This window comes from Oryctolagus cuniculus, chromosome 3 (genome assembly GCF_964237555.1).
Source record: "Oryctolagus cuniculus chromosome 3, mOryCun1.1, whole genome shotgun sequence".
In the NCBI taxonomy this organism is placed as follows: Eukaryota; Metazoa; Chordata; class Mammalia; order Lagomorpha; family Leporidae; genus Oryctolagus; species Oryctolagus cuniculus.
In genome coordinates this window covers 75644246-75746353 of record NC_091434.1, presented here as the reverse complement: position 1 = coordinate 75746353, position 102108 = coordinate 75644246, and the positions used below count along the sequence as shown (strand labels likewise).

General features: G+C 40.6%; 1 protein-coding gene and 1 pseudogene across 2 annotated transcripts; one reads left to right on the top strand and one right to left on the bottom strand.

The window, feature by feature from the left end:
• Positions 1-2707: 2707 nt before the first annotated feature.
• LOC100353166 (jupiter microtubule associated homolog 1 pseudogene) lies at positions 2708-3722 on the top strand (annotated as a pseudogene).
• A 39701-nt stretch (positions 3723-43423) lies between these two features.
• GALNT3 (polypeptide N-acetylgalactosaminyltransferase 3) lies at positions 43424-98233 on the bottom strand. Of its 2 annotated transcripts, XM_008258695.4 has the most exons (12): positions 98095-98231; positions 92584-92865; positions 72221-72844; positions 66330-66502; positions 61551-61700; positions 58762-58996; positions 58159-58276; positions 56529-56729; positions 52294-52425; positions 51979-52080; positions 46310-46462; positions 43424-44850 (listed from the first exon to the last, which is right to left on the bottom strand). In XM_008258695.4, the coding sequence occupies exons 3-12, from the start codon at positions 72733-72735 to the stop codon at positions 44728-44730; spliced, it is 1902 nt and encodes a 633-aa protein (XP_008256917.2). In that variant the 5' UTR covers positions 72736-72844; positions 92584-92865; positions 98095-98231; the 3' UTR covers positions 43424-44727. The 2 variants fall into 2 exon arrangements, with proteins under 2 accessions (XP_008256917.2, XP_002712292.2); XM_002712246.5 differs by lacking the exon at positions 92584-92865 and having other exon boundaries at positions 98095-98233.
• Positions 98234-102108: the final 3875 nt, after the last annotated feature.

Sequence of the window (102108 nt, the reverse complement as noted above, 5' to 3'; positions counted from 1 at the left end):
GCTTGAACTGTCAATTGCCACATGTCTGCTCACACAGATCAACTCTATGGCCGCTTTCCTCTTGTACTCTCCCTCTCATTATCTGCATATTCTACCTTACTCTCTCCTCCTTTTGGTAAATATACAATTAAAAATCTATTAATAGAGCAGCCTCAATTCGTAAATTCAGAGATAATGGAAAATCCAAATAAATGAATAAATGAATGAGTCTTCTAAAACAGTGCTACTCAGTAGAATTTTCTGTGAATGGAAATGGTCCTTGTCCACGCTGCTCACTACTGTAACCTCTAGCTGCCAGTGGCTTTGCCACTTGAAAGGTGGCCAATGCAACTAAGTAACTATATTTTTAAATTGATTTAATTTTAGTTCATTTGAATTTTAAATAGCTGCATGTGGCTAGGACTACGGTATTCTAGGGCTCTAGAATCATATTTAAGCCCAGGGAGTTGTACAGCTACAGCTGGCCGGGGAGGAATCACATTTAGCAGCCTCCTCTCATTTGAAGTAGCATGTTTATGATCTGCTCTCAAGCATATCGTTATTATTGCTGCATAAGGTGGGCCTTGGCCTGCGCTAACTGGCTCTTGTAAATTTAATTATGTAGCTAAAGAGGAGGAAAAAAGGAGGCACAATAACCTGGATTGTTACAGGTAATAATCCTCTAGAAGCAAAAGTTAAAGGGGAAAGATGTGACTGTTACTGAACAGAATATTAACCATATCGCCTTGATTCTGTTAAAGGGCCTGACCATAAGAAGAAGTCATTGGTTCTAGTCCCAGAGTTCATGCTAGTTAATTGTAGTCCTTAAATAGGCTTTTTGTTTGTTTTGTCCAAGATTCCTCTTTTGTATAAAAGGGACATAATTATATTTACTGTTTGCTTATTCATATGACAGGGGATTTATATAATTCTCATGTATTCCTTGTAACAAATCTCTAAATTAGGAATTATAATGCATACAAACAAGGAATACTTAAGTGTAGGAGGGTTAAATGGCTAAGATTTCCCAGCTAAAACTTGGATAAACCAACATCCAATCAAACTCACATTTATCTATCTCCAAGACTTTCCTCAAACTCAATCTCATTAGAATGTTTCTAAAAGTCCCTTCCAACTCTTAATTATCACTGAAGTGAGTGCCATGTATTTAAATATAATTGAAGGGGCCGGCACTGTGGCATAGCCAGTAAAGTCACTGCCTGCAACGCCAGCATCACATATGGGTGCTGGTTTGAGTCCCAGCTGCTCCATGTCAGCTCCAGCTCCCTGTTCTGGCATGGGAAAAGCATCTGAAGATGGCCCACATGTTTGGTCCCCTGCTACCCATGTGGGAGGCCCAAATGAAGTTCCTGGCTCCTGGCTTCAACCTGGACCATGTTGGCTGTTATGGTTATCTGGGAAGTGAACCAGTGATTGAAAGATCTGGCCAGCGCCTCGGCTCAATAGGCTAATCCTCCACCTAGTGGTGCCGGCACACCGGGTTCTAGTCCCGGTCGGGGCGCTGGATTCTGTCCCTGTTGCCCCTCTTCCAAGCCAGCTCTCTGCTATGGCCTGGGAGTACAGTGGAGGATGACCCAAGTGCTTGGGCCCTGCACCCCATGGGAGACCAGGAGAAGCACCTGGCTCCTGGCTTCGGATCAGCGCGGTGCACCGGCCACAGCGGCCATTGGAGGGTGAACCAACGGCAAAGGAAGACCTTTCTCTCTGTCTCTCTCTCTCACTGTCCACTCTGCCTGTCAAAAAAATAAATAAATAAATAAAAAGATCTCTCTCATTGTCATCAATTCCTTTCTCTCTGTAACTCTGACTTGCAAAATAAATAAATAAATCTTTATAAATAAACAAATAAATAAAATTAATTTTATAGCAATGAAAAATAGAGTTCTTAACTATACTCTTGTTTTAGAAACACGATTACAACTCTATTAGACATTTCCTAACCTGGACTCATTTTAAAATGCCTTTTTGCTTTTGATTCTCCCCATTAAAATTATTCTATGACTTTTAAAAAATACTGATGCTGGCCGGCACCGTGGCTGAATAGGCTAATCCTCCGCCTTGTGGTGCCGGCACACCATGTTCTAGTCCCTGTCGGGGTGCCGGATTCTTTCCCGGTTGCCCCTCTTCCAGGCCAGCTCTCTGCTATGGCCAAGGAGTGCAGTGGAGGATGGCCCAAGTCCTTGGGCCCTGCACCCGCATGGGAGACCAGGAGAAGCACCTGGCTCCTGCCTTCGGATCAGCACGGTGCGCCTGCCGCAGCACCGCCGGCCGCGGCGGCCATTGGAGGGTGAACCAACGGCAAAGGAAGACCTTTCTCTCTGTCTCTCTCTCTCACTGTCCACTCTGCCTGTCAAAAATAAATAAATAAATATAAAAAAATACTGATGCTACGAATTCTTCCCAAATGAATGGAATCAGAATTTCTAGGATGCAGCCTAGCAACCACTTTTTTTTTCTTTTTGAATGAGTGGTTTACTCTTTTTAAATAGAAAATTATTTATTTGAAAGGCAGAGTTACAGAGAACAGATGAAGAGAGAGAGAAAGGTCTTCCATCCACCGGTTCACTCCCCAGATGGCCTCAGTGGCTGGAGCTGTGCCGATCCAAAGCCAGGAGCCAGCTTCTTCCAGGTCTCCCATGTGGGTGCAGGGACTCAAGGACTTGGAACATCCTTCACTGCTTTCCCAGGCCATAGCAGAGAGCTGGATTGGAAGTGGAGTAGCCAGGACTTGAACCAGCGCCCTTATGGGAAGCCTGTACTGCAGGTGGCAGCTTTACCCACTATGCCACAGTGCCAGCCCCTAGAGACCACTTGCTTTTAAGTCTCTTAAGTAATCCCATTGTGCAGGTAGGTCATGCCTAGGGCCAGCTGCCAAGGCTCTGGATGCCAGTGCCTGCTTCGTGCACACACATACCTCAGCGTGGCAGCATCTCTCTTTGGATGGTCCGGGGCTGGGGACCAGGGCTCTTGCCAGTGGCGTGGATGGAAACTCTACCGAAGGCAACTCAGGCTGACACCTGGTATTCAATAAAGGGGCCAGTGGCTGGGGGCGGAGGCTCTGGCAGCGGTAGCCGGCTGTGGGGTCTGGAGCGTCTCTGCGCCCCTGGGGTCAGACCCTTTCAGCGCTCTGCACCCGCGCCAGCCTACCTCGCTCCTCGGCGCCATGACCACCACCACCACCTTCAAGGGTGTCGACCCCAACAGCAGGAACAGCTCCCAGGTTTTACTGCCTCCAGGTGGTGGTTCCAACTTCTCATTAGGCTTTGATGAACCAACAGAACAACCAGTACGGAAGAACAAAATGGCCTCCAGCATCTTTGGGACCCCTGAAGAAAACCCCCCTTCCTGGGCCAAGTCTGCTGGTGGCAGGGAGGATCCGGAGCCATCGAGGCTGCAGAGAAGGAACTCCTCGGAAGCCAGCTCGGGAGACTTCTTCGATATGAAGGTTGAAGGTGTTCTTCATGAAAATGTGGACACAGACGTGCAAGCCAGCCTGGGGCACAGTGAAGAGAGCCTGTGCCTGCTGCACCTGTGCCCGGCCCTGTGGCCCCGGCCCCATGCAGGAGAAACCCTCCTGGTGGCAAGTCCAGCCTCGCCTTGGGTTAACTCCACCTGTCCTCAACTCTGGTGATTTTTTTTTTCTCCATGCTTGTGAACTGCACAACTTGAGCCTGACTGTACATTTTTTGGATTTGTTTCATTAAAAAATAAGCACTTTATGTAAAAACCAACCAAACAAACAAAAACAAAACAAAACAAACAAACAAAAAAAAAACACTTCCACCACTGCCTTGGGGGAAGTTGCAGAACCTTGCCACTGCCAAGCCACCAACAATAACTTAAGAAACCTGTCTCCAGGAGAAAGCCCTCAGCATCTTCGCTATCTATTTCTCATGTTGGGGGAAACTGCCAGGTGGGGTGGGAAAGCCATCTCAGGCAAATAAGCCTCTCCCCAAGACTCACTGGTCGCTATGCAAGAGAAACGTGTTTCCTACCTCACGGACTCAGAAGCCTGTGCCACATGCAAAAACAGAGGAAAAGCAGTGCAAAGAGGGAAATTATCTGACGGGAGAAGGAAGGACTTTCCAGCCCTGCTTCAAGTTCTTTTCCAGGAGCAGGCGTGCCACAGCAAGGCATTTCCTTCCATGGTGATGACCATGTTTCTGTGTTTCTGTATTTCTGTGTGTAACACATCCTTAAGCATCTTTTGTAAGGCTGGATGAGTGGTGACAAATTTTTTCAATTTCTGTTTGCTGTGGAAGGTCTTTATTTCACCTTCATTCATAAATGAGAGCTTTGCAGTGTACAGTATTCTGGGTCGACAGATTTTTTTTCAATTAAGACTTGGAATACATCTCGCCATTCTCTCCTAGCCTGTAGGGTTTCTGATGAGAAGTCCGCTGTGAGTTTAATTGGAGATCCTCTGGAAGTAATCTGGCATTTTTCTCGTGCACATTTTAGAGTCTTTTCTTTGTTGTACTGCGGAGAGTTTGACTACAATATGTCATGGTGAGGATCTTTTCTGTCATGTCTATTATAAGCTCTTTATGCTTCCTGTTCTTGGACATCCCTTTTTTTTCTCCAAATTGTCGCAGTTTTCTGTAACTATTTCACTAACTAGGCCTGCTAGTCCATTCTCTCTTTCCACAGCCTCAGGAATTCCAAAGACCTGTATGTTGGGGTCATTTGATACTATCTCTGACATTGTTTTTTAGTTTTCTTATTTCTTCTTCTTCTTTTTTTTTTTTTTTTGGTCTGAATGTAAAATTTCCAGACATTTGTTCCAATCAGCTATGTTTTCTTCTTCTTCTTCACCAAGTCTCTTCTTAAGGCTTCCCACCACATTTTTATTTGTTCTATTGAATTCTTCATTTCCAATATTCCATTTTGATTTCTCTTTAAAATCTCAATTTTGTGGGAAAAATTTTCATTCATGTGATGTGTGGATTTCTTTGGTTCATGAATTTGCTTCTGATTACTTCTAAGTAATCCTATGATCAATTTTCTGAATTCCGTTTCTGCCATTTCTTCAGTCTATTCATTTCCACATTCTAGGATTGAAGTATTATATTCTTTTGGAGGTGTCATGTTGTCTTCTTTTTCTTGTTTCTTTAATTGGTGCATTTATTATTAGGCATTTGTGGTGATATTTGTTTTTTTCCCTGATGGCTTTTATTTTTGAACTATAGCTCTGTGGTTTAGTGGAGTGTCCACTCTTTCAGTGAATACCCACAGGTGTGTGCCAGGTGTGGTCAGGGAGCTCTGATCAGTACTCCAGGGTGAGGGGAGTGTCTAAGGCGACAACCAAGTTGGGTGTGGTAAATTTCCTCTCTCTCTCTCTTTAATCAGAGGGGAGGTTTGTTCAGCTATGTTGGCATAGTCTCATGCTCACTTCTTCTCCTTAAAGGAGACCAATGCCTGGGTACTAGCCCCAGTGGGTACAATTTTCATCCATGCTGCCACAAGAACCACACAAGGACCACACAGTCCTCAGTGTGAACACAGATCCTGTGGCAATGACCCTCACCAGAGAATCAGGGAGCCCCAAGCATGTGGAGCCACCCACAGTAATTGCCCAAACTCTCAGCCACACCCTATGCCCTCCCACGCAGCCACACTGTTTTCACAGTTCCAGCACACAAGGCTTCCACAGCCATGAGCTCCCAACCCATGGTCAATTCTTCCAGCCAGACTCAGGTATCTCCTCTCTGCTGGTTGCTGAGCACACAGACATGAGCTGGCACAGATGTTGCTTACGTCCATAATGGTGCCCGCCCTCTCTCAGTTAGTTACAGGACATGGGTCCTGGATGGCTGGGGAGAGAGAATCTCGCCCCCCTTTTTTATCCTCTCTAGGTTGGCAGGTACATTGTACCCCACAGGGCTCCAAGCTGGACTCCCCCCAGGCTCTTCCCACAGCTTTATTGCCAGTGGCTTGGACTACTGCAGTCTGGTCTCACCTCACTCCAGAGCTGGTGCTGAAGCTCTCAGATGCCTGGGTCCTGAGTTGTGCGTGCCCATATTCTCCATGTAGGTCCACAGTACCCCTCGAATACTGTGCAGTTTCCTCTGTTGTTTTCTCCCTAACTCTTCCCTGAGACTGTGCTCTCTCCACTGTTTTTTTTAAACTATCTTCCCCTAGACTAGAGCAGTAAGCTCCCTCCCTCACTATTTCTCTACCTTGACTCTCCAGTGAGTCAAAAATCTTGAGATGGAAGATTAACCTAGTTGTTCAGGTAAGCCCAGTGTAATCAGAAAGGTGCTTTAAAGAGGGAGACTTTTAAAAGTGCCTGTCATTATAAGGAGATGTGATGATGGAACCAGAAGCTGGAGGGATGCACTTTGAAGATGCAGGAAAGTCATGAGTCAATCAATGCAGATGGCCTCTAGCAGCCAATAAAGGGAGCAAAACCATTTCCCATATTGTCTCCTAAAGCCCTCGGAACAGATACTGCTCTGCCAACATCTGGATTTTAAACTTCTGATCTCTAGAACTCTAAAATAAGGCTTGTGTTGTTTTCATTCATTAAGTTGGTGGTAATTTGTTGCAGCAGTGATAGGAAATTAATACAATGACCTATGAAACAGAGCATATCCCCAAATAAAACATATATGTAGAAACCAACTTCAACATCTCTCATTATTGTAAACGAACCTAGAGCATCAAGACAAACTAAATTATTCAGTTTTACTCAGGGCCTTAAGGAAAATCCAGAACAAAAGTGAAATTCCCTTCCTTTGGTTCTATCTCTTTATCTTGACATTCAAAGTATTCTTCCTCAATCTAGCTGAACCTTCTCTACATAATCCCATTATTCCCATATCCCTACCTGTATGGAAAAGCAAGATACAGGACACATTCCCCCCTCTGAATGAGCCCCATCATACATATTTCACTATCTTGGTACATATACTTATGTGGAAAGACTTTTAAAAGCTCATGGAAAAATGGAATTAAAAGAAAAATTTATTTTGGTGCAAGAATTTTTGAGATCCTTACATAATTTTTTTCCACAATGCACATTTTGCATAAGTTTTCAGTTCCTGAATGTTAACTTCAGTTCTCCTACAACAGGTGGCTGCTGACCTTGGAACTCTTGTGATGTCAGTACTACCGTTTAAAGTTTATGATGCAGATAAGCATCTTCCACAGTGCCACTTGGGATGCCCACATACCACATCCACGTCCGAGTCCACTGTCTGGTTTGAGTCTTGGTTACCTTACTTTTGATCCCGCTTCCTGCTAATGTGCCCTGGATGCAGCCGATGATAGTACTTGGGTCCTTGCCACACATGTGGTAGAGTCAGCAGCTAGAGTTCTGGGCTCCTGATTTTGACTTGCCTGGCCCAGCACTGTTGCAAGCATTTGAAGAGAGAAACAATAGATGGAAGATCTCTCTCTCTCTTTCTCTCTCTCTGTTTTCTGTCTCACTCTTTCTTTCCCTCCCTTCACTATAACCTTATCAACATTTGTTCATTTTCATTTTTTTTACTGTAGACATGCCAGTAGGTATGAAGTGGTATCTCATTGTGGTTTTCATTTGTATTTCTCTAATAGATAATGATACCACCATCTTTTAATGTACTTTATCAGCTATTTATATATCTTTTCTTAAAAATTGTCCACTTAAATTCTTGGCCCAGGGGCTGGCATCACGGCATAGCAGGTTAAGTTGCCACCTGTGATTCGAGCATTCCATATGGGTGCTGGTTCGAGACCCAGTTGCTCCATTTCTGATCCAGCTCCCTGTTAATATGCCTGGGAAAGCAGTGGTAGATGGGCCCTGTTCCCATGTGGGAGACCTGGAAGAAGCTCCTAGCTCCTGGCTTAGGCTACACCCAGCTCTAGCCATCACGGCCATTTGGGGAGTGAACCAGTGAATGGAAAATAACTCTCTTTCTCTCTCTCTCTCTCTCTGTCTCTCTCTCTCTCTCTCTTCTTCTCTATATATATGATGCTGCCTTTCAAATAAAATAAATAAATAAATAAATTTAAAAAATCCTTTGCCCATTTTTTAAAAAATCAAGTTTTCAAAATTACTGTAAAGAACATAGCCTTTTAATTTATTTTTATTTTTTTGACTTTTATTTAATGAATATAAATTTCCAAAGTACAGCTTATGGATTATAATGGCTTTTTATTTAAGAACCTAAAAATGAGGGTACTAACCAGGTCTTGTTCCATTTTCCTAGATGTGTTTGCATAGTTCAGATCATCCAACCCATTACCACATCCCCTTCCTTACAGCAACCAAACTTAGGATGTCAACAGGAAATAAGTAGAGAAACAACTCTCAGCTCCAAAGAGATATGTGAGAAGGGTCAGTTGCTTCCTCCACCTTGCCACTCAGACCTCTGAGAGTCCTTGCTTAACTATTCAATCCATGACACCGAGATATATTTTTAACTCTGTTATTTTGTTCTATATTTTTCATAATACTCATTATTTGACATTTCTCATTGCTTGTTGATCTCTTCCCTTAGGGAATATGAATTCCATGAGGCCAAGGCATTTCCAGATAGAGTTTTATGCTGAATGCAGACACAGTACCTGTTATGTAGCAGACAGGGCTGAGCTTCAATTTCCAGAGCTCTCAGTCCTTAGGAAATGGCATTGGTCAAAGGAAGATGTGTGATATCAGTGAGATCTTTGTAGAAAAAAAAGTCTTCTGAAGTTACATTCCTTTATGTTATTTGTTTTCTGTTTTTAAGAAAATCTGCAAAACTATAAACACATCCAATAGTAATATCAGAAGCAATTCTATATTCCAAAAACAAATTTAATCAAAGAATATGGCAAAATAATTTAAAGTTAAGCACATTATGTTAGATATTTCTTTGTGCCAGAGTAAATAAAGCATAACAACTACTTCTTGTTCAGTTTTAGCAAATCTCAAGCTCGTTGTGTGCACTGTAGTATTTTTGCTGTCACATATAGAAAACATAGCATCTAGGGTCAGCATTTCGGCACAGTGGGTAAAGTTGTACTTACAACACCAGTACCCCCTATCAGAACACTAATTTGAGACTTAGCTGCTATGCTTGCAATCCAGCTGACTGTTAATGTGCCTGGGAAAGCATCAGATGATAGCCCAAATACTTGTGCCCCTTACACCCATGTGGGAGATCCAGATGGAGTTCCTGATTCCCGGCTCTGGCCTAGTGCAGCCCTGGATTTGAGAACATTTGGGAAATGGACCAGGGTACAGAAGATCTAGCTTTCTCTCCCTCTTAATCTTTCTGTGCATCACTCTGCCTTTCAAATAAATAAATAAAACTTTTTAAAAAGCAAAATAGAGAGTCTGATTCTACTTTGCTCCCAGGAAACAGCATTTCAGCAGCACTTTGCTAGTTATACTTACCTAAATTCAAATCTTAGCTTTGCCACCCACTACCTTGGCCAACTTGCATGGCTTATCTGAGCTCCTCTCCTATCCTTGGGAAATTGGGAACATTAATTCAGATCTATAGAACTTTTTATAAGTGGTATCAATATAAGAATATATCTATCAGGTACTTCCAATAATAGGTGATCAATAAATGTCAGGTTGTTAGTGGTTGCCTAGGGACTTAGTAGAAACAGAAGAGGCACGTTTATCTCACCCCAGCTTCCCCACAACAGCACCTGCTGCCTGACTGAGAAAGGGCAGGCGCCATTTTGAGTCTAGGCAGGAGTTGCGGATAAATAGCTAAATAAATAAATAAATGTCAGGTGCTTTTCCTCCCTTCAAATGTCTCCTTTAGCTACAACTTTGTTATGGATATGTGGGAGGGAGAGCTATTGTATAAAAGAGTAGCATAAGAAAGACACTGAGAAAAGTAAATAAGGATCCCCATTTAGTTAGATACCACTTCATGAAGGTGTTTAGGATCATGAGTGACTTGAGGATTCTACATCATTTCAGAATCTTCCCAATTTCCCCTTTCCAATGGTATTGGTTTTCCAAACTAAATTGGATGAGCATGTTATTTGGGAATAAACATTCTGGAACCCACTCTAGACCTCTAGGCAGAAGCCTCTGGATCCACATCTTAACATACTCCTCAAGGATCTTGGAGGTTGACCATACAGAAAAAGGATGCTCTTATTTCTTTTCCAGAAAGACTTAAGACATCTTGAAGTTGAATATTTGACAGTAAGGGGGTGTGGTGGGCAGAGCTGCTGCCTGTGATACTGGCATCCTACATGAGCTCCAGTTCAAGTCCAAGACTGTTGTTTGATTCAAAATGAAAAATGCCCAATGCACTTGCTAGTCTATTATTTTTTCCCAAAAAGTATCTTTTAGTTAGTTGCTTGTCTTCCAGTAACTGTTGCAAATTAAGATGGTTAATATGCATTTAGATTTTTACAGCAGAGGAACAGTTTAAATAGACCTCTCTTAAGTTCTGGAAATAGAAGGTCTAAGGAAGGAAAACGGCACTAAGAGGTAAGAAAAGGAGAAACAAAAGAATTCTGCATTTCCCAAGTGCAGTGTTTGCCATAAGAACAATGTTTACTTTCTTTCCTTGTTTTTCCCACATCCCTCTCCTATGGCCCTTAATCCCCAACAGCTTTCACAGCAGGCCAGCTCCATCTCAACCATAACACCCCACCTCTGCTTAACAACCAAACCCCCTGTTCCTCCAACACAGTGCAAAAATTGCAGCTCCATATGAGGGTACTGCAAAAAGTTCATGGAAAATGGTATTAAAAGATGGCTATTTTGGTGCAAATATACTTTGAAATTTATGCATACATTTTCCACAAGGCACATTTTCCTTGAATATTTTGAAGGAAGAATACATAGGAAGAATGCCTTGATCTCTTTCAAAACCCTCTTATAGAGGGTTATGTACCTTGTTTTAAGGATGCTCTCATCCAAGATACAGGGAATAACTTAGAGACTACTAGGTAACATAGATGAAGTGAAGAAGAAAAATGACAATAAGATCTGATTATGGGAAGAAGGTTAGGTTTATAACCTTACGCGACTTTTCAAAATAATAAACAAGGGCCGGCGCCATGGCTTACTAGGTTACTCCTCCGCCTGTGGCGCTGGCATCCCATATGGGTGCCGAGTTCTAGTCCTGGTTGCTCCTCTTCCAGTCCAGCTCTCTTCTGTGGCCCGGGAGGGCAGTGGAGGAGGGCCCAAGTTTGTTATAGCTGTTGCTTTCTTTTGTTTTAATTGTGTGTAATTCAGATTTGTAAGAAATTTGCAAAAGTGGTGTGATGGATTCTATGTTTGTGTGCTCCTCCCCCACAAAATTCATTTCTGGAAATCTTAACTCCCAGTGTGATGATCTTAGGAATTGGGACTTCATGGATCTGATTGGGTCGTGCAGGAGGAGACTTCATGAATGAGATTTGTGTCCTTATAAAGAGACCCCAGAGGGATCTTTTGACCTCTTTGCACCATGTGAAGCTTATTAATATTTCTGAAATTAATAAGCTGTGTGGGTTCTTGCCACATATTCAGAGAAGAATTCTGAATATTGGCTCAAATAGACCAGGCAGCATGGTAAATTTTTAAGCTTTTTATTTAGTGAGAGAAATGCATGGGAGATTGAGAGCTTTAATCTAAAGGAGAATGAAAAATCCAGAAATTAAGTTGGGGTCCATACTGAACAGAGAGCAGGCCAAGAGCCACGTGCAGCACGGGCAGCCCAAAGGTGCCCCAAATGTGCGGACAACAAGGCAATAATGGTGAAAGAAGGACCACCCCCTTGTTCCACATCCAGAGGGGAGTGGTCACGTAGCCTGATAGGCGGGCATACAGGTGGGGTCAGGTAGGGGGATGAGATCACACAGGGGTGTGGTCTTCCAGCTCACAAATCTCATCAATTTTATCCTATCTGCCTGCCTACATCAAAGCTACAGTCAAGTCAGCAGGTCTGCAACTCAGCAGAGGGCCCTTCCCAGGACACAATAACACTGGCACCCTGATCTTAGAGTCCCAGCCTCCAGAACTATGAGAAATAAATTTTTACCTCCATCCTCAGTCTACGTGTTTTATTTTAGTAGCCTGAACCAAGAAGTAAAGAAAAATTTCCACATGCCCTTTACTGAGAGCCCTCAAATATTACATTTTATCACTTTTGCTTTCCTTCTCAAGCATTTTTTGTTCTGAATCATGAGGTCAGCCAGTGGGGCTGGGAGTCTGCGGGCCCCTTCAGACATAGGTAGAACGCCCTTCACCAGCAAACCATCAGCTGTGGCTGGAAAGCTTGTCTCTGGGCCAACTGACATCTCCCCCACTAACAGCTTCTTGTGCTGCTTGTGTGACCTTGTGGCCTTAAATCCCACCTTCAAATTAATTGCTTATCTTCCACCCAGAGCTAGCAGAGGAGGGGGCTGAGCCCCTAAGGAGACAGTCTCCAGGAGACCCCTCCCCCACTATCTCCTTGAGCCCCAAGCCAATCAACATGCCTGTGTGAAACCTCCATCCAATGGGCACCCCCACAGAATGACCCAATGAAAAAGACAGCAATGCCTTAAAAACCAGGGACACTTCCTCAAAGCCAGTGTCCCACTCAGGCACTCTGCCTGGTCTCCTCTCTGACCAGACGCTTTCTCTATCACTTGCCAATCAAATAAAAGTTTCAGCCTCTTAGCAAATTGTTTCCCGGGTTTTATTTCTATACTAAGCCGAGAAAAAGAACGAGACTTGCTCCAGCAACCTCAGTGACCAGTAACAAATCATTTGAGCAAATGCTGCAGAAACGATGCCCCTTCACCACTAAGTCCTTCAGTGTTCCATAGTGAGTGGGATCCACTGTGCTAGCGGGTGAGTTCACAAACCCTCTTTGGCACAAAGCCCAGAGGCTCAGAGCACCTCTCCTCTGGCTTTCAGAGGGGCATTAGTTTCAAAGGTTGGAACATCATGGGAATGTGGAACAGCTTCTATACTTCCTGCAAACAAGAAGGCAGTAATTGTCCACCCTCTCTCAAGGTCATTGTTTTTCTAATGCTCTCACAAATTCAAAGCTGCTCCAGTATCAGAAAAAGAAAAATGCAGTTCCCCTCCCACCTTAGCTGCTGACCTAATTTAGCTGAACACACCCTATCAAATATTTATTAAACATCAGTTCACGGAAGCACTATAGCAAATGGGTACACTAGGGCAATGCCCACTGGACAGGTTTCCAGTTCATCAAGAAGCACAGCTCTGAATTAAGAGAGCGGCTGGTGCTCTGAAAGGATTAAGTGCAATATGAACTTGACAACTTGGACAAATATTCTATATAATAGCAGGATCTATAAAAAGGGATTAAAAAGCAGAGCCGGGGTTGGATGTTGTGGAGCGACGGGTTAAGCCACACTTGGAACGCCTACATCCCTTCTCGGAATGCCTGCTTTCCGTCCTAGTTACTCCATGCTTCTGACCCAACTTCCTGCTGCTGCTACTGTGAGGCCGCTGATGACAACCCAAGTACTTGGGTTCTTCCCACCCATGTGGGAAACCTGAATGGAGGTCCCCACTTTTGGCTTCAGCCTGGCCCAGCCCCAGCTATTGGGGGCCTTTGTGGAGTGAACAAACAATGGAAGATCTCTCTCTGTGACTCTCCTCTCTCTGTCATTCTGATTTTCAAATATATCAGGAAGTATACCTCAAAGCAGATATATCACAAACATAGTGTAAGACGAGCTTTCTCTCATCTTCCTATGTAGGTATGGAAATAGGATGCTTTCACTTGTAGTTTCTCTTGTCACTTTTGCTATCGTTCATTTTCTTGACAACCAATGGCAGATCCAAATGCTGTGGAGGCTGAAGTTTGTACAATGTGGGGATTTCAAAGGAAGACAATAAGATGTAAAATTTTGAACACAAAATCACATGCAGTAAGTTGTTGCTTATGATGAGAATTTAAATCTCAACAAATAAATTTTAAAAGTTGCAAAGTATCATGCCACAAAATCAATTAAAATAATAATTGCTTTGTTAATTAACTGCTATGATTCACAATACTTTTTCCTGCATTTTTAGCTGAATATTCTCCTCATATGCCAATCATTTCTACATAGAGAATAGTAAAATAATTCCATCTTGGCTCTGTTAAAATTGAATAGAATTTCTATGTATAATAAATAATTTGACTCTCTTATTAGGACCACTTTTAAGCAATTGTTTAAACTTTTCCAAATCATTGTTTACCCTCTTGACAGTGCAGGCAAAGTTGTGATTTACAACAAGGGAGAGGGTAATGATATGTTGTGTCAAGTGTATAACTTTGGGCTGGAGTGAGTGTAGAACAAGAGGATCTTGGGACCTGAGGGAGGAGGAAGGACACTGAAAATGGACAAGAGCATAAGGCCGGAAGCAGAAGCAGAGTGAGGTGAAAGCCTTTACACTGGGCACTGTCCATACACTTGGTGACCCCCCTCCCTTCTCCCTTCACAAAATAGATTTCTATACCAATGGATGGGCGTGTTTCCCCTGTTGAGAGAAACTGACCTGAAAAATAAGTAACAAGTGAGCAAGAATGGGTGATAAACATGGTGAGCACCATGGTGTCCAGGTTTAATTTAGGTTAACTGTGGAAAGAGTAAACACAGATGGTGGAGGTTAGTTTATCTTTGCTGCTGCACTTAAAAAAAATAAAGACCAGAAATATAAATGCCATCAAAAATGTTGACTCTCCTCAAACCAAAATTTTTGGTTTCATATTTAAGGCCATGCCCATTTAGAAGAAAAACACATTCATTTGGGTTTTGTGGTTTAGGAAAAGGACTGCCAGAGAGGTGGTGAAAGCCACAGTGGAGCATTCCTGGACAATCCTTTGCAGGCTCAGGGAGCTCTCCATGCAGGCAGCTCCTGCTCCCTGATAGTCAAAATAGCAACATGACCACAAATAATTCAAAGGCTGAAACATTTTCTTCCCACCAGTTCAAACTCTCCTGCTTCTATCAAATGGCTCCGGCAATCCTGCCTTTGCTACAAAGCCTCTCCTAAACTGAAACACTGGCAACTCCCTTTGAGCTTACTTTTTATAAACACACAAGTCCCATGGTTCCCTTATCACTCCCTTTAATGCACTTCTCTCTCATTGAAACACAATGCAAATCCTTTTATGCTATGTTCGTTCAATGCCTGTTGCTTTGGCTGTAGAGGCTTCATAACCTGTAGGCCCTTCTAACTTATTGTAAGTTTCACATCCAATTCATAAAGCATTATGCTTAGCAAAGCTTCTTATACAAATAAATATCTTTTTAATCACTAATGATTTAGGATACACTCGAGACAACAAAGATATTTTAGAGAAAATAAAATAAAATAAATAATGGTAAACAAAGCACACCCTCTCTGGGGTACGCATGCCCACCTCCTCTTCCCCTTTGACCGCCTCCTTCCAGTTCTGGCCCTTGGCCTTACCCTTCAGTCACACCCGTCTGCCCACAGCTCTCCAGATAAGGTTTGCTCTTATCTGCTGAAAATGTTCTTCCTGCCTTGTTCTAACCTTAAAAAAAAAATGAAATGCTTCATATATACAGAAGTATAAACAAGTTCTTTTTAAAGACTAGCAACAATATGAACATTTATGAACCCACTTAAGAAATAGAATATAAGTAACTAAAAGAGAGGGTTTTGAATATTCTCATCACCAAAATACAGTAAATATTTGAGACAATGGACAACCTGAGCATCTTGAGTTGATCAGTGTCGCATGTTTCAGTGTACCAAGACACCACCTTGTAGTCCTCACAAATCTGTACAATTATCTGTCAGTAAAAATATACATGGAATGTGTCTTACATGGTCCTGTGGCCCTGTGTGTCCCTTCCCAATCACATCCCTTTCTTTCACATTCCAGAGTAACCACTGTCCTCCGTGTCTTGTGTGTGTTAATGCTCACTTTTGCTATTCTTTCGAGTTTTACCACTGTGACTTATCCCTTCCCATACATGGTTTAGTTTGTAAAAACTCAGAGCATCAGAAGACAGGCAGAGCCGTAGGAAGGTCAATACTGCCTCTGAGAGAGGACATCTTCTCAAAAACAATGAGCCAGAGGAGGGTCTCCACCATGGTGTGGTGTGAAGTTCATGAAGTCACTCCCATAGCCACAGCCTTGGGCAGCCTGTGGGCTATGAGTCCGGCGCTGGCGGTTGGACAGCCACAGGTTCAGGAGAGGGGCAATTTTGCCATCTCAGCTTCTGAGTTCACCACGGCCCATCTTCCAAGAGTGAAAAGACCACGATCTTTTACTCCATCCAAAGAATCAGCTTCAGATTGCTGATGGGAAGCTGAACGGCAGTCAAAATCCAGCTCAGGGCTTGTTGTTCAGGAGAATTTTGACACCCACACACTGAGTGCCATGACCAAAGTCATTCTTTAAACCCCTTTACATTATGTACTCACCTCTATCTGCAACTCTCACCCCTACGGTAAGCTCTCTTCAGCTGTCCCTCTTCCTCAATGAACTGGACATTCCTTGAGGAAATAGACTACATCTTATTCATTTAATGAGCATATAGTGCTTGTTTTGTGAAATTCTTTTAAAATATTTACTACTTTTATGTATATTAAAGGCAGAGAGAGACAGGGAGAGAGAGAAATCTTCCATCCACTGGTTCACTTGCCAAATGCCTACAACAGCCAGGGCTGCGCCAGGCCAAAGCCTGGAACCTGGAGCTCTGTCCAGGTCTCCCGCATGGGAAACAGGAACTCAAGTATTTGGGCCATCATCTGTTGCCTCCCAGTGTGTGCATTAGCAATGGAATCTGAAGTGGAGATAGTAGAGAACACAGGTGCCCCAAGTTGAGTCTTAATTGCTGAACAATACACCTTCCCCCTATTATTTGTTTTACCTTACAAATGTATAAAAACCTCATAAATATGAAACACCAACATTTAAAAATCATAAGGCGAGGGCAGGTGTTTAGCCTAACACTAAAGACACTAGTTACGATACCAGTGTATAACAACTTCTGACTCCAGGTTCCTAGTAATGCAAATTCTGGGAGGCAGCAATGATGGGTCAAAGAATGCAACATTTTGGTCCTTGTTCCTACTAAAGAACTTCTGTGAGCGCCTTGCATTCCCCTAGCTTCGAGCATGTCATTCCTCATATTTGATATTTCAGTCATTTGCAAAGGAAAGGAGATTTTTCATAGTGATGCATATGAAATAAAGGGGTTACAAAAATATTTTTCACTTTAAATTGTGCTTAAAAAATGTATGTACTTTCTTCTGAAGGGAGGGGAGAACTTCCACTTTGCGTATGACCTTGTCTAAATATTGAAGGAGTTTGTGGATTCCAAAGGCTTCCATAGCTGAGGCAGCTCATGTCAAGAGCCTTGGGTGATCACTGACATACATAAGAGTGTTAATTGTGGCCGGCGCTGCGGTTCACTAGGCTAATCCTCCACCTGCAGCACCGGTACCCCAGGTTCTAATCCCGGTCAGGGCACCAGATTCTGTCCCGGTTGCTCCTCTTCCAGTCCAGCTCTCTGCTGTGGCCCAGGAGTGCAGTGGAGGATGGCCCAGCTCCTTGGGCCCCTGCACCCGCATGGGAGACCAGGAGGAAGCACCTGGCTCCTGGCTTTGGATCAGCGCGGTACGCCGGCCACAACGCACCAGCCATAGCGGCCACTTGGGGGGTGAACCAATGGAAAAAAGGAAGACCTTTCTCTCTGTCTCTCTCTCACTGTCTAACTCTGCCTGTCAAAAAGAGAGAGAGAGAGAGAGAAAGAGAGAGTGTTGTTAAATTAACACCAGGAGTCACTGTGCACTCACTCCCTATGCAGGACCTCTGTCCTCAATGAGTCATTATCATGACACTTGGTAGTAAAACCTGTTCTTAAAGATTTATTTCATATCACTGTGTTAGGTGGAGGATATTCTTACTTCTCATAAGGCTTAGTTAAGTCTAAGTGCACAACTCCATTTCCTGTTTCCTTAGGTGCTTCTTCTATTAATGAGAAAACTTGTTCTTAAAGAAAAAAATATAAAAATATATTATTGCAAAAATTAAAAGAAAAATAAGAAAGGCAGCAGGAAAAAGTGTGAGAGTGCGGGAGAGAGGGGTGGAGGATGGGATGGGAAGTGTCATTATGTACTTAAAACTATATGTATGAGATACATGATTTTGTTCCATTTATATAAATAAAAATTTGAATAAAAAATTTAAAAAGATGATTCTATTTTCTTCCACCTTTTTTAACATGACTAAACTTTGCTTTACTTTTATAATTTAAGATGAATAGTAGGTGGATAAAGTATTAACAGAAAAAGCTACTACCATTTGTTTCCAATACAGCTTTCTCTGAAAATATGTACTCAATTGTATAAACTAAGCTATTGAGGTGAAATTAAGGTATTAAAATATCAGGTATTACCCCAATATAAATATGTTATATTCCTCTATGCATACTTTTCTATATTTTTTAATGGAATGATTCTGAATGTACTCTTTTTTAAAAAATCTATTTATTTATTTGAGAGGGAGAAAGAGAGAGAGAGAGAGAGAGAGAGAGAGAGAGAACTCTTCCATCCACTTATTCACTCTCCAAATGACCACAACGGCTGGATCTGGGCGGAGCCAAAGCCAGGAGCCAAGAGCTTCTTCCTGGTCCCCCACCTAGGTGCAGGGGCCCAAGCACTTGGCCATCTTCTGCTGCTTTCCCAGGAGCATTAACAGGGAGCTAGCTTGGAAGTGGAGCAGCTGGGACTCGAACTTGTGCTCATATGGGATGCTGGCACTGCAGACAGAGGCTTTACCTGCTACACCACAAAGCTGCCCCCGAATATACTCTTGTTTAACTGTATTTTTTCATTTGATATGTCTGAATGTCTTCTCAATAAATATACTTCTAAAGCCACAAGACTTAATATGTGTATATTAATCTATATACAAATAGGAAAAGCATAATATAAGAGAAAATAAATATAAAATTCAGGAGGGTATGTTATTTATGAGAGAAACTGGATTTACTAAGGGTCTAGCAATGATTCTAAAGAATTAATATTTTTCTCATTATTTTTATACTATTTGTGTGTTTTATACTTAAGCCTTTTATAGAAATACATCAAAAAGATCCCATTCCAATAGGTATTCATACTTTTCTAATTTTTTATTAAGAAAAACCTTGATGACAACTCTTATATTAAAAGGTAGCCAACATGCTAGTTTTTAATCTTTGGATAAATAGCTAGAAATAGAATTGTTGAGCTGAGGGGCTTGCGCGTTAAGAACATTAATACAGGAGCCGTTGCTGTGGTGTAACAGGTTAAGCCTCCACCTGTGGTACCAGCATCCCATATAGGCACCAGTTCAAGTCCTGCTGCTCCTCTTCCAATCCAGCTTTCTGCTACGGCCTGGGAAAGCAGTGGAAGATGGCCCTAGTCATTGGGCCCCAGCACCCACATGGGAGACCCAGAGGAAGCTCCCGGCTCCTGGCCTCGGATTAGCGCAGCTCCGGCTGTTGCAGCCATTTGGGGAGTGAAACAGCAAATGGAAGACGTTCTCTGTGTCTCTCCCTCTCTATGTCTGTAACTCTACCTCTCAAATAAATACAATCTTTAAAAATATTAATGCTAAATCAATTGTGAAAGTAATAATTGCTAAATTAATGATTGCTAAATTGCCACCCAGAAACACAATCAATTTATATTCCCACCAGTGATGTGTGTCTTTTTCTCTCAATACCTAACAACACTGAGCATAATTAAGGAAAAAAAGAAGAAGAAAGAAACCTCTGCCAATTTGCATAGTGAAAATATGTTGTATGTGTTTTCTCTAATGTGCATTTCATTAATTATTAAAGTGGTTAAGACTTTTTTAAAGGTTTTAGCCAATTGCTACTTTTGAAAATCAATTTCTTGTAACTATTTGCTTACTTTTCTGTGAGGATGCTATATATTGTTGACTTGTATTTGAAATGCAGAGACAGACGAGACACACTGACAGAGATCTTCCATCTGCTGGCTCACTTCCCTAATGCTTGCAACAACCAAGCCCAGGCCGGGCTGAAACCAGGATCCTGGAACCCCACACTTTGGTCTTCTACATGGGTGGCAGGGACCCAAGCACTTGAGCCATCGCCTGCTGCTTCCAAGGGTTCACGTTAACAGGAAGTCAGGTCCAAAGCAGAGTAGCCAAGACTTGACCTTGACACTCCAATATAGGCATCCCAAGTGACTTCTTAATCACTGCATCAAATGCCCACCCTAAGAGTTATTTATGGAATTAAAAGCATAAACCTTTTACCTGTCTGGTAATGTGGTAGGGAGAAAAATGGCTTTCCAAAATTGTTCATATTCCAGTACTTAGAAAACTTCTGAACATGTTATGTTATACACAAAAGAGAATTAATATTGCAGGTAGAACTGATCTTAAAATAAGGAGTTTATCCTGGATTATACAGTGTACTGCATGTAAGCCTAAGGTTCATAGAAGTGAAAGATCAGAGTCACATAGGTATTTGAAGATCCTACATGGCTGACTTTGAAGATCGGGGATTGGAGCTACAACCAAGGATTGCTGGTAGATTCTAGGGGCTGGGAAAGGCAAGGAAATGGATTCTTCCATGGAGCTTGCATAAGGAACATAGGTCTGCCAACACCTTGATTCACGCGAGGTACAACCCATCTCAGTCTTCTGATATCCAGAAATGAGGGGTAATAAATTTGTATTGTTTTATGCCAGCAAATGTGTGGCAATTTGTTAACAGTAGCAATAAGAAACTGATACACATGTTGTGAATGTTTTCCCCAATTCCTATATGCAGAATCTTTACAAAACTATTTAACTGCCTTTATGATTTGTACCCTTTAAAATATATGCACTATATCTCTTTTATTCCCAGTTACAATAAAGCAGAGAAAAATTGATCCAACACACAAATAGTTCAGATTGGTTTCACACATTTCTTATTCTGTTTTAGGAAATGTTTATTAAAAAAAAAAAAAAAAACACCATCAAGTTACTAGAGAACATTGGAGAAACCCTTCAAGATATTGGCACAGGCAAAGAATTTCTGGAAAAGACCCGGGAGGCACAGGCAGTCAAAGCCAAAATCAACTATTGGGATTGCATCAAATTGAGAAGTTTCTGTACTGCAAAAGAAACAGTCAGGAGAGTGAAAAGACAACCGACAGAATGGGAAAAAATATTTGCAAACTATGCAACAGACAAAGGGTTAATAACCAGAATCTACAAAGAGATCAAGAAACTCCACAAAAACAAAACCAACAACCCACTTAAGAGATGGGCCAAGGACCTCAATAGACATTTTTCAAAAGAGGAAATCCAAATGGCCAACAGGCACATGAAAAAATGTTCAAGGTCATTAGCAATCAGGGAAATGCAAATCAAAAGCACAATGAGGTTTCACCTCACCCCGGTTAGAATGGCTCACATGCAGAAATCTACCAACAACAGATGCTGGCGAGGATGTGGGGAAAAAGGGACACTAACCCACTGTTGGTGGGAATGCAAACTGGTCAAGCCACTATGGAAGTCAGTCTGGAGATTCCTCAGAAACCTGAAGATAACCCTACCATTCGACCCAGCCATCCCACTCCTTGGAATTTACCCAAAGGAATTTAAATTGGCAAACAAAAAAGAGGTCTGCACCCTAATGTTTATTGCAGCTCAATTCACAATAGCTAAGACCTGGAACCAACCTAAATGCCCATCAACGATAGACTGGATAAAGAAATTATGGGATATGTACTCTTTAGAATACTATACCGCAGTAAGAAACAACGAAATCCAGTCATTTGCAACAAAATGGAGGAATCTGGAACACATCATGCTGAGTGAAATAAGCCAGTCCCAAAGGGACAAATACCATATGTTCTCCCTGATCGGTGACGACTGACTGAACACCAAGAGGGAAACCTGTTGGAGTGTGGTGGACACTATGGGAAATGGTGGCTTGATCAGCATAGCCCTGACTGTTAATGAACAACTAAATACATTATCCCTCTTAAAAAAAAAAAAAAAACAAAAAAACAAAAAAACAAAAAAAAAAAACAGGAGATTGCCTTTTGTCCTTTATTGTCCCTTCTCTCTTTTTCCTTTTCTTTGGAAGTGGCTGAGGGTTGAGGAAGTAAAAAAGCTAGGGAAAAAATGGCATGGATAGGGAGGAGATGACTCGGTGGGTGGGGTGGGCAGGGCCAAGAAGGCAAATGGCATAGTTAGCAGATTGGTTACTTACAGAATTATGCAAATAAATAAACAGATTGAAGATAATGTCAGTCAGGTATGTGATTACCAGAGAAAGAATTTAGAAAGCTGGAAATGGAGAAGACTAAAGTATTAAATCACAATTGAAAAAGAGAAAGAAAAAGAAGCATGGGCAGGATTAGGTAAAATGTAAGGGTAGAGAGATAGATACATGAACACAGCTCTCTCTGCCAAGAGTGCCCAAAGCAATGATACCCAGGAAGCTCATAGCCTAGACACTGATTCCTATATGCTTCTACTAAAAGAAACCAGGTGCCATGGAGAAATGGTAATTCCAAGGTTGTGGCAAAGAAAATGCAAAGTGAGCCAGAAAGTCTGGAAATAGGGATATGTGAAATAAACCCACAGGAGACAGCGTGAAGAGGTTCTAATGGCCAAATCTGTGATAGTTGGAACCTCGGAATAACTAACTATAGTAACCAGGTTACATAGTACATTGAATGAAGCAGGATTTCAATGGACCTTAATGAATAAATGAATGGAAGTATAAAGTTTTTCTTTGTAGTGTAATGTCAACTAATTAATGCAGTAGGAATGATGACACATGTTGGAGTGGGAGTTGAAACAGAAGTGACTACTGGATGTTGAAGCTGGTAGCTAGGTAAAACTTTGATGATGAATTACACCTGAGTATATGCACAGGCTTGGAGTATCTCATCACAAAATACTTTCTCCTGCAAAGAGCAAAATGGTGGCCTTATGAGGCAGGAGCCTGGCAGGCATCGACTTGAGCAAGTTATCAAAGTTGTCATCTCTAGTGGAAGGATGGATTCATACTGAAGGACTCCTGTTGTAATATTCTGGGTACAATATTATTTCTGTGCTATTCCTGGTAAGAATGTATGGCCTGGGGGCCGGTGCAGCGGCATAGTAGTTAAGCCTCCGCCTGAAGCACCAGCATCCCATGTGGGTACACCGATTCGAGTTCCAGCTGTTCAACTTCCAATCCAGCTCCCTGCCAATGTGCCTGGGAAGGCAGTGGACGATGGCCCAAGTGCTGGGGCCCCTAAACCTACATGGGAGACCCGAAAGAAACTCCCGGCTTCTGGCTTCAGATCAGCACAGTTTCAGACTTTGAGGCCATTTGGGGATTGAATCAGCAGATAGAAAATCTCAATCTCTCTCTCTCTCTCTGCCTTTCAAATAAAATAAATAAATCATAAAAAAAGAATGTGTGGCCTGAGTATGCACCCAAGGAACTATCAGATGGATCCAGACTAATTCACATTCTTTGTACTTCCAAACTGTGGCTACATGAAAGTGGAAAGTGGAAGAAACTGCTGCTAATTGAGGGAGACAAGAAACATGTCAACTAAGTGCAGTACATGATCTTGGTTTGGATCCTAGAGCAAGAAGGGATAAGAGACATTCTTGTGACTGTTAGGGATATTAGAATGAGATATTTGGAATGAATCAGATGCTAGTGCTGTATCCATGTTAAAAGTTGATTTTAGAGGACATGCATCAAAATATTGAGTGTTTGGTTCCAGACCCTGCAATAAAGCAAATAAGGTAATAAAGAAAGTCACATGATGTTTTTGGTTTCTCAGTGTGTAAAACGTTATGTTTAAGTTATATTTTTGTCTCTTACATGTGCAATAGCATTATGCATTTGAAAAACAATGTAAATACCTTAGCTTTGCTTAAAATTCTAACAATCATCTGAGTCTTCAGGGAGTCAGAATTTTCTGCATGTGGAGGGTCTCACCTTATTGTTGATGGATGCTGACTAATCATTGTGGTGGTTGCTAAAGGTTGAGGTGGCTATGGCAATTTCTTAAAATAAGGAAATAATAAGATATTTAGCACATTGGCTGACACTTCCTTTAATGAAAGATTTCACTGTGGCATACAATGTTGTTTGATAGAATTTTATTTACAGGAGAATTTCTTTTAAAATTGGAGTCAGGGTGGGCATTTGTTGCAGCAGACAATATACCATTTGAGACCCCAGCATCCCACGTCAAAGTGTGTAGGATCAAATCCCAGCTCTGTTGTTGATTCCAGCTTCCTGCTAATGCACGGCCTAAGAGACAGCAGGTGATGCTTTGAGTACATGGGTCCCTCTCACGCACATGGGAGACCCAGCTTGGGTCCTCAGCTTCTGACTTTGACCTGATCCACATTTGGCTGTTGTGGGAAATTGGAAAATTAACTTGTGGAAGGGTGATCTCTCTCAATTTGTCTGTCTCTCTGCATTTCAGATAAATAAAATACATTTTTTTAAAAAATTAGTCCTCAACTAAGTTTATGTAACAAATCCTTTGGTGTCAATTCAATAATATTCACATCTTCACCAGGAGAAGATTCCAGTGCAAGAAACCATTTTATTTGTTCTTCCATAAGAAGCAACTTCTCCTGCATTAAAGTTTTATCATGAGATTACAGCAATTCAGCCACATGTTCAGGTTCCACTTCTAAGTCTAGTTCTTACTAATTTCAACTCATCTGATGTTCCTTCCTCCATTGCAGTCATCCATGAGAGTTGGAATTAATTTCCAGATAACTGTTAATGTTGATATCTTTATCATCTCCCATGAATCATGAACATTAATGGCAGCTAAAATGGTAAATCCTTTCTAGAAGATTTTCAATTTAACTTTCACGGATACATCAGAGAAATCATCATGTATGATGCTATGGACTCGGGAGAAATATTTTTTCAATCATAAGGCTGTTAGGTCAAAGTTAAACCTTCAATCTTTGTGTTACAGATGAATGTTGTGTTGGAAGCCATGAAAACTGGGGCCTGCACTGTGGTACAGCAGATTAGGCCAGCACTGGTGATGTTGGTATCCCATATGAAAGTGCTGGTTTGAATTCTGGCTGCTTTCTTCCCATCCAGCTCACTGCTGATGAGCATGGGAAGGCAGCAGAGAATGGCCCAAACACATGGGCCCCTGTCACCCATATGGCAGACCCAGATAAGAGTTCCTAGTTTCTGGCTGCAGCCTGGGCTGGCCCTGACAGTGGAAGGCAGTTGGGGAGTGAACCAGTGAAGAGTTAAAAATTGTATATGTGTGGGTGTCAAAAGTTAAGCTTAAGCTTACAGGTTTAAACCTTCCTGGTGCAGCTGTGAAAATAAGACAGAGTAAAGTAGCACCTTGACAGTAGGGACTCCATTTTGGAGCACTTGAGACTGCATTCTGGGAAAGCACCCCCCCCCCACCGTGAGACTCTGGTCTGAAACTATAATCTCAAATAGTCGGACAATAGCAGTGCACTACACCACCCTTGGCAACGCACAAAACCCCCCTAGCATGATTGCTCAAGCTTAAAAGTAGAAAGGTTGCACCTGGGTTACCTGGGCTAATAATGAAGATGTGATTTGTCTATGTCTTAAAATCATAATTGCTGATTGTAAGATTTTAGCAACCGCTTAGCAACTGTGTATTCTCTCCCCACTCCCGATTTTGCGGTTTTTGCCTTTATAAACCCTATGCTGTAGTGCCTCACTGCTCCTCTGTCCTTGTCAGAGGGCCCCAACATGTTGGATCAATAAATTTAACCCTTTGCTGGTTGCATGAGAGAATAAGTCTCTTGGAGTCGTTCCTCGGGCAGTGGGCTTTTTCAGACCCTAACACCAGCAGATGAAAGATGTCCCTTTCTCTGTCTTCTGCCCTTCTTTCTCTTTCTCTGTCACTTTGCCTTTCAAATAAATCAAATAAAGAAGGCATAAAAACTAATTTTATTGTAAATCTTCATCACAGTTCTGGGGTGACCTGCTGCACTGCTAATAAGCAGTAATATTTAGAAAGGAATCTCATCTCCCCCACCGCCCTCCCGCGCAATGGATATTTACAGTGGGCTTAAAATATGCAGGAGATCATGTTGTAAACAGATTGTGGTCATTCAGGTTCCATCTGATGTAGCCCAGGCAGAGTAGAATCATTAGAATTTGTAAGGGCCCTGGGATTTTCAGAATGGTAAATGGCAATGGCTTCAACTTGAAGTCACCAGCTGCATTAGCCTGTAACGAAAGAGTCAGCTTGTCTTCTGAAGCTTTGAACCCAGCCACTGACTTCTCTCTGGTGGTGTTGTGGAGCGTCCTCAATGGCATCTTCTTCTAATAGAAGGCTGATTTATTTACATTGCAAATCTGTTTAGTGTAGTCACCTCTACCACTCATTATCTTAGCTAGATCTTCTGGACAATTTGCTGCAGCTTCTACATCACTTAGCATTCACCTTGCACTTTTATGTGGTAGCGATGGCTTCTTAAATTTCATGAATTAGCTTCTGATACCATCACACTTTGTTCTGCAGTTTCATCTACCTTGGCTTTCATCAAAACTTCCTGAATTAATGATTTCCAGCTTTTGATTTAAATTGAGGGATGAATAACTCTTCCTTTCACTTGAATACTTAGTGATCATTGTAGGGTTATTAATTGACCTATTTTCAATATTGTTGTGTCTCAGGGATTACAGAGGCTTAAGGTGAGAGAGAGAAATAGGGGAATAATCAGTGGGGCATCAGAGCACACACATCATTTATCAGTCAAGTTCACTATCTTATGTGGGTGCATTTCTTGGCACCAAAAACAACTACGATAGCAGCATCAAAGACCACTGATCATAGATCACTGTTATATAGTAAAAATGAAAAATTCTGAAGTATTGTGAGAATTACCAAAATGTGATGCAGAGATACAAAGTGAGCATATATGTTTGAAAAAAATGGCCTCAATAGACTTGCAAAAGACAGAAGGTCACTACAAATCTTCAATTTGTAAATCTTGCAGTATCTGCAAGGGCAACAAAGCAAAATACAATAAAACAAGGCATGCCTGTATCACATGGGACAGTACTTTTGTGTAAAATACACTATGACGTATTTACAAATTATAGAATATGATATCTGCAATGTGACCTCAAAATTATTCAGAAATAATAAAGTGTGTGTGTGCACACTTCCATGCAACATTTATTCAAAGCCTATTAGAGATGCTGTAACTGTGCACTCACGCTGGGAACTATCAACTTTGGAAACATTGAATTCCTCTTTCATTGTAAGGGGTGATTAAAAATGTAAAGTATGCTCAGAAAAAAATACCTACAACTTTTACAAAGTGACAATTAAAATGGACACAGACATCTAACATAGATTTCAAACATTATGGAAATGAAGAAACAAAAGTCAAAATACAGTAGTATAAAAGTAAAGGATTTGGGGGGAATAATGTGAGTCCAGTAAGTCTATGAAACAAGAAGAAAGATAGTGAGGGGAAGAAATGTCTGAAAATATAACTTGGAGCCAAATCATGAAAACCTGTATATTCTACACTGAAGCCATTGGACATCATTTGATGGAAGAATCGGAAGCCAATTGTAAAGCTCCTAGTGGACAAAGATGTGTCCAAATCTGCATATTATAATTCAAAAGCAGTTTAAGCATAAAAGTTGTTCATGAAATAGAAACAAGTTATTTCTTAAACAGTTTAAAATCTATTATCTTCAATTAAAATAGATAAATATATTCAATTAAAAATCTTTTCTAGGGGCTGGCACTGCACAGTGGGTTAAAAAGCCTTGGCCTGCAGCACTGGCATCCCATATGGGCACACTGGTTTCAGCCCTGGCTACACCACTTCCAGTCCAGCTTCCTGATAATGCTCCTGGGAAAGCAGCAGCAGATGGTCCAAATACTTAGGCCCTTGCACCCACATGGGAGACCTGGAAGAAGCTCCTAGCTCCTGGCTCTGGACCAACTCAGCTCCAGCCCTTGTGGTCATTTGGCGAGTGAACCAGCAGACAGAAGAACTTTCTCTCTGTCTCTACCTCTCTTTGTAACTTTGTCTTTCAAATAAATAAAATAAATTTTTCTGAAAAATCTTTTCTAAAATAAGTTAAGGGGGCTGGCACTGTGGCATAGCAGATAAAGCCACCACCTGCAGTGCTGGCATCCCATTTGGGTGCTGGTTCAAGTTCCGGTTGCTCCACTTCTGATCCAGCTCTCTGCTATGGCCTGGGAAAGCAGCAGAAGATGGACCAAGTCCTTGGATCCGTATATCCATATGAGAGACCTGGAAGAAGCTCTTGGCTTCGGATTGGCGCAGCTCCAGCTGTTGCAGCCATTTGGGGAATGAAACAGAAGATGGAAGACCTCTCTCTCTCTCTCTCTCTCTCTCTCTCTGCCTCTCTATAACTCTGCCTCTCAAATAAAATAAATAAATCTTTAAAAAAAAAGTTAAGAATAGAGAATGTAAAAATTCTTCATACCCGGGGCCGGCGCCGCGGCTCACTAGGCTAATCCTCTGCCTGCGGCACTGGCACACTGGGTTCTAGTCCCGGTCGGGGAGCCGGATTCTGTCCCGGTTGCCCCTCTTCCGGGCCAGCTCTCTGCTGTGGCCCAGGAGTGCAGTGGAGGATGGCCCAAGTGCTTGGGCCCTGCACCCCATGGGAGACCAGGAGAAGCACCTGGCTCCTGCCTTCGGATCAGCGCGGTGCGCGGCGCGCCGGCCATGGCGGCCATTGGAGCGTGAACCAACGGCAAAGGAAGACCTTTCTCTCTGTCTCTCTCTCTCACTGTCCACTCTGCCTGTCAACAAAAAAAAAAAAAAAAAAAAAGGAAAAAAAATTCTTCATACTCAGAATCTGCAAGTACCCAAAGATCACACAGGTGTAGCACTTTAAGAATGAATATGATTTTTAAGAATAGCAATGCTGCCTAGTATATCTCAAAAATATAAAAATGTTAATTTATGCTTTTTAATATGACAGAGAAGAGCCATTTTTAAATTCAAACTGGAATTCTGCCTCCCCTGAGAAGACATTCGGAGAAAAGAAAAATCAACATGGATAAGAAGTGAAGAGCTTAAAGTTCTTAATAAAATTATGTGTTGAGACAAAATCAGTGTTTAAATCTTTGAAAAATTATTTGAGTGGCCTGTTAATGGTTGCAGCACGCATGTGTTTAGTAGCAATCTATAATTCACCAGTTGTTGGAAGTTGGAACAGAAGAGTTGAATGAGATATGTCGCTCCCCCTCTTCGTGGAGGAACGACACTAAACCCTGCGTTGTTCTTTTGTCTGCTCGGCCCTCCCCGGGTTTGCTGCTGGTTCTTCCCGGGTTGGCTACCGTCCCTTCCACCTCCGTGGAAGGGCGGTTCCCTCTAGCCACATTCCCCACTTCCGCAGGGGAGCGGCACACCGCCGGCCGGCTCTCTCGGGGGCTGCACAGGTGTTCCTCAGGTGTTCCTGATGCATGTTGTCTCTCTCCTCCTTTATAGTCCTCTTCCACCAATCCCAACTCTGCTACCCACACGCCGAGCACGCTGCTCTCCTCCAATCAGGAGCAGATCCTACAGTTTATTGGTTGAACTGGAGGCAGCTGTGTAGAAGCTGTTTCTCCCTTCTCAGCGCCATATTGTGGGAGAGCAGATGCATAGAATAAGTCTTAATTCCAGTAACTTAGTCTAGTCCGGGTTGCTCCCCACAGAGATACACAAAAGCTATGTAAGTATCAGTCTGGGGGCAGGGAAGCTCAAAGGAGTATCCTAAATTGCAACACAATGAGGGGGCATGCTGGGAAAAAAAAAAAAAAAAAACCAGAAAGTAGGCAAATAGAGAAAAGCAATAAGGTAAAAAAATAGGTTCTTTGAGGGAAAATAATTAAAGTGGTAATTAGGTAGTAAAGAGAGAAATTAAAAAAAAAAAAAAAAAAACAAAACTTATCACCAGCATCAGGTGTAAAAGAGGCATATTACTAACAATTTCACAAAAATTAAAAATATGACAAAATGATGTTTTAGACAAATTTATGCCACTAAAACCATAACTTAGAGAAAACAAAATCCTTGAAAAATATAATTTACCAAATTCAATACAAGAAAAGTTGGAATAAGGAGCTCTAAATTGACCTTCACTCACACACACACACACACACACACACACACACACACTCAGGCCTGAGAGGTTTCATTAGTATATCCTATCATTGAAGGAAGAAATAATATCTATATCATACATTGTTTTTCTGAAAATAAAGGCAAAGGAATCAACTTCCCAAGTTACATGAGACCAACATACCCTTGATCATAAAACATGACAAAGCATTACAAGAAAATTCCCAGTTAATATGCTTTATGACCATAATCACAAAAGTCACTAACAAAATATTGGCAAACTAAATCAATCAAAAATAGAAAGGCCATTGTAATTGAGGCTCTTGCTAGGGAAACTAGGCAAAGACAGAAATAAAAGGTACTCAGATTAGAAAGGAAGGAGTATGGAAATCACTATGGTAATTCCTGAAATGATGAAATGCAACATGATCATGTGACCCAGCAATTCCAAGTACTGCAGAGTACTGAAAACAGATGTCCAAACAAACCTTATATACAAATCTTTTTCTCTATGTGCAACAGAATTATTCAAACAGTGAAAAGGTGAAAACACACTGACTGTGCTTCAGCTAATAGGTGGATAAACAAATGTCATAGCCACTCAAGAGGATGTTATTTGGTAAGAGAGGGGATGAAATTTTGATACACAGTGCAGTATTATGAAATACATTGTTTTTAAGTGAAATAAGCCACCTACGAGCACCACATATTGTACGTCTCCACTTGAATAAAAGGTTCAAAATAGGGGAATCTACAGAGAAAGAAGAGCACCCATTTTAAAGTCTATTATGTAAAAAGATTAATCTTTCATGCCAGGTGTAGTTTATTCCAGGTATGCTAGGTTGATTTAACATATGAAAATCAATGCAATTCACAGTATAAACAGAAAAGGATGAAAATCGTATCAACCCAGTTGAAGCAGAAAACATATTTTACAAAACTCAACACTCATTCATGATAAAAACTCTCAAACCACAAACAGAAGGGAATTTCTCTGACCTAATAAATATCAAAACTACAGTTTCTACCACACTTAATGACAAAACATGAATACTTTCTCCTTAGGAACAGGAATATGGCAAGGATGTCCAGTCTCACAACTTGTGTTCACCATTGCATGGGAAGTACATCAAGTGTATAAGAAACAGAAAAGCATAAATATTGGAAAGAAAAAACTAAACTGACAAATTCAAAACAATCCTTTAAAAAGAATAATAAATTTGGGCAATTTGTACTACAGGATTTCAAAGCCCATTGTAGAACTGTGACAACCAATGCAATGTGCTATTGCTATAGGAAAGAAATGTAGATGAATTAAATAGAGAATTAAGTGTGAGATAAATAAATCTTTCTTTATGAAGTACCCAGACAGGTATTTTGTTATAGCAACAGTAAACAGACTAATACACTAACTCTACAGAGTACAGAATTAAACAATATGTCTTTGACCAAACTGATGGTCAAGGAAAGTCAGAAAATATTCAAAATAGCAATTGTTTATGTAGTCAGCAGTTCTGTACAGTCGCTCATCTACAATCATTTAAATCTGCTTTCCTTAAAGCCTAAAGAAGGAGATAATGGGAAAGAATAATGCTACAGTCTACAAATCCTAGGATTTGTATTAAAAACATTTGTCATTTTTCAGCTGCTTCTCATCTGAATTCTTTCTGTATGCTTGTGAAATTTCAGCCTTCGCCTGCGGAAACTCCGGAGTCCTATATTTGCTTTCATGGGCTCCATTGTCTTGAGGGCTCAATCTGCATCCTTCCTGGGCACTGACATGGGAGGAAGTGAGAAAAGAAGCAGGCAGTGTAGAATTCATTCTGGCAGTAATAGTGGCGGTAAGTTTGAGAACCCCATCAAAGCGGCAGAAAGGAGGTCATCCTGACGCCAAGGTAAGCAGCAGGCAATCCAAGGTCAGGAGAATGGGACGCACAAACCATTTACCTGGTGTTTGGTGGCAGCAGAAAAAGTATTCTCACCACTGGAGATCTGTAGTATAATTTTAGCTTCAAAGCTACGTACTTTACTTTATCCTGCCTGCCCAACTGTTTTTAGCCTTTTCTCCAATGTTCCAAATTATTCTGTGAGCTACTCAATATCCTTTCAACAAACTCCTTTTCCACTTAATCATCCAGAGTTGGCAATAAGAACTCTGATGGAAAAATAATAAATGTGCTCTAACACAGAATAACAGAAATAATGCTTCTCTTAGTTAAATTAGATTTTATAAATAAATCCATAGAATGTATTTGGTTTTTTACAAAAAAAAAAAACTTCTCAACAGCAACTAGTAAAAATTTTTTATTAATACAAAGAGAATAGATTTCATGTTTTTCATAGATACAATACTAAGATGATAACCATATTTACCTTCCTATCCTCTTCCTCCCTCAACCTCCCTCTCTCCTTCCTTCTTTTTAATCTTTGTAAAAACATAATTTTAATTTACTTTATAATCACAGGCTTAATGCACCACTAACCACAATAGTCAGCAAGTAAAAAGTAGAAAGACCACTGTTCCACAGGACTGCTTTTTAAAGTATTTTCATAACTAATGCTATGCTCTAAAGGGGAAACATTTTCAAAACACCTATTGGAAAAAATTGGACTTCTCCCATAATAATGTACCCCATGGATGGCTGAGTTTCAATGGGAATGCCTTAAAATTATGATATTATTTATTAAGTAGAAACAAACACTCTCATAACCAACTTTCAAGGGATCATATTCTGCATGTGACTGAAGCCGTCTTCCTGGGATGTGTTCTGGAAGATGCTGTCCTTTTCTGTTCTACTCTAAGAGCTCAGGGACTTGCTGAGCATCAACATTTCCTTATCAGTTGTGAATGTGTCAGCCACAATTTGTATTGAGTCTACTTTATATTCATTCACATTTCCCCCTACATAAACTCTGTGTAAGGAATTTCATGGACTTACTCTATGCTATATGAACTAATACTTTAATTTTCCGTTCCATTATTTTGTACTATCGGATTTTGTGAGTATACATTTGTTTGTAATTGTCTTTTGAAGAAACAATGTATATAGTCAGATAATTTTTTCCCTATCAAGACTTTAAAAAAAAAAAAGATTTATTTGAAAGGCAGAGTTAGAGAGAGAGGGAGAAACACAGAAAGAGAGAGTCCATATGCTAGTTAACTCCCCAATAGCCACAACTGCCAGAGCTGAGTCAGGCTGAAGCCAGAAGCCATGAACTTCATCCAGGTTTCTCATGTGGGTGGCAGACGCTCACCTACTTGGGCCATTTTCTGCTGCTTTGCTAGGTGCATTAGCAGGGAGCCAGATTAGAAATGGAGCAGCTGGGACTCAGTGCTCACACAGGACGTGGGAGTATTGCAGGCGGCAGCTTAACCTGCTGTGCCACACATAGGGACCCTTATGAAGGCTTCTTTATAGTTAATCTTCATTAGTCCAAGCAAAATCTGACCTTTGTGTTTCTAGTTGCCCACTTTTTGCTCTTCATTTTTCATTCCAATGCTCATAGCCCTTCCTATTTGAAACTCATTCATTCCATGTTTAATGTAAGCATCTTAGAAAATCACAGTTGGTTTATGTAAATGCTGTACTAAATTTACCTAAATTGCAGTGTGATGTGGATTTCACTGTTTCTTGCCTCGCTTTCATGAAGATGACATTTAGTGGTGACAAAAGACAAGTTTACATGTAGAAGAAGACAACAATTTCAGGTAAATGCAATAAGTAAACATGGTGATTCAGTACTGCCTGAGTTACTTTATGAAGGGTGGTCTCTTCTGAGAATGTGTTGAGCTGAACTGAAATGTGTTAAATACAATGTTATCAAGAGCATTCAGATAGAGAAAACATGAGGCAGGAAAGGATGGGATCAGGGAGGGTGAATTCTATTGCAGAACCACAAGGAGCCAGTGGAAGGTTACAATAGCAAGAGAACTATGCAGTTTTTATTAAAAAAAAAAAAAAACTAACTCAAGATGCTTTGAAAAAATCAACTAGAGGAATGATCAGACACCAGGGAAATCAGTGAGGAGATCATCTTGTGCACAGGAGATGTGATGATGACTTAAATGATCATTGGATGGAGACAGGAGTTTGTAATGCATGTTGCCAAAAGAGGAGAGTTTCACAAATTTCCAAAATGGGATTATAGTCAATTGTTTCAAATGCCACAGAGCTTAAGTAAATGCATGCAGGAAAGAGGGTACTGGGTTTGACAACTTGGAAGTTGTTGGTAACAGAGAGGTTAAGTTTGGAGGTTATTTTTGTTGAAAAAAGAAAGGAGATTTCTCACCAAGAATACCAGATTCTACCCTCTTCTACTTTCTTCCAAGAATCCCCTGAAAATGACAGCAAATATATAATAGAGTTTCATATATTCTTAAGGAGAAAGAGTGAGAGAGGCTCCCTGACAACACCATTTTGAAGCCTGGAAAGCACATTAATTAGTATAAGTGTCAACAGGATGGACAAAGGTTAATGCAAAGCAAGCAAGAGTGAAAGCAGAGAAGTAATCCAGGTTGCCCAGCAGGACACAGAAAGGATCAGAAAACCACAGTACCTGATGCCTCACGCCGGGAGGGAGAGGTTGGGTTCTCAACAGAATTGGCTATCAGTCTAGGTTCCAGTGAGTTAGACCAGCCAGTTTTCCCCAACACTCAAGCATAGACCTTGAGATTCATTCACAGGAGAGAGTGAAACAGAGGGCCTCTCAACCAGCAGACACCAGCACAGGTGAAGACAGGGGTCTTGTATTGAAAATGCACATTGGCGCCGGCACTCCGGGTTCTAGTCCCAGTTGGGGCGCTGGATTCTGTCCTGGTTGCTCCTCTTCCAGTCCAGCTCTCTGCTGTGGCCCGGGAGTGCAGTGGAGGATGGCCCAAGTGCTTGGGGCCTGCACCTGCATGGGAGACCAGGAGGAAGCACCTGGCTCCTGGCTTTGGATTGGCGCAGCACGCCGACCATAGCGGCCATTTTGGGGGTGAACCAACTGAAAAGGAAGACCTTTCTCTCTGTCTCTCTCTTTAACTCTGCCTGTCAAAAAAAAAAAAAAAAAAAAAAAAAAAAAAGGAAAAAGAAAATGCACAGCTTGTTCCCTTCACCTAGGAACAACTGAGCTTACTCCCTCCAGGCACTGACTGAAAGATTTCCTCCTGGGAGCAAACTTACTATTTTCTTTTCCAGTGCGAAGGCCCCAGTTAGGATTGTCTCACACTATATAGCTTTTCAATAAATATTTGATGCCCTTCTGTTATACATAATTAGTCAATTTGAGAATCACCAGACATTTCAGGGAAGCATCTTTATGAAACACAGAGTATAACCAATAGGGAAAAAATAAGCTAAATAAATAAATGGCAGCAGCTTGGAGGAAACAGACTTTACAAGTAGCTGAAAATGTAACTGAACACTTACAGGATGGGCATCTGGCACAAGTCACCACTTGGGACTCCTGCATCACTTATCAGAGGGTTTGAGTACTGGCTCCTTCACTTCAGATCCAGCTTCTGGCTAACACCCAAGCTGGGAGGCAGCAGATGATAGCTCAAGTACCTGGGTCTTTGTCACCATGAGGGAAACTCAGCTTGAGTTCTGGGTTCCTGGTTCTGACTGGCCCAACTCTGGCTGTTGTTGACATTTGGAGAGTGAGCCGGTGAATGGAAATTCTCTTTCAAATACAAGTGATAATAAATAAATAAATGAAAAAGTAAATAAATAATTGGAAAGAAATCTACCATTTATATTAGAAAGATAAAAAGAAGAACTGGTACTGTGGTACAGGTTAATCCACCTGCAGTGCCAGTTCAAGTCCCGGCTGCTCCTCTTCCCATTCAGCTCTCTGCTGATGGCCTGGGAAAGCAGTGGAAGATGGCCCAAGTGGTTGGGCCCCTGCACCCACATGAGAGAATGAGAGGAGACTCCTGGCTCCTGGCTTCAGCTTGGTACAGTTCTGGCCATTGCAGTCATTTGGCGAGTGAACCAGCAGATGGAAGACCTTTCTCTCTCTCTCCCTCTCACTGTCTGTAACTTTACTTGTCAAATAAAAACTTTTAGAAAAAAGATAAAAACAAAAAACATTCATAAAATAACAGAGCTGTATACAAGAAGCATTCAGAGAACAAGAATGTGCTCTTAGAAATTACAAATGACAGAAATAAGAAACTCATGGCCGGCGCCACAGCTCACTAGGCTAATCCTCCGCCTGCGGCGCCAGCACGCTGGGTTCTAGTCCCGGTCAGGGCGTTGGATTCTGGTTGCTCCTCTTCCAGTCCAGCTCTCTGCTGTGGCCCAGGAGTGCAGTGGAGGATGGCCCAAGTGCTTGGGCCCTGCACTCGCATGGGGGACCAGGAGAAGCACCTGGCTCCTGGCTTCGGATCAGCGCGGTGCGCCGGCCACAGTGCGCTGGCTGCAGCAGCCATTGAGGGGTGAACCAACGGAAAAGGAAGACCTTTCTCTCTATCTCTCTCTCACTGTCCACTCTGCCTGTCAAAAAAAAAAAAAGAAAGAAAAAAAAAGAAAAGAAAAGAAAGAAGAAACTCAATAAAAAGCTTAGAGAATTATATGAAGAATATCTTCTGGAAAATAGACAGATATGTATAGTATGGTGTAGGCGAGTGAAGCTGCTCTCCTAAATAGATTGGTAGATTAGTATATCAGGACCTGTTACAAGATTTCCAGAAAGAAACTAAGAACGGAAAAGAGACAAAATTCATGGGGCTGGTGCTGTGGCATAGCAGGGTAAGTAGCCACCTGCAGTGCCAGCATCCCACATGGGTGCCAGTTCAAGTCTCAGCTGCTCCACTTTCAATCTAGCTACCTGCTATTGTGCCTGAGAAAGCAGTGGAAGGTGGCCTAAGTACTTGGGCTCCTGAACTGAGAGGGAGACCTGGAAGAAGCTTCTGGATTAAGACTGGCCCAGCTCCAGCCATGGCGGCCATTTGGTGAGTAAACCCGCAGGTGGAAGATATCTCCCTGTCTCTGCCTCTGCCTTTCTGTAACTCTGCCTTTCAAGTGAATAAATAAATCTCAAAAAAGAAATTTTCAGAAAAAGAAATATTCAAAAAAGGAATATTCAGAAAAAATATTCAAAATTCAAAAATATTCAGAAAATGCCTCAGAATTTAAAGACATGAGTATTTAAAGAGCAAAAGCAAAATATATTGTAACATAAGGTTTATGAATGAATTTTCAGAACACTGGGGCAAATAGAAAATCTTTAAGTATTCAGCAAGGAAAAAATAAGACCACTAACAAAAGATCAAGAATCAGTGGAGATTTCAATACCGGAATTTAAAAGAAAATGAGGCAACACTTTTTTTTTTTTTTTTTTTGACAGTCAGAGTTAGACAGTGAGAGAGAGAGACAGAAAGGTCTTCCTTCCATTGGGTCACCTCCCAAATGGCTGCTACAGCTGGCGCACTGTGCCGATCCAAAGCCAGGAGCCAAGTGCTTCCTCCTGGTCTCCCATGCGGGTGCAGGGCCCAAGCACTTGGGCCATCCTCCACTGCACTCCCTGGCCACAGCAGAGAGCTGGCCTGGAAGAGGAGCAACCGGGACAGAATCTGGCGCCCCAACCGGGACTAGAACCCAGGGTGCTAGCACTGCAGGCAGAGGATTAGCCTAGTGAGCTGGGGCGCCGGCCAAGGCAACACTTTCAAAGTTAAAAAAAAAGAGATGTCCAACCAAGAAATATATATTGAATTTTCCTGCCAAGTGTGAGGAAAGAATAAAGGTATTTCAGAAATAAAAACCAGAAAAAAAAGTGTGCACCTTGGATCCATTCCCAGATAATGGTACAACAGAGTCCTCTCAAAATAGGAAATAAACTAAGAAAGAAGAAGGCATAGAACTCATGAAAACAGGAGACCCAATATGAGAGAGGAACATGAATAATTCCAAAATGATGGTGAATCTGTCATCCCAGCATGACAAGTGTTTGGGTAAAGAAGTGGGTGCAAATAATTTTTAATGCTTATTTTTTATTTATATTCATCAACTTGAAATGCAGAGCAAGGTTGGGGAGAGAGGTATCATCTATCTGTTGGTTCACTCCTCAAATATCAACAACAGCCAGAGCTTGGTCAGATGGAAGCCAGGAGCCAAGAGAGCCAACTGGGTCCATCATGGGGTTGCAGAGGCCTAAGCACTTGAGCTGTCATCTGTTGCCACCCAGGATGCATTAGCAGGAACCTGGATCAGAAGCAGGAGCCAGGACTTGAATGGGCATTCCAATAGGGGATGTAAGCATCCCAAGTAGCAGCTTAACCCACTGCACTTCAATGCCCATCCCCAAATAATTTCATTTATCCAGGATTTTGGATTTTCCAGGTAAGCATGATGGAAAAATGGATACATGAATTGAGAGTAGAAGAGAACTTATAATGAGGATACATTGAAACAAGTCTCCATAAGAAGATAAGTATAGACTGGAGGAAAGTGACAGCTGGTAAATTGCAAAACCCATTGTTTGGAGGTCTCAAAAAGGTAGGAAAAAGTTCTGGAAGAGGGCTACAATAAAAGAACTTGGATGGAAGATGGTGGTTGGAGAGTTTAAAGTAATCACAATTTCAGAAAAGAAATGGTTACTAGTGATAGCAAGGGAGTGTGTGATTGAAGGAAGCCCATGGGGTGGTCTGTAAATGCTGGCTAGAGTCACTTACATGGATAATGAAGCTGCCCATGAAGATGTCAGAAGTAGGGTGATAAAGAAAATCATACAGAAATTATTCTGTTAATGGAGGGAATGAGTTAAGAGAAATATCCTACAGAATAATAGTTGATGGTTGCCTGAAGAAGTAGAAGATAATATATCCACATGACATACTTCAAATAAGCCGGAGCATTTTGGAAGGAGGAACTTACCTATTCCAGATCCTTGTATTTGAAATACAAGAGAAATGATGAAAAACAACCTCAACAATACAGTAACTCTCCACAGAACCAGAAGAGGTAGCATTAGGTCTGCAGTTTCAGTGAAGGCAAAGCAATGAGTGGAACTTTCATATAAGAGTTTTCTGATCAACAAAGAAGAGTAAAAGTTGGCAGAGTAGAAGTTGATATGAGAGTGGAGACAGACCAATTTAGAGATATACAGAGGATGTAGGAGCTGCCAGAGAGTATAACAACAGTAACGGATGATACAAAGTCACTGACTTACAGTGGTGCTTGAAGTAAAAAGGGATGCAAAGTTTGTTGAAGGCCACCACAGTCAACTCACGGAACCCTAGACATTGTTCAGTGGGTAGTCTGTCTATTCCATGTGTGGTCTCTGGGCCAGCCACCAAGGTACCATGAACACAGGCTGTACCCTCAGGATTAATGAATCAGAATCTATAGGCAAAGAATATCCTCAGGTATGTGCAATAAAGTTTAAGAAAGGTATTATTATTTTTTAAAGATTTACTTATTTATTTATTTGAAAGAGTTACACATAGAGAGAAGGAGAGGCAGAGAGATAAAGAGGTCTTCCTTCCACTGGTTCACTTCCCAATTGGCTGCAATGGCTGGAGCTGTGCCAGTTCGAAGCCAGGAACCAGGAGTTTCTTCCAGGTCTCCCACATGGGCGCAGAGGCCCAAGGACTTGGGCTATCTTGTATTGATTTCCCAGGCCACAGCAGAGAGCTGGATAGGAAGTGGAGCAGCCAAGACTCGAACCAGTGCCCATACTGGATGCTGGCACTGCAGGTGGCAGCTTTACCCGCTATGCCACAGTGCCAGCCCTGGTAAGTGTTAATTATTTACCTGTAAAATATGATGGCTCTATTTTCTCCTGTGTCTGGCAGTAGACCCACCAGAAGCTGCGAGTGTAGACTATCATGGAATTGTCTTCCTCCAAAACATCATTATGTCATGACACCTCACTGATGACATTACTAGACTGTGACCTTCTTGAAAACAGATACTATTTTGTATTAGTCCCTCATGCCTAATATTCCTAAAACACAAAATATATTTCCTAAATATTGAAAACTGGAGAGGAAGAGTGACTAAATGTGCAGAAGAAATCTCTTCTCCAGCACAATGTGATTATGGCTTAAGATTTGGAAAAGGCAATTAAAAACAGAAACCCATAAAAAAGGACACCAAATATTTCAACTCACACCTATATTGCATACATATTAATTGCTTTAGGAATACTATTAGGTCGGTGCCGCGGCTCACTAGGCTAATCTTCCACCTGCGGTGCCAGCACCCTGGGTTCTAGTCCTGGTTGGGGCGCCAAATTCTGTCCCGGTTACTCCTCTTCCAGTCCGGCTCTCTGCTGTGGCCCGGAAGGGCAGTGGAGGATGGCCCAGGTCCTTGGGCCCTGCACCCACATGGGAGACCAGGAGGAAGCACTTGGCTCCTGGCTTTGGATCGACGCAGCATGCCGGCCATGGCGGCCATTTGGGGGATGAACAACAGAAAAAGGAAGACCTTTCTCTCTGTCTCTCTCACTAACTCTGCCTGTCAAAAAAATAAAGAAAGAAAATGCTGTTAACTAGTGTCTGAGAGTCCTACACCTTTCCTGCACAAATCGCACTAAAAAAGGCATTGTCTTATGATATTTTTACTGTCTTTAAGTAAATTGTGAATCTTCCTGGATAATTTTTTCCTTATCTTTTACAGTTCTTATCCACCCATGACTTGGCATTTTTAAATGACTTTTTTTTTTCTGGGGCCAGTGCCATGGCATAGTAGGTTAAGCCTCCACCTGTGGCACCAGCATCCCATATGGGTGCTGGTTTGTGTCCCAGCTGCTCCTCTTCTGATCCAACTCTCTGCTAATGCTCCTGGGAAAGCAGCAGAAGACGGCCCAAGCGCTCAGGCCTGCACCCATGCGGGAGACCTGGAAGAAGTTGCTGCCTCCTGGCTTCAGATCAGCCCAACTCTCGCCGTTGCAGCCATTTGGGGAGTGATCCAGTGGATGGAAGACCTCTCTCTGCCCCTCCCTCTCTTTGTCTGTAACTCTGTGTCTCAAATAAATGAAGCTTTAAAAAAAAAATGAAGCCAAAATTGACAAATGGGATTACATCAAGCACTGCAAAAGAAACACTCAGCAAAGAGGCAACTGACAGAATGGGAGAAAATATTTGTAAACTATGAAAATGATGAAGGTTAATATCCAGAATCTATAAAGAGCTGAAGAAATTCAACAACAAAACCAACGATTCAGTTAAGAAATGGACAAAGGACTTGAACAGGCATTCTTCAAGAGAGGAAATTCAAATGGCTAACAGACATTTGAAAAAATGCTCAGTATCACTAGCCATCAGGGAAATGCAAATCAAAACCACAGTGAGGCTTCACCTCACCTTCTTAGAATGGCTCTCATGCAGAAATCAACAAACAAAGGTTGGCAAGGATGTAGGGGAAAAAGTACCCTAATCCACTATTGGTAGGAATATAAATTAGTGCAGCCACTGTGGAAGACAGTATGGAGATACCTCAGAAATCTGAATATAGACCTACCATATGATCCAGTCATCCCACTCCAGGGAATTAACCCAAACCAAAAGAAATCAGCATCTGGAAGAGTTATCTACACCCCTAGGTTTATTGCAGCACAATTCACAATAGCTCAGATATAGAATCAACCCAGATGTCCATCAACTGAAGATGTCCGTCAACTGAAGACTGGATAAAGAGATTTTGGTATATATACACTATGGAGTACTAATCAGGTGTTAAAAAAAAAAAGAAATACTGTCTTTTGCAACAAAATAAACACAACTGGAAACCATTTTACTTATTGAAATAAGCCAGTCCTAAAAAGACAGATATCACATGTTTTCCCTGATCCAAGATAACTTATAGAGTACCTGAAATATAATGCACTGGAGTGAAATGGACATTTTGAGATTCAATGATTGTTGATAGCTCTTGTCTCTTCTGTTGAACTCTTCTACTTAGTGTAGGGTTAACTTTATGATCAATAAGTAAACTGAAAGTATATCTTTATAAAAATTAAGAGTGGGAATGTGAGAGGGAGGAGGAGGAGGGTTAGAGCATGTATGGGAGGGAGGGTAGTGGGGAAAGTATCACTATGTTCTTAAATCTATATATATGAAACACATGAAACTTGCATAACTTAAATTTTTTTAAAAAATTACTTTTTTCTAGATTTTCGTAAGAATTGAACTTGGTTTTCCCAGAAATAGCTCTCTATAGTTTTACACTTTTTTTGATGGTTAGCACAGTACTTGTTACATTGTCTAACAGCAAAACCATTCTCTGGTAATGCAGAGCCTTAACAAAATTCATCATCATTGGTAATAGGCAATTTTATTTTATTTCTTGTTTTCTCCTATAGTTAATTGTGTGGTCATGATTCAGTTTCAATGAGCCTATTCTGCTGACCTAACGAGGGATGGCAGTACAGTTTATCCATCCAGGGTTCTCAGGTCTTGGTTCTGAAAGCAACATGCCAGGTCTTCTGTAGCAACTAGACCATTCGCCACAGCAGCTTCAAATTGAGCAAGAATTTCACAATTTCACACTTGAGTGCCTTCAAATTTCTCAGGTGGACAGCTGCCAGGCTCCATAAATACCACCCTGTTAGCATGGTTCCAAAACTCAGATTTTTCAAAGGCACCACTCACCCTAATGGGCCAATCCTTAATGAAATTAGTTGTAAGACATTTGAGCAACAGCCAGAGGCTCCTATAATCAAGTAAGCAGAACTTGCCCTGTGAATGAATTTTATTCAGTCATAATAAAATCAGTCTAATCTAAATACAAAGTGTCTTCAACAAGTTAAAAAATTCATATTACAAAAAACTATAAATAGGATTTCAAATGATCTTTGCATCCTTATCTTTTAATTATATTTTCTATGAACCTTTGGAAGTATCCATCTAGATTTCAGTGATGATGACATGACTGAGCCATGGAGGAACATCGAGTTTTTAAAAGTCATTTATAACACATGTTGGAGAAGTTTGCTTTTAGAGCAACGACAAGCTCTAAGGGCAGTATTTGCTCATGGTTGTTCACATCTTGAGGATCAAGTTGAGAAACAGAAATTAAACAAGTGGGCACTAGAATATATTTAGTTATATCTATATTGGAGATATGTCTTTACATATCAAATATGAATAGCGAGCTCATCATAAGATATAACATCCCACTTACCTTCACTATTTCCAAAATATTTTTCTTTCTGTCTCACAAGACATAGCTCAAAGGCAATGAGAAATCTTACTCTGTCTACCATAACTTCTGATACAAAATTAGGTATACAATAACTATGAGTTGAGTTGAAATGAAAGGTGGCATAGGAATCAATTAGAAAATGAGTTTTTTTAAATGCAACTTCAAAGTTACAGAAAATAAGATGGGGCCAGTAAAGTACAACTGAGGCTCTGCAAAGTTTAAAATATGAAGGCAATCAAATTTTAACTTCTGGAATAAAAACACGAGATATAAAAACATATATACATAGTCATTTTATATATATTTATATATTTTATATATTTAATTATATATACATATAATGACAACAGAGCTAAATTTTCTAAGCATCAATTTAAAAATTACTATCAGATGCTCAAAGAATATTAGAAATTAGTATAAAAAGTTCTAAATATCTAACATAGAATCTCCCCTATTCTCCAATCTTTATGCCATTACTCTCAAGCATTTGAATTTTACATAAGAACCATCAAGTAGCCCTATAATTGCTTAAAATTGAATATATAAAATTCATTGTGGCCCCACATTTTACCAATTATAGATTTTACACAAAAGAGGAAAAAAGTTAATCAGATGATTACAATAGTGTTCAAGATTTTTTATTGTGTTTTCCAAATAGATAAAAATAAGGTTTTTAGATGAAAAAACATTACCAAGACAATCTATAATTGAATCAGTAACAAATAAAATTTAGCTTTATATGAGTCAAGTATTCTGCATTTGAAATTCAATATCACAAACATTCAAGATTAGTGAATTTTGGTAAGAAAAAAGACTAGCAGAAAGGAAAAGGATACCTTTTCAACAGAAGGTAATTTATAAATTTTTTTTTTAATCTTTTAGTTGCTTTGGGAAGACATCCAGTATAGTTACTTAAGAAAACTCTTTAAGGAAGACTTAAGTGTATCAAGTAGTGTGAGCTTCAGACTAAAAAATATTTTAAAATTTGCCAAGAAATTTAAGTGTTAAAATATTCTTATTATTCAATTTCTTATTTAAGGAAACATTTGACAGACAAGTAAATAAATGGCAAAAAATGTTTACTTGCATTTTAAAATAATAAATTCTATAGCTATAAAAATTTCCTGGTTTATACACAAAGGTCAATGTTTGACCTTCATTGATCCATTTCAATATAGTTAAAAAAATACAGTATCAAATATTTCTCCTTGCCCCCCAAAAAACTAGAGGAAATATTTTAAATTGTGAGCATGTGACTATAACTATGCATATCCTCAAGTGCAAAAAACACCCAAATATCACTTTACTTGAAAAATTATTTTCTTCATACTGTAAACATCTCTTCCCCTAGCTCTGGACACTTCAAAATAATCTTTGGTATTACTAGTTATTGTGCTTTGAAACAGAAAGTTACAGGATTTCTGCAGCAGTGCTACATAGACATTTTAGATATAAATAAGAAAAATGCACTTGGAATAAGTTACGATTAGCTGCTTTTGCATAATTTTCAAAACTACAGTGTATGCCTCATCACAGTTTTATGAGAAAGAACATCTCCATTCCAACTCCTTAATTTTAAGGAACACTTATTCGTTTTGGTTAAAAATCCACTTTTGGAGTAGATCTGATGGATTGCATGACACTAAGCTTGGATGTTCTCCATTTGCTGAAAGGCACATTTTAAAATGCGGATTATACAGAAGTTGATCCTAGAATGAAAGGAAACACACATTAGTTTCAAGACTCATAGTTAATTGATAATCATGAAAATGACTTTATGGTGTTATCAAAACTTGTCTCTGGGCCGGTGCAGCGGCTCACTTGGTTAATCCTCTGCCTGCGGCGCCGGTACCCGGGGTTCTAATCCCAGTTGGGGCACCAGATTCTGTCCCGGTTGCCCCTCTTCCAGTCCAGCTCTCTGCTGTAGCCCGGGAAGGCAGTAGAGGATGGCCCAAGTGCTTGAGTCCTGCACCCGCATGGGAGACCAGGAGGAAGCACCTGGCTCCTGGCTTTGGATCGGTGCTGCCGCCGGCCGTAGCGGCCATTTGGGAGGTGAACCAACGGAAGGAAGACCTTTCTCTCTGTCTCTCTCTCTCACTGTCTAACTCTGCCTGTCAAAGAACAAACAAACAAACAAAAACTTGTCTCTGATGCAAACACCGCCATTGATGTCACTACTCTTTAACATAAAAAACCATATAACTAAACAGAAGTGTCATTAAATAAGGCTTGAATCCAGTTTTCCAACAAGAAGTACCCCATTGATATATCAGTGGTAAGCTCTTAAAAATCTCAATTGGTGAATGACAGATAGTCTTATGGCATTCTAGTGTAGCGTAAAACAATTTTAGGTAAGAATTGTCATGTATTCCCTTAACTCTAGACTCATGAAAAAGTTTGAAACAGGAGAGGAAAAAATTAGTTGCTTTAAGTGATAAACAACTAATGATTTTTTTTTCTCTGCCAGAAAAAAATTGTGACTATTATAAAAAGCATAGTAAGAACTCAAAAAAGTAAAAAATGTACACAATTATTTATAATTCATAGAAGTGTTGATCTGTATAAACAATATTTCAAACCAAGCAACCTAAACACTAACTTTGCTTCTAAGGTTTTTTTTTTTTTTTTTTTTTTTTTTTTTTTTTTTTTTTTGACAGGCAGAGTGGACAGTGAGAGAGAGAGACAGAGAGAAAGGTCTTCCATTGCCATTGGTTCACCCTCCAATGGCCGCCGCAGCCGGCGCGCTGTGGCCGGTGCACTGCGCTGATCCGATGGCAGGAGCCAGGTACTTCTCCTGGTCTCCCAGGCCGGTGCAGGGCCCAAGCACTTGGGCCATCCTCCACTGCACTCCCTGGCCACAGCAGAGAGCTGGCCTGCAAAAGGGGCAACCGGGACAGAATCCGGCACCTCGACCGGGACTAGAACCCGGTGTGCCGGTGCCGCAAGGCGGAGGATTAGCCTAGTGAGCCACGATGCTGGCCTCTAAGGGTATTTAATTCATAGATATATTCCCTTGTCATATGGGCAGACAAAGAATAATTAAGTTAATAAAGGTTTAGAATTCTGATAAATAACATTAATGGACTATGTGTCATGGGTCTTCTCAGATAAGCAATGATAGCTCATCACAATAATTAAGTGAAAGGGTGAATTAATGGCAAGAAGTACCTTCTGGATCTCCCAGATCTGTTCTCCAGTGACAACTGTGTTGTGACCTTTGTAGGTGCAGGCCTTCAGCTGAAGGTTACCTGGAGCAGCATGAAGACATAATTCCTTCTGGATGTTGTGCCGGATTTCATTTTGAGCAGAGTATTCAAAGTACTATGGAACAAAAAGTGCTGTTACTGACAAAAGCACCCCAGTGAGCTCCATTGCAAAACAGAAAAGCATTCAGCAACTCCCAGTATAAATAAGACAAAATAAGACAGCAAAAAGTGGTTATTCAAAATAAAAGTGGAGATTTTACGATTGAACATGTTATGGTCGACCTTCAGCCAGTCACCTTCAGGTGGTTACTTAACAAGCTATTATTGTCTTCCTCACCATACCAGATAGCAGAAGCTATCATGTAAATGGAGGCTAGCATTAGCACAATGCAAAAAAGGGCCTAGAAGTTGGCAAGGACATTTTAACTGCTTTTTTTCTCCCACAAATGTTCCCTCTCATGGTGGGTGTTTAGCCTAGCAGTAATGATGCAGGTTAAAACACTGTTGTCCCACATCAGAGTACCTGGGTTCAACACCTGGCTTCACTCCTGACTCCAGCTTCCTGGTACCACAGACCCTGGGAGGTACTGGTGATGGCCCAAGTAGTTGGGTCCCTACCAGCAACATGGTAGACCTGGATTGAGTTCCCAGTTCCCGGCTTTGGCCCCGCCCAGCCCCAGCTCTGGGGAGTGTCTGGTGAGTTAACCAAAAGATGAGAGTGTGCTTTCTCCTTCTTTCTAAAATAAATTTTAAAATAAAAAATAAAAGTTTGGCTATAAGAAAAATTGTCTCCTTTCTCTTACTCATCTCAATTAGAGGCAGTTTCATTATTCTATGAATTATAAAGTATTTTTTCCATGTCCCAGTTTCCTCACCTACATACAGTTATGAAGATAAATGGGTTAAGATGCATAAAATACTTAGAACAACAAGTTCACAGTAAACACTCAGTACATTTTAGCTATTGATACTATTAGGGATGCTTTCTTCTTGCATATCCAATTAACTAATTAGTAAGTAGTCCTACAGGATTTCTCTCTCAGATGTTCCCATCCTGTGCTTTCTTACTTCCATATCCTTTTTTTTTTTTTATCTTTTATTTAATGAATATAAATTTCCAAAGTACGACTCATGGGTTACAATGGCTTTCCCCCCCATACCGTCCCTCCCACCCACCACCCTCCCCTTTCCCACTCCCTCTCCCCTTCCATTCACATCAAGATTCATTTTCGATTATCTTAATATACAGAAGATCAGCTTAGTATACCTTATTACTTCCATATCCTTACTTCTGTTACTCAAACACCCCTGATAACCTCTGACTTATGTTCTTACAATCCGGCAATTCAATCTGTTGCAAGTTAGTTTTTTAAACCCTTGGTTTGAGTGCCTACTGCCTCGCTTAAGTGAATCACTACTATTGCTACAATGAAGTCCATATTTCTTAATTGGTACATGAAACTTCCCAGTTTCAATCTTACATCAACCAGTGTCCCAGTCATAGACTATGTTCTTTTCACAAAACACGACCCATGCAGAAAGTCTACAACACAAAGACTGCTTTACAGTCTGTGCTCTGCCTGGAATACCCTTCTGACCCTTTTTTTAGCTGTATAACTCCTTAGTATCCTTTAAGAGCCAACTTAAATGTTAGCTTCATTCTTCAGCTTTCCTTGAATTTGCCCTACTTCACAATGTTACACCTTGCTCAAGGCTTTCCTTGCACATCAGCGATAACTTTTACAGCATTCTGTTAAAATTGTGTGTGCAGCTACCTGCTTTCCCAAAAGTCAAGCATCCTATCTAGCAATAACATATATTATACATAAAATATTTCATAATGTTCACAGTTTGAAGACAAAATAAGTTAGCACATTGATTTCAGTCATGAAGTAATTAGTATTAGCACTAGTATTTATTGAATCTCTGTTATGTACTAGGGTGGTACTGTATTAAACCTCTCGTTGTCTCAGAGTAGGCACTCAACAAATAACTGAATTAACAGAGTCACATAGCTTGAGTTCCTCCCAGTCTTAGCCTTGTGCCTAAATTATCTCCTCTCACAAAAAATCTGTCAATCATTTTGGTAACTGGTAGCTGAAGAGATGGAAATATTGAAGAAACAGGTTTAGATAATGAAAACAATATTATAATTAAACCTATCCAAGAAAGGTAACCTTAAGGTTTCAAAGACAGGGGCTGGAGCTGTGGTACAGTGGGTTAAACCCCAGCCTGTAGCACCAGCATCCGATACGGGCACTAGTTTGAGTCCCAGATGTTCCATTTCTGACCCAGCTCTCTGCTATAGCCTGGGAAAGCAGATGAAGGTGGCTGAAGTGCTTGGGCCCTTGAACCCACGTGGGAGACCCAGAAGACACCCCTGGCTCCTGGCTTCAGATTGGCTCAGCTCCAGCCATTGTGGCCATTTGGGGAGTGAACCAGCACATAGAAGACCCCTCTTTCTCTCTGTTTCCACCTCTCTCTGTAACTCTTTCAAATAAATAAAATATAAGGCAGACTGGGGAAGGCGCTGTGGCGCAGGTTAATCCTCCACCTGAGGCATCGGCATCCCATATGGGCGCCGGTTCTAGTCCTGGCTACTCCTCTTCCAGTCCAGCTCTCTGCTGTTGGCCAGGAGGGCAGTGGAGGATGGCCCAAGTGCTTGGGCCCCTGCACCCACAGGAAGAAGCACCTGGCTCCTGGCTTCGGATCGGCGCAGCTCTGGTTGTTGCAGCCATTTGGGGAGTGAACTAATGGAAGGAAGACCTTTCTGTCTCTCCCTCTCAAATAAAATAAATATTTAAAAATATATATGTATATATAAGGCAGACAATATTGTTTTCCTGCTCAAAATGCTGCTGTCCAGCTCAATGGCTCCTAACTCAGAATTAAATCCAAGTTTCTTAATGGAGACAACAAAGCCCTGAGAGACAAGGTTTCTTATTGCTATTTCTGACCTCACTTCCTGTCCCTCTTCACCCAGACCACTTGGCTCAGGCCACACTGGCTTTCTGTTTTCTCTAATCCCTGACTCCAGGCCTCTGCCCTTGCCCATCCTACCTCCTGGGACCTGGTTCCTCTCCCAATGCATGCAGGCTCCACTCTAAGGCCATCTTCCCAGAAAGGTCTTCCTTAACCTCTAAAATTAACCACCCCACCACACCCTTCCATCTCCACACATTTCATGTCTATTTTTTCCCTTCCTGTGGAACAGAAGCTTCACAGGGCCAGAGGCTTTGTGCTTTATTCTGTTTTAGCAGTGTATGTTTCAGTACAGATTCTACACAAATAGATACTAAATATTTTCTCTTCATTTCCAAATTTCTAAAAGACAGCTATATCAGCATATAATTAAAAAAAAAAACCTTGACATAGAACAATCAAAAAATTTAATGGTAATGATAGTAGAAAAACAGAATAAAGAACATATATAATATATTGTCAAAATTCATAACAAAATAAATATGTCAGAGGAAGTCTAGAGAAATTTATAAGTATTTACATTTAAAGATAAAATTTTTACAAATGAGGAAATATTTTCCTTTGCTCAAAACCTTAATTTTTACCAGCATAGTCCAGTGTTATTTCCAAAAGAAAGTAGTTGTTTATATAACTTTTTTCCTAATAGATAGGGGTGGAAGGACATTCAAACATGTATACTCAGAGGCTGACGCTGTGGCATAGTGGGCTAGGCCCCCACCTATGGTACCAGCATTCCATATGGCACCGGTTCAAGTTCCGGCTGCTCCTCTTCCAATCCAGCTCTCTGCTATGGCCTTGGAAAGCAATGGAAGATGACCCAACTCCTTGGGCCCCTGCACTCACATGGGAGACCTGGCTCCTCGCTTCAGATTGGCCCCGCTCTGGCTGTTGCAACCATCTGGGGGTAAACCAGCAGATGGAAGACCTTTTTCTCTGTCTTTCCCTCTGTCTGTAACTCTACCTCTCAAATAAACAAAAAGTCTTTAAAAAAAAGTATACTCATATTTATATAATTTATACACATACATATACACACAGATAGGTATACATAGTATAAGTAAATATGTATGCATGTGTGTGCCTATGTGAGGGAATATTTATATCTCCATTCTAATTCAGAATTACATTTTGACCACACTCTTTCAGATCCAGTTTACCACTCTGGTTTCTGGGCATCTACACCTCCAACCCTTATTAGAGTGATTGCTTTAAGTGAGTAAGATTAAAATTAAATTAAGGTGAGCTTAATGAGTAGGAAAAAATATGGAAGAGTACTTAGCCTCTCTCCTTAAAACTAACATCACCAAAGTTCTATCATGTTCAAATTGGACATCATAGGATGAGTTTTTAGCCTAGTAGTTAAAATGTTAAGATGCGCATGTGCCACACTGGAGTATCTGGGTTTGATACCTGACTCTGGCTCCTTACTCCAGCTTCCTCCTAATGCAGATTCTAAGAGGCAGTGGTGATAGCTACCATCCATACAGGAGCCCAATAGTGAATTCCTGACTCCTGGCTTTGGCCCCAACCCAGGCTCAGTCCTGGCCACTGCAGGCATTTTGGGGAGTTAACCAGTGGGTGGGAATTGTCTGTCTCTCTGTTCCTTTGCCTCTCAACTAAATACGTTTTTAAACACAAATCAAAATAGTATGACAATCCTCTACACATAACGTTGGACTCTACTACCCCAATGCACCTGTAGTTCCCAGAAAAGATACATAGCAGGCTCCTCTCCTTACAACGTCTTTCTTCACACTCTTCTCACTCTGTTCTCACATCACCAGCGACTTCTCTAGCTCCTTTCAAAAGCATTTTGCAATGTCACCTTTCCCAGAAAATCATATGGCCCTCCAGTCTAGTTTCGATGCCTTTTTCTTTACCCCCACAGTATTCTGAATACTTTATCCCAGACCTTCTCATGCTGACTATAATTGCTGGTTTTGAAAGTTTTGTAGAAAGACCAAGAGTCTAAATTTTGGTATGTTTGAACATACCAAAGTCCCTAACATGTAGGGTCACTCAGTGAATTTGCTAAATGAACAAATAAAAGAATATGGTCGAATCCATCCTGTAGTTAACTTGCAAAAGGAAAGGAATTTAAAAATCATAAAGTTATTTATCTTTGACTCATAGTAGGCTAAATAGTACCATTTGACATTGGAGTCTGAATTGGTAAAACAGGGTGGTAACACGCTGTGGTATCATACATCAAGGAGAATCAGGAGCACACCTTTGTGTGCGTGGGGGGTTAGGGGGTACTGAAATACTTTTGTGGCCCACAAAAAATACTTAAGTACTGCTGTTTGAGTATTAATATATGATGCAACTTGTTATTAAATCCAATTAAATATGGCCTTTATGTACAATCTTGCAAAAATAATGCAAACATCAGCATAGAACATCACAATTTTTAAACTCTGAATGGCATGATCCCATTGTTTTCTTTTTCCTTTCCACTGAAATTGTTTTCAGCCCCAGAGTGTAAACCAAAATACTCTACAACTTCAATATAAGTTGCCAAACTTAGTCTAAAAACATTTCACCCACTACTTTCCCTGAGTAAAAAACTGAGTGAGGACTTCTGAAAAACACACATCTTTCTTGAGATTTTAATTGCCTTAAGAGGGGAGACTTAGGTACGGCGCTCACCTGGTTTCCCCCAAGTCCATGACACGTGTACAGAATCAATGGTTTGCCTCCTTGATTATTTTCTCCAACATCCAGGCATAGAGGTTGACCAACAGTTTTAATCTAAAGGAAAATTTCAAAGTTATAAAAATGTTTTGAAAATCTACAAAGTTTATATATTTTCTCATCTAGTTTCTGGAAGTCATGTTACTAATAATAATAGTGTAAAACCTCAAAACCAATACACCAGAAAGTATTTCAGCAATTTTCGCTGAACCACATAAATGCTGATGGCAAGAAACACATCAAATAAAAAAGGAATAGGAAAATACTTACATATCCAGATATAACAGGATTAAGTTCTGGCACATACACTTCTGGATAAACAGTGTTCAGATACCATGTAAAATTTTTACATTGAAGGCGGTTTTTTATTTCAAATCTTTTTGAAAGATCACCAAATGATTTCTGAGGAAAAAAGTGAGAAGTGAAGGGAATACTTACTCAAAACAGTACTGATAATGTACTTCAAATGCTACTATTAGAGCTGGCGTTTGGCCTAGCAGTTAAGATGTAAAGATGCCTGCAGTCCACATCAAAGTGTTAATGTAGACCCTGGGAAGCAGCAGTAATGGCTCAAATAATTAAATTTCTGACATCCAAATGGAAGACTTGGATTAATTTACCAGCTCCAACTTTGGCCTTGGCCCAGCCACAACCATTACAGGCATTTGGTAAATAAATGGTAAATAAATCAGTGGATGAAAGCAGTGCTCTCTCTCTGCCCTTCAAATAAAAAAGCAAACAGGATATGTTACTATTTGTGTTTATATGTACATATTTAAAAATTGATGGGGCTGGTGCTGTGGCACAGCAGGTTAAAGCCCTGGCCTGAAGTACCAGCATCCCATAGGGGCGTTGGTTCTAGTCCTGGCTGCTTCTTTTCCAATCCAGCTCTCTGCTATGGCCTGGGATAGCAGCAGCAGACGGCCCAAGTCCTTGGGTCCCTGCACCCGCATGGGAGACCTGGAAGAAGCTCCTGGCTCCTGGCTTTGGAGCAGCGCAGATCCAGCTGTAGTGGCCATCTGGGGAGTGAACCAGCGGATGGAAGACTTCTCTGTCTCTACCTCTCTCTAACTCTTTCAAATAAATAAAATAAATCTTTAAAAAAAAAAAAACAAAACAAAACATTGAGGCCAAAATGCAAGATACAATTTTTTTAAAAAAATTATTTATTAAAAGGCAGAGTTACAGAGAGACAGGGAGATCTTCCACCCACTGCTTTATTCCCCAAATGGCCACAACAGCTGGGGCTGGGGCAGGCAGAAGCCAAAAGTCAGAAACTTCTTCTGGGTCTCCCATGCGGGTGCAAGGACCCAAGCACTTGGGCTATGGCTATCTTTTGCTTTTTTCCCAGGTGCATTAGCAGGGAGCTGGATCAGATCAGAAGTGGAGCAGCAGGGACTCAAACTGGCACTGATATGGGTTGCTGGCACTGCTGCAGGTGGTAGCTTTATTGGCTATACCACAGTGCCAGCCCCTATAAGATGTAATTTAATATTATTAACATTCATTCTGATAAAAAGTCTGTTGCTTTCAGAATCAAGTACTAACAATGTGCTATTTTATTTTTCATTTGTGCCAGTAACCTCCCTTACAGGACAAAGATCTCCAGTGAAATTCTGTAGGTGGCCATCCAAAACTGATTCATTTATACTAAAAGTGTCCTATAAAGTGAGGTGTGAGGACAGGTATAGACAAATATGTGATTTATCTCTTTCTTCTGTCAAGATGTTCTCAACACATTTGAGAACAACATCTTTCTAGTTTAACAGTGTTGCTTACTATTAATAACATCCCCAACTAGGCAACTTGTAGAAAAAGCAATTTTTTAGTTAATTTTATTTTATTTTCTCTTATTTTAATGGACTAAAAAATGTTTTTTAAAGTATTTTGCGTACCAGTAAAGTTTCAGGAAAAATTGCATTTGATACCTAAATTTATGAACAAGTAAATGTTAAAGCTTATCAGTTCAACTAAGAAACATTTCCCTATGCCAACTTCAGTGTCTTGAACCCAGATGTTTTAGCAAAAGGCATGGCTCTCAAGGAGTTGCAGCTGACTTGGGAATTTGCCAGGAAGAGCTATCTGCCCTGTGGTAAAAACAGGGCGACAGGCACAGCAGAAGCTTCAGTTAGTACTCATCTGCCTGCTTAGCCAAGTACTCTTGAACAGTTCACAGTCTGCTCAATTTGTCTTAGTGGCTTTGGCAGGGTGAGGGGTGGGGAAGCAATCTACGAACAGTGCTTTGAGTTTGTATTCTTTACAACAATAATCAAAAAAATTTTTAAAGTATTTATTTATTAGAAAGGCAGAGAGAGAAAGGGAGATATATCTCTTGTCTGCTGGTTCACTTCCCAAATGGCCACAACAGCCAAATCTGGGCCAGGCTGAAGGCAGGAGATAGGAATTCCATCTTGTTCTCCCACATGGGTGGCTGGGGGCAAAGTATGCTTCTTCTGCCTTCCCAGGTACAATAACAGGAAGTTGGATAGGAAGTGGAGCAACCAGAACTCAAACTGACACTCTGATATGGATGCTGGTGCCTCAGCTTAACCTGCGCCACAAAACCTTACAATCTCCCCCTTACCCGGCCCTTTTTAATAGATTTAGTATTTATGAGCAATTAAATGCTTTCTTTAAAAATATTTATTTATTTTGAAAGGCAGAGTTAGAGAGAGAGAGGGACACACACACACACACACACACACTGGGTTGGGGGGAGTATCTTCCATCTGTTGGTTCACTCCACAGATGGCTGCAACCACCAGGATTGGGCCAGGATGAAGCCAGGAGCCAGGAGCCTCATCTGGGTCTCCCAAATGGGTGGCAGGAGTCCAGATACTAGGGCCATCTTCCACTGCTTTTCTCAGGCCATTAGCAGGGAGCTGGATCAGAAGTGGAACAGCCAGGACATGAACTGGCACCTCACATGGGATGTGAGTGTTGCAGGTTGCAGTTTTACTTGCTTCACCACCACACAAGCCCCAATAATCAAAATGTTGATTCTCTTCACTCCTAATAAATATATCCCCTCCCCCCAAAAAAAACCCTAACACTATCTGTTTCCTACAAAGAATTGGGTGGCATTCACTGAAGCTTGTTAACATCTAGTTAATTTACCACATCCAATATTAAGACAGATGGCACTCAGTTCTAACGTACTAGATTCTGAGGTTCTACAGAGCAAGTATTAACAAGTATACCATATGTTATGAGTAGTTTTCACTTCCTTACTTCACAGATACTCTGGGAGAGAAGCAAGACATGAATTTCCTATGTCAGGACAGGGAAGGAGAGAACAGAAACATTCTGAGGTACTCTCTATGCCCAGCCACTTAACTACCACCAATGAAGTACTATCTCCATCACATTCTCAAAAGGGCTTTGTCAAGGTAACACCTTCACTGAGTATTGGAATTTGAAGTTGAAAACAACCTTTGAGTTTGTGTTGTGGTGCAACAAGTTAAGCTGCTGCCTGCAACACCCACTGAGCTTTGGTCCCAGTCTTGTCTGCTCCATTTCTGAGCCAGCTCCCCGCTAATATGCCTGGGAAGACAATGGAAGATGGCCCAAGTGCCCAAGGTGGCCCCTGCCACCAGTGAGAAAGACCTGGGCTCTTGGCTTTGATTTGCAGCCATTTACATAGTGAAGCAATGGGTGGAAAGATCTTTCTCCCTCTCCCTGTCTCCCCCCTTTCCAACCTCTACTGCCTGTAACTTTGCCTTTCAAATACATAAACAAATCTTAAAAAAAAAAAAAAAAAATAGAGCTCTTCCTGAGCTCAGAGCTTATTGTGAAAACAAGTTACCTATCCCACCCTTAGCAGGCCAGACAGGATGAAGAACTGGAAATGAGGCCTTTTGATGGTTTTTGTCCCTGCCAGGTAACTGCAAGCCAATCTGATTGTCAAGTTTTTTTCCCTTCAAAACTGTACTTAAAGCTGACTGCCACCAGTCCCTTTGGGTTTTCCTCTCTTGGAAGCTCCCTGCCATGCCACTCTGGCTGGAGGCCCTGATGCTAACAAATAGTTTTAAATCTCAAAAAAAAAAAAAAAAAAAAAAAAAAAAAAAAAAAAGCCTTGATATCCTGGTTCAGGGTCCCGTCACATTACAACACTGTCTATCTTGAATCAGAAAGTCATTTTTAGAACCCTTATTTAGATGTTAATCACATTTCCTAAAACCAATGAAAGCAGCTCCTCTAAATATTGTTTTCTTTTCAGGAAAATACTAAACCATGAAAGGGAGTTACAAAAGCAATTATCTTCCATATTAAAATGTTTAATATCAAGTAGAGTGATTGAATTTTTTAAAAGCAATTTACTAATTTTTTCCTTGAAAATGAGAAAACTTGTATTACATAAATAATGTTTTAAGAGTTAAGACAAAAAAACTTCACTACAAAAATAACCTTTATAATGTTTTGCACATGAAGTGACTCAAATAAGCAAAAGGACATTTGAACTTGGAGCAGATTTTAACTATAATTCAGTTTTAGGTTAGACTCACTTGTTTAACAATTTTTGCTGCATCTGTGTTTCTCCTATAAAATATTTCCTTGTATTCATCCATCCAGACTTCTGCAAGGCGAACTTGGTTGCGAGCAATCACCTGAGTGCCTTTTGGAAAGGAATGAGGACTTTTGCTGCGAAAAACATGTCCAACAACAGAGCAAGGCATAATCTCCAACTGCCCACCACATTGCCATACCTGATAATTAATGATATTTGTTTAAATTCACAGTATTTTAGGAAAATCAAAGTGTTGCTTTTATGTTCACCTTTAAGATATTAACAAAAACAAAATACAGAGAAGAAATGTAATATAATTTCACAAATAGCCCGTTCCCTGCCAGCTCACTTTATGCTCCTAAATGGAATAAACACTAAAAACAACAACAGTACATTTTCAGAAAGTTAACAAAAGAGTGATTTTGGTTCTTTGGAGTGTTTATTTTTTGTAAATAGCTATGCAGATTCTCTAATGTGGACAGAAGACCAAAGGTTCCGGTGCATTTGACTTCCACCTCACATGAGCCACATGGTCATTTCATTCACACCACAGGGTTTCTCTATAAGGCAGGAGCTAGCAGTCTGGAAGAAAGGACCCAGACTCTATGTATACTTCAGGTAATCAAGAAAACAAATCCACATAGCCATTATTATCAAAATACAATCTGTACTTCTGAAGTAATTGGTCACTGTGAAAAAAATCATGCTGACTAAAGGAAAATATCAAAAATCATATATTTGTATTAATTCTAAATAAAATGGCAAATTATGACATTATTGCCTTTTCACTTAAAAGTCTTAATTGTGCACTGAATATCCAACTAAGCAAAAAATTCCATAAAGAAGTCATCTTTAATAGTACAGGCTAATGTTATGTTACAACAAAGTGATTGTATCATCTTTTTTCTTTTTCTTTTCAAAAAAATGAGAAAACTCAGCGACATGTTCAGTTCAGCAAACTGCTGTGCTAGGGGCTGGAAATACTGAAATGAATAAAACAAGATCTCTGCCTGTAAGCAGTTCAAAGTTGGCTACAGTTATCACTATTGTGATGAAGCCATAATCAAAACTTAAATCTTCTGATTCCTCATTCAGTCCTTTTTCTACTATGTTCCAGCCAAAGGGATGAAAAATGAATGACAAGTTATCATACAAACTGAACTCACACAACCAAATAAATAAGGTACATGTTGAGAATATCCAAAGCCTTCATTTTGATTTTTATATTTGCTTTCAATATATATTTGAGAAAAACTCATTTAATTCAAAGAGTTAAGTCCAATGTCCTTTAAAATTATACATGAATGTTTTTCCATTCTGACTCCCTTGATAATCAACCCATTTCCTGAAGCACTAGATTTAATTATGTTTATCTTGGCTAGAATCCAGTAACTACAAGTGTATTAATTGGTGTTACTGCCTGGAAACAGGAGGTCAACTGACTCCTCTTGTTATATGGGCAACAATAAGTAAAACTTTTAAGTTACATATTAAAAGGAAATATTCTTATCCCCAAATTTCCAGGAACTTAATTTTACAAAGCACAAAAAAGTTCACAATCATCTGCATCAGCCAATTAGAACAGAAACTATTTCATTGCTTAATATATTTAATCTCCATAAACTTACTCTGAAAGACATTTCTATATTTTCACCTCCCCAGATTTCCATTTCTTCATCATAACTTCCAATATACTCAAAATATTCTTTTGATATGGAAAAAAGGCCTCCTGCAAAAGTAGGTGTTCTGAAAGATAATCCATCATCAAACTGTTACAAAAACTAAACAAGATAAAATAGCCTATTTTAAGAATTGAATCAAATTTACAAATTAAGGAGTTATTATAATTTCCATACTTCTACATAGATTAACAAAAACTAAAAATGCTGTTTTCAAAATCAAGTCAGGGTTGGGAAAGCACTTTAGGTGTTCTCTCCCAACACAGCATGTCCTCATAAACATGCTTAAAGATTCTTAAGGAATGATTTATAAGGAAGACATAAGATTACATTTATTTTGTTAAATTTTGCTTCCTAGTCAGTAATATCACATGTACATACATAAACAAGTTGTGCATAAATAAAAGATTTTTCTGCTCTCTCTACAGAAAATATGTGCATTCTTTGTTAGCATGATTTACCTCAGTAGCAACTGCTCTAAAAGTAGAGTGAATACATGTTCAATGTACGATTTATGGCACAAGTATGAGACTTTGAGAGCAATCATCTTACTTAATCGGGTAGGTTTCATCTTTCCTTCGTTGCTTCTCATGATCAGGAAGTGACTCCCAGCCAAATGAAAGGCTCCAGTCAAAATTTCCACGGTTATGGTTACTTCCATAAGGAGAAGGCTTGTTGAACTCAAATGTGTTCATGTCTATAGACGCAATATCAGGACTCACAACGGCAGTGTAGTTCTCAGCTATTCTAGCCAGCAAAGGTTCTAACCAACCATAGAAACACTCACCTGAGGAATGAGAATTTTAAAGAACTTAATGAAACTACTGAAGGGTTTGATTTTTTCCTCTAGTTATTTTTGGTGAAGCTTTACAGAGAATTAAGAACAACAAAGTCATTTGTATTCCAAACTTTTATATAAGGGAGATTTCTTTTTCCAGATTTGAGGTATAAATGGACAAATTGAAACTCTAGATATTTACGGTGTACAGTGTGAAGTTTTGGCGAATATTTACATTGTGAAATGATCACCACAATCAAGCTAATTAATATATCCATAACCTCATATGGTTATCTTTGTGGGTATATGTGTGTGGTAAGAACATTTAACTTTTACTCAGATATACGTGATTGTTAACTAGAGTCACCATGCTGAGCAAGAGATCAACAGCAGCGGAGGCTTCCTAAAGGCTTCTAGAGCTAAGAATAGGATGAAGAAAGCAAAGCAGGGATCAGAATAGTTAAGACAATTTCTTTATAGATGATTTTTTTCTCCTAGAAAATAAGCAAAACGACGCTGATGAGCATAAAGTTCAGGTGTTTTCCCTTTAAAATGGGCTGTAAACCAAAGATAATACTTTCCAGGTACATATCACCTACCTCTCACTGTGTTCTGATTTATTTATACTTGTCTCCTCCCCGAGTATGGTACAGTAACTGAAACATTCATTTCCTTAATTGAATCTTAGGATAAAATAAGTCAAGGGATCAGAACACTTTGATTTTCGAAAGGATCAATGTTGTGCAATGGGTAAAGCTGCTGCTTGGAATGCTCGCATCCTATATCAGAATGTACGGGATGGAGTCTCATTCTCTCCTCTCCACTTCTGATTCAGCTTCTTGCTAATGTACACCGAGGGAGGCAGCAGATAATAGCTTGGGTACTTAGGTCCTTGCCATCTAGGTGGGAGACCGGAATGAAGTTCCTGGCTCCCAGCTTTGGTTTGGCCCAATCCTAGCTGTTGAAGGCATTCAGGGAGTGAACCAATGCATGGAAGTTCATTCTGTGCGTGTGTGTGTGTGTGTGTGTGTGTGTGTGTGTGTGTTGCTCTGCCTTTCAAATAAGTGAAAATGAATAAACAAACATTGACTAAAGCGACTGAGGGTGGGTATTGTGGTGTAGGTTAAGCTGTTGCTCACATCCCATATCAGAGTTCAGGCTTCAGTCCCGTTTCCTCCACTTCTGATGCAGTTTCTTGCTAATCTGTGTGGGGTGGCAACAGATAACGGCCCACATACTTGGATTCCTGCCATCATGCAGAAGACCCAGAAGGAGTTCCTGGCTCCTAGATTTGGCTTACCCCAACTCTGGCTATTGTGGGCATTTGGGGAATGATCTCTCCCTCTCTCAAATAAGTAAGTAAAAACCTCACCCCCCCCCCCAAAATAGTTGGAAAGAACCCATAAAAGCTGCCCCAGTCCTAATGGAAACAAATGAGAGGTTTGGTCATAGGTCAGGCTGTCTCACATATCACATAGTGAGTTCAGATCATGCATGTGCAGTCCCATTGTGGGTTCCCCAGTGGCTGAAAGTGGGCAGTAGTTATGCTCCGGGAGGACCATCAGACATATTTCCTGAGGGAAGAATGCCCAGCCTGACCTTATTGTAATTCTGGACCAGGACAAGGAATACTAGACATTCACCTTTTCTTTCATAAAACATGTCTCTAGGGTTATCTTTTTACCTCTTTTCATTTTTCAATTGCTGGGCATTATCAGTATTGAATATTATGGCTATAAGTAACTAAAAAAAAAAAAATCCAAAAGCCCTTCTGTAATAATTAGCAGTTGTTCAAAACTAGTCATTGGGTCACACATAACCCAAGAGCTGGCCAGCTGAAAGTTAAACAGCCATACAAAGAGTGAAACCCATTAAACTAACTGCTCAAAGACTAACATTTATTAATACCTAGAATGCTTATTAATGTTAACTCTAAAAACACTTTCTAAATACTTTAAAAACATTAACCAGAAAAAAAATATTAAAATACAAAGGGACAAAATCCGATAGCAATAAAAACAAACAGAAACTGACTATGTTAATGGAAGAGATAACCAGAAAATGCTGGGAGCCAGGCACCTTAAGGTGGCATGAAAAAGAGTTTTAAAAAATTTTCAAAACACAACAAAGAACTGAAATATTAAAAATAGAAGTAGCAGTACTAGGAAAAACTTTAATGATCATGTTGATTACATTGAATGTAGGTATCCAGTAACAAGGGCAAAACACCTCTAATTTTTTGGTTTTTTTTTTTTTTTTTTGGATTTTGTTTTGACAGAATGAACATCTGTGGAAAATAATATCCCAGGCTAAGAAAACTTGTTGGGAAGCCAGTCACTACATGACGGGAAAGTTGAGGAGATTAAATACTGAGGAGGTAGGAAGTAAAGGAAGTTGCTACACAAAGCTGCTATCTGCTTGGGCTGTCATTGCTAGAACCACCAGTTGAAAATGCTGTTAAAGAAAATGCAATTAGGCACTATAGACAAGGATTCCTTACTTTTTAAATTAGAAGGAGTGGGAGGGAAAAATGCCACAACTAGGTCTCTACATAGATACTTACAGTGAGCATCTAAAAATGTGAGCGTTTCAGCTGTTGCTACCGTTGCTCCTAGCAACCGAGCAGTGATCAGACCTTTTCTCTCTCTTTGTCTGACTATTTTTACTATAGAAAATTGTTTTATATATTCCTCTAGTTTATCATGTAAGTACTCTGTAAGGAAAAAAAATCAGAATTAACTTTCTGAAGGTATTTTCATACATAACATATGAAAGCAAATGAAATGCCAGAGCAGCAATCTCTTCAAGTTCATGATCTTTAACGCTTGCAAATGTTCTTCCAGTGAAAATTTTAAATCTTTATTTTAAATCTTGCCTGGGGGGTAAGGATATGGAAATCATAACTAAAAGTACTATGACATATAACAGTGTAACACATACTTATCTTGTATATTTCAGTTCAACAAATGTCATATGGGGTGAGAAACTTCAAGTGGAGGTCCCCAAGACATAAGAAGAGTCATGTAGGGATGTGAGACCACTGCCTATAGGAGTGAAGTAAAGAGAATTTGGCCAACAAGTATTAAACATTTTTTTAAATTAGTATTTAGATCTGGAAATCTTAAAGAAAAATGTCAAGTATCAAAAAGACTCTGATCAAAATAATTTGGGACCAAAATGTTGAGAAAGGCATGAGTAAGAAACAAAGTCCAGATCTACACAGTTTGGGAACATTTCTACAAAGTCAGTAAAAAAAATTTTGAAAATTTTGGAGTCTTTTATCAGAATTTTTTCCAGTAAATATATGAAAGTAATCATGTAAATCAGGAACAAAGAAACACAGACAAAATTTCAGTAATGGCGTCTGAGAGATCTAATCTCCAATTTTGCTGAGATACATAATATGCAAAAGTTCAAACAGAAGGTGAAAGAAAATCAATCAAATGTTAGTCATGCTTTTAAATAATTTCTTGAGCACCTAGTAAGGTTGTTAAAATGGCACATTGGGGCCAGCGCCGTGGCTCAATAGGCTAATCTTCCGCCTGTGGCGCCGGCACACCAGGTTCTAGTCCCGGTCGGGGCGCCGGATTCTGTCCCGGTTGCCCCTCTTCCAGGCCAGCTCTCTGCTGTGGCCAGGGAGTGCAGTGGAGGATGGCCCAGGTGCTTGGGCCCTGCACCCCATGGGAGACCAGGAGAAGTACCTGGCTCCTGCCATCAGATCAGCGTGGTGCGCCGGCTGCAGCACGCCGGCTGCAGCGCGCCGGCTGTGGCGGCCATTGGAGGGTGAACCAACGGCAAAGGAAGACCTTTCTCTCTGTCTCTCTCTCTCACTGTCCACTCTGCCTGTCAAAAAAAAAATAAATAAATAAATTTAAAATGGCACATTGGGGCCTCAGAGAGATCTGAGAATAAGCTGGGGTAGGTATTTGCTTTTGCCAAATTTCAGAAGCAAATGTAGACTTTATCTGTGACAAAATACACATCTTTTTTCTGCAAATATGAGTGTTGCTGATCTAAAGTTTAAATATTCATAAGTGAGGTAAGAGTTTAGGAATAACCTTGTGTAAAAACAAACCTAGCTAAACATTGTGCAAAGAGTAATACACTTTCAGATAGCATAAAGCTACATGAAATCAAATACCCTGGGTTGAATTTCTGATGCCGTCACTGTCAGCTGTGAGACACTGGGCAAGTTTTTTTTAATTCTCCTAGTCTGTTTTATCTCTAGGATGGGAATCATAGGACTGACATACTGCAGGAGACTGTTGGGAGGGTAAAACGAGAGACTACTGCCCAGATACAACACTGGAGACAAGGCCTGCTACCTGGTCTCTGCTCCAAAGATCTTGATTATGTTTTGTTATGGGCTTTAATTAACTCTTTTCTTTCCTGATTATCCATATATTTGTGTCTTTTCCCTAAGCAAATTGAAATCAAGGGCCAGTTTCCAGTTAGGCCAATTTACAGCAAGGCGGGACCTATTTTTCACACTGAGGAATCCTTGGAGACCTCTGACTGACTCAATCCAATAAAATAAATGTAACTTTTGCTAAGAAAACTGCTCCAAATCTATTGTTGATTGCTCTAAAATATTATAAAAATAGCCATTTCCTTTGGCCATAGTCATACTTTTCTTATTAAAGGTATACTGCAAAAGAACAAAAATGATATAAGCACATCATAGTATAGCTTACAATACTATAGAGTAAAAAAAAATACAGTTAAGTAAAATGTACATAGCCCATTATTATCATTAAAAACCAACTTTCCATCTCCCTTTCTACCCTTCAAATAAAACAAAAATAAATGTTTATATAAAAATGGAGCTTCAAAGGTAAAATAAACAGGCTAAAACAATATTATGTGAAAACATCAAATTTTAAAACAGGATTTCTGACACAGATATAACTAAATGCTATTGTGCTTATGTAGATAGTGATGAGAAAAGAAAGGGAAAAGACTGTAATATTTGAGACAGGAAGATTATGAGTGAACTCTGATTTACATTCTGATTTTCTTTAATTGTATAATCTTGCTTGCACAGTTAAATGAATATGGTACCTTCAACTGAAGGTTTACTAAAACTAGATCACCATGCTCCTAATGTTCCACTAGCTTAGAAAATCAAGTAAAATAAAGATTATCTGAGAAAAAATGTCTAAGATAAAAGTTTCTTTCTAAGGGACAACATATGAGAATTGTACAGAAATTAATTAGATGTCACTTAAAGTATCAAGGACTGTGATTCAACTAGATAGAAAAAGAAAAAAATGTATAACAAATCAAGCAATAAATAAATCAGCTGATTACCACTGAGTAGTGAAGTATTTGAGTCATGGCAGTAGATGTTCAAATTAGAGACCTATGACATGTTGACTCCAGGGCCCTTCAACTTTCCCATCTGGAGGATAAGTTTGACACCAGGTCAACAATCCTGTGATTTCACCTAGTTACTAACTGAACTTGAGAATATAACAGCAATACACTAAGGTTGTTTAATTTTGAAACCATGGAAACATTTATAATTATATATAGAAACAATGAAATAAATTAAGTCTACAATTTCATGTTTTGAGGCCAGCACTGTGGTGTAGAAGGTTAAGCTTTTGCCTGCAGTACTGGCATCCATGTGGGTGCCGGTTTGAGACTCGGTTGCTCCTCTTCAGATCTAGCTCCCTGCTGATGCACCTGGGAAAACAGTGGAAGATGGCACAAGTGCATGGTCCCCTGCACCCACATGGGAGACCTGAAGAAGCTCCTGGCTCCTGGCTTCGGCCTGGCCCAGTTCCAGCCGTTAGGGCCATTTGGGGAGTGAACCATGGTTGAAAGATCTCTCCTTTTCATTCTCTGTATTTCTGCCTTTCAAATAAATAAAATAAATCTTTTTTTAAAAAAAGAATAAGAAGTTCATGTTTTCATTTATTAACTATTTCTGGAATCTGATAATACCTTACAATGGTTGGAAGGTCACCTAAAAGGCAACATTTTTCTTTTCTCGTGTATATAATTATGTATCTTACAATTGACAATACTCTGGATTTGATCATAGAATTTATTCTCATTTTACAGTTGAGGAAACAACTAATTTGTGCTAGAGCTAAGATTTGACCTTCAGGAATCTGGCTGCAAACAAAAGTTTATTCAGGAATAAATTACATAATCATGGAAATACTTGGTATCTGTATGGTGTTAAATACCAAAACTTAGGCCGGCGCCGCGGCTCACTAGGCTAATCCTCCGCCTAGCGGCGCCGGCACACCAGGTTCTAGTCCCGGTCGGGGCGCCGGATTCTGTCCCGGTTGCCCCTCTTCCAGGCCAGCCCTCTGCTGTGGCCAGGGAGTGCAGTGGAGGATGGCCCAGGTGCTTGGGCCCTGCACCCCATGGGAGACCAGGAAAAGCACCTGACTCCTGGCTCCTGCCATCGGATCAGCGCGGTGCGCCGGCCGCAGCGCGCCGGCCGCGGCGGCCATTGGAGGGTGAACCAACGGCAAAGGAAGACCTTTCTCTCTGTCTCTCTCTCTCACTGTCCACTCTGCCTGTCAAAAAAAAATAAAAAAAAAAAAAAAAACCAAAACTTAGAAAACTAGAGTATCTGTCAGATTAGCCTGTGATTCCAATTTAAAGTGTGTAATTTAATATCTCATTAGTAATTTTAGGAGGAAATACATGAAAGAATTTGGCTATCCTAATAGATAATATTGGAATATTTAAAACAGCCAAAATAAAACAGAAAATAATGAAACTTTAGAGATTTTTAGCAATCACTTATATTATTTATTAATTTATGTTATTTATATAACTCACTTAATTTTTAAAATTACTCTAAGGAGTATTTGCTATTTCTGTTTCCTCAGTTCCACACTATACAATTAGTTAATGTACATTCATTTAATTGCCAGTGATTCTTTTTCTTCTTAGTGGCTTATAAACAAACGACATGTAGCTGATGAAATACAGCATTATCTCCATTTGACAATAAAGAATCTGAAGCAAAGAGGTAACATGCCCACGTACACAGCTGTGGTGACCAGATCTGTGAACCAAGTCAAGCAGCCTCCCCTGAGGCTCAAGTCTGTGCTTCCAACCACTGTGCCTTACAGTAAAAGCTTTTCACTGAGGCAGATAAAGTTATGAACAGACAAAGTATGGAAACATACATTTCTGCACTCCAAAAAATCTGAATATAGACATTTTTGGATTCTACTTCCATCTATCATACATACCATTCAAACTATTATATTCAAGCTCTGAGATTGCATATAGACAGTACAATACAACGAGGTAGATTTTGGATGCCACTACATGGATTTGTTGAGCAATCTATTTCGCATGTGCTTCTTACCATCTACACTAGCATCATCCACCAAAATGATTTCCTTCAGCAGTATTGCAGGTGAAGAGTAGAGCACACTGTGGACAGTTCTAAGCAGCGTGGACCATGCTTCATTATGAAAAACTATTATGACACTGGTGGTAGGCAGGGGAGGGCAGCGCTTAAATTTTTGTTCAATACATCTAGAAGTCAAAGAAGTAGAACAGTTATGAACTGCATTACTTTATTTCACAGTTATTCCACTGCTAAAATATCATTATTTAATCTTTATCACTTAAAAAAACAACAAATAGTGTCTATGTGGAATGATATTAATTAAATATACAGAGAAGAGATCAAAACAAATTTCTTACAAGTAGGTTGTTCACCCAAGAATCATGTCCATTGACATGGATATCATGTCAAGGATTACAACATGTTATTGAAACCTTTTTCCATAATATAATTTTAAATACAAACAAGATTTTATACAATGAATGTAAGCTGCAAGACATATAAAAATGACTAATACTTAGAGTTGCTCAAATAAAAATCCATTTTTCTCCTGTCTTTCAGAAGTCATCCACTTTTTCATTTCCAATTTTAAAACACTGTGCAATGTTATTAAACACTCATTTTTGTGGAGGTCATCTTAAATTAGATCTGTTCTTCAGTATGTGATATATGATGCCACATTCTGTAATAAAGATTTTGCTCTAATAATCTATAGTTTAGTTAAATAAGATCCAGCAATTCAGAATTTTCTTTAGGGGCCAGCGCTGTGACATAGCGGCTAAAGCCGCTGCCTGCAGTACCAGAATCCCAAGTGGCCACCGGTTCAAGTCCCAGCTGCTCCACATCTGATCCTGCTCTCTGCTATGGGCTGGGAAAGCAGTAGAAGACGGCTCAAGTCCTTGGGCCCCTGCACCCACATGGGAGACCCAGAAGAAGCTCATGGCTCCTGGCTTCAGATCAGCCCAGCTCCGGTTGTTGCAGCCAATTAGGGAGTGAACCAGCGGATGGAAGACCTCTCTCTCTCTCTCTCTGCATCTCCTTCTCTCTGTGTGTAACTGACTTTCAAATAAATAAATAAATCTTCAAAAAATTTTCCTTTAAATAATATTTATATCTCCCCTCTAGTCCTTTACCCTAGAGGTTAAGACGCCTGTATACCTTGGTTTGATTCCCAACTCCAGTTCCTGACTCCAACTTCCTGCTAATACATAGCCTGAGAGGTGATAATGGATCAAAGAAATGGGTCCTGTCACCCACGTGGATAGTGTGCTTGGTTCTGGCTTTGGCCCTGGCAGAGTCTCAGCACTCGTAGGTATTTAGGGAGTGAATCTCTCAAATAAAATTTTAAATAGAAAAAAAATGTATAAATTTAGAATAAAGGTCTAAATCCATTTTAAAAGTCTTGTGTTTCTGCCACCAGCTACAACACTGAGGGGAACAGGTAGAGATCCTTGATTCTTGACTGATTAGTGGTGCTATGCATTAGCTAAAGACATTAACTATAGGTTGATCTCAAATTAATTTTATGAAAGTATCTTCCTCAATGAAAACAATCTACATTATTAAGCTGCTGGGTTCGAGGGGGTCTATACAGTCTCCTGCTTTTGTGACTCTAGATGTGGGGATGATCACAGTTCTCACTCTACAGGGTTAAGCTAAGAATCAATTAAAATAACATACAGGAGAGAGCCCCAAAATATCAGGACAGGACATAAAGTAAACCATATGTTTTCTATGCAACAAACAAATAAAGCAACTGTATCTCTAAGGTCACTGAAAAGCCATAAGCAGGCCAGCGCTGTGGCATAGTGGTAAAGCCACTGCCTGCAGTGCCAACATCCCATAGGGACACCGGTTCAAAACCCAGCTGCTGCACTTCTGACCCGGCTCTCTGCATATTGGCCTGGGAAAGCAGTGGGCCCCCGAACCTGCATGGGAGACCCAGATGAAGCTCCTGGTTCCTGTATTCGGACTGGCTCAGCTCCAGCCATTATGGCCATCTGGGGAGGGAACCAGTGTATGGAAGACACGTCTCTCCTTCTCTTCCACACTCCCTCTCTCCCTCTCTCTCTCCCCCTGCCTCTACCTCTCCGTAACTCTGTCTTTCAAATAAACAAATAAATCTTAAAAAAAAAAAAAAAAACAGCTGTACCATTTTGGACAACAGATTATAATACCTTCCCAGCCAGTCCAAAGGCACTATAAATACAACATGTGAACAAATAGTGCTGTTCAAACCCAAAGATAAGGAAGCAAATCATCCACTCAGGGAGATAAGAGCCTAATATACTTCAGTTGCTCTGAAAGGGCAATTGTGGCCCCCAGTGTCATATGAGGGGAAAGCCACCCTAAAAAAGATCTACAAACTCTCTCATTCATTACTTTCACAACCATGCCTCAAGAGGAATAGCTTGTCATGCCTTAGCTCCATTTTTAGCAGGAAGTCTTCAGGATGGAAATGTAGTGACAAAAAGTGTATCAGATTAGAGATAAAATATCAAGATAAGGTGTCAACAACACTAAGTGGGAAAAGGGGAGGGTGACTCTGGGTGAAAGTGGCTTTGTTCTCTAATGCCTTCATGATTTCAGAGTGCAACACAGATGCGTGGTCAGAGGGAAATCATCACATTCTTCCTCACTGAGGCAGAGGGCAAATTATTTGTTCTAAATTAAATTTTTGTATAAAGCATCAACTAAAAATAAAGTTCAACACTTATGTGGATTCATACATTTAAGTACATTCGAATCATATTTATACATATATATACATAAAAGCTTATATTGTAATACATAATGGTATAGAAACCAATGTAAATTATAAATAAAAATTATGAAAAACTTTATAATATAGTATTTCCTTTTGGAAGAAAAAAGAGAGAAATCTCATGAAATATCATCTTATAAGCAGTTGGGGGAGGAGTGGGAATTTATGATTAAATTTTTTTTCTATGTTTGTCACTTAGTTAATGAATACAGTATTTATCAAGAATTACTAACAGGTTTTGAAGACTTGAGATAAAAAACTACATAAAAGTTCACACTAATAAAATGTTATCACTTTAATCTTTCAGGGTTTCTCTGCAGTTTAAATTAGGGAAAACTATTTGCTTAACTGATAGCAGCTAATATCAGTTAAAAGTATCATGTTACACATTAATGCAAATGATGAAATTTCACAGTATGATCTTACAAATTCTATTTATTTTTAAACACACTAAATCTATAGTTTAAAAATTATTTCAAGCTATTTTAAAATATTGCAATTAAAATAACTTGCCAAATTGACTGTATATTTCTAGTCAAACCATTTGAAAAAACTAATTTATAGACACACTTAAATTATTAATCACATGCCCATATGGTTTCGGAAGACATTAGATCTAATGCTTATATTGAGTATGAAAGAAAGACTAGCAATTCTTCAGAAAATGTATTCCTTTGTGATACAGGTTACAATCAAAGTAAACAATCAAATTTTTATCACATCAGCAAAATACTACTCAAAGTAATCTACAATTAAATCTTCAGCTCTAATAAAAATATACTTAATACACTTAGTTGTTTTTCACTTCTTAAGGATTTACATTGTTGAAAACTACCACATCTTCTTAATGCTATATGGTGAGGAGGGGGAGAGCTCACCTTGAGCTGACAGTGGTTTGTCCTGTCAAAGAATCAATATGATTACTGATTTCTGGGACTGCTTTTCAGTCAAGACCTCACTCCAAATCAATAAAGTGAAATGTTTTGTTCAAATCTCTTAACATACAAAAGAAACTATACAACATGGTAACAGGGAGAATATATTATAGATATCATTTCTTCACATATTTATTTAAAAATGAGGGGTGGGCATTTGGCACAGTAACTTAACTCACAGCTTCAGACATCCACAATCCATATTGGAGTGCCTGGTTGAAGTCCCAGCTACTCCACTTCTGATCCATCTTCCTGCTGATGTATATCCTGGACACAGCAGATGATGGTTCAAGTACTTGGGTCCCTAACATCCACGTGGCTGATCTAGATGCAATTCTCGTATCCTGCTTCAGCCAGGCACAGTTCTGGCTATTGTGGGCATTTGGGGAGTGAGCTAGGGGAAGAAAGATGTAGTTCTCTCTCCTCTCTCTATTTCTGTCTCTGTCTCTCTTGCTCTCACTCTTTCACTCTCTTCCTTTCAAATAAAATGAAATACATTAAAAGTTTAAAAGCTAATGATGAGAAGCAACAGACATTTAGCCTGTTAAGACACCAAATCCCACACTGGAATGCCTGGGTTCAATTCCAGGATCTGGCTCCTGACTCCAACTTCCTGCTATGGTAGAACCTGGGAAGCAGTGGTGGTGGCTTAAGTACTATGGGTTTCTGCCACCCACATGGGAGGAGAGATTGAATTCCTGGCTTCTAGACTCAACCCTGACCCAGGTTCAAGGCTATTTGCAGGCATTCAGGATAGTGAATCAGGGAAGGGAAACACCATCTATCTCTCTCAAATAAATATTTTTAAAAAACAATAAGCAAGACCATGGATGACATGGGTTAGAACACAGGAACAGAAGTCAACATAACTTCTACATTAAGGGAGTAATAAATTTTTTGCAGGCATTAGCAATTTAGAACAATCTGAGTGAAGCAATATAGCACAGCCTACAAACTTCCCTTTCTTCAGGTTCTCTGCCAAAGGTACTTCTGTTGTAACCAGAAAGCAAAATATGTAGGAATTGTTTGCCTATCCCGTGCTCTCAAAATTCTACCAAGGGCTTAAAAGTGTTAGAATTTGGGGCCAGTGTTGTGACTTGCAAGTAAAGCCACCACCTATGATGTTGACATCCTACATGGGTGCAGGCTCAAATCCCAGTTAGTACATTTCCAATCCAGCTCTCTGCTAATGGCCTAGGAAAAGCAGCAAAGGGTGACCCACAAGCTTAAGCCCCTGACACCCATGCGGGAGGCCCAGAACAAGCTCCTGGCTCCTGGCTTCAGCCAGCCCAGCCCAGCTCAACCCAGCCCTGTCCATTGTGACCATGTCAGGAGTCAACCAGCAGCTGGAAGACCAATCAATCTCTCTCTAAGTCTGACTTTCAAATAAATAAACCTTTTTTTTTTTTTTAAAGTGCTGGCATCATTTTAACCACTGCAGTCCAAATATAGGATTTGAACATTGCCTCACAGAAAACAACAGCTATAAATGGATAAAGAGACAACATAACAGAAACTGGGGGGAAATATTAACCAAAATACTGAATACTATAGGCAAGCACGTAAACCAAGTGACTCAACAAAAAAGAACACTGGCCTCTCCAGTAGCCAATGGGAGGCAATTCCACAGATATGAGAACTTAATTAGCAAAACTCTAAAGTCATAGTGGGGATATTAATTGTAACAATAGTTTCCCTTAAGAGAAAGCTTACAAATCATAGGGAATGTAGCCAGAGTTTTTGACTTAGCTAGAAAACCCATAGACTACTATCATCTAACAGTGTTACAATCTTGGCATATTTTTAACATTTCTATTCTATAGCAACAGGTAAAGAGACAAAACAATTTCTCCTCTATTCTCCTACATTTCCCATAAAAGAACTGTCCAATGTTTCCTCCGAAACAGATGAGAAAACTGCAGCATTTAAAAATAAAGCATTTCCTTGTGGAGAGGCATTTGATATAGAATTCCAATTTTCTAATATCTAAGCTAACAACTTTTCACATCTGTACTGCTTCATCAAGCACAGACATGGACATCTAGGCACAACAATGATAAGCAATAAATAAATAACAGAGACTGAAAAAAAACAGCATTTGCTGATTTTCTGCCTTAGAACGGCTAAAGAACAAGCAACTTCCTTAGCAAATGCTTCTCTCCCTGCAAACCCTGGTGACAGTTAACAATAAATATTACTCAACATACTCAGGAGGTCGAGTGTCTGGTCCAAGATCTCGATGTAAAGAAATCCTGTCACTTGCAAAAGCGTTGAAACAGTGTTTTTTTTCTCCACGTTCTTTTTCCTTCTGCTCTTCCATACTTAAATTGGTTGTTTTGAAGGCTTTGCCAGAAGCACCAGGTGCATTGGAATCCTGAGGTGGGCGGTCCAGAACAGGTTTCAACTCTGCGGCTGTATAATACCCTTGCAAACAGGGTCTCTCACCAATGTCAATGTTTTGCCTGACAGGTGCTCCTATTTGCATTTTTGGCATTACATCTTTAATATTGTTTACAGCTTCTATCATTAAATTAAACATTTTGTTTTTGTTTTTCATGTTTCTTTCCATTCTTGATTCCTCTTTGGAATACTGAACACTTACTTCTCTTTGAATTAAAATCAAAACTATTACAAAGATAAAAATTACTGCACCAAATTTCCAGAACTTTTTATGATAATGTCTTTTAATGTGTAATTTCACTAGGCGCTTTAGGTGAGCCATTCTGACATTAAAATCTTGTCACCTGACAAATAACAGTTATGATTTCCTCTGTTACTTATCTTTTTTATCATAGATTTGCTGGCAAGAAGATTTCTTTAACTGGTAAAACCTATAAACAGAAATGATAGATTGTATCAATAGCTATTCATTCATACAGGCATGGTTTAATCCATTCATTCAACCAACAACTGAACATAAAATACAATGTACTATTATGATTAACAAGAACACAAAGACACTTTGCTCTCAAGAACATTACACTTTTGGAAGAAAAAATAGCTATAATTAACTATAATCTGTTTGGTTTGCAAAATGTCAAGGATTTTTCTCCAGTAGAAAACATTTTTCTATAACCCTGGCTAATGTCTACACTATGATATGCACAAAACTATTTTTTGTAAAATATTTTGAGTTTTTAAAAATAAGTTTTACTTGGTAACTAAGGAAAAATCTTCATTAAACATACTTTTAAAAAGGGGGCAGCCACAGAAAACAAGTACACTGACAGGGGCCATCACATCCCTCTAAAGAGGTGGCCTTCATTTTATGTTTGCCCTCAACATATGAACCGCTACTCCAACTAATCCAATTAAAATAATAAAGCAGCTACATAAATAAGTAAACTAGCATTCACTTGATAGTACTTGTGACTACTGACAGACCCATGGACAAGAAAATCAAGAGCATCCAATTAGTTCTTATACAAATGCTATTTTCAATAGCTCATACAAATATAAAATCTAATAGCAAGAAGAAAATGCATTAGCTTTACCTGAAGTGTCTCTGAGTCTCTAGGGTTAAAAAAGCAGAATTTGACTTGATGAACCAAACCAGAACTCTGCTTGCAATTGACTCTAAGAATGGAGCAATAAGTTTCTGAACCCAAATTTGAGACACCAGGAGCAAAAAAAGGAAAAAAAAAAATGGTGCACTAATGACAACATGAATCAGTGAACACTGACTTTCTTCATGATGCTTTAATAATATCATGTGAAGGGGTTTTAATACACAACTGCATATCATGCATCATTACATTCAAGTAGCTGGCAGAGGTAAAGACTGAAAAATGCCTGTTCTCGCTAAACCCTTGATATATTTGAAAGCAAATGTCGTTTACAACAATGAAAATTAACTCTGACACATTATTCAGCTTCTCTTCCAAAGTTATCAGAAGTTGAAAATAAGAAAAGCAAGTTCTAAGATGAATAATCTGGCCTTTGGCATGAAATTTTAAGTTGAATAAACAAAACAGGCAGCAGTTAGCTCTATATACTATTTCTAAGGTGACCTCATATTTTCAGTATGGAATGCACACTTTTGCCCCTAAAAATAACTCAATTATGATGTTGCCCATGATGTTCTAATATTTCTTAAGTGTTGCTTAGGAACTTTATGTAAAGAACAATATGATCCTTTTTCCTATTTCATTTGAAGACTTATGTAAAGAGTTGCAGAATCACACACTTACAGCTGGGTCAAATATTGTGCTAGGCCATGGATACAGAATTAAAGACAGCCCCTTAGCTTCCAGAAGCAGACCAGTATGTAATATGGTGAATCAACAGGCAACCACAAAGCAGCATCCTTGAGCTATGCTAGGAGACTATGAAAGTAGCATGAAAGGACAGCTAGGAAACAAGTCCCATCAGCAGCAAGAAGACATGCTATGAAAAACCTCCACAAATGATACTGTTGAGCAGAATCTTCAGGATAAGCAAATTTCAGGCAGGTAGACAAGACAGAGAAGAGAGAAGGAATGTCAGAGGCAAAGGCAGAGAAGGAAGACAAGACAAGGTCAGTCCTTGAGTAAGGCACAAGTAAGGGAATGGTGGTGGAGGCTAAGAGGTCAGTAAAAGACCCATTCATGAAAAGCCTATTGTATATCTGCAAGTGAATTCAGAATTTACAAATTTGGTTCCAAATGGATGAACTGCAAAGAACTTAATGAGTTTGAGGAAAGATAATTAAATTTATGTTTTAGAAAAATCATAGGCTTCTCAGCCCCAGTCAAGGTGAATATACTAAAGAGAAGAGGAGAGCTACTAGGATGGAGAAGAACGATTCAACACAGTCTAGGAAACAGAAGCAAACAACAGGACTTGACAAGAAAAATGGAAGAATGGGAGATGAGTCAGTAAACTGATGACATTTAAAAAGTAATAGGAACAATATTGGTTGAGTCTTAGAAATGGTATATTTGAGATGCTAATGGGATTTCCAAAGAGAATTTCCATTCTATACACACACACACACACACACACACACACACAAAACTATAACTATAAATCAGGGAAAAGCTCTGTGCTAGAGATAAAAATTTGATAATTAGTCTCAGAGTACAAAAGATTTCACCAGCAGAGTATACAAAAATGTCAGAGAAACACATTTATAGGGGGAGGAAATGAGAGACACTAGAAAGACCATTTTTTTTTTTTTTTTAAGATTTATTTATTGGGGCCAGTGCCGTGGCACAGTAGGTTAATCCTCCGCCTGTGGCGCCGGCATCTCATATGGGTGCCGGTTCTAGTCCCAGCTGCTCCTCTTCCAATCCAGCTCTCTGCTATGGCCTGGGAAAGCAGTGGAGGATGACCCAAGTGCTTGGGCCCCTGCACCCACCTGGGAGACCTGGAAGAGACTCCTGGCTCTTGGCTTCAGATTGGCACAGCTCTGGCTGTTGGGGCCATTTGGGGAGTGAATCAACAGAAGGAAGACCTTTCTCTCTGTCTCTTCCTTACTGTCTGTAACTCTGCCTCTCAAATAAATGAATCTTTTTTTTTTTTTTTTTTTTTTGAGAGGCAGTTACAGAGAGGGAGAAAGAGATAATCTTCCATCCACTGGTTCACTCCCCAAATGGCTGCAATAGCCAGAGCTGGGCTAATCCAAAGCCAGGAGCCAGGAGCTTCTTCCAAGTCCCTCACATGGGTGCAGGGGCCCAAGCACTTAGGCCATCCTCCACTGCTTTCCCAGGCCATCATAGAGAGCTGGATCAGAAGAGGAGCAGCTGGGACTTGAACTAGCAGCCACATAGGATGCTGGAATTGCAGGTGGCAGCTTTACCTGCTTTGCCACAGCGCCTGCCCTGAGACCAGTCTTTGTTTTATTCTGGGACCAGGCAGTGGAGAATAAGAAAACAAAACAAACAGAAGAAATAAGGTATCCATGTCAGGTGGAGGTAGATTTTGCAATCTTCATGCTATTCTTCAGAGATGTTTATTGACAATTGGTTGATCATTAAAAAGTAAACATCAAGAAATCTTGTCCAATAGGCTTTACTATAAAAGCAGAAATAAACTTTGGCAGAGGGAAACAGTAGTCCTGCACCCAAAATCCTAGGGCTTAGGATTCAGAGAACCTTTAGACACAGGGCAGTAACCCAGTCTAAGAGATGCTAGGAAGATAAGAACAGGCCAACTGTTGGGATCCCACATTACAATAGTTCCCAGCCTGTGAGATCAACTTGATCAACTCTAACTGCAGCTTGATAGAAGATTTTAACCTACGCATACTCTTCTTTCTTTCCCAGATGGAACCACAAGACATCTCCTTCCCCAGTGCTATCCACTAATACTAGATTCCTCAGTGCCAAAGATAGGACAGATGAGGAATTTCAGAAGGATTGAGCTGGCCTCAACATATTTTAACAGGACACAGAACAAGAAAAAGAACAGGAAAAGCACAGAGTAGGAAGAGTTAAGATTTTTGTACAGTAGTGATGGCTTTCCTAAAACATTTATGCCAGAAGTCATATATATGGCCAGGGTGGAGAATTTTAAAAAAAGGAAGAAAGAAAAAAAATGAATGAAGCACTTGGAAGAGAGTTATTTCTCTTTTAGCGATAAATCATAAAGTAGAGGAGTTCTTCATCAATAGGGCAGTAATTCTTCCATTGCTGTGTGTGGGAATGTGTATCTACCTCAGGAATCACTCAATTAGTAGCTTTTAGTTTAGAATACCTCTAACAAGGGAGTCCAGGAAAGCTCAGACAGGGCATGGGTAGTGCCTCTCTTATTCAAGGTCATTTTTTACAGCACTTACTACAATGTTGCTGATGGTGTGCATACCCAGCAAGTGTCTGCTGACTGGAAAAGGGAAAATGAGGCCAAGACCTCATTAGATATAACTATAAAAACAATATTTAACATTTGTGAAAAGTTCATTAGGTTCCTGATGCTTTAACATTTAACATGTAAGCTCTCCATCTCTTTTGTCTGAAGTATTACATTTTCTCAATTTTACAGACACAGAGTCAAATAGATTAATTGGGTTGGTTGGCCAAGTCCATTTGGTTTAAACACAAGAATAGCATTTACTCAGGTGAAATTCTGGGCTTTTAACTGAAAATATCTGAAATAGACTATTTAAGGACAAGAACTTATCCCCCCTAAATAGAAGGACAAAAGAAAACAATTGAAGGAAATGCCCCTAAAACTACAAATAGCCTCATATCATTTCAGATTATGTTTTATAGAAAGTGAGTTTAAAACCTGTTTTCAAAGCATATTTTAAAAAAATGAAGACTGAGTATCAGATTGTAGATCCTGACAATCAAGAATTAAGAGGTCAGGAACCTTCTGGGAGCCAGCGCTGTGGCATTAACAGATAAAGCTGCTGCCCGCAATGCCGGCATCTCATATGGGTGCCAGTTCATGTCTCGGACACTCCACTTTTGATCCAGCTCCCTGCTAATGGCCTCAGAAAGCAGCAGCAGAAGGCTCAAGTGTTTGGGCCTCTGTCACCCACATGGGAGTCTTGGAAGAAGTTCCTGGCTCCTGGCTTTAACCTGGTCCAGTGTTGGCCATTGCAACCATCTGGGGAGTGAACTATCAGATGGAATCTCTCTCTCCATTTCTGTTAACAGTGCCTTTCAAATAAATAAATCTGAAATAAAAAAGAACCTTCTGGAAGCAGCCTTGAAGTAGAGAATGAAGGAGGATTAAGAGGTCAAGAATCTTCTAGAGGTAGCCTAGGAGTAGACTAGGAGGGCTTGCTCTTTTCAGACTATTTCTGAAGAGAAGAATGTTCTCTTAACTCCTGTTCATTTGAAGATTTCAACACAGATGCTCCAGGGATTTTCATAGACGTATCTGTCCTTGGCTCCTAATGTGCAATATTAAGTTTCCAGTCATGAAAAATTACACTCAGCATTAAGCATTCCCATCTATTTTCTTCAACCCTGGATACAGATTAATAAAAAGCTCTTAAAAATGAAATGCCTGAGGTTGGCATTGTGGTGCAGTATGTTAAGCTGCTGCCAGAAATGCTGGCATCCCATATGAGTGCCGATTTGAGTCCTGGCTGGCTACTTCACTTCTCATCCAGTATCCTGCTAATGTGTCTGGGAAAGCAGGGGAAGATGGCTCAGGTACTTGGGCCCCTGCCACCCACATGGGAGATATAATGGAGTCCCAGGCTCCTGGTTTCAGTCTGGCCCAGTCTTGGCTACTGCAGCCATGTGGGGAATGAATCAACAGATCCAACATCTGTCTGTATCTTCCTCTCTCTGTAACTCTGACACTCAGATAAATAAATCTTTTTAAAAATAATAAAAATAGGGGCCAGCACTGTGGCGCAGCAGGGTAAAGCCCTGGCCTGAAGCACCGGCATCCCATATGGGCGCCAGTTCTAGTCCTGGCTGCTCCTTTTCAGACCCAGCTCTCTGCTATGGCCTAGGAAAGCATTAGAAGATGGCTCAAGTCCTTGGGCCCCTGCACCTGCGTGTGAGACCCAGAAGAAGCTCCTGGCTCCTGGCTTCGGAGCAGCGCAGCTCCGGCCATTGCAGCCATCTGGGGAGTAAACCAGTGGATAGAAGACCTCTCTATTTTTACCTCTCTCTGTAACTCTGTCATTCAAATAAATAAAATCTTTTAAAAAATAAAATAATAATAAAAATAAATGAAATATCTTAGGCACCACACTATACTTCTGTTGTTGTTTTAAGCTTCCTAGGTAATTCCAGGGGGTAGCAAGGGTTTAGACTGATAGTCTAGGTCAGAAGACATCGGGCAAATCATAACTAACACCTGATAAGCAGTGGGCTGTTATCTGCCCAAAGGCAACCATATTATTAATTTTTAAAAATGTAAGGACACATTGTTCCTCATGATTATTGGTATAAATTGAGCTAAAGTTATTTAGACTTAGAGTAAGAGAAAATCTAAAATAAGAATAGCCCAGTATTTTCCGAAAAGGTCAAGGATTAATAGCGATAAAAATGAGGTACTGAAGTGTTACTGCAAATTATAATGCTATAAAACCATTTTAAATGCTTTATTCTTATCATAAATGTTATGATTGAACTATGAAATATGAAAATTGAGATATGAATGAAACACTTAATCTGAAAGAGATGCAATAGATAAAAGAGTAGGATAAAACCAGTATTCTTAATTTTTTTCCCCAGGAATAATCTCATGTTCACAGTCCATGCTACCTGCCAAATCTGAAAACCTATGTGAAAACAGCTCACAAAACAAAACAAATTTTTCTTATAGTAAACTATCAGTTGTATCCCAAAGTTGAACAGCAGTAGCCCACTCAGGACATAGCAGGTTATATTTGAATATTAGAAACGCTTAGCAGATAAAGGGGTTGTTATGGTAATCTTCCTAAAACCCTGAAATTCACCTATTCAAAATGGCAATTTGCTAATTACTAAATAACAGATTCATAGAAGAGAAGGAAATACCATAAAAAATTTTTTTAAAGCTCAGAAAAAAAATTTGAAGAGTTTCTAAATTCTATATTTTTTAAGTTTCTAAAAGTAAAATAAATTGAGAGCCTGGTCTTTAAAAATATAAATCTGCTTCTCAGTATAGATGTCAACATCATTAAAAAAGTGTTAATAACAATAAAAAAAATCCACAAAATGAAAAGCTAAAACAATATGCACAATTCTTTCAGACTGCAAGACTGGCTTAAAATTCATGGGTTATTCTCAGTGTAAAAATATGTTTCTATCTGAAGAGACAGCCCTACAATGTTGCAAAGGTAAAATAATCTAACCACAACATTGTGGCTTGCAGTTATCTAGACTCCTGCTTCTCAAACTCCATGTGACTGTGAATTACCTGGGCATCTTGTTTAAATGTAGATTCATAAGAGAAAATGTCAAGATTATAGTCATGGTTCTGCCTCCAAATGGAAAGCATACATTACAGCACTGTTAGCTCAACTTAAAAATTCCCCCGAAGCAATTTTCTAAAGCAGTGAAAAGCAGAATTTGTAACTGCACACGAAAGTAACATTTAATAAGATAAGAGGACAGCATTCTTAGCATTTCTTGTTTCTGTATTGTGACAATAAAGCACTGCAATTCCAGGGAGGAAGTTCTGTTTCCAGGTGAATTTAACTGGCACAAAGCCTAATTGATATATAACACGTCCTTGCAACTGAGTTGAAGCAAGCTGTAAAGAGTTAAGGATAACCACATCAAGCAGGGAAATACAAAATTATATCCTAAAATCCTAGTACAGATTGCAGAGTAAGAAAAGTACACTATTGTGAATTAATTCTCATTGGATCCTTGCCACACATTATCATCGAGATTTCCTAACTGCATTTAAAACAAAACAAAACTGCCCTGATAATGAACTAGCTGGTGCTTGGGCAGAAGTTCTGTTAAGTTCCCCTCATCTGCTGGTGAAAGTGTTAGGGAATGAGGGAGTGGTAGGAAGTCATTTCTGCATTCCTCGGTGGAATCAAATTTGCCTGGAATGTGCAGGAAGCCACTTGGGGCTGTATGACAAGACATGCACAGTGATGCAAAGCAAACTGCAAGGGGACAGCCACATGCTGTCTCAGCAGGGACGGCAGCAGCCTTATTTCAAAGATCCCAGCTAGAGACAAAGTAAAGTTGCTCTAGGAGGCTGACAGCCTGCAGTTGTTACAGAGCTAGATGACTTTCTGAACAAAGGGATCTATCTTCTGGTTAAAGACAAAAAGCCCAGGGACAGAGGTGACAGGGAGCAACAGTGAGGCACAGGATTCATTTCACTTGCACATGGTCTGATAAGCACCTCCATTAACACCTTTGAATATGAAAGGTTGCTGGTAGGATCTTGGTTTGTGGGCCAGCCAATTCTATCTTTGCCAGTTTGGGGCAAATAAGTAATTACAGGGAGCTGCATGGGGAGGTGAACTACACACTCCCACGCTGTCCTGCCACATCTACATCTCTCAGTGAATTTCACCTAACAGGAAAGACACATATAGATTATTTATGGCATACTAGGAAGTACAGGAATTCTCAGAAGCAATTTCAGTGAATCCACAGATTACCCACAGAACTGGTAGGAAGATACTTCAAAAAGAAGAAAACAGAATTCAAACAAAAAGCCTATTTTGGTGCAAAGAACTCTTGAAAGTCATGCATAATTTTTCATAACATACACTTTATTAACTTTCTGAAGAATCCTCTATGCATGAACTTCAATTTCTTTTGCATCAAAATGAACTTATCTTTTAATTCCATTTTCCATGAATTTTTTGAAGTACTTCCCATTCCCCCAAGTAGAGGATTGAATTTTAAAACACTTCTCCACCTAGTTATCCTATAAACATAACTGGTGGGGTGGACATTGTGGTACAGAGGATTAAGTCACTGCTTGAAACCCTGGCTCACATCCCATATGGGAGTGCCTGGTCAATTCCTCAGCTACTCTGTATTTCTGACCCAGATTCCTGTCAATATGCCTGGGAAGCAGCAGTGGATAACTCAAAGTCCCTGCTAACCACGTGGGGGACCCAGATGGAGGTGCTGGCTCCTGGCTTCCACCTGGTTTAGCTCCAGCTGGTGTGGGCATTTGGGGATTGAAGAGAGACACCAACAGAAGATCTCCTACCCCTCATCTCTCCCTATGTCTCTCTGTCTCTCCACTCTGCCTTTCAAATAAGTTAATTTTTAAAAATTGTTGGTTTTTGGATTCATATGGAAACAGAAACAACACAGTGATTTGAACAAAGAGGGTTTAATACAATCTTGTATTAACAGAGGCTTGGGATACCAAAGAATTGGCTACTCAGATTCACAGAGTCTAAAGAAAACAGGAGTTGCAGACATAAGGGGCAACAGCTACCTCTATGGATGAGATGAATGCCCAAGAAAGAATCACCCTCTCACCTGGACTGAGATCCAGAAATCTCTACAGAGAAAGAGGGTAAGGTCTTCTCCACATGGTGGAAAACACAGAATTGCCTCACTGGTGGGATGTGCCAGAAATCTGTCCTCTGGAATCCCAAAAGAAGCATTCATAGAGACGTGCGGAACACTGGAAGTAGCGAGGTGCTGAAGGAAACTAGTGACTGCTGGGTACTGCTGGAGCCTGGAGTTGGAGAAGCTGTCCTTTGAGGAGTCTACTCTACTTTCTGGTGTCACCTGGCAAAAATGGCTCTGGGGTGGCTTCCCAGGACAAAGGTTGAGCAGCTGTCTCTCAAGACACCCAATTTTGTGAGTCTCCCAATGTGCACTGTGTGGATCTGAGAAGAGAGTCTAGAAAGCAGTGGCCTGGGATGGGGAACAGGTGGATGTGGCTCCAGGGCATACCACTGGTACGATGTCAAGCTCCGGAAAAAGTGCTAGAGGCTCAGAGAAAGTTATGCTCTGCAGGTTTTTACTGAAGAAAAACCACATGGGGAGCTGAGCAGTGAAGAGAAGTAAGACCAGAAAGGGCTGGGCCAGTGAGCAACCCTGAAGCCAAGAAGAAAGGTCCCTTTCACCCTCATCTGTCCTTCCAGTGCCCTCTACTGTCAAGGTTTAGCATCACACCATTAGGTAAAAGAGAAATGTTTATGAGGCCTTGCTCCAATATTGTAGAGCAGGCCAGAAATGTGGAGCTCAGACATAAAAAATTCATAAGCAGCATGTTCTAGTATTTTGAATAGCTTCAGCTAGCTTCCCTCGCCTCCCCAAGAGCTCAATATTGATCTCTAGTTTCAAAACCAGGCAGTGTGTACTAGCTAGTGAACTCTAGAAATGGGAAGTCCATGTTGCTGAGCCCATGCATACATAACTTCTATCCCTGCCACCAATGTCAGTGTCCACAGGCCACCTGAATAAGCACTGTGGTAGCTAGGGAGAGAGGTTGACTGACAACCTCAGAGCGTGTCATTTTGCCCTCTTGATTAGTAAAAACCTCTTCTGTGGTGGATGCCCTTTACTGGGCATACAGATGGGACGAACTTTTTTTGCAGACAGCCCATTTTCAAAGGCTCATACATACTTCTTGTTCAGACTTTGTTACCAATCTTCTAATACTGTTCCTTCCAAAGTCTTGAACATATTACCTGTATCCGATTGTCCATCAACCAATATAGACGTATACTTCCTACTATCTCACTTCAAACATAGTGAACAGCCACGCCAACTGGAATAATTTTCCTTCTTCATTGACCTTCACGGTTACTCACAAGTGCTCACAAGTGTGACTGCAGTGTTGCAGCTGTACATTCTTGGGTGGTATCAGCATACTGGACAGACTAGTCTGTAAACCAGGCTTAAGTTTTTTCTTTCCTCTATCAACAGGACTGAGAAAATCTCCAAAAACCCATAGGCATAGTTTGAGTAAGATAAGGAAGTACAACAGGAGCTGGTATCAAAGGAGGCACCATCATTTTCTCAAGCAACTTTCACAGGTACTTTCCTGATCTGTCCACGCTCTGTCTCATGTATCATATTCACCTGATGACAGACCATTACCAAGCATGGTCTAACTTATGTCTTGGTAACTCAGATAACACCACTGAAAGATGGGAAACTCAGTCCTTATGGCAACCTGATGTCCCACGATTATTCATTCAGTACCTAGTGGCAAGCCAGAGGCTGCTTATCAGAGGTAGTTACCTGAAGAAGGAATGTATCTATTTCAGAATGGTAGAGGTCTGCACTGTCATTCTGCTATTGCTATTTTCCAAAGGCACCATGGAGCAGGCCTAGTTACCACAGGTTCTAAGACAATCATTGGACTTACTAGATCATAAAAGTGAAGTCTTAATACACCTTGCATTGTGTCCTTGACTGGCTATATTGCCCCCAGTCTTTGTTTCTTGGTTGGTTGGTTTTTGCTCTGATCATCAGTCAAAACTAGAAGCTTTATGAATTACTCTTTATTTATGCTGAAGTAGCACAGTAACATGTAATATATGTTGCTTCCAACATTCAAAACAGCTCTTCAAAATAGTGGCCACTGAATGCCCAGACATGTTACTAAAATGCTGCCCAGAAATGTTACTAAAATGCTGGGCCCTTGAATTTTTGTAGAGTTGATCTATCACCTTCTAATTCACATGTTTTACTGAGCCATCTAATGCGCTTGCTACTTTCTGGTCATCATATATAATCAATATGGACCAGTATGATAATTTGTGGAATGTTAGGAAGTAAGATCTCTAGGACAGGAGAACTAACCTATACCTGAGGGAAGACTATGAAGGGAAACTTGGCCTACAAGATGAAAACAAATTAGGTTTGGTAGTCCTTATAAATTGGAATGAATAAATGAGTATGTATTAATAAACTGTTTAGCTACATAAAAAAGCTAGATGCTGTATGATTTGATAAATATATTACATCTGGGTGACCAACTACATTTAGAAGCACTCAATAGTTCACAGTCATTTTCTAAGAGACATTCAACTTCTACACAGCCAAATGGATTAGAAGGGGATGCGATGTCATATGTCTTATATATATTAACAATTTTCTCAGAGATATGATATTACTTGCTTTGCTATCTTAGAAGAGAGGGGAGGTTGTAAGAATTTACCATTTGATCTTCAATCCATGGTTTAGAGTCAATATAGAGATAGTCCCAGTTACCCAAAGTCTGTTCCAATAATATGGCTCTGTTTACCACTCGAGCTCATGGTGAGTTCAACTAAGCAAATACTCCACTTTGGTGGGTCACAGTGATATTTGGGGCCCTTAGGAATCAGTATGAACGCTTTGAGTACTTCCTTTTTCCTAAACATAGTCTCTAATAAACGGCTGCAGTTTCCTTTGAGAAAAAATTCTGGGCCTGGAAACTGGGTGAGATACCATGATTCTCAACAGTAGCAACTAAAGCCAGGGTTTTTGCTATCTAAAAGGTTTTTTTCAGTTATATAAAGTGATACTGTAACACAGCCCATCTATTTCTTTTTTTTTTCAACTTTTAATTAATAAATGTAAATTTCAAAAGTACAACTTTTGAATTATAGTGGTTTTTACCCCCATAACTTCCCTCCCTTCCGCAACCATCCCATCTTCCTCTCCCTCTCCCATCCCATTCACATCAAGATTCATTCTCAATTATCTTTATACACAGAAGATCAACTTAGTATATACCAAGTAAAGATTTCAACAGTTTGCACCCACACATAAAAACACAAAGTATGAAGTACTGTTTGAGGACTAGTTATACCGTTAATTCACATAGTACAGCACATTAAAGACAGAGCTCCTACATGGGGAGCAGGTGCACAGTGATTCCTGTTATTGATCTAACAATTGACACTCTTATTTATGATGTCAGCAATCCCCCGAGGCTCTTGTCATGAGCTGCCAAGGCTATGGAAGCCTCTTGAGTTCGCCAACTCCAATCTTATTTAGACAAGGCCATAGTCAAAGTGGAAGTTCTTTCCTCCCTTCAGAGAAAGGTACCTCCTTCTTTGATGGCCTGTTCTTTCCGCTGGGATCTCACAGAGATCTTTCATTTAGGTCTCTCTCTCTTTTTTTTTTTTTTTTTTTTTTTTTTTGTCACAGTGTCTTGGCTTTCCATGCCTGAGAAATTCTCATGCAGCCCATCCATTTCATTTATTAGCTACCTCTAGGAGTCCACCAAAGACATTAGTCTTTGCAATGCATTAGTCAATGCAATGCAATGCACTCTGAGCACTGTATGTCCCTGCTTTCCATTATGGAAGATGTACCTACTTTGTCTTCAGCAGTTAAATCCTACTTCCATTTGACTTCTGTTACTATGGGATCTCATCATCTCCACTGAAGTCAGAGAGCCAAGTTCAATGACCTACTAAGGAGAGCAACCACATTTTTTCTCATGGTTGCAAGGACTTCCCTCACTAATATATTTCTTAATACCTTACTGAAGGGAATGTCTACTGGGTCTTTTTGGAGATTGTAGTTGGAGGATGGTCATATAGGTTTTATTTTGTAAATCTAATCAAACAACACTTTTTAAAATTTTGGGGAAGGAATCCAAAAACCACACAAGTAGAGTGCAATTTCTGACCACTCATGCGCACTTAAAGGACATAGGAATATTATGTAATGGAGAAGTGTGGGGAGTGAGGGACTAAGATTGCTTGTTTGTTTGCTATCACTTTGCATTCACAGTTCTATAGGTTTATCCACAATTCATTCAGTAGATGCTCATTCTCCACCTTTCAACTTCAATTACCCTCTACAAAAAATGTCAGCAACTTCCATAAAGGACAAGACAGCAATTTTTTTGTGTGTGCTTTGCAGGCCATATGGTCTTTATTGCAACGGATAGATTTTGCTGTTATAGCACACACAAAAAAATGTCAATATATAAATGAATGAGCATAGCAGCGTTCCAATTAAATTTGTTTACAAAGATGGGTGGCAGACCAAATTTGGCTTAGGAACTGTGGTTTGCTAACCTCTGCTATAGAAATTCTAAAAGATGTCAATCTCATTATTTACAAATTGCCTTATACTTACCCCTTTCCCTAGTAGTTGCCACCTCCTCAGACATAAAATAACAAAATAAAACTTTTGTAAATCATTTATAACATCAATGTTTTGATTAAATATAAAAGCAGTGTCTGCCTTTAAGATTAGCCCCCCTCACACACACCCTTAATTTAGAGCATACACTATCCCTCCATTTCTCTAACAACCTCTGAAATTATTGCATTCCCCAAATTTCAAGATGAAGGTATGAAAAGTCTCTTTAAGATACAAGTTCATAGAATGTGTGTTTTTATATTCTTATTTTTTAAAATTTACAAAACTGTAAAACAATGCCACTTTTGGTACTACCTTTTTGTCTTAGACAATATAGACTTTTCATTAAAATATTTATTAAATTTCAAAAAATGCAAATTCCAGTTAGAAATAAACCACATTCAGTTTAAACTTTAATTCCTTTTTCAACAGTGGACCTCAAGTAGGGCAATTTTCCTCAGGACCATACAGAGTGAGTCACATACACATTGAGGCCTATTCCACATTTGCTGAATGCTAACCTCCCAATATGGAAGGCAGAGGTAACTAACCCTGTGGGATTTATACTTAATTCTGTGGGCCGAGGCGAGAGACCTTGATGGGTTTTAAGTAAGATGATGACCTAATCAGAATTGAAATTTAGAATGACTGTCCTTGAAGCTGTGCTGAATGTGAATTTTGGGGGGCAGAGTAGAAAAACCAGATAGGGAGCTGGAGGCAATTAGGAGACTATTAGAAGTAATCCGTGCAAGGGATGAGCAGGAGGGGGGTGGAAGCTTGGAAAGAGATTTGAGCTGAACTCAGCAAATGAATCAAAGTGCAGCCTGGGGAGGTTGCTAAGTCATGATGTGTGTTAAGGATAGGTTGTTAACTTGCTTAAAAGGACTGGCTAACAGAGTGCTCTCTGTTTTGGATTATCTGCAGGGACAGAACTGGAACTTAAAAAAAAAAAAAAATATGAGCAAGAGATCAGCGGGGTTGAATGGAAATAAACAGAAGATACAAGGTATAAAGAAGTGGGGCTGGCACTGTGGCACAGTGGGTAAAGCCACGGCACCAGTTCAAGTTCCAACTGCTCCACGTCCAATCCAGCTCTGGGAAAGCAGTACAAGATGGCCACTGCACCCATTTGGGAGACCTAGAAGAAGCTCCTGGCTCCTGGCTCCTGGCTTTGGATCAGCATAGCTCCAGCCATTGAGGCCAGTTGCAGAGTGAACCAATGGATGGAAGACTGACTTACCCCTCCCTCCCTCCCTCCCTCCCTCCCTCCCTCTCTCTCTCTCTCTCTCTCTCTCCCCCCGCCTCCTCTTCTCTTTCTGTGTCATTCTGACTTTCAAATAGATAAATAAATCTTAAAAAAAAAAAGATATAAAGAAGTAACTAAGGTGACAACAGAAACAATTTTTATCCAATTCAAAGTGATAGGAGATACCTGAAAAAGCAAAGGTCATGATCCAAAAGCTCAAACAACATAAGGAAAACAATAATTTGTAGTAAAAAAAAAAAAAAAAAAAAAAAAACTTCTTTGCCTAATTAATTGTCCTCCAGAATCAGGCCATTCTGCCCTCAGGTATTTTCTACCAGGTATTCTCACCTTTTACCCTTATCCCATTTGACTCAGAATTATCAAACGTGCAAGCTCTCACATTGGTCTCCATCAAAGTATCATTTAGAGGTGAGGGTAATTTCTAGAAATTTACCAGACAGATATGTTAACACACAAATGAAATGATAGAACTGTAAATATGCAATAAAGCACTGTTTGAGTATCAAAAGGATCAATTCCATCAATAGAAAAAAAAGGTAAATTGTGATAGTGTCATATGATGGAATATGCCAAGCAGGAAACAAAACTAATTTATATGCTCACAAAGAATGATCTCCACAGAAAGCAAGGTTTACTTCCATTTTAAAAAGTGATAAAGTATATGCATATTGGGTTTTTCTTTTTAAAAGATGGTATTGGTGGCCTCCAGAGAGGAAACCTGGGTGTCAGAGAGAAGCAGTCAAAGGAAGACTAACACAACATGTCTTACTTCTGAAAGTTGTGAATCCCAGGAATAAAGTAACTAACTAAACAAATAACACAGGAAAATGTGTGAAGGTAGAATAAAGGTTTCCCAACATGCAATATGTCAACTTCCTCAATTCCACATGCTGTTTTCCAGAGAGCTAATGGAGGACATGTACCTCTAAACAAGAATAAACAAAGTAAATAAAAGAAGTTATAGTAAGGAATAAGTTCCATCAGATATGTTAGCAAAAAAATCCCAAACAACTTCAGAACAGATCTCAAGTAGAGAGAGCCATAGCTCAAACACAGACAATAAAACAGATATCACCAAAGAGGGCCTAATAAATATGATATTGACTATGATGAATGTCAAACTGAGAAAATGTTGGAGTACATAAAAAATGTATTTCAGCTGTTACATGGAAAAATTTAGAAAATTACTTTTCTTGGGTTAACTATTAACTGTAGTATAAAAACATTTTCTACAAGTAAAAAGGCATAATAAGGTAGACAGTACCTACATAATCATAATAATAAAAATACTAAGATGAAGCCAAAAGAATGTGGAGATCATATTGAGAGATCCAAGAACAGAGAGCATAAGTATGTGTGCAAAAGAGCTAAGTATTTATTTACCATAATGGGAATGTCAGTGGATAATGCCTAACACTACATTAAGAAATAGCAGTGTAAGCACATGAATTCAAAGGGTGCTTATGAAAACATCTAAACGGTGAAAGTGGTTGATTTTAGGCATCAGTTCTGAGGAGATGGCAGAAGAAGAGCGGGTTAATTTTTTGTTGCTAATCTGTTTTGTCGTTATAACCTTTTACTAGCCTTGTTTACTTTTATTTGCATGTAAGCAGGAGAGAAGTTTGATTTGGAATCAGACTTCTTAGATTTGAATCCTGGATCTGACATTTCACTAACCTCATAGAGGCAAAATATTTAATCTCTCAACTTTTTCTATCTCTAAAATAAGAAGGAAAATAGTAATGCACACTGTAGAGTTGTTCTGAACATTGAATTAACTTACATAAATTGCTTAAAATATGCCTGGCACATAAGTGCTCAACAGTAAAACAGTAAATAAGGACCAACACTTACTACAAGAATAAATATGGGGGCCAGCACTGTGGCGCAATAGGTTAATCCTCCACCTGAAGCACCGGCAACCCATATGGGCGCCGGTTCTAGTCCTCGCTGCTCCACTTCCGATCCAGCTCTCTGCTATGGCCTGGGAAAGCAGTGGAAGATGGCCAAAGTCCTTGAGCCCCTGCACCCATGTGGGAGACCTGGAAGAAGCTCCTGGCTCCTAGCTTCGGATCGGCGCAGTTCTGGCCGTGTGGCCATCTGCGGAGTGAACCAGTGGATGAAAGGCCTCTCTCTCTGTCTCTACCTCTCTCTGTAACTCTTTCAAATAAATAAAATAAAACTTTAATAAAATAAAATAAAAATTAGGCTAACAATCTAATTTTAAAAGAAAGAAGTCACTCTGAGAGCAGTGTGAGGAATCAATCAGAAAGAAGTCAGAAAGAGCTCAGAGCGACAACACGAAGGCCACTGGAAAAGCCCAGGCAAGAGAGGATGGTCGTGATAGGACTCAAGAAAGGGTGGACTTCAGACGCATTTATTTAGCAGGTAAAATTGGCAGAACTTGGGCAAAGACTAGCCAGGCTGCTGAAAGGAACACAGACTCCCAGGAATTTTTTGCCCTGTTTGAGTTCAAACTAATCCCTAAGTAAAAGCTGCCCAGATCCCCGGATCTTCACTGCTACTCATGCACTCCATTGTGAAACATTTCTAAAGTTGTAAGACATTTCAATAACAAAGTTAACTTTTCACTTCTAAACAGTAAAACCTCAGTTTTGGAACAGAATCAAAAGGCCCTAAAATAACATGAAATTCAAAGGGATGAGATGGAAATAACAGTAATCCAAATTAAATAGACTAAGCAAGTGAAGCAAGTTTCCTACTCTCCAATTTCTTTGGTCACTTCCCATAAAAAAGAAAACTGACTTTCACTGCTTGCCCAATACTTTCCCCCTTCCTGTGACACTTTTCCTCCAACATTTCTACCCCACCTTGGGCTGAGAGGAAAGAGAAACTCTCCAGGCTTTGCAAATAATCTAAAAGATGTATGTGTGTATATATACACAGACAGACACAAAACCAGTTTACATCTCATGTGGAACGCACATGATAAAAGTACCCATTGGATACCTCACCCAGCTCAGGTGCATATAAAGGTGATGGTGGGGAGTATGATTTCCTCCCAAGACCTCAGTTGAGTCTTAAAAGTTGTTTTTGTTTGTCTTTTGTTTTTTGTTTTTTAAAGATTTGTTTATTTGAAAGTCAGAGTTAGAGAGGGAGAGACAGAGAGATCTTCCATCCGCTGGTTCACCTTCCACTGGGCCAGGCTGAAGCCAGGAGCCAGGAGCTTCATCTGGGTCTTCCTCAAGCATGTCAGGGGCCTGAACACTTGGGCCATCTTCCACTACTTTCCCATGCCATTAGCAGGGAGCTGGATTGGAAGTGGAGCAGCTGGGACTCTAACTGGTGCTGACACAGAATGCCAGAGTCGCAAGCGGTAGCTTTACCTGCAACACCACAACAACAGCCCCCAGATTCTTAATAATTATTGAATTGGGAGCCAGCATTGTGGCATAGCAGGTTAAGCTGCCACTTGTGATGCCGGGTATCCCATCACAGGAGCACTGGTTCAAGCCTTAGCTATTCTGCTTCCAATACAACTCTCTGTTAATGCACCTAGGAAAGCAGCAGAAGATGGCCCAAGTGCTGAAGTCCCTGCCATCCACATGGGAGACCTGGATGGACTTCACGGCTCCTGGCCTGGGCAGGACTAAACTGTTGCAGGCATTTGGGGAGTGAACCAATAGACGGACGAGAGTGCGTGCTCTGTCTCTCATCACTCTGCCTCTCAAGTAAATAGATAAATCTTAAAAAAAAAAAAAAACCTACAGGGTTATAAAAGGTATAGGCATTGCCTAGCAGTTATATGACACCTTTTGGGATGCCCAAGTCCTATATCAGAGTGCCTAGGTTCAAGTGCCAGCTACACTACAGATTCTAATTTCCTTCTAATGCACTCCCTGGGAAGCAGCAGGTGATGGTTCAAATACTTGGGGCTCTGCCACCCTCAAAGGAAACATAGATTATGTTCCCAACTTCCAGCTTCGGCCTGTCTCAGCCCCAACTGTTGCAGGCATTGTGCAGTGAACAAGTAAACGGGAATTCTCTTTTCGGTTGGCTGACTGGCTGTCTCTGCCTCTTGAATGAATGAATGAATGAATGATTTTTATTCTAATAAAACATCATTACAAATGGGGCCAAAAACTTCACAGACCAGAAAGGTAAAGATCGAGAGAAAGGTACTCTCAGTATTGGTGAGTGCAAAAGAAAAGGTAAGCACACAGGAAAAAAAAAAAAAAAAGAAAGAAAAAACATAAAACTGGTTTGTGGAGTATAAATGCAGACTTAAGCAAAGGTCAGGTTCTGTCAGACCATTTTTAAGTACCATCTGTTCTACCCGGCAGTTTTGGAAAGTTGTTAAAGAATTTTACAAAGAGTAGAAAGAAACTTCAGTTTACATCTTTAAAAAGATCATTAGATGGGGCTGGCCCTGTGGCACAGCAGGTGAAGCCACCACCAGCGACCCATATGAACACTGGTTCAAGTATCAGCTGCTCCACTTCTGATCCGGCTCACTGCTAATACTTGGAGGGATTTCCTGACCCAGCCCTAGCAGTTACAGCCATTTGGGAAAGGAACCAGCTAGAGGAGATCTCAATATCTCTCTCTCTCGATCTCTCTCTAACTCTGCCTTTCAAATAAACTTTTTTCTTATTAAGAGAATTAGCTAAAGGTTTCTGCTGAGGATGGTTTTAAGGATGATAAGACTCTCCTGGAGACACCAGGTAGGAGGCAGCTGTGGTAAAGTGGTCAAGTGTTGATAAATCCTGCCCTAGGGCAGTAAAAGCAGAAGGGAGGTGGAGCAAGAAGGGGAGGGGGGAATTTCAGCAGATCCAGCGATCTGCTGGGTACTGTCTACTGCCTTAGTCTGTTTGGGCTGCTGTAACAAAATACTGTAAACTGAGTAATTTATAAGCAACAGAAATTTACCACTCACACCTATGAAGTGTGGAGTCTAGGCAGTCCAAGAGCAAAGTGCTTGCAGATTCAACATCTGATGAGGGAGCCCCTTCCTCATAGATGGTGCCTTTTCACAGGTCATGGGAAAGACAAGCAGCTCACAAGTGCCCTGAGACCTCTTCTTTATAAGGGCACTGATTCTGTCCATGAAGGCAGGGCTCCGCTGACCTTATCTCGGAATACCACCACGGAGGAGAATAGATTACAACAGGAGACTTTTGGAGAGAGGCAAACATTCAGACCACAGCAGTTGTGGGTGCTAAGAAAAAAAAAAGAGTTCAAAACAACCTCAGGATTTCTGGCATTAACAACTGAATAGCAGTACAGACCCATAATCTAGTCTCACAAATCTCTGAAGTTAAATGCTTTTTAAAATTCAGAAACTGTTTGGAGACAGAAAGGTTCTATGGTTCACAAATCCAATATCAAAGTGTTCTTCAAGCAGGGCCTGGGGCAATGTCATATAATCAACCAAAGTACTATTTCTATGGAAAGACATACCCCACCAAGTGGGATAGGTGATGGCCTCCTGGCAATTCACTCCTGTTTTGTTCCAAATGAGTTCCACTTTCACTAACAAATGAGTCACACACAAGCTTGTGGTTTTCAAAAGCTGATTCTGGAATTGTGGAGAAGTGGCAATTGAACCAATATCCATAGATCATACACCAGGAGAGAAACAGGTTGGTTGGTCATTGATGGAGAGAAGGTTCTGCTCTACATGTCTATAATCTCAATGATTTTGACAACCTAAAGACATTGGGCAGGCAATCATGCAGATAAGCAAATCAGTTTAGAAGACTTTGAAACTGAAACAATTATGGAGAAAAGGTGTTCCTAGGGAAATTCTCTAGTTAGTGCCAAAACTATGAGCCCAACTCAGAGAATGACTCAGAAGTTTCACCTAATTGTAAATAGTGACTAATGACCTAGAATTCAGAATCCTACTTGTCTTTGCTTTGCCCTAAGTTAATGCGCTTTGGTCTTTTGCCTTTGCTGGAATTAACTTGAATTCAGTGTTGCCATGACAGTACATTAGTAGTGTTAAAGTTACCTTAAATATGTAACACTAATTACTCTGATATTAAGTAGATGAATACTTGTATAGGTAATTTAAAATACCACCTTTCATCTCAATCAAATCTTATAATAACAAAATATGTTATTGCAAATGTATTTTTTTTCACTTTATGGACCAGAGAACTGAATATATTTGAAGATGATTTGGGTGCTATTTATTCTCAACATATTTATTCTCAAAATATTAAAAATGGTATTATTTTCTTTAGGAAAAAAATTCCTTTTACCAGGAATGTGAAAGCAAGTTAATATTGAAAGCTTCTATGGAAGGCTTACTTATCCAATCAGAGTTTACTTCCCTACAGATCACTTAGGAATCTAACTTAATCTCACATACTAGTCTATGTTAGGGAGGTGGTATGTAAATCCTGTAACCTGCCTCTTACACTTGCATAATAAATAAAATGTAATACAGGGGCTGGGGCAGAGCGCAATAGGTTAGTTCTCTGCCTATGGCGCCAGCATCCCATATGGGCGCCGGCTCTAGTCCAGCTCTCTGCTGCAGCCTGGGGAAGCAGTGGAGGATGGCCCAAGTCCGTGGGCCTCTGCACCCGCGTGGGAGACCCGGAAGAAGCTCCTGGCTTCAGATCGGCACAGTTCCAGCCATTGTGGCCATTTGGGGGAGTGAAGCAGCAGAAGGAAGACCTTTCTGTCTCTCCCTCTGTCTGTAACTCTACCTCTCAAATAGATAAATAAAATATTTTAAAAATGTAAAATATTAAGAATACAAAACAAATCATAAACTGGGCTATGTTTTTTTCTAAGTTTTTCAGACTCCACTGAAAACTGTAACTCAGTCATGAAACTTAGTTAAGAATACAGCTGAACATAATTATTTTTCTCTCTCAAACTTTCACTTGATGTTGCTTCAGAATCTCCTGGTAATTTTCTTGTCCCTAAATACACTACAGCATGCTGAGAACCCATTTAAAATACAATAATGTACAGTGAGATCCCATGCAGTTCCTAATGTTTGAGAGATTTAATCTAGCAAAAGGTCCCAGAATCTGAAGCTCTGTAGTAAATGTTTAATTAGGATGACAGGATGACGTTAGGAAAAAAGAAGTTTGATTTCTTTTGTTGTGTGACACACAGTAACATGGCAGAAAACTCAACCAAAATAACGCAAATCCAATAGAACAGCAGTACTTTCACACTGTGGGCTCTAGGCCATTAGTGGTCATAAAGTTAATCCAGTGTGTTGACATCAATTTAACAAAATAGAGAATACCTATGTTTTAAGCCAAATATTATTTTGTGAAACATTTCATTTATATGTGCACACAGTAGTGTATACCAAGTTGAGGCACAAGATGCATTTTGTTTATTTATTTTACTGAGGCCTGCAGGGAAAGAAAGATTTAAAAAACATTTGGTGTTAAGGAGGTAGGTAAACAAAAAACCTAGAGTGCTGCAAAATGGATAGAAGACACTGGGTTGCTGCCTCATAAAATATTTTTGAAGTCAGTATAATAAAAGATCAGAAGACTAAGTGATGCTGTTTGTGTTGACTCAAAAAATGAACAGCAGCTCTGAAATACCAAGAAAAGATCAAAAATCATGATCCGTATGGCATCTTCAAAACACAGGACATCCACAAGGAGAGGAAGGACGCAATGGCCTCAGTGGGTCTTCATGGAGGCAGACATCCTTTGGACTAGTAGAAATTAGGGTAAATTAGAGCTGGGCAAAGAACAATCAACTCTTCTATAATTAGAAGGGGCTTACACAGTACCGAGAAAAAAATGATAAACATCTTATAATAAGTGAGAATGTAGGTGGAGAAAGTAAAGATACAGGAGCTATGAGTCAAGCCATTGGAATAATAATGCCATCTGCAGTACTAATTCACAGAGTGAGAAGTTACAACATCTCTCATGACGTGCTGTGGCATAGCGGGAAAAGCTGCCGCTTGTGATGCCAGCATCCCACACTGGGCGCTGATTAGAGTCCCGGCTGTTCCACTTACAATCCAGCTCCCTGCTAACATGCCTGGGAAAGCAACAGAGGATGGACCAAGTGTTTGGGTCCCTGCCACCCACGTGGGAGACCTGGAAGAAGCTCCTGGCTCCTGGGTTAGGATCAGCTCAGCTCCAGCCACTGCAGCCATCTAAGGAGTGAACCAGTGGATGAAAGACTTCTCTACCTTTCTCTCTGCCTTTCAAATAATTTTTTTTTCCCAAAGACCATCAGCTTCAGCTTAGCACAAACTGGACTGGTAGACCAGATCGCCAAGGTGAGAAAAGGAACCCTGGAAGGCCAGAGCTAGTGGATATTGCTGATTTCTTCAAGGCCTCTTTGCTTCAGAGAAGCAATATTTACTGTTTTACAGTTAGATTAACATTTTTTTTTTTTTTTTACAGGCAGAGTGGACAGTGAGAGAGAGAGACAGAGAGAAAGATCTTCCTTTGCCGTTGGTTCACCCTCCAATGGTAGCCGCGGCCGGCGCACCGCGCTGATCCGAAGGCAGGAGCCAGGTGTTTCTCCTGGTCTCCCATGGGGTGCAGGGCCCAAGCGCTTGGGCCATCCTCCACTGCACTCCCGGGCCACAGCAGAGAGCTGGCCTGGAAGGGGGACAACCGGGACAGAATCTGGCGCCCTGACCGGGACTAGAACCCGGTGTGCCGGCGCCGCAAGGCGGAGGATTAGCCAACTGAGCCGCGACGCCGGCAACAGACACATTTTTACTGTAGCTAATAAAATCATGTTATACATCTGCCTAAGAGGTAGGGTAAAGATAGGTGATAACACCTGCCCAATGACCAATGAAGATTAACATACAGAGCTTTTAGGGAGCAACATTTATCTTTAATTATTAAACACTAGTTAGCACATTGATTTCTCTGTACGGAGACAAGTTTAAGAGAGCAGGTGAGTCTCTTTTGAGGAAAGCAGGAAAGCCCTGGGTGAATTCATAATTATGTCCTTTTTGGCTGTGGATTTTTGCTTTTGTTTTTGTTTTTAGTTTCTAATTGCATCTTCCTTTCAAAACTACATGTACTACTTAAGGCATTTTAAATTAAATGTGCAATTGAAAATGTTCTAAAAATTAGCAGAGATAGAGCTAAACACATCTAAGGAGTGAAACTGCTACTTATTATAAATTCCCCTGTAAAAATATTGGTTAAAGCAATATAAAAAGAAAGATGCTTGGTACAAATAAACTGCTCAGAATGTTTAAACTAACAAATAGGCACGGCTTCAGATTTTAAAAGCAAAAGTTATATTTAAAGAAACATAATTCTAGAGTGTGATTTATAACCTTATGTATTTTATTCATAATCTTGAAGAAAAAATCTACATAATAAAAGCAAGTTGAAATGCAATTAACTCCCTGCTTTTTTTAAAACAATGGAATTTGAGTTTAAATGTAGGGTAACTTCTATACAAGTTATATATTAGCTTCATAACGTTCTCTAGAAAACAGAAAAATGGGCAATTTGATGGCAGTTCTAAAAATGGTTCTTTGCTGAGTTTGAGAGGGAAGGCAAGAAAGTAAGAGGTAAGAGCCGGTTTCACCCTCAATTCTTGGGCGTCAGAAGAGTCCAGTGAGGCAGGATTGGAATCCAGGCCAGGCACACCCAGGTTCAGACGTGGCACAACCCTGAAACAAGGCTTTTTTTGACCCTTTGAGTCATATGCCACAGGCTAACCACAGGCGCGATACACAGGTCCTCAAGTCAACAGGTCCTCGGAAGAGAGGGCGTGCGGTGGGTGCGTGGCAGTTGGGTTTCCTGCCACCACGGAGAAACCAGTTCTTCTCCCATCAGACTGGAAAGTAGGCGCAGCTCCAGCGAGGGGAGCGCACCCGGAAAAGTGCAGCGTCCAAACCGACAGGGCGACGGACGTCCGCGTCCCGACCACAAAGCGCCTTCCAAACCGCTCGGACAGCCTGTCAGTGGCTCGGCGGCCGCGGTCTGCAGCCCAGAGCTGTCTAGGGTCTGGCTGGCGAAACTGCCGGGCGAAGCCATGCCCTTCCCCGTCGCGGATTTGTCCCTGTCGGGCAGAGCCAGGGGGCAGCCGGGCAACCTGCGAGCACGCGAGGGCAACGCGGCCGCCTCAAGCCCGGCCCACGGCCGCCGGCCCCCCGACTCGGAGGCCCTCCCACCTTCCAGCCCGGGGCCACCGGACGGCGAGGCCCCGCCAGGCGCTCCTGGCTGGGGCTCCCATTCAGGGTCTGAAGGGGTGACCTGGCCGCCCCCCCGGGGTGCCATTCCCTCCCCCTCCCCCCGCCGCGGGCGTCGCTTTCGGCCTCTCCCCGAGGGGCAACCGTCTCTAACCGGCGACGAGACCCCCGCCCTCTCCCCACCACGTGAACCCCCACGGCCGTCCCACCACCCCCTCCGACGCTACCAGGGGGCCACCGGCGGGATCACCCTCCGGCATCCGCGTCGGCCGGCCGGCTTACCTGGCGGGTGGGCTGGGCAGGGCAGGACGGCGGGAAGCGGCGGCCGAGCGGACGTGGGCCGGGCGCCAGGTGCAGGTGGTGGCGGCGGCGACTCGAGTTGCTGTCGCTACAGTTGCCGCTCAGTCGAGCTCCTCCTCCGCCGCCGCCTCCTGCTTCCCGCTGGGCCTCCCGCGTTGCCAGGAGAGGCCGAACCGAGCCTCCGCTTCCTCCTGGAGTCTCCCAGGTGAGCTCCAGCCTGCGACGTCGGCAGGGGCGAGGCCCCCGTCCCGCGCCTGCGCGCCAGCCTCCGGCCCCGCCCAAGCCCTACCTGAGCGCTCCAGGTGAGGACCGCGGCCCGCGAGCGCGCAGCGTGGGGGGCGCGGTGCGCACCCAGCGCGGGAGCAGCCGCTTCCCACTCCGCCGTGGGCACGGCTGCTTTTCTGCGCCGGGTGTGCCTACTCGTTCGTCTACATTTGAGAGGACCCCTGCACTGACGTGGTGGCAGTGGCCACTTGGTAACCTGAGCACACAGCGCGGGACTTTGGGGGACCTTGATCTAGCTTTCCGTCGAGCACTTCTCCCCTTCCCCCGCGGGTCGCGAGAATGAAGGGGCGCGCGGCGGCCCGGGAGCGGGCTCAGTGCCTCCGAGGAGCACTTCGGGGGCGCAGCAACGTCTGGCTCGTGTGGTTTCCTCGGGTCGAGTTCAGCGGCTTCTGTCACTGGCTGGGTCTGTGGGGGGAGCTTCCTTCGCAAGCAGTCTTGATTTCATCACTTGACTCACTTGGGTGCAGCTAGTGGTTTCCGCTTCTGCGAGCGGGCGCGCTGGTAGGGGCGCCTTACGTCCAAAGGAGGAGCCAGCCTCCTTCCGAAGAAGAACCTCTGGCATTTGGCAGAGGCTCGCTAACTTGGGGCGCACCTCCCTTTCCCAGGTCCAAAGCCAAAGCAATTCCCAGATGAGAGAAAAAGCAGCGACGGCAGAGACTCCCCCCCGCCCCACCACCACGCAGTCCTTGTGTGGAAACGGGCTGTGGTTTTCTGGACAGGGCATCATCTGTCGTAGGTTTGTGTAAAATCTGCACATCTCCTCTGGAGCGTGAGAACGCACGCTCTGGGAGGACGGTGGGTTTTGCTGCTGCAATTAAGACACAAAACTTTTTTTTAACGTGTTTTTTCCTAGTTTGACACAACTTTCTGTTTCAATCTTCTCTCTGCTGCTATGACAGATACTGACACACTCAAACCCAGAACTTAAAACGGTCTTTATACCTTCCCCAGGGCTTTTTTTTTTTTTTTTTTTTTTTGGCTGTATTTCAAAAGTGCACGGGGATAAGCGTTTAGAAAGATCTGAAAACGGCTTGCTGGCGCATTTAAATACATGGTGGCAGGTTTTCCTCTAACGTTGAGCTGTGCTCCTCCTGCATTTTGACACATACTCTCCTGGCGCTTACTCACGGGTGTCCTGGTCTGTGGCCTAACCTTGCGGTTCAAAATACTGCTCAGGACACTAACAACGATGCACCTCTACTTGGTTTTAGCTGCCACACTGTTGTTTTATGCTGCAACACCCAGGAATTGGGTTTTAGTTAGGTGATTCTGGTTTGTTTTTGGATATTGTTATTTTCTAAGCTCTAAGGAGCCCTTTGTGTGTGTGTGTGTGTGTGTGTGTGTGATGTTTTATTGTTAGATCCTGCAAGCAATTTTTGAGTTCCCTCTCCTCCACAAAATACTTCAGGAGCTGCTTGTCTATCCTCATGTCACCAGACTAACGTAGTTGTGTTTGTCCATAAATACAGAACTGAAAACACAAACGCCCCCCCACCACCAATTTTTTTCTTTTTCATTTTTGTTTGATTCAGAGATTTTTTACATCTTGCTTTGCTGTTTTCCTTTAAATGAAGGTTAATGTTAGTCTGTGGGGAATGTGGGAAAAATCCTAAAGGTGTAGCCAAGAAGTCTATACTTGCCATGCACCACCCAGCCCTGAATGAGGCAGCAAGCCAAAAATTTTCAGTTTTGATGTCCCACCAGCTAAAGAGCAATAATTTTCACTGACAATTGGGACACAGCAGATGGGTGTAGAGAATAGCAATCTGGACTCCAAGGCCTGAGAGGCATTGATGGGAAGACTAGTAATATCAAATGACAACTGAAAAGAGAAGCTAGGGCCGACATAAAGAGAGCAAGCAAGCAGGACCCAAAATGCTGCATGATGAGGGGAAAAGAGCAGGGAAAAAAACCCATAATGATCAGTAGTTACTAAAGATTGGCCATCAGTTTTATAATCCACACAGTTAATGTAACTAAGGAAAGTGGTCTCTCTCTCTGGCATTACTTATACTGTTTCATGCAACATTGCTGGCAAGGTCTTAAAATAATGAAATTTTTTCTAATTTATAATAAGATTGAAATGCTTCAAGACCCGGAAAGATATTAGTATGCTGAAATGTTGAACACCATAATTTTAATCAGACATAAGATTTTTTAAATTGTCATCCCATCCAAAGTGATGAAATAAAAAATTATTTTATAAAAGGAAAATTAGCATTTCATCAGAAAATAAAATCCAGAAGACATAATGTAGAAATGCTTCTCAGAAAAAAAAAAAGCTTCCTTTAACAATGCGTGTTAGGTATATAATGGCAATTATGTTAAAAAAAATTGGGAAGATTTAACACAGGAAAAAAGACAAACATATCTTTCTCTTCCTATGTATTCCTGTGTATAACTACACACAGAGAACTAACCAGAAAATGTTCATTTATATATATTTGAAACAATACTCAGTGTTTAATAATATTAACATTTAAATTTATGCCAAGATCAATATCTGGCATTTAACAGTTCCTCAATAAGTACATGTTAAATGAAGCAATTGATTCATCAAATACCATAAAGAAAACAATAGGCCTAGTGTCTTAAGCAAATTACAAATACAAAGAACTTTGTTTAATGATTTCATTTATTTATGTGAAAGGCAGAATTAGAGAGAGAGAGAGAGAGAGACAGAGACAGAGAGACAGAGAAAGTGAGATCTTCTATTTGCTGGTTCACTCCCTCAAATGGTGGGAATGGCTGGAGCAGGGCTGATCTGGAGCCAGCAGTCAGGAACTTCCTCTGGGTCTCCCACGTGGTGCAGAGGCCCAAGGTCTTGGGCCATCTTCTGCTGCTGTCCCAGGCCATGGCAGAAAGCTGGATCAGAAGTGGAGCAGCCGGGACTCAAACTAGTGGACCTATGGGATGTCCCTTTACCTGTTTTTCCGCAGTGCCAGCCCCCAAGGAATGTTTTAATACAATATTATAGAAAAATAGTTTGGGACAAATAAGAGTAATAAATTGGGAATCTGAAGCAGAGAGTCCTACCACTTTCCCAGGCCATAGCAGAGAGCTGGATCGGAAGAGGAACAGCCGGGATCAGAACCAGCACCCGTATTGGATGCTGGTGTCACAGGCAAAGGATTAACCCACTGTACGACAGCTCAGGCCTCAGGAGAAAAATTTAATGCCAATAGCCACCAGTCTTCACATGCCTATTTTCCATAATCTACTATACAAAACAACTTATACTCTGACAAGTTACTTTACTTTTGGGCTTAAATTTTTTCTTCCACACTCCAAGATAGCTATACAACATGATATTCAAGTTCCTTTTCATTCTGATTCATGTAAACATGCCAAGACAGTTGTCTTGCAAAAAACAAACTATAGCCCAAAAGCCAACCTTCTGGATATAAAAATAATAATAAGCAGTGATGAAACTGAAATCAAAATTTTAACTCATACAAAATTGCAATATGTAATGTAATGAGTAAAATTATGCAGACTCACTAAGCCCAAATTCAAATGTTTTTAGTTATTTTTAACTTGCTGGTTACCTGGGACTTAGCAACGTAGTTTTCAGTATACTTTAAAAACAAATTTTCCTCATGTGGGAACTGTTCTCTGGTCAGGATCTCAAACTCAAGCTGAGATATTTGGCTCAAAGACCAAACAGATTGAAATAATTTCTACTAAAAGATGTAAAAGAACTGAAATACT

Bases quoted from the DNA above. Each gene is read 5' to 3' on its own strand.
- GALNT3 (XM_002712246.5), bottom strand. From the start codon at position 72,735: ATGGCTCACCTAAAGCGCCTAGTGAAATTACACATTAAAAGACATTAT. The intron at 66,503-72,220 runs GTATGTTGAGTA...TTTGACTTCTAG, and splicing joins CCAGACACTCGACCTCCTGA to ATGTATTGAACAAAAATTTA. The intron at 58,277-58,761 runs GTAAGATGATTG...ATTATCTTTCAG, and splicing joins GATGAAACCTACCCGATTAA to AACACCTACTTTTGCAGGAG.